The 134,914-nt window shown below is 47.6% G+C and overlaps 1 protein-coding gene, 3 long non-coding RNA genes and 1 pseudogene across 4 annotated transcripts; 2 read left to right on the forward strand and 3 right to left on the reverse strand.

The window, feature by feature from the left end:
• Positions 1 to 43,732: 43,732 nt before the first annotated feature.
• On the reverse strand, positions 43,733 to 44,985 carry LOC100053533 (glyceraldehyde-3-phosphate dehydrogenase-like; annotated as a pseudogene).
• Positions 44,986 to 52,645: 7,660 nt separating this feature from the next.
• On the reverse strand, positions 52,646 to 57,564 carry UQCRFS1 (ubiquinol-cytochrome c reductase, Rieske iron-sulfur polypeptide 1). The gene is made up of 2 exons (XM_023649449.2): positions 57,207 to 57,564; positions 52,646 to 53,523 (listed from the first exon to the last, which is right to left on the reverse strand). Exons 1-2 carry the CDS (start codon positions 57,418 to 57,420, stop codon positions 52,913 to 52,915), a joined length of 825 nt encoding a protein of 274 aa, XP_023505217.1. The 5' UTR covers positions 57,421 to 57,564; the 3' UTR covers positions 52,646 to 52,912.
• A 3,626-nt stretch (positions 57,565 to 61,190) lies between these two features.
• On the reverse strand, positions 61,191 to 91,039 carry LOC138915675 (uncharacterized). Its single transcript, XR_011421778.1, has 2 exons — positions 90,842 to 91,039; positions 61,191 to 64,862 (listed from the first exon to the last, which is right to left on the reverse strand). It is a non-coding gene; the product is annotated as an uncharacterized lncRNA (long non-coding RNA).
• On the forward strand, positions 90,009 to 96,781 carry LOC111775161 (uncharacterized). The gene is made up of 3 exons (XR_002810644.2): positions 90,009 to 90,118; positions 90,893 to 91,372; positions 91,890 to 96,781. It is a non-coding gene; the product is annotated as an uncharacterized lncRNA (long non-coding RNA).
• A 9,742-nt stretch (positions 96,782 to 106,523) lies between these two features.
• LOC138915676 (uncharacterized) lies at positions 106,524 to 119,856 on the forward strand. Its single transcript, XR_011421779.1, has 2 exons — positions 106,524 to 106,813; positions 119,147 to 119,856. It is a non-coding gene; the product is annotated as an uncharacterized lncRNA (long non-coding RNA).
• The last annotated feature ends 15,058 nt before the right edge of the window (positions 119,857 to 134,914 follow it).

The following is a 134,914-nucleotide window of genomic DNA, read 5'->3' on the forward strand; positions in this document are numbered from 1 at the left end:
CTTTTGATTGGAGCATTTAGTCCATTGACATTTAAAGTAGCTATTGATAAATATGCATTTATTGCCATTTTGTTACTTGTTTTTCTGGGTGTTTTAGAAGCTCTTCTCTGTTCCTTTCTTTTTCTCTTGCCCTCTTCCCTTGTGGTTTGATGGCCATCTTTAGTAATATGTTTGATTTTTGTCTTACTTATTTGTTTACTTATTATAGGTTTCCGATTTGTGATTACCATGAGGATCCTATATAGTATTCTATGTGTATGACAGTCTATATTGAGTTGATAGACTCTTCAGCTTGACCTCTTTCTAAAAGCTCTACTTTTTCATGCCCCTCCTCCAACATTTTATGTTTTTCAAATCATATATAATCTCTTGTTTAGTGTATGTCTATCCATTACCCTCTTATCATTGAAATAGGTAATTTTAGTACTTTTGTCTTTTAACCCTCATATTATCTTCACAGGTAGTTGATCTCCTACCTTTACTATATTTTTACCTTTACCATTTACCAGTGATTTCATTGCCTGGTTGTTTTTGTTTTGTTTTCTTGATAATTTTTTTAGCCTTATTTGTGGTCATCGCTCTCCCACTTAAATAAGTCCCTTCAGCATTTCTTGTAGAACTGGTTTCTTGGTGATAAACTCCTTTAATTTTTGCTTGTCTGGGAAGCTCTTTATCTCTCCTTCCATTCTGAATGACAACCTTGATAGATAGAGTATTTTTGGCTCTAGAATTTTTCCTTTTAGCACTTTAAATACATCATGCCATTCTCTTCTCACCTGTAGGGTTTCAACTGAGAAGTCTGTTGTTAGCCTTATGGGCTTTCCTTTGTAGTCACTTGTTGCCTTTCTCTTGCTGTTTTTAGGATTCTCGGTTTAATTTTGGACTTTTTAATTATAATGTGTCTTGGTGTGGGCCTCTTTGGGCTTATCTTGTTTGGAGGTCTCTGTGCATCCTGTGCTTGGATGTCTGTTTCCTTCCTTAGGTTAGGAAAATTTTCATCTATTATTTCTTCAAATAAATTTTCTGCCCCTTTGTCTCTCTCTTCTCCTTCTGGGACACCTATAATACGAATGTTAGTGCACTTGATGTTGTCCCAAAGTTCTAGTTCTCATTCTGTCTAATTCTTTTTTCTTTTTAGCTTGGGTGATTTCCTCTAGTCTTTCATCTAGCTTGCTGATCCATTCTTCTGTATCCTCTACTCGCTATTGAATCCCTCTAGTGAATTTTTCATTTCCAGTGTTGTATTCTTCATTTCTGATTGGTTCTTTTTTATAGTTTCCAGTTTTTTGTTGATGAGCTCACTGTGTACATCCAGTCTTCTCCCAATATCTGTGAGCATCCTTATGAGATTTTGCTGGACTCTTTGTTGGGTAAGTCACTTATTTCTGTTTCATTTAGCCCTTTTTCTGGGGTTTTGTCCTGTTCCCTTGCTTGGAATTATTCCTTTGTCTCTTCATTATGCCTCTTTCTCTGTGCTTATTTCTATGTATTAGGTGAGTTGGCTATGTCTCCTGATCTTGTAGAAGTGGCTTTATGTAAGAAATGCCTTATGAGGCCCAGCAGTGTGCTTCCCTCTCGTCACCAGTCCAAATGATCCAAGAGTGACCCCTTTGTGGGCTACTTGTGTCCTTTTTCTGTGGCAGGCTTGCTCTTAATGCAGGTACTCAAGGAGTCTAGTCTTTCCTTCCCCGGCCAGCTGTTTGTAAGTCAGGTTTGGGGAACCTCAGCACCGTTGGCTGCAAAGTCTAACAGCACACTCCTGTTGCAGTTTTCCTGTTAATTGGGTAGGGGGCCAGCCCCGTGGCTGAGTGGTTAAGTTTGCATGCCCCGCTTTAGCAGCCCAGGGTTTTACCGGCTCGAATCCTGGGTGCAGACATGGCACCACTCATCAGGCCATGCTGAGGTGGCATCCCACATGCCACAGCTAGAAGCACCTACAAATAAAATGCACAACTATGTACTGGAGGGCTTTGGGGAGAAAAAGGAAAAATAAAATCTTTAAAAAAAAAAAGATCTACTCTAATTGGGTAGGTTACCAGTGTAGCTGATTGCTAGGCCTAGGGGCTTACAGTTGCTAAAGGCCTCAGGCCTACAAGGCTGTTGTCAGTTCTCTTAGGAGTGCAGCTGAGTGGGGCTGGCCCTTGGCATGGGACCACTCAATTTTTTCAGGCTTTGGAAGGTGGGGCTGATCCTTTTTATGGCTATTTGTGAAGTACAGGTCTTCTGCTGCTGCTAAGCTTCACCCCCTACAGGACCACACACACCATCAACACAGTCCTGGTTGGTGCACACTTCCCACCCCTCTGTAGCATACCCCAACACCCCACTGCAGAGGCCCCCACCTCTCCACCATCATCCCCCACAGTTCACCTGGTCCTCACACAGGCCCTGCCCCACAGAGGTGGATACACTCACCTGCCTGTAGAGGATCAAGGCGCCCAGTCAATGCAGGCCAACAAGTAGCCTGAGGGCTTGCTGCTGGGCAGAGCCAGTCCCTAGGGTGGGCTGCCTGCCCTGTCTGAACTGGATTAAATCTAGTGAGTGTGGCAGACCCCTGGGCTAACAGGCCAAGGGAAGAACCTCAATGGCGTCCACTGGGGTCTGTGTCAGCACCCCTGGACCAGGTCAGAACAATGGCCCCCACCAGTATCTCAGTCTCTGGAGAGGTCCCTCCTCTCACCAAGGTGCCCCCAGAGCCCACCAGGTGAGTCTCTTTTCACCAAAGGACTGTCAGCCTTCTCTCTGGTGATTTTAGGTTGCTGCAATGAGTGAGTTTGTGCATGGGACCTTTAAAACCTGGGTCTTTTCGGCTTTCGTCCAATGGCTTTTCTGGGCATATCCTCACTGCAGTTAATAGCCAGCAAAGCCAGGAAGTAAGACCCTCATCTCAGTCGTGCTGAGTCTGAAGGATACTTACAGCAGTATCACCCCCTGCTCCAGACCTCACTCCTCCAGGGAGGGCTGCGTACCTTAGGGTGGTTCCCTCCTGGCCAGCTGAAAAGCTCCACTGCTCCCAAAGGTGGCTTTTTTTCCTCTCCAGCAGGAATTTCTGCCTCTTCCGCCTTAGTCAGGACTGTCCCTTTTTGTGGGGGTTCTTTTTATCCAGTTTTCAGTTTTCTCTCCAGGGTAATTTTTCCAAAAGTAGTTGTAACCTGGTTGTGTTCATGGGAGGAGATGAGGTCAGAGTCTGCTTCCACCGCCATCTTGATGAGATCCCCCCAATTCTCTCTTTTAACTGTGCTTAATCTACTGCTAAACCCATTCATTGTACTTTTTTATGCCAATCATTGCATTTTGATATCTAGAATTCTTTTGTTAATATAACCCATCCTACTTTATAGTCTCTTACTCTTTATTTGCATTTTCATCTTCTCTATTCTTTGAAGCATATTAAACATAATTTTATGTTGGGTGTTTAATAATTCCACTATCTTATGCCTCATTCCCCTATATGTGAGTGTAGCTGTGTGCTACTTTTTATTGAGGGCTCTATTTCTAGCACTTTCTCTGTGGAAATTATTGAGACCTGGTTGGAAAGTGAGATCCTCAGGGAGGATCTGAATTCGCTTCTGCCACATGCCTGGGGACATCTGCGAGCCACTAGTTTGAACCAAATTCTCGGCTAAATGTTTTCGGCCTGTCTGAGTGGTTTGATCTTGGACTACAGACCTAGACAAGGGCTAGTCTGTGGTTCTAAATTTTAAGAGAAGATTTTTTTCTTCACTCCCTTGACCTGCTCCACTCCAGCATTTACAGTGCACGCTTTTCCTTGAAGTTCCCTGGGGAGTGGGGTGTGCATATCCTTACCAGACAGTGTGACCATGTGGGATACCCTCTTTAGATGGGGCAGAGGAAGGCTGGGGGAAGGGATTCCTACTAGACTCCTCCCTCTGGACAGGCCCTGCACTCTCACTGTGCTCTGTAGAGACACAAAATCCAAGCTTCAAGGTCACCCAATTTGACAAATGGCCTTAAGGTAAAAGCTGACTTAAACGCTCTATTTACTTCTGGGTTCCTGATTTTACTTCAGTTTTGACCCCTTACTGTTCCCAACCAATGTGCCAGTTCAGCGATACATTTTCCAAGAAGTTATATATCCAGAGTTTCAGCAGGAGGATTTGACAGGGTCCCTAGTCTATCCTTCTGCTGGAATTGCAACGCTCACCCACTCTTTATACGAGAATGATATTTCTTAGGTTCATATCAATCAAGTCCCTCTGTGCTTAAAACCTGCTGTGGGTTCCACATTGCCCTCAGGAGAAGCCCACAGCCTGAGCGTGGCTTATAAGTCCCTCCCTTCTTCCTCTGCAACATCTCCGGGCTCCCTTTTTATCAGTCATCTCCCATTCACCTTCTTTTTACTGAAGCTGAATTACACTCCTTGCAGTCATCAGAAAATCCCATGCCCTTTTCCCCTCCAGCTTTTTAAGTGCTGTAGCCATGCCTTCCACCTTCTCTCTTTTCTTCTTTCTTCCAGGTCCCACCTTTTCTCACCTAGCTCCTACTCATCTTCAGGCTTCAGTATGAATGTTACTTTTCCCAGAAAGTCTGGACTCGGGGTCCTGCCTCTGTGCTCCCATTGGACCTGTCATAAGGTAGTTGCAAGTTTGCAGGCCTGTGTTCCCTGAGGCCCAAGATGATGCCTTGCCTCCCCAGTGTTGGAACTTTCCAGAGCAGTGCCTGGCATGGACGCGCAATGCTGATTCTTTGAAATGAGCTATTGCTAGAGGAGCGCCCTGGAGCTCTGGTTGTCATCATGGTGCCTGTCGGGAGACAGTGGTCAATGGGGCGGAAATGACTGTGAACCGTGCTGCTGTACAAGCAGTCACCAGAAGCAGAGGCTGGGTGGTAGGTGGACACAATTGTCCAGGGGCCTCTGTGGCCAAGCTCAGCAGACACAGTAGGCCTAGAGGTATAGCGGACCCAGCCAAGGGAGCGTGGAGTAGAGGGGGAAGCAAAGGGCAGACAGCTCTAGACAGCTGAACACTCTCACTTGTGAGCAAGGGTGAGGCATTCCCTCGGCCCTCCTAGAAATCCCGCATGACGTTCTCCTGAGCACTAGAGTTCTGAGTTAACAGCAGAGCCAAACGTGCAATGGAGCATGTTGTCCCATTGTATCCACAGGCAGGTGAGGCCTGGGGAAACCCAGTTCACCCCAGATAGACATGACACCATCCCTCCCCTCAAGGAGTTCACTACCTAGTGGAAGAAAGAGAATGTTAGCAAAGTATTAACTTCTCAGGATGAGAAGTGCTACAAAACGGAACCTGAGCCCTGCTGACGCATAAGCAGAGAGAAAGGGGACTCCTCTTACAAAATGGGGAGGACCTAACATAATGGCTCCTGCTCCTACCGTCCCCGCCCACAAAGAGCCCAAAGTGTGACACGAGTCAGCATGGGCCAGGTCGGCTGCTGGCTTCCCATACTTTTACCCTCAGTATACATGCTTGTTTTATCATTCAGATTATTTATTATGTTTTCTAGTCTTCAACTGCACCGTGTTTTTTCTCACCTGGAGAAGCCCAGGGCTGGAGCTTTGGTGAGAGGAGAGCCTTGGAATCACGAGGCCAGATCAGAAGGACTTGTGCATCAGAAAGGAGTCTAGACTCTTCCTGAGGGCACAGCGGAATCCTCCTGTGATTAAGTTCCCTAGAGTTTTTGTCAAGTTCCAGAGTCAGTGTTCTCCAGTAGAGGCCCCCGTCTCAATACTTGTGGTCCAAGAAGGCAAGATAATGCACAAACCAGGCCAGGGGTGGGGAGATGGCCTGTGTCCTGTCTAAAGGGAATAGAACTTCCTGCTCTATGTGATTCTGAGCCTTGTTTTATCAGATTTCTGGTTGTCTAAGAAAGACTCAAAAAAAAGTCTAGATTTTTAAACATTGACTGAAAACTCTTTTTGACTCTTTGAGGACAAATGGAGCACTCTGACTTGATCAGATTGTGACCTCTGGTCTGCACACCTTGAGTACCATGAGCTGACTTGACTAGAAGCCCACTCGGGCACCCTTTGGAGAGGAGTCCTTTCATTACTGAACACTCCTTCCTTTCGCCAGCGCCCTGGTCAGCTTGCGAAGTCAGTAAGTGTGAACTGTCTCTATTGAACTGTCTCCTGGTGGGCCCAGGGGATCACAGAGCGCCCTTGCCATGCAGTCTCTTAGGAGTGACACAGAGAAGAGAGAGAGAATACAACGAAATGAATGAAGGCACTAGCTGTTTCCAAGAATAGAACCACCGTATCCCAAGGGGCTGTACAAATTCCAGAGAAAGGACAAGCTAGCTGCAGTCATGAGGCTCATTCTTCCCAACCAGGTGCGTGCCCTTGAACTGGAGGTGCTGAGCATGGCATCTGTTTACGGATGAGGCACTTGGCCGTGGCTGCAAGTATTCATCTCTTTTACTCCTTCTTTCAGTATGCATAATATTAGCAAAATGTCTCAATGGCTGGTAAATCATCTTTAATTCCTTTGGAACTCATCGTAGTAATGTTAACCATGATGGATCCTTGTGGTATTTAAAGAACTAGATTGTCAATTAGCTTTTATGAGATACATCATAGTCATCAGCCTCGTGTCAGACCTCCTTTTCAAAGAAGCCAGTTATTAAAATGTACAATAATTTGCTTTTATTATAATCTATCTAAAAGCCAAAGCTAGTCTCCAAAATAATTTAAAGTTTTAAGTTGCGATCTAAGAGACCTTTTCTTCAAAATGACTGCATAATGTAGTGTCACTGTTCTTGGTTAATTATTTTGCAGAGTGTGAATTTCAGTTAATCGTTTCTTGCAAGGACCAAATAACATAGGTGCTTCCTAACAGCCTCTCCGGGAATAACTACTGTCCTTTCAGAAGATAATTAATCAAGCCATGCTCGTAAAAACTTCAGTAACTACCCACCAGGGTGAGCGTCCCCTGAGGCTTCCGCTCCTGGAAATCACTTGCCCACAGTGTTGACCTTGGCAGCGAGAAAGGGCAGTGAGTCAACTCTGACTTGGCACAGCACCCACCAGGGACCTTCCACGCCATCCAGCATGGTCATCTGTTCCGGCTTACCTGGAACTGTAAAACCGCAGCCTCACTGCAGGTGCCTGCAGCGCTTACCCTGTGCTACCCGCAGCTTGAGGAGGCGAAGATAGATGGGCTCCGGTGGAAACATGGGAAACTCAGGAAAAGCCCAATTCTCTGTTTTGAATTCAATAAATAGCTCTAAGACCATTTCATCACCATTTTGTGAGGATTTGGAGAAAATCAAATCAGGGAAATACTGCCCCTGCCCTTCAGGGACGTACGGGCAGTGGTACAGACAGATACAGCCAGCTGACGGCGAGATGAGGCGGTTTGAGCTCTGCCCTCAGCAGCCCCGGAAGGCTCACCCCTCCGCCATGAAATTCACCTCACTGGGCTGCAATTTACAGACTCTTGTCATTGTGTGTGTCTTTCTCCCCAGGAACCTGCAAATTCCCTCCAGGCAGGGACCATTTATCTCTCTGGCACCTTACACAGTGCTGGACTCATAGTTGTTCCATCAACAAATGAATACAATAATAACAACAACAATTAGTAACATTTAATGAGCATATAATATAAGCAGGTCCTAGGTTAGATGCTTTACAAATATCTCACATAATTCCTCCAGTAATCCTACAAGAGAAGCTCAAGGAAAGTATCATACTTTCCATTTCGTTGATAAGAAAATTGAGGGTTGAAGAGACAAAATAATTTGCCCAAAGTCCCACAGCTGCTGCGTGGCAGAGCTGGCATTAGATCCGCAGTCTGACTAAGCCCGGGTTCATATTCTCCATTGTTATGCATTACTATTGCAGTAAAAATTCCAGAAAGGCTTACACAAACTCTAAGGAGGCTGACCCACTCCAAACCGAGGCAGGAAGAGGACTTTACAATGTGCCATAAGATTCTGGAAGCTTTCCTGGGGGTGGTGGCCCCGGAGCTGGTCCTTGAAGTGTGGAAGGGCCCTGCAGAAGGCAGGGAAGGGAGACTGAGCATTGGAGTGAGGACGTGAGCGTGAGGAGTGGACAGACTGCCTACCCCTCAGAGTCTACTCCTAGAAGCACTGCGGTTGACCTGATAGAGCTCAAAGCAGCAGCCCCATGACTGCCACACGACTCACTCACCATCCCGCTGACGTTAACTCACAGTGGCACAAGCTGAATCCATGCACGAAATGGGTCTCTTCCCACTCCGCTGTGTGCATGCAGACTCACACATGTTCGCGCACACACACACACACACACACACACACAACCCATGACAGCTGCAAGCGGGGAAACAGCCTCTGGACAAGGGAGATAACACTTCAGGCCTGATTTAAACCACCCATGTGTCAACATTTCTTGCTGACGGGCGTCTCACAATGAATGGCCTAAGCTTGGCTTTTTCAAACCTCCTCCAGCTACAGCTCAGAATTACAGGTCAACGTCGGGGAGGGGAGGAGTGGGCAGGGAGGGACTGTCAAAAAAGGAGTGTAAATGGGACAGGCCCAGCGGCCAGGGCATCTGCGCGTTATTTCTGTCAGTTCGCTTATGTAGCCACAATACATTCTCTTGGATGCCCTAGAAGAAATCTTCTAGAGGATTGAATTGGAAGTATATTACATGAGCTAAGCGCAAGTAAGTAACTTGGTTATGGTGGGGAGCCCCCCCGACCCATCATTTTGCAAAAATGAACTGCTCCTGGTTGGGTGGCATTCCCCCCATCCTAAGCTTAGTTTGAGCTGGCTCTGGAATATTTATTGAGGAAACCTTTCATTATAAAGCAGCCAAGTACCAGTTACCTGAAATATATGCAAGTTTTTAAAGTCTACATTCAGGGTTTAAAACCTTTTTGCTTATGAAAAATGTCCTACCTAGCCTCTCCCTGTCTCATTTGGGAGATTAAACGGTAGCTATATAGTTGAACTGCAATTCGCTTGGCTCTGAAGAAGCCATTATCATTGAAATTCAAGACCCTTGATCTAAGGTGTCTTGAAGAACTATAGCACGCTATATACTATCCATGAGACTGCAGAGTACAATGCAAAATTAGTCTTTGTAAAGAGTTACAGGAGAAAGCCTTGTATGAAGCAAAATATGGTTGTCATAACAACTGATCTGCGTGGGTTCCATGTCACCCAGGAAGTCTGAGGTGTGGTTACCTCAATCAAGGGAACAGCTGGAGATAGTCAAGCGTACAGCAGGCAGGGTATTTTCTTCTACTGTGAAGATGGATTTGTCCTCTTGACTGAACAATGCAGGAATGTAACTAAAGCAGAGGTAGCCTCAGTCTGAGAAGGACAAGGAGAGTAAAAGCCAAAGAAATATTCCAGTAGGAAAAGGATCAGGATGGGAAGTACCCAAGAGAGACAGGATTTTGCAAAAGCAGAGAGCAGAGTGTCATTTCACACCTAACAGTAGCAAGAAAGGTTCCGAGTAGAAGGAAAGACAGGAAAAAAGAAAGACATAAAAAAGAGAACAGAGGCTGCCTCAGAGATGTTTGCCACATAGAGTTACAACATTGTGATTTCAAAAGGTGTTACAAGGTTCTTATTAAGGTTCTAGTCTCTTTTGCATTCCTATGGTGCTGTTCAGATCTATTTGTTAACCAATAGACTAGTCTCTCAATACTAAGTGTGTGCCTGAAAATCGGCCGGTCACCAGAGGGTGTTTTTCAGCAGACCACCTGCAAAAGGTCACCAAAAGCACTTGTTAGAAATGCAGAGTTCTGAACCCTGCCACAAACCTGCTGCCTCCGCATCCCCAGGGCTGGGCCTGGGACATGAACGTTTAAAAGAGCATGCTGAGTGATGGTTAGGTATGCTGGGGTCTGAGACGTACCATCCTATGGACAACAAAGCAAATGCGAGGTGCGGTCCCTGCCATGGAGAAGCATGCAGTCTAATTGTGGACTTGAGGTTATGCTCAGTAGTCTGATGGGTGCTACAGGACCCTAAAGACAATTGCAACTCAAAAGTCCTCCAGGCAGCCTCCTGGGTCTTGCCTTCCCTACCCAGCTAAGTGTGCCTTTCATTTTATTTGTAACTTTCAGGTGACATTTTCTGTTTTCTACTTAGTATTTATTTACTTGTGTGCCTCCTCTGCTACAGCTTAAGAACAGGGTTCACGTCTGATTCCTCTCTCTAATTCTTGAGCGCCTGAATGGGTGATGCATGAATGGAAGGAGGGAGGGCGGGAAGAGATACAGCAGCGCAGTAATTAGGAATGTCTCCCTAGAGAAGGAAAGTCTGGATGTAAAACTTTTATTAAAGTTATATTTTATTAAACACAGAGAAGAGGAAAGGGCATAGGTAAGTATGGGGATAATTATATAAACAAAGTGACAGAGGCAAAGAAAGAGCATTGCCTTTGCTGAAGTTCAAATTTATTAATTGCTTAGAGCAATATTATAGTTTTAATAACATTCCAATTAAAAAATTCCATTTAAAAAGTTCCATTTCAAATTGCATTAAAAACACAGGAATAAATTTAACAAATGGGCGCAAGACTTCTATACTGAAAACTATAAAACATTGCTGGGAGAAATTAACAAAGGCCTAAAGACATGGAGAGAGACCATCTTCAAGGACTGGAAAACTCAATCTTGTTAAGATGTCAATTCTCCCTAAATTGATCTATAGATTCAATGTAATCCCAAAGAAACTTTCAGCAGGTTTTTTAGGAAAAAAAGAAAAGGCTGATTCTAAATTTTATTTAGCATTGTAAAAGATCAAGAATAACCAAAACAATCTTGAAAAAAGAACAAAGTTGTAGGGCCTACACAACCTGACCGCTTCAAGACTTTTCATAAAGCTATCGTAATTAAGAAAACGTATTGTTGTTGAAAGAATAGACAGAACAGTGGAACATAATTGAGAGTCCAAAAGTAGATCCATGCATATGAAATCAAATGATTTTTGACAGGGATGCCAAAGCAATTCAATGGGAAGAAGAAAATCTCTTCAACAAGTTCTCTAAACAGAAAACTGGATATCCGTATGAAGAAGAAAACCACAAAAGAAGATCCATGAGTGCTATCCTACGCCACACACACAGATTAATTCAAAATAAATCCTAGACTTAAGGTAAAAGCTATAATGCTTCTAAGAGAAAACACAGAAGAATGTCTCCCTGACTTTGGTGTAGGCAAAGGTTCTTAGCACACAAAAAGCAGTAAGCATAAAAGAAAAAATTGATAAATTGGACTTCATTGAAATAAAAAAATCATCCTTTCATCAGAAACTACCATTAAGAAAATAGACAAGCTATAGAATGGGACAAAATATTCACAACATATCTATCTGAATATACATATGTAATATATACAATAATAATATATACAATATGCAATAATATATATTCATATATGTATATATATTCTACCACTCAATTGTAAAAAAACAAATGACCCAGTTTTTAAAAAAGCAAAGAAATGTGGACAGTTATGTCACAAATAAAGATGCATAAATGGCCAAAAAGCACATGAAAAATGCTCACTATAGTCATCAGAGAAATAAAAATTAAAACTATTTTAATTTAAAACAATGAGATACCACTACACACCCACTAGCCTGGCCAAAATGAACAAGGTTGACAGCCTCAAGCGTTGGAGACGATGTGGAGGAATCATGATGCTCATGTTACTGGCAGAAGCATAAATGATACAGTTATTTTGAAAAACAGTGAGAGTTTCTTAACCTTTTAAGAAAGTTAAACATACATCTTATGACCCAGAAATTCCACACCAAGGTTTTTATCCAAGAGAAATGAAAACATATTCCACAAAAGCCTTGTGAACAAGTGTCCGTAGGATCTTCATTCACAGTAACCCCAAACTGGAAACTGTCCATCACAAGGAGAATGGGTAAACTATGGCAAATTCATACAATGGACTATTAGTCCCCAAGAACAAAAAAGTACTAACGCAATGCTGTCAGCACAGGTAAATCTCAGAAATCTCACACTGAGTGAAAGAAGCCAGGCACACACAAAGATGTACACACTATATGATTCTATTTACGTCAAGTTCGACAATTGGCAAAACCATATTAAAAGAAATGAGATGAGGGATTTTTCTGCAGGGAGGGGTTTGGGGTTTGACTGCAGAGGCGCACAGGAGAGCTGTCTTGGGTGACAGCAAAGTTCTGTCTTAAAATGGGTGTGGGCTGTGTGAGTATCAGCATTTGTCGAGACAGTTCAAACCGCACACTTAAAGTCTGAGTGTTTCACTGTTTGTAAATGATGTCTCAGTTTTTAAGTCCAAAATTTCTACATTTCTCAGGACAGGATGGGCTATGTCGGGGTAAAAAGCAGTCCCTAAGTCTTCACGGCTTGACACAACTCACGTTTCCTCCTTGCTCAAAGTGCACCGTGGACCGGGCAGCTCTTTCCACACTGCATCTGTGCCTCTCACTGCCAGCCTCCTCCAGTCGCCTCAACAGGAGGCGAGAGACCGGCGAATGATGCAGGGGCTTTAAACGCCTCAGCCCGGACAGGATGTAGGTCACTTCCTCTCACCACCTATAGGCCAGGACCAGGCACATGGCCCTGACCACACGTGAAGGCTAGGGGAGTGTGGCTTCCCACATGCCCAGGAGAGAAAGGCTTACCAAGCGTCAGCGAGGGCAGAGCTGCCCGCCACTGTCCCTGCACTCAGGGTTCTTCCATTTTAGCAAAGAATAAATCTAACTCTCCACAAAGTGGTTCCTACAGCGGCACCCCGGGCCCGGTCTCTGTGGCTGAGGTGCGTTTCTCTTCATAAAGGGGGTTAAGGAGGGGATGCATTCATGTCCCTCCTTCAAACACGGCTGACCTGATACTTCCTGGCAGACAGAACTAAAGAATTCTGCAAAAGTACCTGGGAAAAATGCAAGAAAAAGGCAAATATTTGAAATTAACTGAAGAAGTCAGAGCAGATACCCACCCAGGAGACCCCCGGTTCACAGCACTGCTGAGGCAACTCTGAGGGACACAGAGTGACAAGTGACTGACAAACCCATCTGGTCCACAATAAATGATGACTGGGGATAACGGCCATGCGTGCCCGTGCTGCTGTGGAAAAACCAGGCATTATAAAAGAAAAAGGGGTATTCATCTGGTCCAAAGAGACAGTTCGTTGCTTGTCAAAAATCGTCCTGGTTCCTAAGACTTTCTGATCTGTTAGGTACCCTGGAGAAAGGCCTACTGTAGCACACACAGCACAGAGGGAAGACAAGGCCTGTTTTGCAATTCCCTCTTCTGTTTGAAATTTGCACCCAAGGTCTTGAACACTGTAACTAGAAGAGGAAAAAATACGTTTGATAGATCAAATAGGTGAGATGTGGCACTCTATTTTTAAGATGTCTGGGAGACACTGCTGATTAATTTTGGCTGAAACTTGACAAGAAAAGCAGGCACACTTTCTAAACCAGCATGCAGAATTTTCTAATCAGGTAAGCACCTTTGAAAATCAGTTATACAGGAACAGAAATTAGATTGTGCAACTGTTCCCACAAATTGCTCCAAGTTCACCTCTCGTTGAGTAGACAGGGGCTGAGGTCGCACCATCACTGGAGCCCAGCTCAGAAAGGGAACACACGGAATGCTAATATCTGAAGAATTTCCGTCTCTTGGAAAGCGACATGTCGCCTGATTGCTGGATGGGTTAAGAATGTGCAGCATACTAACACATCATCAGTGTTGCTGGGCGAGTGCCTGCCGCCACTTATTCTGGAAAATTGCAGGAGAATGATTGCAGGGTGCCAAAGAAAAGCTGTAAACTGTGAATCTGGTGATTGACGTGGCTTGTTTAAATGTGTCCAACCAAAAACAATTTGGAGTGACTGGGTCTGCCTTTTCATCTTTGGATGCCATATTTGGCACACTCCTCTTAGGCCTTTGACTCACGTGCCAGTCAGGACTATTTCTGTTCTAAGTAAAAGAGAACACAACTCAAACTGCCTTAAGGGAAAAATACGCTGCCTGAAAGTACAGGCATAGGGTGTCAGGTACAGCTGTATCCAAGCCCTGAAGTGATTTGCACTCAATCTCTCTTCAGATCTTGGCTCTGCTGTCCTCTGTACTGTTTTCATTTCCGTTACTCATGATGTCAATATAATGCCAACAGTCCCACCTCTACATCTTTACGGCTTCAAATCTGTTGACAAGCAGGAGTTTATGTCCCAATATCTTCTGCCCACATGCCATGATTCACACTCTTTTAGACCAGTTACCTCCATCCTGATATAATGAAATAATTACTGTGGCCAAGAGATATAATTACACTGATTGACTAAATTTGATTTGCATGGAAACCCCTAAACCAACCACCTATGAGTTCTAGGATTTGGTAGTAGTCTGACTGGCTAATTAGAGTCACATGTTCCACCTCTGAACTGGATGGAACCCTTCCTGAACCACATGGCCTAAGGGGTAGGGAGAGAAACAGTTCCCCATAAGGAATTCTAGGTACTCATCAGAAGCAGCCAAAATAGACTCTGAGTAAAACAACAAAGATAAGAATGAATGGCGCCCACCATAACCAAAGCTATCAGTATACTTAATATTATATGATGGAGATACTTTCACTGAAATTAAGAGTAGGGTCCATACCTAATTCAGAATATTGTAGATTCTGAGGGTTGAGAGGAACATCAGAGGTTGTAAAACCAATTCCCAATTCTGACGAGCTGCAGCCAAATCTTAACTTGGTAAATGGAGTTGAAGAGAGCACGTGATGTTCTTGGCAGGTCCTTGAGAAGTCTAGGGTTTAAAGAATATTAGGTGAATTAAAGAAGGGAGCAAGATGTTTAGAGAAGCTCCTCATGCTTTCTTAAGGCTTTAAAACTAAAAAATATGCTTGGACAGGTCAGTTCCAGCTCCAATAGTGGCACCGTAGTCAGATAACTGACCCTCCTGCCAAGAACAAATATAAGCTTTGGACAAAGTATAAAAAACAACTGTTTGAAGGCACTGGAGAGCAACAAAAAACAGAAGTAAACTGGAAAAGATATGTCCTTCAAAATGAAGGAAGCAGACTAGGTGGGATTGACATTCCCTCCTCCTCTCCAGGGTCCTGCCGGGCTTTCCGAGCTCAGGTACGGTGCTCAGGTGGAAGTGGCTGTCTGACTGGACTGAAGAACCAGTGGTTGCAGTTTGGAGCTGCCAGAAATGACTGAAAATTGAGGGTGATTCCCAGAATGAGGGAGCCACAAAAGGTGCATCCCTCACATCTGTGTACAATTGCCTTCAAAATTGTGGAGAGCTCCTAAACTTTATAGCTTGTGGCAGTGCTCCCAGGAACCAAGCACATAGCGCAGTTAAGAGCTGAGCAGAGACTTCAGCAGCTACTGGCACTGGGAAGACAAGTTTGACTTTCAAATCCCACCAAGTTAGAGGAGCTTGTTCAATACTTGGAGCTGTCCATTGAAACCTCAGGAAGGACATACCTTTCAGAACAAAAACTGGGTACTGAAACTAAGGGCAACATCCTAGGAACAAAGAAAAATCTGAAAGAGACACGCTCTAATAACACTTAAAACCAAGCCCCACAGGATCAAGATTATTCTCCAATAATTAACTGCCTGTTACAATAAAACCCAACAGTTTTCAGAAGATAACAGAATCTAGAGTTTCTATAATTTGTCATCTACAATGTTAAATATTCAATAAAAAATTACTAGATATGCAAGGAAGCAGGGAAATGGGGCCCATAATTGAAAGAGAAGAATAATCAATGGGAGCAGATCCATAGATAAATCAGATGTTGAAATTAGTAAAGATTTTTACCTAACTACTAAAAATATATTAACAGTTACAGGAAAATATAGATACTAGGAGTGAATAAGTCATATATTTCAGGAGAGATATGAAAACACTAAATATTGGAAATATTAGAACTGAAAAAACACAATAGCTGCCATGGAAAATGTATTGTATGGGCTTAGTAGCCAGTTGAACAATGCAGAAGAAAAAAGCAGTGAACTTGAAGACAAGTCGATAGAAATTATCCAAACTGAGGCCCAGAGGGAAGAGAGTTCTTAAAAAAATAGAGCCTCAGTGAGCTGTGGGACAGTTTACGTGGTCTAACACATTTAGGCACGTCATAATCAAACCATCGAAAACCAAAGATAACATCTTTAAACCAGCCAGAGGCGGGTGGTTTATGTTCAAGGAGGCAACAGAAGAGGAGCAGCTGACCTCTCACCAGAAGTAATGGGGACCAGAGGACATGTGGAACAATATCTTTAAAGTAATGAACGAGAAAAAAAGCATCAACAGTGAATTCTGTATCTAGCAAAAATATTCTTCAAAAATGAAGATGAAATAAAGACATTTGCAGCTAACTGGAAAGGGGGAAAATGTGTCATCAGTAGACAAGAAATGCTGAAAAGAACTGGTACCAGATGGAAATTCAGATCCACAGAAGGAATTAAAAACAATGGAAATGACACACATGGGTAAATATAAAATTACGTTTTCTTTCTTAATATATTGAAAAAATATATGAACAGATATAATCTGACCGTGTCTCTTCACCCTCCCATGCCACTCTAAGTCACATAAATTGTGATGTCTGCCACTGTGGCTTAGGTTCGTGTCTTGAACGATAGGGACATGCACTCTTGAAATCTGCTTGTATATCTCTCTTCCTGAGAGAATAAAAGTGAAAGCTGTCTGAAGATGCTCCAGGTGCTATGGGGTACCGCAGCTCCTCAAGGACATCATGACATGGGGAGGGACCAACAGATAGCACACACAAGCCAGCCCTGATGGCCTAGTGGTTAAAGTTTGGCACTCTCACTGCCTCGGCAGCCCAAGTTTGCTTCCCCATCATGGAACCACACCAACCGTCTGTCAGTTGCCATGCTGTGGCAATGGCTCACATTGAAGAACTAGAAGGAGTTACACCTAAGATATACAACCACGCGCTGGGGCTTTGGGAGGGGAAAAAACAAAATATAACACACAGGGTGAGCATCTCACTCAAGACAACTGTCTGCAGCACACTCATGTCCCAGAGGTGACTCCATGGGCTAAGGGCCCAGAAATAGGAGAAATCGTGGGGAGGGAGCCAAGCGGGTTTGCCCAGGGGTTTCTAGTATGGACTGTACAGGTTTATTCATTCAATACTCGTCATGCATTTACAGAATATCCACTGTGTGGTAAGCATTGTGATTAGTACTCTATGGGGCGAAGGCCTGAAGTAATCATAATCCTGTCCTCACAGTCTTGTGGCAGAGATATGACCAAAAATGAATCTAATATGAGGCAATAATCATAATATTAATAAAAGTGAGAATTATAATAGTGATAGCTCCCGTGAAGTGAGCCCTTCTTGTGAGCCAGGCACTCTGCTAAGTGCTTTATATGTATCAACTCTTATAACACACACAACCACCTCCTAAGAGAGGGACAATTGTTATTCTCATTTTCACAAACGAGGAAACTGAGGCTCTCAGAGTCTCCTAGATAGCACGTGCTGGAACTGGAATTTGAACCCCAGAGCTTGACTAGCTTGAGACCTAGCTGCTGATCACTGCAACCGGGGCCGCCCAGGAGGTGCACACAGAGCACGGTGGGATCCGAGGATGGAGAATGCTTCCTCCAGGAGAAGTCACGGAGACCTCCAAGGAGGAGGGGCGTGGCAACGGTCCTTCATGGCAAAATGTGGACTTGTACAGTCTGGCACTTGTGAAAAAGCAATGAGATTTTAGGAGGACCAGTCCATCAGTGCTCCTGGGCACTGAGGATGTGCCAATCTCCGATCCGGATGGCATGGAGTCTCAGGGCTGCATCAGATGTGGTCCCAAAGGAGGTCCCAGCCCCGTGGTTTACACAGCAGCAGCAGGTCCTAACTAAATCCATGATGAATGAGAATGTGATCCCAATTAATCTTTTGCTTTGGATGTAGCCATTTGTGACTAAAAACATGAAGGCGTTTCTTCTCTCCTGTAAAAACAAGATTTGTGGAACTTGAATAAACTTGTGGAATGCAAACACAGTCTGGCAGGGCCTTTCTTCACCAAAAGAGATGACAAACACACAAACACGAAGGGAAGGAGAATTGCAAAGCAGAAGGTAGAGATTTGACCACTACTCTCACCTGTTACGAATACCAGCCAATTGGGTCATAGTCTTAATAGAAAACCACAATGTAAGTTTCTAACTCATGTTTTCATGTTGACAAGCCCAGTGGCCCATGGCAGAAACCAGAAATCACAGAGTCTCTCTTGCCATTTTTCACAACACATCGAGCACTAAGTCCTATCAATATTGGCCCCTCTCTCTCTGAACGCCATAGTCTCCTCAGTGAGCTTCTTCTCCAGCTAATTTCCTCTGTGCTCCATATTCTGCTTCTGCCAGGTTTCTAGCTAAAGCCCTGCGGCGGCTTCTCACGGTGCTCATGGTGGACTCCATGTCGTGACCTCTGAAGCCCTCTGGGACCTTATTTCTATCTGCTTTCCTACTCTCCACCAACCACCCCAAGACACTCCAAGACCCCTTTAGCTCCTTTTGTATGCCCAGTTGTTTCATACCATCATAATGTATGGACACTGTAACTTTTCCCAAGAAAGCCTTTCTTCCCTGTATCTACCTGAAGCGCTCGGCTATGGCATCAAGCCCTCTGTGGAGGCTGCCCCAGGTGTGGCAGTCTTAGAGAGATGTTGCTGCACCTTCTCCTTTGGGGGTTTGCAAGACCACCACAGCACATGCCATGCTCTAGCATAGCTGCAATACAGCACATGGGCTGATGCTTCCCAAATAAATGAGCATACTTTGTCCTTTGCTTTTCCTGCCTGTCCTACTCTATTCTTCTCCCCACCCATGGCAGTCCTAGAGCCCCTTCCTGATCGTGAGTTGCCTCCCATCTGACAGCCCCTGAGGAGGACTCCTGTGCCCTCTCTCCGGCCCAGCATGAATTCCCACAGATCACACATTCTCTGCCTCTCAGTGCTGCTGGCCTTCGTTTGGCACTGCTGCCCACAAGCGATGGTAAGGGAAGCCTCAGCAGGAGCCATGACTGTGAATTACTGGTGTCCGTCAGTAGAGAACGGTCTTAAAAAGTAAGCCTGCTGACAAGACATGGCTGGAGAAGCAGAGGGAGGGCTTCTCACAGATTCTCTGAGGAGCTTTGCTCATCTTGTCAGCTCAAACCAGTTGCGTTTAGCGGATTCTCTCCATGCACCTGTGAGGGTGAGGCACGAGATAAAGGCCCGCCTCCCTGAGCTCCCACCCTGAGGAGAAGATGGGATTAAACGGAGTAGTGCTGCCAACGGCGCTTCAAGGGAAAATAAGTAGGTGGCATACTAAAAACTACTAATGAAAAAGAGCTCTGTATTTAAATGTTTAGGAAAATTGGGTTAAAATTGAGTAAATTTCTTTATTCTTGGAGCTTTTTAAACGCCAGTGGTAGAAAGGGACATCAGCAAGAAGCTGCGATAGGAATCTTCAGCACGCATCCCCTCATACACTCATACAGTTTTTCTGCAGAAACACTGATTTTGACAACCTATGGACAAAGTACCCTTGTGGGAGCCTGGGAATCCAGTGGAGAAGTTCTAGCACCTGTTGGAGCAAAAAACCCAAGAATAGATGCATTCAAGAGGGTAATAAGAAACCATTTCACTTTACCTATGTTACCCTTCCCTCAAAGCATCATAGCTCAGTGCCAGGATTTCTCCCACAGGGGACGGTGAGAGCACAGTGACCGCCTGGCTTCCCCAGCTGTACAGGACATGGCCCAACAGGCTCAGCTCTCTCTCACCCACTCAGAATCCTAAGGGGATCCGCAGGGCTGAACAGTCTGGGACAGCTAGGAGCAGGGAAAAGGGATTTGGGCTCACAGGAACTGGGGCATGGAACTCAACAAAGGGTTGCACTTTCTACTGTCTCACAGACACCACCAAGAGGCCCACCCAGAAACCTCATGGGATGCATCACTTGTTGATCCACCCAAATAGCCTATGGGCATCACCAGCACTCTGCACGCCTCTCCCATTCCCCTCTGGAGCCAGCACCCCATGCACGCCTCACAGAGGGCATGTGTGAGCCTCTGCAGATCATGTGTGAGCACAGGCAGACAGCTGGCTCAACTCTGCTGGATGGGAAGAAGGTGCATAAACTTACATACTTCAGAGCACAGCCCAAAGGAGCCTCTCATAATCTGGTCTGGCTTTCTGGGGTTTAGAGAAGGCAAAATCCTGAGCTTTCCCCCTCAAGAGGCATCAAGGGAAGTGGAGCAGATGCACCCATAAAAAAAGAATGTTTGAGGGACCCCCAGAATCCCCAGGCAGGCAAACTGGTAAAGTTTTCTCTCTCTCTAAGCCAGTCAGTAAAGACTGGAGGAGATGACTCCTTCAAATGCAAAGACAGCAAAGCAAGTCTTCAAAAACACAAAAAATCAAGGAAAAATACACCACCAAAAGCACACAGTAATATTCCAGTAACGTACCCCAACGAAGTGGAGGTCTATGAATTGCCCAACAAAGAATTCAAAATAATTGTTTTGAGGAAACTCAGTGAGCTACATGAGAATACAAATAGCTCAGGGAAACAACACATGAACAAGATGAGAAGTGCAACAAAGAGATAGAAATTATTTTTAAAAAATAAAACCTATACAAAAATTCTGAAGGTGAAGAGCACAATGAAGGAAATGAAAATGCAATAGAAAGCTCCAACATCAGATTCAATCAAGCATGAGAAAGGATCTGCAAACTTGAAGACAGGTCCTTTCATCATATAAAATGTTAAAAGACAAGTGTTAAAAATAACAATAGCTACAATAATTTGTTAATGGATACACAACATAAAAAGAGGGAAATTGTGATATCAATAACATAAGTGGGTAGAGTCTTTGTATGTTATTGAAGTTAAGTTGTTATCAGCTTAAAGTAGACTACTATAACTATAAGATATTTTATGTAAGCTTCATGGTAACCAGGAAGAAAAACCTCTGGTGGATATATAAAATAGACAGAGAAAAGAATCGAAGCATACCACTGTAAAATTTCATCAAATAACAAAAGAAGAAAGGAACAAAGGGACACAAAACAGTCAGAAAACAATTCACAAAATGGAAATAGTAAGTCCTTATTTACCAATAATTACTTTAACTGTAAATGGATTAAATTCTCCAATCAAAAGACATAAAGTGGCTGAATGGATTTTTAAAAAGGATCCAAAAAATATACTGCCTACAAGAGACTCAAGTTAGCTTTAAGGGCACACGTAGATGAAAGTGAATGGATGGGAAAAGATATGCCATGTAAATGATACACAAAAGAAAGCAGAAGTGGCTATACTTACATCAGACAAAATAGACTTAAGTCAAAAACTGTCACATGAGACAAAGAAGGTCAGTATATAATGATAAAGAGGTCCATTAATTGAGAAGATATAACAATTGTAAATATATATGCACCCAATATTGGAGCACCTAAATACATAAAGCAAATAACAGAACTGATGGGAGAAATAGACAGCAATACAATAATAGTAGGGGATTTCAATATCACACTTTCAACAATGAATAGATCATCTAGACAGAAAATTAATAGGAAAAGAGAGGACTTGAATAACACTATAGACCAAATGGACCTAACAAATAGATACAGAACATTCCATCCAACAGTAGCAGAGTACACACTTCCCCTAGTGCTCATGGAACATTCTCCAGAATAAATCATATATTAGATCACAAAACAAATCTTAACAAATTTGAGAAGACTGAGATAAAATCAAGCATCTTTCCTAACCACAATGGTATGACACTAGAAATCAATAACCAGTGGAATATTGGAAAAATCACAAATATGTGTAAATTAAACAACACTCTCCTGAATAACCAATGGGTCAAAGAGAAATAAGAAAATATCTTGAGACAAACAAAAATGGAAACAAAACATACCAGAACTTATGGGATGCAGCAAAAGCAGTTCTAAGAGGGAAGTTCAAAGTGATGAATGCCTACTTTAAGGAACAAAAAGTCTCAAATAAACAATCTAACTTTACGTGTCAAGGAACTAGAAAAAGAAGAAGAAACTAAGCTCAGAGTTAGCAGAAGGAAGAAAATGACAAAGATGACAGCAGAAATAAATGAAATAGAGACTAAAAAATAGAAAAGTTCAATTAAACTGAGTTGGTTTTAAAAGATGAACAAAGTTGACAAATTTTTTAGCTAGACTCACAGAAATAAAGAGAGAAGATTCAAACAAATAAAATTATATATGAAAAGTTGAGGCATTCCAACTGATACCACAGAAATACAAAGGATCATAAGAGAATAATATGAATAACCATATGCCAAAAAATTGGATAACCTAGAAGAAATGGATAAATTCCTAGAAACATACAACCTATCAAGACTGAATCAGGACAAAATAGAAAGTCTGAACGGACCAAAAACGAGTAAGGAGACTGAATCAGTAATCAAAACCCTGATAATAAAGAAAGGCCAGGACCAGATGACTTTACCGGTGAATTTTACCAAACATTTAAAGAAGAATTAATGCCAATCCTTCTCAAACTCTTCCAAAAATTTGAAGAGGAGGGAAAACCCCAAACTGATTTTACAAGGCCAGCATTACTCTTACACCAAAGCCAGCTAAGGACACTACAAGAAAAGAAACTTATAGGATTTTCTAACATTCCTCATTAACAAAGACGAAAAAATCCTGAAAAAAATGCTAGCACACTGAATTAAGTAATACACAAAAGGATCGTACACCATGATCAAGTGGGATTTATCCCTGGGATGCAAGGATGGTTCAACATATGCAAGCAATCACATTGATGCACCATATTAACAGAATGAAGGATAAAAATCATATAGCATCTCAATAGATGCAGAAGAAGCATTTGACATAATTCAACATCCTCTCATGACAAAAACTCACCAAAAATTAGGTGTACATGGAATATACATCAACATCAACATATAAAGGCCAGATATGACAAGCCCATGCTAACATCATACTCAATGGTGAAAAGCTGAAAGTTTTTCCTCTAAGATCAGGAACAAGACAAGGATGTCCGCTCTCACCACTTCTATTCCACATGGTGTTGTAAGTCTCAGTCAGAGCAAAAAGGCAACAAAAGGCATCCAAATCAGAAAGCAAAAAGTAAAATTGCCTCTGTTTGTAGGTGACACGCTCTTACCTACAGAAAACCCTAAAGATCTGCCAAAAAACTGCTAGAACTAATCAACAATTCAGTAAAGTTTCAGGATACAAATCAAGGTACAAAAATCAGCTGCGTTTCTGTACACTAACAATGAATCATCTGGAAAAGAAAACAATTCCATTTACAACAATAGCATCAAAAACAATAAAATACTCAGAAAAAAATTTAACCAAGAAGGTGATCTGTACATTGAAAACTATAACACAAAGACGAAAGAAATTGAAAATGCAAATAAAGGGAAAGATATCCCATATTCATGGATTGGAAGAATTAAAATTGTTAAAATGTCCATACTACCCAAAGCCATCTATAGATTCAGTGCAATCTCTATCAAAATTCCAACGGCATTTTTTATAGAAATAGAAAAAACAATCTTAAAATTCATAGGGAAGCACAAAAGACCCTGAAAAGCCAAAGCAATCTTGAGCAAGAAGACAAAGATGGAGGCATCACACTCCTGATTTCAAAATTTATTACAAAGTGACAGTAATCAAAAGGGTATGGTACTGGCCTAAACACAGACATATAGACACATGGAACAGAATAGAGAGCCCAGATGTAAAGCCAGGCACGGACCATCAACTGAGCTTCAACAAGGGCACCAAGAACACGCAAGTGGGAAAGGATAGTGTCGTCAACACATGGTGTTAGGAAGACTATACACCCACATGAAGAAGAAGGAAATTAACTCACACCGTGTAAGCAAATCAACTTCAAGTGGATTGAAGACTTAGACACAAGACCTGAAACCATAAAACTACTGGAAGAAAACAGCAGAAAAGTCCTTGAAATTGGTCTGGACAGTGATTTTTTTATATGAGCTGAAAAGCACAAGCAGCAAAAGCAAAGATAAACAACTGGCACTACAAAGTAAGTAGATTCTGCAAAGCAGAGGAAACTCTCACCAGAGTGAAGAGACAGCCTACAGAACGAGAGACATTTGCAAACCTTACATCTCGTAAGGGGCTAAAATTCAAATACACCATAAGAAACTTGTACAACTTAATAGCAAAAAAACAAACATTCTGATTAAAAAATGGGCGGAAGATCTGAATAGACGTTTTTCCAAAGATGACACACAAATAGCCAATGGGTCCAGGAAAAGGTGCTCACATCGCTAATCATCAGGGAAATGCAAATCAAAACCACAAGGAGAAATCACCTCACACCTGTTAAAATGGCTATTATCACAAAGACAAGAGGGACTGGTTAGGTGGTGTAGTGGTTAAGTTCACGTGCTCCACTTCAGCAGCCCAGGGTTCAAGGGTTCAGATCCAGGGCGTAGACACACACTCTGCTCGTCAAGCCATGCTGTGGCAGTGTCCCACATGCAATATAGAGGAATATTGACACAGATGTTAGCTCAGGAACAATCTTCCTCAGGCAAAAGAGGAGGATTGGCAACAGATGTTAGCTCAGGGCCAATCTTCCTCACCAAAAAAAAAGAATACAAGAAATAACAAGTGTTGGTAAGGATGTGGAGGAAAGGGAACCCTTGTGCACTGTCAGTGGGAATGTAAATTGGTTCAGCCATTATGGAAAACATTGTGAGTTTCCTTAAAAAAGTAAAAGTAGAACTACTATATGATCCAGCAATCACACGTCTTAATATATATATCCAAAAGAAATTAAATCACTTTTTCAAGAAATATTTGTTTACCCCCATTCAGAGTTGCAGCGTTCTTCACAATAGCCAAGACATGGAAACAGCTAAGTGCCCAATGATGGAGGAATGGAGAAAGAAATGTGCTATATGCATACATACAGATATTATATATGTATATCATATATATATATATAATGGAATGGAATATTATCTGGCCTTTAGAAAGAAGGATAGCCCACCATTTACGACACAACGGATGGACCTGGAGCACATTACGCTAAGTGAACTAAGGCAGACACGGAAAGACAAATATTGCGTGATCTCAGTTAAATGTGGAATCTAAAAAAGTCCAACTCTTAGAGCAGAGAGTAGAATGGTGGTTGGCGCAGGGCGAGGAATGGGGGAAATGGGGAGATATTGGTCAAAAGGTACAAAGTTCAGTTCTGCAAGAGGAATAAGTCCTGTCGATCTAATGTACAGCATAGTGGCTGCAGTTAATAATACTGTATGTACACTTGAAATTTGCTAAGAGAGAAGCTCTTGTGTTCTCACACCATCCCCATCAAAAAAAGGTACCTATGTAAAGTGATGGCTATTTTAATTAGCTTGATTGTGGTAACCATTTCACAATGTATACATATATCAAAACATCACGTCGCAATGTTAAATATACACAATTTGTAATCATCAATTATACTTCCATAAACCTGGGGAAAAAAACGCCCGTGGTCACTGTGAATCTCTATGAGAGATGTTCAGTTTGTAGCGTTTTCCTGACTTTGTGACACAGAATGGCATTTGGGGCCATCTCTTTGGATGGCACGTCACCAAATACACTATAAGAAACAGTTGTAGACCATTAAAATACAGGATCCCAGTGCACCAATTACAGAAGGGAAAAGCTGAATATAGGGTGATTCTGGAGCCCAGTTCTTACCAAATGGGTGCCCAAATGAAGTGTGGAAGAATAGGATCTGAGTTGAGCCAAGAAGGGAAAAGCATCCAGACATCCATAACAGACAGACATAACAGCTTGCAAAAAAGCTTAGAGAGGTGAACGTCTGCCATGGCGCCAGAGAACTGCAGGTCACTCCGTATTACTGGAGTGTGAAGCGCTCAGGGGTGCAGCGAGGGAGATGAGAACAGACAGGCCAGCAGGAGATGGCCCAGAAAAGACCTGACACCAGAGAAGGGGTTTGAGTCTAACTTGCTTTGTTGCATTGACTTCCTTAATAGTTCATGACGTTCATTCATCTATTCTCGCATCCATTTACTCAATCAACATTTAACGAGCATCCACAAGGTGCCCAGCTCCAGACAAGAGAGGAGTCAGGGGGGAATTCAGGGGAGTCTGGAGCCCCATCCCCGGCTGGAGCTCCTGGTCTAACAAGGACACACGACCATCTGTAAGCTCCACATTGCCACACAGCTCCCTCGGAGCCCAGACTGATCACCGACACCACTGCCATTCCACCTTCACTCCTCAAGTTCTTGCACGGGAGGGAAATGGCCCGGCATCTTCAATCGTCCTTGGGCCTGGGATGGCCAGATGAGGCCACCATAGTCTGTCACATCAGCTAGAGCAAAATTAATGAAATGGATCATTGTCACTGAGGGGATGACCTACTGAAATAATTGAAAGGAGACCTGCCTGAGAGAGAAGAGGCCTGGGAAGGGAGAAGAGAAAACAAAGCTTGAAGATAAATAGTACTGGCAGCAACAACCTTTAGTGACCTCAGCCCAGCAATGCGCAGACGACAAGGAACTCACCGCAAAAAAGCTAGTGATTTATGGAGTACGTGCCAGGGGGGTCCAGGCTGACAGCAGAGATGCTAATCATAAACCAAGGCAGATTATACGTCAAGCAAATCGCTATCTTTAAAAAACAAATGTTGGCAAGAGTGATTGGCAGCAGACAAAAGAACTCCTTCCAATCTACCTGGGGTAATGCCAACAGACTATACCCGACGGTCAATCACGGCATCTCCATTAGCTCCCTAATGAGCCTCGGGGTCAGACAAGCTGAGGATGGCAGGACTCGACCAAGTAAGAGGAGAGGCTGCTGTCAGGCCGGTCAGCACATGGAGCCAAAATGGCAAGCGCTTGATGGCAGGCAGCCACCAGCTTGGTTTCCGTCAATGCTGCACTCTCAAGAGGGAGGGAGCACAGTGAATTCTGGCTCCTAACTTCTCCCCCACTCCGTGTCTGTGCTTGTGAAACGAGAAGCTGGCCCCTGGGCTTCTGCTCAGCCCTTACCAATGGCGTGGAAATTCTTATTTGCATCTCCTGGTTTCAGCTGCGAGGCAATGAGCTTTGACACCTAAGGGCTTCTGGAGCTTCAGGACTACCTAATGGGCAGAAAGAAATGGAAGGCCCGACAAGTAAGACTGAGGGCACCGGTGATTCCCGGAGTGGGCTCTGGCCTTGAGATGCCCCAGCAAACAGGCTCCCCTGTTTGTACACAGAGAAGCAGTGCAGACCATGTTGCTCCATGGGAAGGGTTCTGAGCGAGAGGAACAGCAGATACCAAGACCCTGAGGCAGGGAGGCGTGGGGCACGTGGAGGGTGTTCAGACCCAGCACGGTCCAGGAAGAGCGGCTGAAGGGACTGAAGTTCTCCCCACACCCTCTGCTTGTCTAACTCGCCTCCATCCTTCCCACACCGGCAGAGCACATTTTTGCTATGAGAAGAAAAAAAAGATCAGACAAGGCAGCTCGCTGAGCCGTACAAGAAGTTCACAGCAGGATTCACTCTCCTACATCGCTGATCAGACCTAACCTTGCAGTCCAGAGAGTGATAGGTTTCCTACACAGCCACGTGCTGCGTAATGACGTTTCAGTCAATGACAGACGCATGGACGATGGTGGACCCATAAGATAAGTACCATCTAGCCCATAGGCTACACCATCTAGGTGTGTGTAGGTGCACTCTATGATGTTCACACAAGGACAAAATCGCCTACAACACATTTCTCAGAACGTAGCCCCGTCGTTAAGCGACGCACGACTGTACTCCTGGTTCTGCTCGTGTGACGTCTCAGACTAGAGTTAACTATCTGCGTGAATTAGTTAGTATGAAGGCTCTTCCGGGCCTCTACCTTTGACCTGCGGTCCTGCGCAGACAGGAAAGAATGAAGGTCTGGTCCTGAACAAGAGCACCTCCTCTCTGCCTGTCACCAAAAGATGGCTTTGACAGTCACTTGGGAAGTGTCTCTCTGGACTTGGGGGCAATGATCTCCGGTAGCATTTTGAAATCTGACCCACCTGTAACTAGAGCAACGTCTGTATTTTGTTTTTACTGTGAGCAAAGTATTTGTGGCTGTGGAATTGGACAGCAGGGCTGACGTCGTAGTTTGACCAAGCTTCTCTGTATGACCCAGGGCAAGTTAGTCTCCGAGCCCCAGTTTTCAGGTCTACACAACGGGGGTGCAGCTGGAGGGTACGCACCCCTGTTCTAGTGCTCTGAGGTCGACAGAGCTCATGTGTCTCCTCCTCTGTCCTGCTTCTCCCTGTTTAATACTTCTGTTCTAGTGACCAATTAGTAACTGGCCACCACAGACAGATTCCAAAGAGAGAACATATCTGGAAGATATGTCCTGTCGACCTTAGCTGGCAAAGCTTTACAACAGTCCCTGCCTAGGCTGAAGGCCTTGCCCCCTCCCCTGGCCACTGCAAGAGAAAGTGGTCGCCCACACATGAGATATTGGGCTGTGGGTGTGGCAAGCACAGTGGACCACGCCGCAGGCACTCTGTTGGATGGTTGGCCAAACCACTTTGGGTTTGGGTAGTTTTCCTTTGTAGACCAGCTGGGGTGGGCCAAAGATTCCAACCCCCTCTGCGCACCTTTCATCCTAAAACGTTTTCTTCGCAAGCAATGCCTTGAACCTCAAGATGCTGCCCCCAGCTCAGAGCTGGCTCTCAGCCTGGATTCTGTGTTCTCTCATGGTAGGTTTTCTGAAATCCGTAGCAACTATTCTCACAAATGCGGCAGTTGCTCGTTCTTCTCTGCCCTCCAGTCCTGTGGTTATAAAAAGGGCTGGAGAATTGGCAGCCCAGCGACCTGCCAGCTCCTCACAGCCTCACAAATCACCTGCCGGGTTTGACCAGAGGAACACTGCCGCCCATGCCCAGGCTCCTGAGGACCCAGAAGGGTCTTTGCAGCATCCATGCATCCTTCTCCTGTCGTAACCCTTTCCCTCTTGGACACCATAAGCGGGGCCTAAGCCAATCAGCATGTCCTGTTTCTGGACACAGAAATGTGTTCACAGTGGGCATACCGCTGTCTGGAGCCAATGGGATGCGACAGGCCTGTGCAGGTAAATACAATGATACTTTGTTTAAGAAAGGGACAGCAGCCAGCCCTCCCCACCCTCAGAGTATCTCCTTAAAAACATAATAGGCCATGCCTGGAAGTCAGGAGTTCAATAAAGCCAGTCTCCAGATTTTCCAGCACGAGGTCACAGGCCTTCTGACCCTGGGAACCGGGAGCGCTTACCTCCAAAACTGAGTCAGGATTCTCTCACGAGCTGCACTGAAGGCTGCTACAAGGTACATCCATCTGTCTGTTGAGGAGATAAAAGTGGTTTTCATTTTTCTTTCCTCTGCTTGGCTGTATACAGTGTGTGAAATTCGGCCCAGATTGCGTGTGCTCGCCCAGACCGCCTGAACGCGGTGAGCGCCCTGCCCCAGACCAGATGAGCTGTGCTCGCTCCTCTGTATTGGCATGGAGGGAGGGGCGGTCTTCTTGTTAGAAGGATGTTTTATTTCCCCAACAGCCTTCTTGCCGGAAGTGCTGGCGAAAAGTCTCTCCCCCTTCTCCAGATTTAAAGCTGGAAGGATAAGCTGCAGGCATTTTTACACCTGAGGGGAGAAGCTGCCTGAGAAGGGCTCCCACCAAGGAACTGGGGCGGAAACCTGGGAGCGAGGAGCAGGGTCACAGTCCGCCCCCCCCGCCCCACTTCCTGGGTCCACCCACACCTGACCATCCCTGGACTTTGCCATTTTGTAAGCCAAAAGGTTCCGTTTTTCCTTAAGTAAATTGGACACAGTTTTCTCTCTCTCGCAAGAGAATGCATCCTAGCTGATATAATGCCCAATTATAAGCATTTTAAGTGTTTTTCAAAATCTCGAAATGTAGCTGTGGTGTAATAAACTTCCGAGACCCTGAGTCAGGGCAGCTATTGAGGCTCAGCCGGTACCTCTTGCTCGAGTCCCTTATACGATGCTCTCGCCAGGCAGTCATCCAGTCAGCGTGTGCTCACACTAAAGACGTGCCGGGAACTGTGCAGAAAGTGGAGCAGCTTGGCCCCACAGCTCTGTGCCTCTTCCCAAGAAGGAAGAAGAAAAATCACAAAGGTTTTAATTGAGGAAGAACACAAGCTTTAGAGTCAGGATGTGCCTCTTAACCATCTGAGCTTGAGCGAGATACTTCACCTCTCTGCATCCCCTTCTGCCTCAGGGGAGATTGCCACCTGCCTCAGTGTGTGGATGTTTAAGCCCTTAGACCATTATCTGGCACACCATGTTAAAAAAATATTAGCAGCGGTTGTAACAATAATATCATCATTACTACGATTACTTCTGACTTCTCGTGGCTTCTGGCCCAGCGAGTGCCCCTCTCAGGGCGAGTTGAGTGGCTGGCCCCCGGAAGGAGAGGAAAGCCCTCCCAACAATTTCCGATGACATGCCTGACAGTGCTCTGGAGGCTGTGCCTTACTTTTTTGCCCCCAAAGTTGCACGCCAATCAGCTCGTTATGCGAGAACGTAGTTATGACAAAGGAAGGCAGAAGCACAACCATTCAGAGCACCCAGGCAGACAAGGGGCCAGCCCCCAGCTGTTCATTGACTGGCTTGAAGGTCCTCATACCGGCTTCCGCACACAGGGGTGCGCCCGTGTGGGTGGCCAGGAAACATTCTGCTGGGAATGGCGGGAACTGATGATGAGCACCTGGGGGCTGAGGCTTCTGGAACACAGGAGAAGCTCTGGCTCTTCCTGCTTAGTTGTTCACAATTCTCGGGCTAATTCTAGGTGGTAGAGTGGGGTCAAGGACACTAATGACCCTGTGTGTGACAATCCCCTTGGGGTCAGCGACTTCGTGTGTCACACCCCGCAATTGTCTCTGACTTCATGTGTAACACTCCCCCTGGTGTCTTTGACTTCATGCATAACACTCTCCTGTGGCGTCTCTGAATTCGTGTGTCACACTCCAACTGCCGTGTCTCACTTTGTGTCTAACACTCCGCCTGGCATCTCTGAATTCCTGTGTACCACTCCCCCTGGTGTCTCTGATTCGTGTGTCACACTCCCGTGGTCTCTGACTTTGTGGCTCACTCACCCCCTGGTGTATTTGACTTCGTACGTAACACTCCCCCTTGTGTCTCTGACATTGTGCATAACACTATCCCTGGTGTCTCTGATATCATGCGGGACACTCCCCATGGCCTCTCTGACTTCAGGTGTAACTCTCCTCCTGGTGTCTCTGAGTTCATGATTAACACACCCCCTTTCATCTCTAACTTCATGCATGACACTCCCCATGTCAACTCATTTCATGTGCAACAATTCCCTGTGGCATCTCTGAATTCATGTGACACACTTCTCTTGGCATCTCTGACTTCGTGCGTAACCCTCCCAGTGGTCTGTCTGACTTCGTGTGTAACACTCCCCCTGGTGTTTTTCACTTAGTGAGTAACACTCCCATGTCCCATCTATGACTTTGCGTATGACAATTCCCCTGGAGTCTCCGACTTCGTGTGTAACCATCCACCCGTAGTCTTTGACTTTATTTGTCACGCTCCTCCTGGTGTCTCTGACTTCATGTTTTACTCTACCCCTGGTTTCTTTGACTTCGAAAGGAGGTCAGGAATAAGCGACAGTAAAGTCAGAACTCCAGGCACCATCCAGGACAGAGAAAGAGAGTGGCCTGTGGAAGCTGTTGAATGCTGTAAACCTGCGCCCCGCTGAGGGCGTTATGTGACGGCAGTCCTTAAGAGTCCTTGCCCACTGCAGTGTCTTCTCTGAGACTGCCCCAAGTGGAAGGAGCGCAGAGTCCCAGCCCAACCACGAGTCAACCAGGAGACCTGGGGAGAGTCATCACACGGCCCCCAGGCCTCAGGCTCCCAACGGCTAAGAGAGAAAGCTGCGCTAGACCCACCGGTGGCATTTTGTAGTGTCCAGGTTTGCCACCACCAGCCAAGAAGGAGTCTGCAGCCCTGAGTCCCTGTCTGTACTTGAGGAGGATTCTCTCAGGCTCCAAAGACTCCAGCGTCAACCCCCACAGACTTGACCCTGCTTCTTGGTTTCTCTGTTCAGTCCTCAGAGCATTTCACCACAGCGACTTGGACAGGGCTATGAATGGACAGGTGGAAACTAGTGTCTGAGCAAGACAGCATCACCTGGGGGGTTCCTTTGCTTTGAGGTGATCAGACAGAGTCTAGAAAGCTTTAGCAGGATTATTGACAATATAGTAATAGTTCTGTTTTGAGAAGTGTAACCAAAATTGAGTCTTCCGGGACTGAAAAAGACCTCTCCAACACCAACTGATAGACTGTTGGATAATGTCATAATTAATGTTGCTAGAGTGGTCGTTAAAATAATGTAATTATGCTAAGCAGTTTGTAAAAAAAAAGGAGCGATGGAACACGCTTGTGCTGTGAACTGGTGGGCAATTGTGCTGAGATGCCCACCGCTCCTCGCGCGCCTCCGTCAAGTTGAGTTGCTGTCTGCTGAGGGTCTTGTCCGTAAGCTAATTCATTGGCTGGTTAACAAAAAGTGGCAGACAGGACAGGGTGGTGTCGAGACTAAATACAAGGGGTGGGAACCATGTGCCACAGAGCAGTCAGCCGCGTCAAAGCCTCATTTCACGTGAAGCCTGGCGAAAGACAAATTTTGGAACTTTTAAACCAGAATCTACCCCTGCGGTTTCTAGGACCAAGCTTGGGTATTTTCTGCTGGTCACCTCAAGTTCCTCCCATCAAAATGAAATGCCTCAGAGGTAGCCCAGGGCTGGCCAGTCGAGCTGTGCCTCGACAAAGTGTGCAGACTGCTGTGTAGGCAGCTGTCTCTCCCTTAATATATCCAGAATATTCTTATGCTAAATTACTTTCTGCAAGAGATAGAATTTGTATTAGGAAAAGCACATAGACTAATTTTTATGAAAAATGCTGGAATAACATACCTGCAAATACTAAGAGTATTTGTCTTTGGGTAAGATTTTGGTGATCTTGTATGTCTGTCTTTGTGTTTGTCTGTGTTTTCAAGGGTGTTTTATTTTGTATTAGAAAAAATAGTATTTGAATAAAAGGCTGTCTTCACCTTTTCATGTAATATATAAGAATGTTTTACACTTTTTTTCCCCTGCTTTATCTCCCCAAATCCCCCCTGTACACAGTTGTATATCTCAGTTGCAGGTCCTTCTAGTTGTGGGATGTGGGACGCCGCCTCAACGTGGCCTGACGAGCAGTGCCACGTCTGCGCCCAGGATCCGAACCCTGGGCTGCCGCAGCGGAGCGCGTGAACTTAACCACTCAGCCACGGAGCCGGCCCCCTGTTTTACACTTTATCTATACTATAACTCTGTCTTCTTCCCATGAAGAATTTAATTATCAATAAAAAAAAATATTAGATCTTAAGTGATCTTCCCCCGTTCCACACTCAAGTCAATCAAAGATCAATTCCCCGGCTCCTTCTCCTGGAGTTCAATAAATAAAAGGAAACCATCCAAAGACAGAACACCCACGATCTGCATCTGCATCGCTTACTTTTGGGATTTTTCATTTTCTTATTGACCCACCCTCTTGTTGCTTCCGTTTCCTCCCCCAGAAAGCGTTAGCTGCTGGGTATAGCCCTGCATCCTTTTCCTGACAGATCCGCTCAGCGTCCTCATCTCACTCTGCTGGGAAAGCAACACTCCAGTTCTCACTGATGTTGCATCCTACCCACTTGCTCAACTCAGCAGTGAACTGTCTTTCCCAGGAACAATCATGTCACCCAAGTGGTGAGGGCAAGAGACAAATACACCCTTTTCCTTAAATGATATGGTTTGTGCCCACCTTCGCCCTGAGGATCACCCACTCCTGAGAGGCGGGCGCGGTTGTAGTGGCTGGGAAATGGCGTTTCCCCTCGGCCCTCTGCCTCCTCCTTCCCTTACACTGTAATCTTTCCCGCATCTACAAACAACCCGCAGTCCTTCTTTCTTGCAGCCTCTAAGTGTCATCTGTGCTTCGAAAGGCCACATCCCCAAGCCCTTATGCAAGAGAGTCCCCACTGGCCATTGGATGGAATTGTTTGTTTCCAAGTGTTTGGGATTGGATATACTGGCACTGACTGCAGGCAAGAGGGGGCTTGGAGATTGCTCTATTGTATTTTCATCCACCTATTCCCCAATTATATGTCGACTCTAGACTGAACCCAGCACCTGGAGGCCAGAAAGAAAGCTCTAAATTCATTGGAGGTTCTTGATCTAATTCTTTTCGCTAAACATAGGCTGCCCTCAGGCCAGAGATTCACAAATTTAGCCTCACACTAGAATTGGTTGGGCCCATCAAAAAATTCATAATGGTGTACACCATTGTGAAATTTCAGTTGTGCTTATTCCTTGTCAATCAGCATATAGGTGCACCCCTGCACCCCATGTGCCCACCCCCAAGCTTCCTTCCCCTGGAAACCACTGTCTCTTTGTCCGTGTGTTTGTTTATCTTCTACATATGACTGAAATCATCTCATGTTTGTCTTTCTCAGTCTGGCTTATTTCACTTAACATAATACCCTCCAGGTCCATCCACGTTGTTGTGAATGGGACGATTTTGTCTTTTTTTATGGCTGAGTAGTATTCCACTGTGTATATATATGTATATATACCACATCTTCTTTATCAGTCGATGGGCACTTGGATTGCTTCCATGTCATGGCTACTGTGAATAGTGCTGCAGTGAACATAAGGGTACATAGGTCTCTCTGGATTGTTGATTTCAAGTTGTTTGTGTAGATACCCAGTAGTGGGCTAGCTGGGTCATATGGTAGTTCTATTTTTAGTATTTTCTAAAATCTCCATACTGTTTTCCATAGTGGCTGTACTAGTTTGCATTTCCATCAGCAGTGTATGAGGGTTCCCTTTCCTCCACAACCTCTCCAACATTTGTCAGTTTTTGTCTTAATGATTATAGCCATTTTAACAGGCATAAGGTGGTATCTTAGTGTAGTTTTGATTTGCATTTCCCTGATGATTAGTGAAGTTGAACATCTTCTCATGCGCCTGTTGGCCATCTGTATATCTTCTTTGGAGAAATGGCTGTTCACATCCTCTGCCCATTTTTTGATCAGGTTGTTCTTTTGTTGTTGTTCATTTTGTGTGAGTTCTTTATATATGATGGAGATTAACCCCTTGTTAGATAGGTGATTTGCGAATATTTTCTTCCGATTGGTGGATTGTCTTTTTGTTTTGATCCTGGTTTCCTTTGCCTTACAGAAACTCTTTAGTCTGATGAAGTCCCTCTTGTTTATTTTTTCTTTCATTTCCCTTGTCTGAGAGGACATGGTATTTGAAAAGATCCTTTTAAGAACAATGTCAAAGAGTGTCCTATCTATATTTTCTTCTAGAAGTTTTATGGTTTGAGGTCTTACCTTCAAGTCTTTGATCCATTTTGAGTTTATTTTTGTGTATGATGGAAGATAATTGTCTACTTTCATTCTTTTGCATGTGGCTGCCCAGTTTCCCCAACATCATTTATTGAAGAGATTGTCTTTTCTCCATTGTATGTTCTTAGCACCTTTGTTGAAAATTAGCTGTCCATAGACGTGTAGTTTTATTTCTGGGCTCTCAGTTCTGTTCCATTGATCTGTCTTTCTGCCAGTACCATGCTGTTTTGACTACTGTAGCTTTGTAGTGCATTTTGAAGTCTGGGATTGTGATGCCTCCAGCTTTGCTCTTTGTCCTCAGGATTGCTTTAGCTATTCGGGGTCTTTTGTTGCCCCGTATGAATTTTAGGATTCTTTATTCTATTCTGTGAAGAATGACATTGGGATTCTGATTGGGATTACATTGAATCTGTAGGTTGCTTTGGGTAGTATGGACATTTTAACTATGTTTACTTTTCCAATCCATGTGCATGTTAAATTTATTCCTAGATATTTTATACTTTTTGTTGCAATTGTAAATGGGAATGTATTCTTGAGTTCTCTGTCTGTTAGTTCATTATTAGAGTACAGAAATGCAACTGATTTTTGTAAGTTGATTTTGTACCCTGAAACTTCACTGTAGTTGTTGGTTGTTTCTAATAGTGTTCCCATGGATTCTTTAGGATTTTCTATATATAAAGTCATGTCGTCCGCAAACAGTGAGAGTTTCACTTCTTCATTTCCTATTTGGATTCCTTTTATTCCTCTTTTGTGCCTAATTGCTCTGGCCAAAAGCTCCAGTACAATTTTGAATAACAGTGGTGAGAGTGGGCACCCTTGTCTTGTTCCTGTTCTTAGAGGGATGGCCTTCAGTTTTCCCCCATTGAGTATGATGTTGGCTGTGGTTTTCTCTCATATGGCATTTATTATGTTGAGGTAATTTCTTTCTATCCCCATTTTGTTAAGAGTTTTTATCATAAATGGCTGTTGGATCGTGTCAAATGCTTTCTCTGCATCTATTGAGATGATCACGTGGTTTTTATTCCTCATTTTGTTGATGTGGTGTATCACATTGATTGATTTGTGGATGTTGAACCATCCCTTTGTCCCTGATATGAATCCCACTTGATCATAGTGTCTGATCTTTTTGATGTATTGCTCTATTTGGGTTGCCAATATTTTGTTGAGAAGGTTTGCATCTATGTTCGTCATCAATAATGGCCTGTAGTTTTCCTTTTTAGTGTTGTCCTTGTCAGGCTTTGGTATCAGGGTGATGCTGGCCTTAGAGAATGTGTTAGGAAGTATTCCGTCTTCTCTAATGTTTTGGAATAGTTTGAGGATAGGTATTAAATCCTCTTTGAATGTTTGTTAGAATTCACCAGGGAAGCTGGCTGGTCCTGGACTTTTATGTTTGGGGATGTTTTTGATTACTATTTCCATCTCTTTACTTGTGATTGGTCTATTCAGATTCTCTATTTCTTTTTGATTCAGCTTTGGGAGGTTGTAAGAGTCTGAGAATTTATCCATTTCTTCTAGATTGTCCAATTTGTTGGCACATAGCTGTTCATAGTATTCTTTTATAATCATTTGTATTTCTGTGGTATCCATTGTAATTTCTCCTCTTTCATTTCGAATTTTATTTATCTGAAATTTCTCTCTCTGTTTCTTTGTAAGTCTGGCTGGGGGTTTGTCAATTTTGTTTATCTTTTCAAAGAATCAGCTCTTTGTTTCATTGATCCTTTCTACTGTCTTTTTTGTTTCAATTTCATTTATTTCTGGTCTGATTTTTATTATTTCCCTCCCTCTGCTTACTTTGGGCTTTGTTTGTTCTTCCTTTTTTAATTCAGTTAGGTGTAGTTTGACATTGCTTATTTGGGTTTTTTCTTGTTTGTTAAGGTGGGCCTGTATTGTGATGAATTTCCCTCTTAGAACTGCTTTTGCTGCATCCCATATGAGTTGGTATGGTATGTTTTCATTTTCATTTGTCTCCAGATACTTTTTGATTTCTCCTTTAATTTCTTCAATGATGCATTGGTTGTTCAATAGCATGCTGTTTAGTCTCCATATCTGTGTCCAATTCCCAGCTTTTTTCTTAATTTCTAGTTTCATAGCATTGTGGTTGGAAAAGATGCTTGTTATTATTTCAATCTTCTTAAATTTATTGAGGCTTGCCTTGTTTCCCAGCATATGATCTATCCTTGAGAATGTTCTCTGAGCACTTGAGAACGTATAACCTGCTGTTTTTGGGTGGAGTTCTATATATGTCTATCAAGTCCATCTAGTCTAGCTTTTCATTTAATTCCACTGTTTCCTTGTTGATTTTCTGTCTGGATGATCTATCCATTGATGTGAGTGGAGTGTTGAGGTCCCCTACTATTATTGCGTTGCTGTTAACATCTCTGTTTACGTTTGTTAATAGTTGCTTTATTGCAGAGGTGATTCTAGTGGCTACCAAGTTTGAGAAACTGGCCCAGGGCTATAGTTCTCAGTCATGGCTTCACATTGGAATCACCTAGACATCTTTTAAAAATTCTTACTTTCAGGAATACCTGAGACCAATGAAGTTACTATCTCTCAGAGTGGATCAGGCATCAGCGGACTTGAAGCTCCCAAATGATTCTGATGAGCAAACGAATCTGAGAACCACTTTAGATAAGTCCCTTCCTGAAAAGTAGAGGGAAACCTTGGAGTGGTGCCTCTCACCTCCTGACCACAGGAAAATGGAGTCCTTCCCTACCTATTGGCAAATGCCCATTCTTCCCAGAAAGCCCATTGAATTTACTTCTTCCTTAATAATTTTTTTCTTTTGTTAACATTATTGAAGAATAATTGACAAATATTATTGCATATATTTAAAGTGTACAACATGATCATTTGATACTCATATACACTGTCAAATGATTATCAAGATCAAGATAATTCAACATTCATCACCTCACATAGTTAACTCATTTCGTGTGTGTGTGGTGAGAATGCTTAAGATCCACTCTCAGCAAATTTCAAGTATACAGTGTCTTATTATTGACTATACTCACTGTGCTGTACATTAGATCCTCAGAACTTATTCTCCTTATGAATGAAAATTTGTACCCTTTGACCTACATCACCTTATTTCTCCCTCCCCTCAGCCCCTGGCAACCACCATTCTACTTTCTGTTTCTCTATGAAATTTGCTCTTTGTTTTTTTAAGATTCCACATATAAGTGATACCATACAGTATTTATTGTCTTTCTCTGTCTGGCTTATTTCACTTAGCATAATGCCCTCCGGATTAGTATCCATGTTATCACAAATGGCAGAATTTCCTTCTTTTTATGGGTGAATAATATTCCATTGTGTATATATACCACACATTCTTTATCCATTCACCTGTTATGGACACTTAGGTTGTTTCTATATCTTAGCTATTGTGAATAATGCTGCAATAAACATGGAAATGCAGGGGGCCAGCCCAGTGGTGCAGTGGTTAAGTTTGCACATTCTGCTTCAGCAGCCTGGGGTTTGCTGATTTGAATCCCGGGTGCAGACATGGCACCACTCAGCAAGTGGCAGGTTTCCCACATATAAAGTGGAGGATGGTGGGCACGGATGTTAGCTCAGGGCCAGTCTTCCTCAGCAAAAAGAGGAGGATTGGTGGCAGATGTTAGCTTAGGGCTAATCTTCCTCAAAAACAAACAAAAAAAAAACATGGAAGTGCAGATATCTCTTCAAGATACTGATTTCAATTTCTTCACTTACATACCAGAGTGGGGTTGCTGGATCATACAATATTTCCTTTTCTCTACCTCCTTGCCAGAAATTATCTCATCTTATTGATAACAGATAACCTCATAGGTCGTATCTCATCGTTGTCTTGATTTGCATTTCCCTGATGATTAGTGATATTGAGCACCTTTTCATATTCCTATTGGCCATTTGCCTACCTTCTTTGGAAAAATATCTATTCAGGTCCTTTGCCCATTTTTAAATTGGATTATTTGTTTTTTGCTCTCAAGTTGTGTAATTCTTATTTAACATCATCCACTGTCACTTTCTGTGGGTAGATAACACCTTGTCCAGGTTGTTCTGCTTCTCTCTATGGCTCTGTGTTTCCTCTAATCTTTCATGGCAAGTGGATTATTTTTGGCAAACATGCAGAGACACACAAAGCAGACACACGTACAGCCTAGAGGGGTTGCTATGCTCTGATGATGACTCTTGATTCTTGTCCAACTTTGAAAGCATGAAGTAAGATCTGACACCAATGGACACGCACCTAATTTATACATCCTTACCTGGGCGGGGTGTGGAGGAGGAGGGAAAAGGGACAGTCATAAAGGGGGCTTCAACTGGATATGTAATATTCTATTTTTAAAATTCTGAGGCAAAATTTAATGACATGTTAGCATTTGTTGAATCTGAATGGTGGGTTCATGGATGCTTATCATTCTTTCACATTTTTGTCTGTTTGAAATATTTTATTGAAAATTTAAGAATCATCATAATAATGTTTTGAAAAAGCTGTTACACCATTATACACAGAGGATATTATCCTACACACCATTTATTAGAAAAAAGAGGGACATTTGCCATTGCTATTAACAGGGTTGGAATTTGTTTTGTTTTAGCGAGGGCAGTGGCTCTGGATCTGCACTGAGCATGCCCCAGCCGTTGTTCATATGTGGCTCTTTACATTAAAACTAAAATTAGAACAATTTGAAATTCCTCAGACAACACCAGTCACATCTGAATGCTCCATAGCTACACGTGGCTAGTGGCTACGATGCTAGACAGCACAGACTGTAGAACAACCCTTCATTGCAGAGTTCTATTAGACAGCTCTGGTCCAGACAAGAATATGTAACTCTGTGTGAGATGCAAGTGACTTTTCTGCAATTACTCTCCATCCTTCTTCCCTTCATATTTGAAAACCAAAGCCATCTGTGATTTAGGATTCATAAGTGATGCAAGTAAATAGGTGTAAGTCTATTGTTTTTAATCTTTCTAGAAAATAATAACTGAATTCAAAAATTACTCTACCCATATATCTAGAACTGTACATTTACAGGATTTTTATATAAAGTGTATATCTAATGGCTAATACATAAAAAATTGACCAAGGAAAAATACTAGTCAATGTCTAATATTAGTTAATAGAAGGGATGATACTCAAAGTGAGATAATATGTCGGAAACTATGCCCAGATAGTCAGGACAATGTAATTTCAAGTTTTTCAAATTACAAAGCAAAACAGGCCTGTTGTAGCAGGTAAGATAATACTGAAACCTGAGCAAAAAACCCCCTAATGATCGCCCTCTCCCGGCCCTCCACCCTGCCCCACGGTACAGCACGGCAGTGCTCTCCCACACCACCCTCCCTGCTCGTGCAACAGACCAAAGCAACAGTGCTCACAGGGAGGCTGTGCTTGTGTTCACCAAAGAGAACCATTTTACACACTTTACTCTGCAATTTTGTCTTTTTCACTTAGAAATATGTTATAGACATCCCTTTGCATCTGTAGATATGGATATAATCCACTTTTCCCCAATCATTTTTTGCATAGAGACAGATAGATAGATTCATGCATATATGCTTACATGCTTATACAAATATGTATGAATGGATGTGTATGCATGTATGCACATACTCATGCGTATCCATAATTTTTCAAAAACGGGCCCATTCACACTGGGCAGGGGCAGGCAGCAGGCAGTTAGTGGCATTATCTTGTTTTTTCCTTGTTTCGCTTGTTTCTATGCATCTCCTTCTACCCTCCCAGCCCCCACCCTTCACTCCCCACATCCACCTCAATCCCAGATAATTCACATTAACAACACCTGGATTCTTCCACACTTTTTCCACACATAAAATCACATACGAAAACTTACACACATCCTTTTATTGTTTTTTGTCACTGTCACTTTGATCCTAGTTTGAGCTCACTATAAATTCACCACAACAACTACCCCTATAGCTTCATTTTCCATATTTGTGTTTTATTTCTATGGGGAGTGTCTCAGAAGAGTTCAGTGCTGCTGCAATGGGTGTGCGCATTTTTGGTTCTGGAAACCAGCCTGGAGAAATAGATGAAAACCATCTCCCATTTCTGCCGACAACTCTCAGCGTGGGAGAGTATGCTGTCTCACACACGTTCAGCAGTGAACGATGTTCTTTCTCTGCAAAGTCTCACCCGCCAGACGGACACAGAGCCACGTCCCCTTACCGCCGCGCTCGCGCAGACAGCTAGGAGACTGCACAGCTCCTCATCTGTTTGTCACTCAGATTTGCTTTTTCTATATCTGCTTAGACATTTTTTTTCCCCACTTTTCTCTGGAGTTTTGTTCTTTTCTTGTCAATTTGTAAAATCTCTATATTATAGAGATTAGCTCCTTGTTTCATTTGTATTAGCATTTTTTAGAAATCTACTAGTTGTCATTTGATTTGGCTAATATCTTTTGCCATTCAAGATTTTATTTTTGTACCCAAATGGGTCTACCTTTTCTGCTATAGGCTTTAATTGTCCTGTCATGATTGAGAAGGTCTTCTCCATCCTTCGATTTCATAGTTTCTGAGATTTAAAAATCTTTTGTCTTACATGCATCTTCAATTTCTTTAGAATTTATTTTATGCATAATGAGTTGGGGTCCTACTCTGTTTTCTTCCAGATGGATAGCAGGTTTTGCCAGCACTCTTTATTAAACCAACTATTCTTTCCCCCACTGGACTGAATCCTCTTTCTTACACGCAATTCCCATATACCCTGAGATCTAGTTCGTGATAGTCTATTTTGTTCCAGTGACCTGTCCGTTCCCACGCCAATGTCATATGAACTTAACTACAAGGATTTTATAGCAGGTTCTTGTATCTGAAGCAAATCTTCCTTCTTCTTTTTCATACTTTTCTTTAGGGTATTACTGAATATTTCTTCTTCTATGTAAATTTTATGACCATTCTATCCTAAACAAAACAAAGTAAATGAACAAATAAACAAAATGCTGTAGAGAGCCTAACTGGAAGTTCATTAAATGTATGTGTTAATTTGTAAGGTTGACTGTTTACTGAAGCCCAGTTACCCCTCAAGATCATGCTGTCTCCACCTGTTTAGGTTGTGATTGGGACTTTTCATAGAGCCCTGTACCTCACTTATGAAATATATTCATGTTGTATATTTTTTTGGTCATGTAGGGGAGGAAGACAAATCCTCTACCCTCTGGGTCCTTCTAGCCGGGCTATAAATTAAATTGACATGAGACAGAATGACAGAAGAAAATCAAACAAAGCTTTATAACATCTATACATGGGAGACACTCAGGAAAACTGAGCAACTCACCCAAACGGCAGAGACTCTCATCTTAAATACCATCCTCAGCTAAAGACAAAGGAGGATGTTGGCGGTGGGGGGAGTCAGTAAGTGGAGATTACCAGAAAAGTGCAGTAAACAAGGGTAAGATTATTATGCAGATTTAAGTCCTTGCCTTCTGCATTGATAAGAGTTTCTAGAGATAATGTCATCCCCCCTTCTTCCTGGTACAGCGAGGGAGACACCTTTACAGATGGAGATTTCCTTTACAAATGTAAATGTCTCTTAACAAGGGGTAAATTCTACTTTTCAGAGCTTCTCCCATGTCTGCAGTTTTTAAAAGTAACCAGCCCAAAATAATACTCATGCCAAAGAGACACATTTTGGGGTGGCCAATTCTGATCCTCCAGTCATCATTCAACAAAGATTTCTTTAGCCCCTGCTATGTACCAGGCACTGTTCCAGGTACTGAGGATACTGACTTAAACAAAGAGACAGTCTTCACCCAAGAGCAGCTCACATATTTTAAAGGTAATACTTTGTCCTATTTTCATTTCTAGGAGCTTACTTCTGATGCAGTGAAAAGCCTTGATTTAGAACACTAGTCTTGCCATTCAGCACCTTACCAAATTCTTAATTCTAGTGTTTTATTAGGGTCTCTGGGTTTTCTGGAAATGTTACATCAACAGAAAATACAGTTTTCTCTCTTCTTTTCTGGGATTTATACTGATTATTTCATTTTCTTTCCTATTTATTGCATTTTCTAGAACCTCCAAAACAGTGTTAAATAATGCTAGTGATAGTGGGTATCACCAGCTGGCCCTGATCTTCCGAGTTGTCTCAGTGTTTCACAATTTAGAATATTTGCTATTGGTTTCAATAAACCTTTCTCATATTTAAAGATTCTCCTTCCCTGTTTTATTTAGATTTATATTAAGAATGCCTTTTCCATATCTGTTGATAGCTTCATATGTTTTTTTCTTTTTTGTTGCTTTAATAAACAGTGTTGATTCCAAACCACCTTGCATTCCTAGAATAAACCTGACTTGGTCAAAGCTTATTATTCTTTTGCTACCTTGTTATATTTCCTCTTTTTTTTTTTTTTTTTTTTGTCTTGGTACAGCATACTTTACCGTGGTACATTACAAGGTAGGGCTTCCTAAGCCCCTCCCTTCTTCAGGGGCTCTGGGATGGAAACTGTATTGAGGCCCAGAGTCTCAGTATGTTGGGGGCTCAAGTGGGGGCACGAACTCCCCAGCTGAGAACCTCTCTCTTCCTCTCGTGCTCTCACTGAGGCTGGTGGTCCAGGGCTCTCACTCTTGGAGGCCATGTGGACCATTAACAGCTACCACCCCGTTGCTATAGTCAAATTCACTGTCATACCAGGAAAGGACCTTTACCAAGTGGTTGCTGAGGGTAATGCCAGCCCCAGGACCGAAGGTGGAAGAGTGGGTGTCACTGTTAAAGTCACAGGAGATAACCTGTCCTCAGCATAGCCCAGGATGCCCTTTAGGAGGCCTTCTGATGCCCACTTCACCACCTTCTTGATGTCATCATATTTTACAGCTTTTTGTAGATGGCAGGTCAGATGCATGGCCAACTCATCAGGGCTGGGGACACAGAAGGCCATGCCAGGAAGCTTTCCATTCAGCTCAGGGATGACCTAGCCCACAGCCTTGGCAGCACCAGTAGAAGCAGGGATGATGTTGTGGGCAGCCCCTCAGGCATCACGCCACAGCTTCCCAGAGGGACTGTTCATGGTCTTCTGTGTGGCAGTGATGGCATAGACTGTGGCCATGTGTCCCTCCACGATGCCAAAGTTGTCAAGGATGACGTTAGCCGGGGGGGGGGGGGGGGGGGGGGTGGGACGGGCAGGGGGTGTAAGTAGTTGGTGGTGCAGGAGGCATTGCTGACAATCTTGAAGGAGTTATACTTCCCACGGTTCATGCTCATCACAAACATGGAGGCATCAGCAGACGGTGCAGACACGAAGACCTTTTTGGCTCTACCTTTCAAGAGAGCTCCAGCCTTCTCCAAGGTAGTGAAGACATCAGTGGACTCCACAGCAGATTCAGCACCAACATCACCTGATTGATGTTGGCAGGATCTTGCTCCTGGAAGATGGAGATGGACTTTCCATTGATGACAAGCTTCCCATTCCCAGCCTTGACTGTGCTATTGCACTTGCCATGGGTGAACTTACACTGGAACATATAGATCATGTAGGTCAGTGAAGGGGTCATTGACGGCAACAGTGTCTACGTTGCCAAAGTTACAAGCAGCCCTGGTTCCCAGGCTCCCAGTGCAGCCAGACCCATTCACTCAGACCGTCACCATCACGTGTCCGGGCGATGCAGCTGTCTGTCAAGCAGGGAGAAGCAGAGCCTAGATTTCTTTTACTAGTATTTGATTTAGAAATTTTTTATTTATTAAGTAAATGAGATTGATTTAGTACTTTATTTATTTATTTATTTTAAAGATTTTATTTTTTCCTTTTTCTCCCCAAAGCCCCCCGCTACATAGTTGTATCTTCTTCGTTGTGGGTCCTTCTAGTTGTGGCATGTGGGGCGCTGCCTCAGCGTGGCTTGATGAGCAGTGCCATGTCCGCGCCCAGGATTCGAACCAACGAAACACTGGGCCGCCTGCAGCGGAGCGCGCGAACTTAACCACTCGGCCACGGGGCCGGCCCCGGTACTTGATTTTTGTGTATCTAATCTCAGGTTTTATAGTAAGCTTACGCTGAGGCCATAAAATGAATTGCAGACCTTCCGTCTCCCACCTCAGCCTACAATCCCATGACGCAGAATTCTGCTGACCCAAAGCACGCCTCAGGAACCACCAGCATGGACGTCACGTGGACGTCAAGCTCATTTCCTGGAACTTGTGAGAAATGCAGAATCTCAAGCCCTAACTCAGACCTATGGAATCAGAACCAGAGCGTCAGAGTTATCTTTTCTTTCAAGTGTGACACAGAACTCAGATATGAAGCCAAACCAGGCATGGTAACTCTTTCCACTTAATTTAATCAATGCTAATTGGTGTATTTAAGGTTTCTACTTCTTGGGTGAATTTTGGTATTTTATATTTTGTTTAAAAATTATCTGTGTCCCTTGATCTTTACAACTTTGTTGTCACAGAGTTGCATTCTTTTATTATTATTTTAATCTCTTCCACCAAGTGACGATGACTGACTCTTTCCTCATTTTACGTATTTCTGCTTTGTCTCATTTTTCTCTTTATCAAGCTTACAAAAGCTTTATCTATCTTCTTGATCTTTTCAAAGAATCAGCTTTTAGACTCAATTAGTAATAAGCCTTCAAAATTCAATGAGAGGAAGAAACCCACGTGAAGCATTACTGCATCCGGATGAATTCGGCTTTGCTCTCCATTAGCATCAAAACCACGCACACAGGCAAATCCGAACTTCAGGGACCAAAGCATCGTGAGAACGCAGAATCAATACCCATCTTCAACTGATGAATCACAGTCCGAACAGGGTCATACCTTCGCCTAAACTGCCTTTCTGCACACCTAACCATATCCTAAATGTCATCCATGGCCTCACTGGTACACCTCTCTAAATAATGCTTCGAGCATTTGTATCTTGCTTTACTGTTTATATGCCTCTCACACCTTTTATCTCATTTGAGATTTATCTTTAAAAGGGTCTAATAGATAATCCTTGACTAAGGGGAATATAGTGCCTAACCTGATTTTCACGTACCGAGATCAGCTCAGAATGCTCTGTCCCCACAAAGGGCCACAGGGGAGAGTGCGTCTTGTGGGGAAAGCTAAAAAGCAAGTGTCCCCTCAGATAGAGGAAGAGTCATGAGATGGAATTTTAGCCAGGGACCGATAAAGAAAAGGCACACTTCGGATACTCATCCTAGACCGCACAGTTAGGCGAAATGCATTAGCTTTTTTCCCTTTCAATTAAGGAGTCAAGGTTTTGTTGGCTCGTTAAAAAATGTGCGAAAAATTTATTATTTATGCACTCTCATTTCTTACCTTTGCAAATATTCTAATCAGATAAGGATTTCCAAAGCCAGATGACTGTAAACTTTTGCACTCAAATTGGCCCAAGTTTAGAATAATAGTTGAAAAAATATAAAATGTAGTTTATTGAATTTGGGATTTTCAGTTCACTGATAGACCAAGCCTTATGTTGATCATTTTGGAGGAGTTATTGCAAAGATACTGCTGAAGCCCTTCACAAAATTAATTTTAATTTTGTGCTGTCGACCAGAGACTTCTGATCTATAATAATCTTTTCATAAGCATTCACATGAGCAAGCCCTTGAACAGTCTTTCTCTGGCGGTCTACCCAAGTCTCCTTCAGGTATCCAGAGTAGAAAGCACCTTATCTTCACATTCCTGGGAGTATTATGCTTAAGACATTTTTAACCTCCAATAAGTAGTGCTGAGCATTAAAAAAGAGGAAATAATCCCCAATCCTTCCTACCTCAGAGAAGAACTGACCAGTTCACTGCTTGACAATATTTTTCCCCTTTAAGCAAAATGTTCCCTTCCCACATCCCAGGATGGAAAGTGAATAAAAGAGAGATGAGATTGCAGAAGTCATGAAATGAGGGCCATTGCACTTAAGTGTTGGAAATAAAATACTAAAGGACAGACCTTTTGACATTGAAATCTTACGCAGGCAGAAAAATGTTCATTATGAAGCAAATGGAAATAAAGTAAAATTATCCTAGATTTTTAAGATTTTGAATTATTTATTCTTTTCAATTTTTTCTTCTGTGGCTAAAGGCTGAATTTAAATCCAAAATATCCTGTAACATAGTTCTTTTCTCCTCTAAGCTGAAGTCCCAGAAAGATATGCAGACATTACATGATTGTTCCATTTTTTTTTTTAATGTTAGAGCCGATATTTATAAAGTACTCCCTGGAAATTTTTCCTTTCAAATATCGCCACTCAGAAATTCCTTTTTTTTTCCCATTCAGCATTCGACTCCATGGCTGAGTACTTGTCACAGGCACAGCCCCCTCGGCCTGGCGGTGGGCAGACAAACCAGGAGTGGACTTCACAACAGAGGAGAATAGAAATATCTAAATGGATACGGCTGGCTGTTCGGGGGAGACTTGCTGGAAAAGTGGATGTGACTTGGGTGCAGGTGCCACACCTAAGCAGTCTTGAAGGGCAGGCAGAGGACAATCCAGCTAAGACAAGCAAAAGGAGAGCGAACCAGGCGAGGCGAGTGTGGGAAGAGACAGAGAGAACAAGGAGAACGCAGGGAGCAGGCAGCAAATTCTGTGGTTCTGGAGCAAAGGGTTTACTGACGGGATGCAGGCAAGGAGGACCTTGTTAGGAGGTTCCACATCAAGAAGTTTTGAAGGCATCCCTGACCAACGATAATGCACTAATTCCTAAAGAAACCCTGGGAGGGTATGAGTTTTCAAATGGGGAAGAGAGGGACAAAGAGATTGATTCATGTCGGGTCACATATCTAGGACACAGCAGCGCCAGGACTGGAACCCAGGAACGAAGCTCATACTCTTAAGCTCTACACTACTTAGCAATTATGTGGAGGGTTTTAAGGGGACAGGATTGGAGGAAAGCAGACAGACCTGTATGGAATCTTGCTGCAGTAGACCAGGCAAGAACTGACGAGGCCCCAATTAAAGACAGGTTGGCGATCAGGATTATAGGCTCTGGACTCAGACTCTCTGGATTAAAATAAAATTTTGGCTCCACCAACCTACCAGCTATATGACTGTAGGCAAAGGACTTCTATGTGCCTCAGTTTCTCTATCTATAAACCAGGAATAGCAATATTACCTATCTGACTGGATTTTTTGAGGATTAAATGAAATCATATACACAAAGTACACTTGGCCTCGTGGCCAGGAGTCAGTGCTCAAAGTCTGTCATTATTGGAGTGCTACAGCTTGCAGAGACAGTAAGGGACCTGTTTTATTAAGGAGGTCCAATGAGCAGGGTTTTGAGATTGACTTGAGCCCAGGGGGAGGGAGTAATGAGAAAGGAGGCAGCAAAGACTAGAGGTTTTTACCTGCCAAGCAGGTTAGCAGGTAGATGGGAAGGCTACTAACAGCAATAAAGAAGATGGCTCATGGAAAACAGAGATGACTTCCTTTTGCACATGTTGAGTTTAAGGTGTTAATGCAACATCCACACAGATGCCCAGGCAGCAGGTGGATGTGAGCATGAAGCTCAGGGAAGTGATCTAGGGAAGCAATGAGCAATAATGAAAGTGTGTTAGAACAGTGGGCCAACGATATCATTCTGAGAAATATGAACATGTATGTGGGTTAATATATAAACAGCAATAATATTCAAATGACATGAAAATTCAGAAAATGACAGTTTCAGCACTGTGGGAATTAAGAATGACCTGACATCCAGATAAATAGCATGTTCCCATTGTTCAGAAAAATTAGGGTACCGATAGCACATTTTGATCCCAAGCCATAAATATCAAGTAAGGAAAAATGCCCTCCCTCTACACCCTCAGATTGAGTCATAGATTTTATGAAGGTATGCTCAGAAAAACCAAAGTAAATTTGGTGTTACTTCTAACAGACATTGCAATTTTTTTTTTTAAATGATTGGCACCTGTGCTAACATCTGTTGCCAATCTTTCTTCTTCTTCTTCTTCTTCTTCTTCTTCTTCTTCTCCTCAAAGCCCCTGGTACGTAGTTGTATATTCTAGTCGAGTGCCTCTGGTTGTGCTATATGGGACACCGCCTCAAAATGACCTGGTGAGCGGTGCCCATGTCCACACCCAGGATCCAAACCGGTGAAACCCTGGGCCACTGAAGTGGAGCGCACAAACTTAACCACTTGGCCACAGGGCCAGCCCCTGCAAAATTTTTTTAAAAGGCCATTTTCTATAACCCTCTTTTAAAGCATGCTGAAAAGTCATGGATCCCAAGATTGTCCCAATCTTTATTCCCAGTAAAAACACGTTAATGATCTGATGTCAAGATGTCAATGGGTCATATTTCTTCTATTTTTCTTAAGTCATTTCCCCCTAATATCTAAGATCTTGTTTCAGTAAAATCATCAAAAAGCTAACATAGCCCTGCTCTATCCATTTAGCAAAGTAGCATGTAGTAATTTTACTCGTCCTGTCACTTGTGGAACAAAAAACTAAATGGGGTACAATTTAAAAATAAATGGGGTACTAGGATTTATCAGTTTAACATCATCAGTCAAAATGGCATGAAAGACATAAGCAGCCCACCAAATACAGCAATTCCAGCACAGAACGCCCGATACTTCCAGGGACGTGCAACCTGCCTGAGTCTGCCATTGCCATGTAGCCTCTAAGACAGCCGTGTTTTGGCATTTCAAATATAAAACTATGAACTATATTGAGGTATCACTTCAGCGTACAGGAAGTGGTGCTATTGACACTTGACAAGCACTTCTTAGGGTGTGGACCTGTGCCCCCCTCACAACTGAAGATTTTTCATCCCTGCTCCCCTCAACACCAGCAGCACCCTCCAATCATCATGAGGATGAAACAATGCCCACAAACACCCCGAGAGTAGCCGGGCTGCCCTATTGGGAAAGGTTGGCTCAGCTGATTAAGATACCACCACTCCCGAGTTTGGATCTCTTTATTATAATACCAAAAACTGGAAACACAACAAACACTTATCAAAGAAAACTCATTCCCATTACTGGGGTGGGGTTGAGGGGCTCAGAGAATCCTAACATTGGAAGGACTCTGAGAAATCATCTAGTCCGACAGTCCCGATTTTAAGGATGGGAAAACAGACGTCCAGGGGAGGTTAAGCGACAGGCCCATGGTTCCACAGCTAGGAAATGGCAAAGCCAGAATTAACGCCCTAAATTCTAGTCCAGTACTTCCACCACTACACCACGCCCCCGACTCATGCTACCCTCCATGGATGTGTTAGCAGCTCAGCAACTTCAATTAGGTCCAAAGGAACAAAAGTACTTTAAAATTTGCATAGGATGACAAAAGAACAGTCAGCTGGATTTGCTGGGTTGTAAGGATTCCTTCAACAATGCTTTGAGGTTTAATAACACCCTCAAATTAAAATTTGCATTTTTACTTATCATCCCATTAAGTTGCTCCAAGCAAGAATTTTATGGATGAAAAATATATACCAGCAAAGTTCCTACATTAGTATATCCTGAAGAAGTGATCAACAGCTCCGGGTGCCATTAAAAAAAAAAGTAGCCACTTACAACTCGACCTCAAAATTTGTCAGCTTATAAGATATGTTGGTATAGTTTTAAACGATAAGTTGTGGGCAACTAGCACCACGAAAAATTGGCATGAGCAAAAGAAAAGTCTAAGATGATTTTCCCCATGAATATTAGAAAAACAGAATCTCCACAATAATAAACAAAATATCCAAAAATATACAGCAACTTCTCTTGGGGTGACAGGGACTTCATGTGAGATGCTCCAAATGTTGACACCAAATACTGTGCACCTATAATGTTTATATCTAGTATTTCATGACTTTTAAGTTCAAGAACACCAACTTTTCCTTGTTAATCTACATATGCTCAAAAGATCAGAAAGCGCTCCATTTAAAATAGAGAACATACCAAAAAGTAGTAATGTTTGGTACTTTTGGTCTCATATTCACACTTAAATATTTGCACCTAAATGTCATTATCTAGAGACCTGGAACATAAAGTACTCTTGTTATGTGCCCCATTTTTCACATCTGCTAATTTTCTTTCTAGAATGGTAAAAATAAACCAAAGACTAATATCTGCTCATAAGCACAAAACTTCAACATTTTCTTTTTTTGATACATTAACTACTGACTTAAAGACTGGAACCCTTGGGGCCAGCCCAGTGGCGCAGCGGTTAAGTGTGCACGTTCCGCTTCTCGGTGCCCCAGGGTTCACCGGTTCAGATCCAATGTGTGGACATGGCACCGCTTGGCATGCCATGCTGTGGCAGGCGTCCCACATATAAAGTAGAGGAAGATGGGCATGGATGGTAGCTCAGGGCCAGTCTTCCTCAGCAAAAAGAGGAGGACTGGCAGTAGTTAGTTCAGGGCTAATCTTCCTCAAATAAAATAAAAAAGACCAGAACCCTCAATGGCCAGTTCCCTTTCGAAGACCCAACCACTTAATCTAGTTGGCTATTTTACAAACGCACCTGTGATCACAAGGTGGCCCCAGTGGAGTACATTGCTGATCCACGTCCAAGCAGTAAAACAAGACAAACCTATCAAAGTAGCCACAATTCTCCAGAGGGCAAAGCCCACTCCCAGTTCCCAGGGAGCCTGTCAGGTCTTGGTCTCACTTCACCTGTGTGACTAGAGACAGGAGGCAGGAGGCAGAAAGCAAGTGTGAATTCTGCCGTCTCCCTGTGCCCACCCTCACTCCACAGTGAACAGTAGTGAGTGACTGCAAACCCAACTGGAAGAAACACCTCAAAGCGTAATCATTACAGAACCGGGACCAGCGGGATCATTTTCAGACAGCCTCCAGACTCAGATGCATCACTCTGTCTGCCTCTTGGTAAGGCAGATGCATTAGGGACACAAATCCCCACCCCAGATGAAGGAAAGGGCACTCCCATTTTGGAAACTTCTCAGATATTCCACCACTGCCTCTCAAAAGTAAAGAATTCTAACTACTAACTTCCCCCATGGGTGATGAATAGAACTTCCTGATCTGTCCCAGGGCTATCAGCCAGCTAGAGCTTGGGCTACCCTGAAAGCTGCTAACCCCTCACTCAGGAGGCTTTCCCAGAGACAAGTCAACACCGTCAGACAAATGACACCAGGGGTGGGGGGGATGTGGTGGTGGGGGGGCACGCAGACACAGAGCCAGGACTCACGTGCGAAATAAGGGAAACCTGGATACTACCGTTTCTGACAATGCCACAAACATCTCCCAGGACCTGGAGATGCCCAGCTAGTTCTACCTCATCCTAACCAGGAGCTCTGTAGAATCCATGTCCCTGACATAAAGAAGGTAAATAAACGAGAAATTACAGATTCCACAAATACCCTGTACACCAATCTGTAACTTTTAATTAGAATTAACTAACAAAGACACTGCATCTTTCAAGTCTCTGAGCATAACAATGTTTAACAGTGGTTTTATTAGGTGAATGATTGAAAGAATCCAATTTACTTCACATTAATGTTTGCAAATACATTATTAGCAATTCTTAACTACTTCAAATCAAGCAAGTTGAAGTGCAGAAGGCTTGCTCTCGAATAACTCTTCTGAGGTGCTAGGAAGACTGAGAGAAGCCTATGACTTGAGTCCAGGTCTCTAACCAACAATCACCAAATCATCACCGGTGAACTCATATGAGGGAACTTCAAGGTTGAGAGGCGCAGGCCCCTTCCTGATCCTGCCAGACGCATCATAGTGTGACCCATGGCAAGGGCAGTAATAACCACCGAAATCTCCTGCATTTGCAATGGGTACACAGCCAAGATGAGTGCAAACACCTATCAGGATAACCCACTCTGGCTTCTTTACTCGTTCTAAATCATGCTGTGGGTCCCTCAACTGGGACATTTCCACTGCTGCTTCCTGGTCGATCTCCTTCTTGGTTCTATGGCGCACAAACAGGGGTTTGCCTCTCCACTTGAAAGCCATGTTCTTGCCTTCCGGAATATCAGATAACTTGATTTCGATTTTCGACATGGCCAACACATCCGCAGAAGCACTCATGCTGGAAACAAACTGGGAGACGACATTCTTGGCGGCATATGCAACACCCACAGTAGTTGTCGCTGTTACCAGGTAGGAGAAGCCCTTTCTCGCCTCGCTGCTCGCCTTTGAAGACTTGGTACTGTCTAACACTTCCGGGCGCCGATAGTCAGAGAAGTCAGGCACTCTGATGTCTGTATGGGAATAACGAACAGAAGCAGGGACTGCAAGATAAACAAAGGTTAAAAAACACAATTAGATGACCACCCTGAGGGGGTGTGTATACATCAGGAAACACAGCTTTACGCATTCAAAACAAAAACTCAAATTATAAAAATGTAAAATATGGCACTCAGTGGTCTCGGAAATAGTCAAGTTGGCAGCGCCAGCATACAAAATACTAAAAACGGAGTCAACCACACCTATCATAATGGTATGAAATCATAAGACAATATTGTAGACTGAGTTCCTTCTGATTGAACACTATTGATTCAGGATTCACAACCATTCAGTTGCATCAAACAAATACCACTGCGAACAGCAACAGTTTAAAGTTCCCAAAAATCCACGCTGCCAAGACACACTATACAATCATGCTTATACCTCCCATATTCTCTGGGTTAGAAGAGACCCTAAAACTCATCTAGCCCACCTAATAAGCTGATGAGTGATCATTTATTAAAGCAAATGCCGAAGGTTACACTCCTATCTACCTGCTCTCTGGAAGAACGGCTAAAAATCCATACAAGACGCACTACAGAATAAATAACATTCTGTGAACTGTTAGCGTAACTTTAGCTGCAGAAAAATTAAAGATTTCTATTTCAGACTGACGTATAAATCAGTATTACTTTAACTAATGGGCAGAAAAGGACATCCGCATCAGAATAGGCACCTACCAAGATCAAACGAAATTTCCAAAAGAACCAATTACTTCAATTTAGTACAGGAACAAAAAAGAGAAAAAATTTCATGACTCCCCTTCTCAGTGAAGGGCAATAGCTTCTAGAGGAGCAGGGGCATCCTTATCTTTCTTTTTCACTGCTGTGGGTCTCTCAGCTGGGCCAGTACTACCGCAGGCCATAACAGGCCAGATGTTTGTGGCAAACGTTAAACAATCATTGTTTATCTGGTACTTTGGATGCAAGTAGTCCATTTTTTTAAAAAAACAGATATGTCCTTCTGTCCTATTCCATTTTTAAATGTCTGACAAAAAACCAGCTCACTGGTATCACTTTTAAGTATATTTCAGGAAGCAAATCTCTGCAAATTGTATTCTCATTTTAGGAAATTTGCCACAAGGTTTCCTTTTTAGAAAAAGGGACATTAAAAATTCCTCACTTTTAGAAAACGTGTTGTTTCCAAAAAAAAAAAAAAACGTACTTATAAAATGCATTTTCATCTAAGCTGCGATTCTAACTTGGTCTCCCAGGCCGTCTCATCCTAACTGACTTCTGTGAGCGGCCACCATTACAATAAAGAATACATCAACTACTTCCCATCGTTCTCAAAGTCATACCTTTATGAAGCCAGAAGGGTTCATAAACGATGGTCAAACCTATCAAAACCACTCCAAGTACTTTTCTAACTAACCCAAGATTTTTTGGAGGAAACCAGGACAGAGGCCGTGACTATCTGAGATTCACAAGTACGGCAAAGTGACATTACATTACGGACTACCCTGCCTCTACCTCATGCTGACGTGTCAGTGGGGACTGGGGCTTGGGATCAAGGATGATTCTTTTCCCTTAGCGTCGTCTGGGATTATACAGGAAAGATCTGTATCATACCTGAAAGATGAAGGAACCAAAGTTCATATTTCTACACTAAACACAGTATCTACAACCCTCAGCCATACAACAGCACACAAGGAAATGTACAGGAACACTAAATAGAAGACCTCTGACATTTCGTCCAGAAATTAGGTGGCAAAAGAAATCCAGTTGTCTACACCCATTCTATCTAGCAGGCTACACTTTATATTGAGCTACATCACCACCACCACTTTGGAAAATTAAACTGCATTTTCCAGTTTATTTTTCCAAATAATGCAAAAAACATTCAATAATTTACATGAACTGTATTAGGTGTAACTTTCAGCAACAAAGATGCCAGCTAGATTCAGTTCTGAACTAAAGCAAAATCAGATACTTAGAGAAATACCATCTAGAAATAGAGACAATTTAAGGCAATATAACAAAACAGGTTTTTGTTCATTTTGCTTTGTTTTACAGCGAGCTCTGATGTACTCTGGAAACCCTCCTCCCCAACTGAGCGATCTGATGCAACCCCTTTCTATCCCACACCCTCTGCTACCCAGCTTTCCACAAACCACCCAGACAGATTTTGAAGTGAACTTAAGCTACAAGCAGAAGGCATTACAGAAAAGAGGTTTGCCTTATGGTTCCAGATTATTTACCAGTTCTTGGAAAAACCAGGTAAGGCTCCAATTTTTAGAAGAAACTCTTTAGGCACTTGAAAAATTCCAAAGATACTTTTCACTTTGCCATCGACATTTTCTCCTCCCTTACTGTTTCTCACCTCCAGGTCTGAAAAATAGGCTTGCAGTGGGCTAGGGCACTGTTCTGCCCTGAACAGTCTCTCCAAAACCCACTGCTGCCCTCTAACAAAAAAATCACCACTTCATTCATTCGCAAATATTTTGCACCACTGTATGCAAAATCCGAGGTTGTGGGAGATAGAAAACTAAAGGAAATAGTCTGTGCACCCTACAGCTCAAATTCAGAGGAAATCACCAGTAAATGCAATAGAAATGGAAAATGTTATGTGCTATAAAACAAAGGAATCAGCAAAAACATAATTTTATTGACCTGATCCTGAACTGAGATTGAAAAGATGGGTGATACCTGGAAACGTGGAAACCTGAGGAGGATCATTTAAAGAGAACTGGGTGAATGAAGACAGAATAAGAGGGGGGCAGCTGGTCAGTATGTAGGGCAAGCGTCACCACTCAACTGCCCACGGGGCCAGGCAGGTGAACAGGGAATCCAGCAGGCCTGCGAGGAACGGGAAGAGCACTTGCTCCAGCTCAGGGCGGCCGATGCACGGGACACGAGCCTTGTCCACGGAGAAACTAGAGCCCAGGGTCACCGGTTTCCCGCATTTCAAGAGGCCACAAATCTTCCCAGTTTCGAAAACCACGCAGCTCGTGCAGACAACAAGCACAGCGGCCCGCAGGCTGCCAATTCTGGGTCTCCAATACCAGGCATGAGAAGAGAAGCGGAAGGCAAAGCACAGGAGAGAAAGGGGATCCGCCGACAGAGGCGGGAAACACTCCCGGCGGGAGCCCGCGGCGCGCGTCCCCACGCCCGGCGTCTCATCTCCCAGCACCGTCCACCGCCGCCCCCTCTCTCCCTGAGGACGACGCTGACTCGGGCCCCCGCTGCCCCCGGGCCTGGAGGCCCTGCCCTGCCCTCCGCTACACTGAGCCCGGGCTTGTGCCGCGGCGGTGGGTGGGTGGGTGGTGAAGAGCGCTGGAGGGATCGGTGGTGCCGATCCGGGCAAGCTCCCGAACGTGAACAGCAGCTCCTCTTTTCCGAGCATCCGTGAAGCGCCCCGACGCGTGCCAACGGCGTTAGGCAGAACTCCGCCACCTGAGCCCCGCGGCGGAAGCCCGAGACTGGGCGGCCGTTAGCGCACCGCCCAGCGGGGGACGCCGAGGCCGCCGAGGACAGGGCACCAGCCCGCCGGGCCGCGCGGCGGGGACGCCCACAGAGGCTGCCAACGCCGGGCCAGGACGCGGAGGCCCGGGAGGACAGAGGCCCAAGGTCGGCCCGCCCCGCACGGCGCGCCGCCTCCCCGTCCCCGAGACCGCGGACCCCGGGACTCCCCAGGCGGGCGGAGCGAGCGGTACAGGCCGCAGCCCGCGGCCGCCCAGCCGGCTCACCGTTGAGGCCCACGGAGGCGACCAGAGGCCGGCCCGCCGCCTGGCCGCTCAGCGACTCGCGGCACCGGAAGGGCCGCTTCACGTCCAGCACCGGCGGCTCCGGGGCCGGGGTCACCGCGGCCTGCACCAGGGGCCGCAGCGCACCCGCCACCCCGCGCGACGTGGCCGACAGCACCGGCGCGAACGGGCCCGAGCGGGCGGCGACCGACAACATGGCGACAGCAGCTGAGAAGCCGGGCCGGTCACACGGACGACCTTCCGCCCGCCGCGCAGGCGCCAGAGGCGCAGGCGTCGCAGGCCCCGTGACGTCAGAGCGCCGGCTGAGCAGCGCCCGGCGGGGCGGGGCCCACTTGGGGCGGTGTGCGTCGGAGGCGGGGCCACGAGCCCACGCTGAGGCCGGATCTGGGCTGGGCGGGGCGGCTGCCGCTCCACCTGTCAGCCTGGGGGGGCTCCTGGCGTGTGCGGGCGTCTGCCCCGCAGGAACCTCCAGTGGGCCGACTTTGCGTCCCTTAGAGCAAAAACTTCATCAGTGGGGGCCTAGGGACAAGAATAAATTATCATAAAGATTAACTAGGGATAATAATAGTTAACATATGTGCATATATATTGTGTATTATACCATGTATATATCGGGATATATATATATATATGGAAGACTGTACGTAAAACCCAAAACAGAGACCAGCACATAGTAACCTTTATGTGTTTACTGTAATGATTATTATTATCTAACAAAAAATAAATTTTAAAAAGACCAGGGACTTGTATGCAAAGCTTAATAATAGTAATGAAAATGACATGGTTTATGTTTATCGGCGTTTACTATGTAGTAGATTTTGTGCTTTACCTTCATTCTTTCATTTGTAGTCAAGGTCCCTACGAAGTAACAACTACTTTACCAAAGAGGAAACCAGCGTTTAGAGGGATTACGCGCCCAGGGCAGGATAGCCAGCAGGTGGGGAAGTATAGTGGTCTGCCTTCCCGGGCCGTGCTCTTGACCACTGCCTTAGTTTCCCTAGGTGAGATTTTAGGGGACGCAAGGGTAGGTCCTTAAATCACTTTATCGCATGGTGAGAAAGTTACTCCCTTTTTACTTCTCTTTCAATCCCTGTGATTACACCAGTGAGAAAGCCCCAGTTGGGTACTAACACATTTTCAATTCCTCTCTATCACTTGCTCACCTCCCCTTTAACAGAACAGGCCTTGAGTCAATTGAAAGCCCTTAGCAGGTAGTTGAATCTGGAGAGGATTTAATCATATTGTTTACTTTCATGGTATTTGTTTCTATCCATACAAATTTTCCAAGGACTATGGTAAAATAAAGCATTATTTATTTAGGTCAAAAATGAGTTAATTTAAATATTAAGTAAATAGTAATACCAGCAAGTGCACAGATTTGACGGAATTGTGATGGCGGTGGGTGTGTGAACCAAAGAAGCTTCTCTACTCTGTGCTGTGTGGGCTCTGTGACCGGGGCAAGTTTCCCAAACCCTCTCTGCCTCAGTTTCCTCACGTGTACAGGGGGGTGGTGATGATGCCACCTGGGAGGAGTGAATGTACTGATGTGTGTAGAGCGCCTACAAGGGGCCTGGTACACGCTGAGCGCCCGTTGAGGGTTTGCTGGTGGTGTGTTTATCTGGCAGGTCTCCTACCTCCTCTGAAAAGGCTGCCTCTGATTCCTGCTGACTCACTTGTGTTCCTCTCTCTAGGTCCACGGCACCCTGACCACTTCCTCCTGGAGCCTCCTCGGGGCCTAGGCCTTGGCGGTCCTTATTGCCCCGGGGACTGTGTTGTACTCTCAACACTGGAACTGGCCTCCTCAGGGGCCACCCTGCCTGGGCTAGCCACAGGCTTGTCCCAGCAACCAGACACTTCCAGAGCCGCTCCCACACACCTCGCCCAGTTTGAATGCTTTACGTAAACCAATACACTAATATCACAACAGCTCTCTGAGGTGGGTAAGAGTCAGCGAAGAATGAATGAGAGAGCGAGTGAGCGAGTGAGGGAAGGAGCCTTCACGAGGCCCTCACAACCTCCCCATGGGGGGAGCACAGTAGGAACTGTTTTCTCCAGACTCTCTGGGATCAAGCCCAGTTCTGCCCCTCACAAGCTATGTCCTAAGCTGAGTTATGTATAACCTCTGGGTGTAAAATGAGGATAATAACAGTGTCTACTCCCCAAGCGTTATTGTAAGGATTAAATGGATTAATATATGTAAAGTGAATAAAACTATGCCTGGGACACATTAAGTGCTACGTAAATGTCCATAATAATGATAAAAATAACTCTCCATTTTCTAGATGAAGAATCTGAAATTAAAAATCTGAGATTCAGAGAAGACAAACAACCTACCCAAAGAGACATCTTTATTTCAGCTTTCTTGAGCTGTAAGTGACATATAACATGGGTAACGTTAAGGATCACAAGGTGTTGATTTGATACACTTCTATATGGCAACGTGATCACCACCCTAGCGTTAGCTAACACCTCCATCACATCACAGAATCACCACTTCTTTTTTGTGGCGAGAACCCTCAAGATCTTCTCTCTTAGCAATTTTCAACTATGTAACACGGTATTATTAACTATAGTCACCATGCTGCACATTAGATCCCCAGAACTTACTCATCTTCTAACTGGAAGTTTGTTAGAAGTTCATCTTCTAACTGGAAGTTGATCCCTTTGACCAACATCTCCCCATTTCCCCAGCCCCCAGCCCCTGGCAACCACCACTCTACTCTCTGTTTCTGTGAGTTTCACTTTTTTAGATTCCACATGCGAGATCATCCAGTATTTGTCTTTCTCTATCTGAATTATTTCACTGAGCGTAATGCCCTCAAGTTTCACCCATGTTATCCCACCTGGTAGGATTTCCTTCTTTCTCATGGCTGAATAGTATTCCATTGGATAGATATACCAAATCTTCTTTATCCATTCATCCATCGACAGGCACTTACGTTGTGTCCATATCTTGGCCATTGTGAATGATGCTGCAGTGAACATGGGAGTCCCCATACCTCTTCAAGATCCTGTTTTCATTTCCTTTTGATAGATACCCAGAAACGAGATTGCTGGATCATATGGTATTTCTATTTTTAATTTTTTGAGGAATCTCCATACTATTTTCCATAGTGGCTGTACTGGTTTACATTCCCACCAGCAGTGTACAGGGTTTCCCTTTTCTCCACATCCCTGCCAACACTTATCTCTTCTTGCCTTTTTGGTGATAGCCATTCTAACAGGTGTGAGGTGACATCTCGCTGTGGTTTTGATTTGCGTTTCTCTGATTATTAGTGACATCAAGCATGTTTTCATATGCCTTTTGGCCATTTGTGTGTCTTCTTTGGAAAAATGTCTATTCACATTCTCTGCCTAGTTTTTAATTAGATTGTTTGTTTTGTTGCTGTTGAGTTCTTTATATATTTTGAATATTAATTCCTTATCAGATGTGATTTGCAAATATCTTCTCTCATTCTGATGGTTGCATTTTCATTTTGTTGATGGTTCCCTTTGCTGTGCAGAAGCTTTTTAGTTTGACATAGTCTCACTTATTGATTTTGCTTTTCTTGCTTCTGCTTTTGGTGTCCTATGCAAAAAATCATTGCCAAGACCAAAGTCAAGAAGCTTATTCCCTGTTTTCCTCTAGGACTTTTACAATTTCTGATCTTATGTTTGAGTCTCTAACCAATTTGGAGTTGATTTTTGTTTGCGATGTAAGATAGGGGTCCAATTTCACCCCTCTCCATGTGGTTATGCAGTTTTCCCAACACCATATATTGAAGACACTATCCTTTTCACTACTTAGTATTCTTGACTCCCTTGTCAAATATTAGTTGACTGTATATGCGAGAGTTTATTTCTGGGCTCACAATTCTGTTTCAATATTCCTAAATTTGCTAAGACTTGTTCTGTGACCTTTTGTATAATCTAGACTGGAGAGTGTTCCATGTGCTCTTGAGAAGAATGTGTATTCTGCTGCTGTTGGATGAGATGTTCTAGATATGTCTGTTAGGTCCATTTGGTCTAAAGTTTGGTTCAAGTCCAACATTTCCTTGTTTTTTTTCTGATTAGATGATCTATCCATTGTTGAAAGTAGGGTATTGAATTCCCTTACTAGATTGGATTGGATTGTCTATTTCTCTCTTCCGGTCTGTTAATATCTGCTTTATATATTTCATTGCTCCAATGTTTGGCACATATATATTTATGATTGTTATATCTTCTTGATGAATTGGCCCCTTTATTATTATATAATGAGCTTTTTGTCTCTTGTTACCATTTCTGGCTTAAAGTCTGTTTTGTCTCATGTAAGTATAGCTACCTCCTCTCTCTTTTGGTTTCCACTGGCATGGGATACCTTTTTCCATCCCTTCACTTTGAGCCTGTATGTGTCCTTATAGCTGAAATGAGTCTTTTGTAGGTAGCATATATTTTGGCCTAGTTTTTTTAATCCAGCCAGCCACTGTATGTCTTTTGATTGGAGAATTCAATCCATGTACATTTTGAGTAATTTTGATAGGTAAGGACTTACTATTGCCATTTTATTAATTGTTTTCTAGATGTTTTGTAGTTCCCTCATTCCTTTCTTCTCTCTCACTGCCTTCCTTTGTGAACTGATGATTTTCTGTAGTGGTGTATTTTGATTCCCTTCTCTTTATCTTTTGTTAATCTGTTTTTGCTTTGTGGTTACCATGAGGCATGCACAAAACATCATATATACATACATAATATATATGTATAAAACAGTCCATTTTATGCTTGTAACAATTTAACATTTAACTTCAATCACATAGAAAACACTACCCTTTTACTTATCCCTTTTACGTTTTTGATGTCATAATTTACATCTTTTTATATTGTGTATACATTAGCAAATTATTGTACCTATAGCTGTTTTTAATACTAATGTTCTTTAACCTTTATGCTAGTGTTAAATAATAAACACACCACCATATTACAGTTTAGAGTATTCTGAATCTGACTATATGCTTGCCTTATCAGTGTAGTGTATATTTTCATACGTTTTCATATTACTAATTAGCATCCTTTTATTTCAGCTCAAAGAACTCCTTTCAGAATGTCTTGTGAAGCATGTCTAGTGGTGATGAATTCCCTCAGTTTATGTTTGTTTGGGAAAGTCTTTATCTCACCTTCATTTCTGAAAGATAACTTTCCTAAGTAAAGTATCCTTTATTGACAGTTTCCTTCTTTCAGCCCCTGGACTATATCACCCAACTCTCTCCTGGCCTCCAGGGTCTCTGCTGAGAAATTGGCTGATAAGTTTAAGGGGGTTTCCTTGTATGAGGAAGTTTTTTTCTCTTACTACTTTTAAAATTCTTTGTCTTTGATTTTGGAGAGTTTTATTATTGTGTGTCTTGAAGAAGATTGTTTTGGATTGCTTTTAGGGTAATTTATTAGCTTGAGGAACTTGGATGTCCAAGTCACTCCCCAGGTTTGGGAGGTTCTCAGCCACTTTTTCTTTAAGTAAGCTTTCTACCCTTTTTTCCCTGTCTTCTTCTTCTGGGACTCCAAAGATGCATACATTGTTTCTCTTACTGGTGCCCCATAGTCAAGTAGGCTTTCTTCATTCCTTCTGTCTTTTTAACTTTTTGCTCCTCTGATTGGATAATTTCAATTGATTTGTATTCTAGCTCACTGATTCTTTCTTCTGCTTGGTCTAGTCTGTTGCTCAAGCTCTCTATCCAATTCTTCAGTTCAGCTGTTTTATTCTTCAGCTCCAAAATTTTTGTTTGGTTCCTTTTTATGTTTTCTATATCTTTGTTGAGCTTCTCATTTTATTCTCATATTGTTTTCCTGATATCATTAGATGGTTTATCTTTGTTCTCTTGTAGCTCTCTGGGCATCTGTAGAGCAATTCTTTTGAGTTCTTTGTTGAGCTATTCCTGGACCATTTCTTGGGGCCAGATACAAGACGCTTGCTCTATTCCTTTGCTGACGTCATTTTTCCCTGATTCTTGGTAGTCCCTGTTGCCTTGCGTAGGTGTCTGCATTTGAAGAAGTGGTCACCTCTTCCAGACTTTATGTACTGATTTGAGTAAAGGGATACTTTTATCTGTGGGTGGGAGCACACTGGATCATGATGTTACCCTGGGTCTCCTGGTGCAGGGCACCAATGTGGGACATATGGCAGCACCAGCTCTGGGCGATACGTGTTGCCTCTTTAGCTTAGGAGTCCAAAACCACTGACAACTCTGTGATCCTTGGTGAGAACTGTGGAGGGCCACGATGCCTACAAGGGCTGTTGGGGTCCTCAGTAGTACCTCCAGGTCCAGCACTAGGCACCATGGCAGGCAGCAGTGGTGCCCGGAGCCAGTGGTATCACACACAGGTGTGTGGCAGCCACCTGCAGGTGCCTATATAGTGGCAAGGGACAGTTGCAGACACACGCAATGGGGGGACCAAGGCAGGCAGCAAGGTCCAGGGCCAACTATGGGCTCGTCGGCAGCTGTTGGGGCCCCGGCTGTTGGCGTGCCCTCCTTTGGCTGCACAGTCTGCCCTGAGGCATGCACACTGCAGAGAAGCTGGTGATGGGCATCAGGCCAGCAGCATCTAATGCACAGCTTGGGGAGCTAGCCCCATGCATGTGCATGGTGGTGGGGGTCAGCCATGGGGTCTAGGCTGGTATTTTGCACTCGTGCAGCCTCAGAGGCCCGAGCTGACTGCTGGTGCAGTTTCTGAGTTCCAGTGGGGGGCAGAGGGTGGTGTCAGCAAACGTGAATACCTGTGGGGCAAAAGCTGGTGAAATCTGCAGGAGGGCCATGCATTTGTGCTGGCCACTTGTTTCTTCAGTGACCAAATCAGCTGGGGTCCTCTGCAGAGCAGGTCATACTGTGAGCCACCGACACTCCGGCTGACATTGGTAGCCCCTACTTTTTGTCCTTGTTCCTAGCCAACTCTGTATGTCTCCACTTCGCCAGTCTGAGTGTGGGGAAATGGAAGTGGGACCTTGGTGCAGTGCTCCCGAAAGCCTGGGGAAGTGGGTAGCTCACCCCACTCTTCCCTTTCTGGCAAGGAGAACTCTTTCTAGCTTGGACATGCCCTCCTGGCACTGAGCAGTGCCAGCTTGGGGAATGGGTTGGTGTAGGTAAAATGAAGCTCTCTTGATTCTCTTCTTGAGTGGTTCCTCTCAGGTTTTTCATTCCACTGTGTTGCTAAAGTTTCTTAAGTGGACTCCAGAGCTCTCACAGAGCTGTGTTGTTTACGGATCGCTGCCTAGTTGCTGATCTTTGTAGGGCACGGAGACTGGAGTCTCCTGTGATGCCATTTTGTTGACGTCACTCCCTTATCATTGATCTGTAAAAGAACCCATTTGTTCTGGGTTCCAGTCCAATGGTGCAGCAGGGAGAAGGGGAACTCTGTGGCTGAATATCTGTCCGCTCGTGGAAGGCGGAGGCTGGAATCCAGGAGCGGCCAGCACGTTGGAAGTTGGACCAAGTAGACCCATCTGGGTTCCACTTGGTGGTTGTTTTTTTAACTGAAGGGGCTGCTGGCTTTCATGCTTCAGCTTCTCTTTCCTTGACTGCTGTGTCTTGATGGGCTCTGGGGCAGACAAGCTGGTCTGCACACCAGCTCTACCCTCTGTAGCTGTGTGACTTGGGGCAACGCTGAGCTTCAGATTCCTCAGATTTACAGATTCTGTAAAAGAGGGGTAAAAATGAGCTTGCTATGAGGATTAAAAGAAATAATGTACATGAAGTACTTAGTGTTTGGTACACAGCAAGAGCTTAGTAAATGTTGTTTTTGTAAACCAAGGAGGGGAAATAGCCATGGGCTTGGAAACATAAATGTTTGGTAAGATGCTCAGTCCCCAAGAACTCTGAAAAGCAGAGTGTACGTAAGAACAAGGCAGGAAGAGATATGGCACAGAGCTTTCCTTTCGACAAACGGATGGTGTGTTTAAATCAGAGGTCAGAGGTCACAGACTGGGACTCAGTGTCTCCCCCGCTCAGTTCTGCACAGAGCCCTGTGCGCGTGGCATCCTCAGTAATAGAAACCTCAGGATTGTTTGCTACCATTTACAGACCGTGAGTATTCCCACATACGTGCCGTTGTAGGCAAAATAACGGCCCCCTAAAGATGTCCCTGTCTTAGTCCCTGGATCCTGAGAAGATTTACCTTCCATGGCAAAGGGACTTTGCAGATGTGATTAAGCATCTTGAGATGAGATTATCCAAGATCGTCCAGGTGGGGCCCAATGTAGTCACGGAGTCCTTATCAGAAAGAAGCAGGAGACCAGAGAGGGAAGAAAATGTTATGTTGCTGACTTTAAAGATGGAGGAATGGGGTCTGGAGCCAAGGAGTGCAGGCAGCGTCTAGAAGCTGGAAACTCCAGGAAACAGATTTTCCCCTGGAGCCCCCAGGAGGAGCAGCCCTGCAGACCCATTTTAGACTTCGACTTACAGAATTGTCAAATAGTAAATCCATGCTGTTTTACGCCACTAAATTTGTGGTAATTTGTTACAGCAGCACTAGGAAACTAACACATGGGTGCATGCACACACACACACACACACACGTTTGTCTTTTCTCTAAAAACTGGAAGATCTAACCACATTAGCCCTGGGTCCTCATGTAGAAAAAGGCTGGGGTGAGAACCAGCTTGCTGATCTGGGTTCTTCTCCATCATGCTCACCTCGTTCAGTTACATTACCTCCCTATCCGCTGAGGCCTCTGAGTGTGGGACCTCGGTCTATACAATTCCATGAACAAACGGGATCTGTTGCCAAAAGTAGTAGGATGCGAATGAGCAGCGGAATCTCCCAGTCCCAAGTCTGCGAGTTGTATTCTGAGATCCTTCTTGTTCCCTAAATTCTTGATGCTTCCATCTGGACAATGGGTGTGTGTGTATGGATCCAGGGAGGGAAGTGTGTTCCAAGGAGACTGTGCCAGGATTGTCCAAGGACGTCCTCGAAGTGTCTTTATACCACGGTAGTTCTGCAATGATCCTGGATAACACACAAAGCCAGTGAGAGGCCCAGGCCCTGCCTTGGGGGACGTGCCTCCTCAGCCACTTTCACCTCACTTTGTGCCTGAGCAGAAAGACCGTCAGCCCCCTAGCTGAAGGGCCCCACGTCTGCCTCCCGGTTCCACGCCATTGCCCCGGGGATGCCTGGCTTCCCATTTCCAGTTCCAGGCACTGTGACAGCTTCAGCCTCTCCCCTCAGCCCACATCCCTCGCTTGAGCAGCGAGACATGAAGACTGACAGCCACTTGAGAACTGCACAGACTGTCCCAATTTAAGCCATTTAAAATGCACTTCTGTTCCATAAAATCTGTTCCCGCCATTCTGTGCCCCTACCTCTTTGAAAAATGGTAACCCCAGAGAGGAGAAGAAATTAGCCAGGGAGGGGAAGTTCAGATGTGCTAGTATTTTAATTGCTCGTTCCTTTCACCCATTAGTCACATTCATTAAGTATGATGAATTTGCAGGCTTTGTTGAAAACCGTATCAGTTTCTCCGTCAGCCGCACATCCATTTCTTGCAGAGCCAGCCGCAACAGTGGCCCCCAAAACTCCCCCTTTGTACAGCCCGATTGCATTACAGGGCCCCTGAAAAGTGCATCGCGTTATCTGAACTCATGTGTATAGAATAGCTACCCTGGCTCCTGGGTCCGGCTGCCAGGGTTCGGTCCCAACTCCTCTACTTGCTGTGTGAGTCACTTGGGCAAGTTACTGAACCTCTCCGAGCCTCAGTTTCCCATCTGAGAATGGAGATAAAAATACTGACCTCAGAAGTTTGTTGTCAAAATGAAATAAGGCTTGAGAATTGCTCAATAAGTTAATAAGTAATTAAGGGCCCTTGGAGTATCATTCATTCATTCATTCAAAAGATTTTTACCCAGTGACTTCTACGTGCCGGGCGATACTGTGCGCCCACTGCTGCCATTACAGCGCTGGACAAATAAATGTGTTTGGCCTTGAAGAACTGACAGTCTAGTAGAGGAAGGTAGACAACAAGCAAACATATCAAATATGCCAGATGGAGATGTGTTCTATGAGAAGAGAAAGCAAGAGCAGGGAAAGGGCGCTCTGAGATGCTGGGAGAGGGTTGAAGGGGTCTCAACCACACTGAGGGGGACCCTCCTCAGGAAAAACGTGCCTCATGGACCCATCAAGTGAGGGTGGGAACCTGCGAGGTGCCGGGCCCGGGCTGGAGGGGCTCGTGGTTTGCAGGGGGAGAGAGCCCCACTGTGTGCCCAGGTGTGTGACACGCAATGAGAAGATGCCAACAGATGTATAGACCAGGAGCAAGTGCTGAGGAGCAGAGGCTGCAGGGCACAGCATGGTGAAGCAGGAGGGCTCGGAGCATGGTGCCCTGAGGAGGGGCCGGGGAGCCTGCCATGGGGACGCGGCGGAGGCCAGCAGGCAGAAGAGCAGTGTGGCAAGTGCTGCCTCGGTGCTGCCTGCATCCCCTCCCCAGACTCCCCGTGCCAGCCCTTGAATTCCTCTGCTGGAGGCTCTCTCGCCCACACGGCAGGCCAGATGCGGGGGAATGAGCAGCCCACTCCCCACGGCGGCCCTCCTCGGCTGCCTTCCTCTGGGTCGGCTCCTCCAGGTGTGTGTTGTGCACTGTCCCCAGCATTCCCCGTGGGATTCAGCAACAGGTGCCCACGGTAACTGGCTTGATGACACATCGCCTACTGGCTGCTTCCCTTTCCTGCCGCACTTCTTCCCTCCTCTGCTGGTGTTCTCTCCGCCTCCCAGATAAACAACATGTGTCTAGTTGCCTCAGGGTCTGCTTCTGGGGGAGGGGGACAGGCAGAGAGCACCTCAGGTGCCCAGGGGCCTGAAGGCAATGGCGGGAGGGGAGTGCTTTCCAGTGGGCAGAAGAGAACCTATGTGGGAGAGGGATATGGAGATTGGGCCCTTATTTGTGTTCTGTTGTGGAACAAATACCTCAAACTCAGCCACTGAGAACAAGGCCCATTTATCGTCTCACGGTTTCTGTGGGCAGGGGTCCAGCTCAGTTGGGTCCTCTGCTCAGGGTCTCACCAGCTGCAATCAAGATGTCGGCCGGGGCTGTGATCTCACCTGAGGCCCGGAGTCCTCTTCCAGGCCCCCAGGCTGCTGGCAGAGCCTAGTTCCTTGCGGTCGTAGGACTGAGGCCCTCAGCAGCTAGAGGGCACCGCAGTTCACTGCCGCGCGGCCCTCGCCACAACAGAGCTGTTCCTTCAAGCCCAGGAGAAGAATCTCTCCGACTTCTTCTATCTCCAACCTCTGGACCCTCTTTGACAAGGGCTGAACTGATCAAGTCAGGCCCAGCCACACGCAGGGGAAGGGACAGACAGGGCGTTTACACCAGGGGTGGGAATCTTGGGGGCCATCTTAAAATTCTGCCTACCACCACGCCCCATTGTGAAGAGGCTTGCACACTACGCTGAGAAGCTTGGGCCTTCTTTCTCCAGGAATGGGAACCATGAGACCAGCGAGCGGCGAAACAGCTGGGGACAGTGCCATCCCATTGCTCGTCTGCCTGCTTTGACTCTGGCAGACACAGCGTGCAAGGCAAGCAAACCTTTTTCCACATGGGAGCACTTGGCACGTGGTCCACTTTGTCTTCTAAACAACCATAATTTCTGGGTCATGTGAGGGCTTCCTCCTCGCGTCCCGCAGAGTGGGGAGGACCCTGAGAGGCAGGTCCAGGATGAGCTGTTCTGACAGAGCATTGCACACCTTCCGGAGGGAGGCGGGTATTCAGAGAAGTGGGGAGTGAGTGGGGGGGTGCAGCCTGCAGAGGGCAAAGAGTGGGTTGAGGTAGGGTGTCTCCTCCTCTCAGCTCCCCCCTCCCCTCCCCAGCAGTATCACAGCTCTGTAGCTTCAGTCATCCTGTTCCCAAGCAGGAGGTTCTGCCCCACTCAGCTTGGACTCCGCTCGGAACCTCTGTGAAGCTTTGCCCGTTACTCAGGGGAAGATGCGATCCAGGCTCTGCTGCCTGGACCCCACGTTTGCAGGGAGAGACTCAGCAGAGGCCCCCTGGGGAGGACTGGCCTCCCGGTCCCCAGGACATCCCTGGCATCCCTGGGGGCTGGAGTGTGAGCCAGAGAAGTGAGGAGGAGGCGCAGGCCCACTGGGGCCCCTGCAGGACCTGTGGACCCAATTACAGGTCATTATTTCCCCTTCATAATGTTGCTCAGAAAACATTAAGGGAAGTTAAATCAAACCACTAGCTGTCCAGTGTTGCCACTGGAATAATAAATTCATAGGTTAAATAAGAACTTTTATTTGTACTTATTTCAAAATCAGTGGAGGCAAGGAAGCAGATCATAACGTGCTTGGTACTTCATTTGTATTCCGAGGCAATCCCGGAGACAGCACCCAATCGTAGGTCCAAAGGCCCTTTCACCCCTGAATCTTGAGAGCGCTTTTCCAAGCACACCAGGGATAAATTATGTCGCAAAACCTCCGTGAAAAAGATTAAAGTTAAAACATAATTTTGAAGAACCACTTGAGTTCATCCATTTACCTGCTCTGTAAGTACAGTCGCCCATTTTTCTTACAATTCTTTTCACACAAGAAGGAACTTTGTGTAGCATGTAGAACCACAACACAGAATGAAATGGCAAACCGTCAGCATCTTAAGAAAAGTCCAAGCTGAATTCACCCCGCCTTCTGCATCTAGGTGATGATAATTAAACCAGACCTCCCGTAATGAGGTGTGCTGATTAATAAATTATTTGATTACCAAGTATACGTGCAATCAATACAATTGCCTAAAAGCTCTGAATTAGAAATTGTGCAATAAAGTGTAACTGAAAGGTATTAAGAGTTGGTAGTTTTAATTATAAGGAATGATTAATTGATCATTCAGATAATATTGATCTACAACTTATTTAATTCTTTGCAATTTGATTTGTCAAGTCCAAATAATTGATGATTTGTCGTGTTAATGGTGGAGCTGGAAGGGATGGGAATGATGAAAGATGAAAGGCCTCGGCTGTCCTCTCGCCCCGCCAGGCCTGTGACGGTGCTCGCCTGGAGCGCCCTCTGTCGCCCGCTCGTCCCTCTCTGGGTCTAGGTCCAGCTCTGGCTCCCAGCCCCAGGAAGCCTTGGTGGACCCAGGAGGCCCCAGGGGAATGTCCAGCTCTGCTCTCATCTCGTGTCTCCTTGCCTCAGTTCTCCCACAGCAAAATGGGGGATAGAAGAGTGTGTCTCCCACGGGAGAGAGGGGCGAACCCTGCTCGCTCGGCACAGCCTCCGCTGGTGCTGACCTGAGCGCGTGCTGACTGGCCTTTCCCCACTGCTGTTAGCACCGGCTCCCTCCTCTGAACTCCTGTGGGATGTACGGTTGACGCCTCATTAGCTTCCAAGACACACCCTGCACTCTCTTCTGTCATGTCACCAAAGAAACTCCTTATGGTGGGAACAGGGTCTGCACTTTTTTGTGCTCCCCTCCCCAGAAGTATTGCTCTGTCCACAGTTGTGGAAAAATGACCGAATTCCTTCTATTCAGTCTGTAACAGCCCTGTATGCACACAGACGGAGCCCAAAGAACCTGGTGCTGGTTGAGGGCAGTAAGGAAATGCTCATGTGGCCTCTTGCGCTCCAGAGAGAGCAGTGTGGCCAGTGACTACACTGATCGGAGACAGCACCTGACGCCTGGGTTCGGATGGGGCCTGGAGGTGCCCCAGCGTAGGGACCACAGGGAAGGAGAGGCGGGCAGGAGAGACAGGTGGGTGCGTGAGGGGAGAAAGTAGGCACTGAGAGCAGCCGCTGATCTGGGGGAGTAAACACGCCTGGTGCCCACGTACCCAGCAGATGCCTCTGCAGAGGGAGACGCTGGGCCCCTGGGCTCCTGCAGCCAGCGGCTGCTCCTCTCAGTAGACCTCTTCCAGGGAGCAGGATGTGAACATCTGAAGGTTCTAGAGGTGAGGTCTTACCTTCCCTCTCTCCACCTCTTTTCCCTGTAACTTCATCTCATGGTGAGGCCAAATACCCTGCCAGATACTAACCTCTTCCCAGCACTTTGGTGGAAAGAAAACCCAGATCCTAAGAGAACCTGGTCTGACTCGCTGGTGACAGCAGAAGACAGGGCAGCAAGAGCTCTGGGCTTTGGTCAAGGTAGACAGAGCTGGAGACGGCAGATCTCGCCTTGGAGCTCTGCCCACCTGAGGGGTGAGGGCAGCTCTCTTGCTCTCCTGGGAGGCCTGCTTGCAGACCTTGATATCTTCCATGCGTGGGGCTCTGCAATCTGCACTCACAGCCCAAACCTTTTGACCCACCCACTCCAGTTGTAGGAATGTGTCCTGTTGTCGGAAATGAACCATCAGACAAGTGTATGAAGATGAATGTGCAAAGATGTTCATTGCAGGATTGTTTATAACAGTGAAAAATTCTCCCCAGACTTAATGCAGAATTGGTTAGATTCGGGTATAATCATAAAATGCCTTTGCCATCACCAAAAGTTACATTGTAAATCTAAGCTTAATGACAGGATAAATGATACTCAATATGTTAAATGAAAAAAGCAGCTTTTAAATCAGGATGCACAAGATCAGATTTTTGTTAAAAGTGTTTGTGTGTGTGAGTGTCTATTTTTGCAAACAAAAAAGGTCTAGCAAGATGCACATCAAACGTTATCATCATCTTTGGATAGTGGAATTATTTTTATAATATATACAAAATATATATTATATATTTTTATAGTATATTTTACATGTTTTTCACTTTCTTTTTATATTTTTCTATATTATCTGACTTTTTAGATTGATTATTTTTACGATTAAAATATAAATCCACCAATCTACCTCCATTTGGGCAGTGGAAAAAGCAAACCTCACCTGCTTCTCTACAGACTGCATGAGGAAGACAGGCCAGGAAGAACCCCGTGGATAAAGGCCTGGGGTGGAGAGACGGAAGCCCAGCTTGGCCACCCGCCCTTCCAGGCCCTGCCCACTGCTCTGACTCCTGTCTGAGGCTCCCCCTCCTGCCGTTGGTGCCCCAGCTTTCCTGGGCACCTTGCTGTCCTCCGACATGCCAAACTCACCCCAGCCTCAGGGCTTTGCCCCAGCTGTCCCTCTGCCTGGTACATTCCACTCGCCAGTCTTCACACGGCTCGGCCCTTTCTGTCATGTTGTTGTCCTCAGGTTACATGCCATCGCCCCTTGAAGCCCTCCCTTAACACCCAGTTTAAACAGGTCTTCTCCCCCACACGCCCGCCACTCTCGGTCACTCCATCCTTTCTGTTTCCTTGTATTCATCGCCGTCTGAAAAGACGATGCTCACTTCTTCGCCTATCCATTTGTAGTCCATTTTGTTCACTGCTGTGGGCAACTAACAGTGTCTGCTGCAGCCAGATCAGGACCTTTAAAGAACTGAAACATAGATTCCCATGAAATCCCAGATAAAAACAATGTTGTGTTTTCATGGAAGGAACTCCAGCGGTTCCTGAGTTTTCCCGTATCTTCTCTGCTCACTGTGTCCCCACAAAACACAGCTCATCGCACTGTGTGTTCAATGAACACACACTGAGTGAATGAAGAGGCAAATGAGTGCGTGTGTCCTGAGCCTCAGGAAGGAGAGGGGAGGCAGAAGAGGGCCACCCCAGCGAGGAAGGGGCCAGGCTACGGGGCAGGTACAAACAGCAGCACCCGTGAGGCAGCGTGAAGAAACCCCCAGCCCCCAGCTGGGCTGGAAATTTCCCCCACATGGACGCCTGGAACAGCAGGGTCAGAGAGCAACCATCCCTGGCAGTGGCCCGGCCCACCCAGACACTGAAAGCCAACTTCTAAACCCCCGAGAAGTTTAAACTGGTTAACTTATTAAGTAAAGCTACTTTTAAACATGGAGGAGAAAAGTAATCCTTTCCCAATTGATACCTTAACACTGACTTAGAGCACAGTGGAGTTAAGTTTTATGTGACTGAGTTGTAAATTGTTGAAAATAAGGGTTTCAAATGGGAATGTTGACATAATCATCTTATCTACAGCAGCATGAATAACCAACCACAACCATTATTATTTCTCCTTCTCTTAATGTTTGCTTCTTTGAAAGTTCAACTTGCTCAGAGTGCTCATCTTTTAACGTGAGTTAAGAGGTAATTTGCATGAACACAAATAGCGCAGTGTCAATTCAGTGGCATTATGAATTAATTAGCTCCAACCCACCATAATGAATTGGGAAAACACAACTGCACTTTCCATCTCTTTTATTTATGGCTCATTCTTGCTACGTTACACCTTTTCAGAGATTAAGTGCTGAACACGCTTGCTTCTTAAAAAAGGTTAATTATCCAAGACAGGTTTATGGTACTTTATCTAAAGGCCCCGCATTCAACTGCTTTCGCATCCTGGATTTATTGTTGACAAACAGGGGAAAGCGATCAAGCCGACTTCCTTCCTTCCAGACTCCGGCAGACACCCTTCTCCTTTGTGTCCGGTTAGTACTGGCTGGCCTTCTGTCAGCAGGTCTTGGTTTCTGAATCTGGCAAAGCAACGTTTAGAGCTTGGCACACCCAACTCTCACAGCCTTGACTGCGACGGAGCGTGGAATGACCAAGGTGAGCGAGGAAGACGAAATCCAGCCCAAACCCTGCCACTTCTGGAGTACAGCATGGGTTCTGGGTTTCTTTGGCCCAGAAAGGGTTGAAAAATGGAATTCTTGGCCAATATTTAAAACTTTGTAGGTTTCATGCACACACACAAAATCAGATACTGGTCTATCTTGAGGAACCAGAAAGCCAAGCCCAGTCAGCCACGTTCCTAGGTGGCAACAACCAGGAGCAGTGTGGAGGCCCCTCCTTAGACGGCGTCCGAGCTCAAGGGTATCCCCACGGTCCCCTGTGGAGGTTGAGTGCTGGGTGTCATTTATCTCCTTATACTGGGCCCATTCGAAACATCTGTGTTGCCTGCCCAGCTCCTGCGACTGGAAGGCACATTTTGTGAGAGGGCAGGGCTGCACCTGCACCTCCAGGGGACCAGGGAGTGAATCCAAGTGCTGTAAGGCCAAGGAAGCAGGCCTCCAGTACACAATCCAGTCACCCACAGACCGCACAAGGTAAACGATGACAAAGGAGAGCATCTCAGAGCATGGCAGAAGCTCCTGGAAAATAAACAGTGAAATGAGACGGAGGCGGCCTGGTGGTGGGAGTGAGCTCTGCTCACACTGGGTGATCAGCAAGGGTTTCTCTGCAAGGGTGGCACGTGAGCAGGGACCAGAAGAGGTGGTGCAGGAAGAGCTGGCGCAGGTGTTCGAGGTATGTTCAAAGGCCTTGACGTAGAAACAAAGTTGGCATATTATGGGCTCTGCAAGAAGGCCAGGGTCATGGGCTTCAGCAGTTAGCAAGAGAGGAGAACACAGACGTGCACAGGGGCTGATCAGGCAGGGGCTGATCACTACTTCCATCCCCCACAGGTCAAGTGTGGCCCCACAGGCAGTGACTTCTTGGGACATCTGGGTTTAATATGCGTAACTGTCAAATAAATTCCTGGGTGCACAACACCTCAAGATCAGAGAAATCCTGGGGCAGGAACAGAGGCAGAGCTGGGTCAGCCGATGTCACATTGCATCCGTGCAATGCTGGTCAGAGCCAGGATGAAACTCTGTTTCACGTCAATGGCTGGAACAAGAGGTGGGACTGAGAAGATGCGGAACAGCGCCAAAGAAGCCCAATAGAGTAACGGTATGATGGAGATCTCCGCATCTCCCCCAAACCAAACCCACCAACCTCCTTCCATCTGCGCTCACACTCTGCCTTCTCGTGTTAACACAGCTGGGCACCCTGTGCAGTCGAGGGTCCCATTCCCTCTGGTGTCCTCTTCCCCGTGTCATCTTTCAGCCACACTACCCCCATGCAAACATGCCCTGACATGTTGTCTTTTTAAAAACCTCCCTGAGGACAAGCTAGAAGAAATGTACAAATTCCTAGAAACATACAACCTACCAAGTCTGAATCATGAAGAAACTCTGAACAGACTAATAATGAGTAGAGAGATTGAATTGGTAATCAAAATTCTAAAACCTCCCAACAGAAAGCCCAGGACAAGATGGTTTTACTGAGAATTCCACCAAACATTTAGAGAATAATTAATGACAATTCCTATCAAATTCTTCCAAAAAATTGAAGAGGAAGTAACATTCCCAAACTCATTTTATGAAGCCAACATTAGCCTGCTAATGAAGCCAGATAAGAATACTACAAGAAAACTACCAACCAATACCCCTGATGAATATAGATGCAAAAATTTAAAGACAAGCAATCTTGGAAGAACACAAGTGCTGACAGCTAAATAACATATACATGAGGGAGACCCAGGCAGCCTGGCTAAAAAACCGCCAGAGATAAAAGAGAAACGTGCTCATGCAAGAAAGAGCTACCCAGGGGACAGTCTGTGGGTGCGATGTTTTTTAAACGCAGGCACACCCCGGCCATGACAGCTCAGGCAGTGAGCAGAAGAAAGATGAAGCCTCACGGGTTTGAAGTGTCAGAGGTCAAGACTCAAGGCAAGAAAACTTTACAAACTGCAGGGAGGGGGAACCTCTCAAGCAAGGAAACCACAGCATTAGCCCTCTCTGTGTGAGTCGTTGGCTGCCCACCCATCACACAGGCACAACGGAGACCATATTAAAAGGCAGCATCAAGGAGCAAGACAGAGAGCAGAGGCACCAGCGGCTGCACACTGCAGAGGAGTCGAAGTCTGCAGCTTGAGTCCGCGCAAATTAACACCCACCACACACGAAAACAAAACCCTCAAACAAGCACAACAGGACCCAGACTTCCTAAAGCATATCCATGAGGCCTACTTTTCATCTAAAAGTTACTAGACATAGAAAGAATCAGGAGGGCCCGGCCCCGTGGCTGAGTGGTTGAGCTCACGTGCCCTGCTTTGGCGGCCCAGGGTTTCACTGGCTCGGGTCCTGGGCGCGGACATGGCACTGCTCATCAGGTCACGCTGAGGCAGTGTCCCACATGCCACAACTAGAAGGACCCACAACGAAAAATATACAACTATGTACCGGGGGGATTTGGGGAGAAAAAGGAAAAATAAAATCTTAAAAAAAAAAAAGAAAGAATGGGGGAAAAAAGCAGCCAATAGAAACTGATTCTGTGAGGAGATGGATAATTAACTTGACTGTAGTGATCATTTCAGTATGTAGATCAAACGCCATGCTGCACACCTTAGAGCTATACAATTTTTACTTCAAAACAGAAAAAAGAAAGTGACTTTGTGTGAACTCAGAGGTTTGACTCAGCAAAGACGTCAAAGTAGCCACACATGCAAATAATTAAAGAAAAACTACATTCAAAAGATTAAAGAAAAATATGGTACAAGTGAACAAACAGAAAATGAATCTTAATGGAGAAATGAAAACAATAAAAACAGAAATTCCAGAACTAAAAAATATAATAACTAAAATTAAAAAGACACCACATAGGCTGAATAGCATATTTTAAATGAGAGAAAGTAACCAGTAAACTTGAAGACAGATCAATAGAAATTACTCAAGTCATAGGTATATGGAGAAACAAGATCAAAAGAAAATGAAAAGAACCTCAGAGATGTGTGAGACAACAGCAGTTGTGGTCCAAAATACATGGTATTTGAATCCTAGAATTAGAAGATTAAAATAAAGGAAAAGAGAAAATATTCAGAGAAATAATAGCCCCAAAAGTCTCAATTTTGGTTGAAAACATTAACCTACAGATCCCAAAACTCCCCCAAGTATGAAAGAACTAAAGAAAACTCTCCTGGACGTAGCATATTCCAAGTTGTGAAAGCCAAAGAGAGAACATCTTGAAGGCAGCCAGCAAAAACGAGGGGGAATACTAAAGGGAAAACCACTGAGGAGAGTGACTGATTTCTTATCATAAACAAGGCAAAACGAAAGAAACAGGAACGACATAATCAAAGTACTGAAGGGGGAAAAGAGCTGCCAATCGAGGATATTAGGTGCATAGAGAAGAGCCTTCAAAAATGGAGGTAAAACAAAGACATTAGGGGGGAAACTGATTATTTGTCACTCACAGACCTGCACCACAAGAAACACTAAAGGAAGTTCCTTACGCTGAAGAAATAAAGAGCTGTGGAAACAGCAGGTATGTAAGTAAACTAAAAAGACCATATTTAAAATTTTCTTTTTGAAAAAAATATAAGACTTCTTTTTAAAAATGTATTATACTTTAATAACAAAATATTTTAAAAGTTTTAATACTACAGGAATGGTTTTATACTACATAGTGTATATCTATGAAAAATAGCACTAAAAAGAGGATGGCAAAATGAAATACACTGTTTCAAGGCTCCTCTATGTTGTCTAAAGTAACTCAATATTAACCACAAATAGAATAGGTTAAGTTGAAGGTGGGTATTGTAGCCCCTAAAACCACTAAAAACATAATGCAAAGATATATAGATAGAAAGCCAAAAGGAGAATTTAGAGGGAATACTAAAATATTTTATTAACTCAAAACAAGGCAAAAAAGTAGGAACAGAGAAACAACAACAACAAACAGATGAGGCAAAAAGAAAGCAAGCAGAAGCATGGCAGATCTCAACACAACTGTGTCAATAATTACATTGAATGTGGAAAGAACACGCACTGCAATCAAAGGCAGAGGTTTTTAAGACTGGGTAAAAAAGCAAGAACCAAGTGCATGCTGCCTAAAACAGACACACATTAAATTCAAATACAAGAATGGATCGAAAGTAAAAAAGATGAAAACAGTCAGGAGCAATGTCAGCATCATGGTGAAGTGAGTTGTTTCCTTTGGATTCTCCTCTAGGTTACAACCAATAGGACACCCATTGACCAAGGAAGGACTCCCTGCTCAGCACAGTAAGATGCCTGAGGGACGCACACATCCGTGCATCTGAAGGCGGGTGGCCTGGACCTCGAGGAGGCAGTGGAACTAGGGGAGCAGTTCCCTCCCCCTCCCTCAGTGACGATCCAAAACACGGATACCACCAGTACTGACTGAGGTTTCAAAAAGCGCACCGGCATGGGAGCACAGAGGCTGCAGGAGCAGCAGTGGCACTCGTGGCCCATGCCTGGCCCCTCTGCAGCAGCAGGGGGTAGCAGCCACTACCTGACACTTCAGGAAACACAGGAGTGCTGGCAACCCAGTGCTCTCCTGCTCCCCTGGCAGTGGCGACACCGAAGCTGGCCCTCCCAGTAGTGAGGGCTGCATCCAAAACGGAAATACCCCTGGAAGTGGCAGTGGTGTCCTAACCTGAGGTTTCAAAAAATGCACTGACTCCAGAGACCAGAGGCTACAGGAGCAGCAGCAGCAATCACAGCTCAGCCCCTATCCCGCTCTACCAGTGGCAGTGGCACCTGCAACCTGAGGCTTCAGGAGCCACAGCAATACCCATGACCCAGCCCCCAGTGGCGGCACCCCCGACACCAACCCTATCAACAGCAAGGCCTGCATACAAGACACCGGGCCCCTGGCAGCAGCAGCAACACCCATGAACCCAGCAACCCTGTCAGCAGTGTCACCAGGACACCCAGACAGCCCAGGAGCAGCAGCACCTGAGCCTGTGGAGAGCCCACAGAGAGTCAGTGGGGGAAAATGAGATCCAAGCGACCCCAGAAGCAGCAGAAGTGCAGCATCCTGGTGACCCAAGTGACGAGAGCTGCAACTGCAACATCGTAAGCAGCAAGGCACCAGCGACCTCAGAGGCATGAGTGACACAGGGAGGGCACTGATGAGCCCCTGGCAGAGGCAGCAGAGGGTGGAAAGTGCAGGCTCTCAAACACAACCAGAAGCAGCTCAGACCAAAGTGACCAAAGCCTCACCCAAATGAGAAAGGCGTTTACTACCACAAATGTGCCAGCAGAGGATCAACTCATCGAGCACCATGAGGAACTACCATGACACTGCAGAACAGAAGGAGAATGACAACTCTCCAGAATCCAAACTTGAAGTCACGGAAGATGACAATCTGACTGACAGAAAATTCAAAGTAGCCATCATGAAGAAACTCAACAACTTAAAAGAAAACACAGAGAGACAGTTCAATGAGCTCAGGAACAAAATTAATGAACAGAAGGCATACTTCACCAAATAAGGTGAAATTCTAAAAAAAAAAACCCAGAAATTCTGGAGATGAAGAACACAATTAATGAGATGAAAAATAAAGTAGAAAGCATAGGAAATAGAGCAGACTATATGGAAGACACAATTAGCAAGCTTGAAGATAGAAATCTAGAAATAATTCAGGTAGAGGAGGAGAGAGAAGTGAGATTTTTAAAAAATGAAGAAATCCCACAAGAAATATCCAACTCAATTAGGAAAAGCAACAGAAGGATAACGGATATCCTAAAAGGAGAAGAGAGAGAGAAAGGAGCAGAAAGTTTATTTATTTATTTATTTTGAGGAAGATTAGCCCTGAGCTAACTACTGCCAATCCTCCTCTTTTTGCTGAGGAAGACTGGCCCTGAGCTAACATCTGTGCTCATCTTCCTCTACTTTATATGTGGGATGCCTACCACAGCAAGGCTTTTGCCAAGTGGTGCCATGTCCACACCTGGGATCCGAACTGCTAACCCCAGCCCGCTGAGAAGGAGAAGGTGCAAACTTAACCGCTGCGCCACCAGTCCGGCCCCAAGAGAGTTTATTTAAAGAAATAATAGCTGAGGGGCTGGCCCCCTGGCTGAGGGGTTAAGTTAGCGTGCTCTGCTTCGGAGGCCCAGGGTTTTGCCAGTTTGGATCCTGGGCACAGACATGGCACCACTCATCAGGCCATGTTGAGGCGGCGGCCCACACAGCAGAACTAGAAGGACCACAACTAAAATATACAACTATGTACTGGGGCTTTGGGGAGAAGAAGAAAAAGAAAGAGGAAGACTGGCAACAGATGTTAGCTCATGGCCAATCTTAAAAAAGAAAAAGAAATAATAGCTGAGAACTTCCTGAACCTACAGAAGGAACTGGATACACAAGTGCATGAAGCTAATAGAACTCCTAATTATCTCAATGAGAAAAGATCTTCTCCAAGGCACATTATATTAAAACTGTCAAAAGTCAATGACAGAGAAAGAATATTAAGGGCGGCCACGGAGAAGAAAAGAAGTTACAAATGAACCCCCATCAGGCAGAAACTCTACAAGCTAGGAGAAAGTGGAATGATTTGTTCAAAATAATGGAAAACAAAAAGTATCAGCCAAGAACACTCTATCCAAATAAGTTACCCCTCAGATATGAAGGAAATATAAAGGCTTTCGCAGACAAACAAACCTGAGGGAGTCCATCATCACTAGAACTGCCTTACCAGAAAGCAGCCCTCCTGCCTGAAATGAGAAGCAAAGGTTTACAAAGCTCTGAGCAAGGAGATAAACAGACAATCAGCAAACTGCAGCTCTACATCAGAACAGGCTAGTAAACAATTAATTATAACATAAGGGCTAAAGGGAAAGAAAGAATCAAAAATAACTATAACCACTTCAATTTGGTAACAAATTCACAACATAAAAAAGGATAATTTCTGAGAACAAAAGCATAGAAGGAGAAAAGGATGGAACCTGCACAGGTTCATGGAGATAAGAAGCTATCAGCAGAAAAGTGACTGTCTCATCTATGAGATCTTTTATACAAACTTCATGGGAACCACAAAACAAAAAATTAGAGGAGAGTGACGAATCATAAATAAGGAGCAAACTGAGAAAAACATCACAGAAAACCACAAAACTGACATGGCAGTCAGAAACACAGGGAGAAGAAACAATGGAAATATAGAAAAACCAGAACATGAAAGATAAAATGGCAGCATTAAACCCTCATATATCACTACTTTCCTTAAATGTAAATGGATTGAATTCATTGGTCAAAAGACACAGAGTGAAAATGAAAACACAAAATACCAAAATTTATGGGATGCAGCAAAAGTGGTACTAAGAGGGAAGCATACAGCAATACAGGCCCACCTCAAAAAGTAAGACAAATCTGAAATAAAAAATCTAACACTATGCCTAAAAGAATTGGAAAATTAGCAAAAACAAAGTCCAAAGTCAGTAGAAGGAAGGAAATAATAAAAATCAGAGCAGAAATAAGTGAAATAGAGACTAAAAAGACAATAGAAAGAATCGATGAAACTATGAGCTTGAAAAGATAAACAAAATTGACAAAACCGCAACTAAACTCACTAAGAAAAAAAAGAAGATTCAAATAAATAAAATAAGAAATGCAAAAGGAGAAATTACAACAGATATCACAGAAATATAAAGGATTAAAAGAGAATACTATGAAAAGCTATACACCAACAAATTGAATAACTTAGAAGAAGTGGATAAATTCTTAGAATCACACAACCTCCCAAAAGTGAATCAAGAAGAAACAGAGAATCTAAATAGATTAACCACAAGTAAAGAGATAGAAACAGTAATAAAAAACCTCCCAAAAAACAAAAGTCCAGGACCAGATGGCTTCTTTAGTGAATTCTACCAAACATTCAAAGATTTATTACCTATCCTTCTCAAACTCTTCCAAAAAATTGAAGAGGATGGGATGCTTTCTAACTCATTTTACAAGGCCAACACTACCCTGATACCAGAAGCAGACAAGGACAACACAAAAATAGAAAATTACAGGCCAATATCACCAGTGAACATAGATGCAAAAATCCTCAACAAAACATTAGCGAATCAAGTCCAACAATACATTAGAAGGATCATACACCATGATCAAGTGGGATTTATTCCAGGGATGCAGGGATGGTTCAACACCTGCAAATCAATCAGTGTGATACACAACACTAAAAAAATTAAGAATAAAAATCACATGACCATCTCAACAGATACAGGGAGAGCATTTGAGAAGATTCAACATCGATTATGATAAACACTCTCAATAAAATGGGTATAGAGAAAATAATCTCAACATAATAAAGGCCATATATGACAAACCCACAGTCAACATCATAATCAATGGTGAAAAACTGCAAGCCATTCCTCTAAGAACAGGAGTAAGACAAAGATACCCACTCTCACCACTCTTATTCAATGAAGTATTAGAAATCCTATCCAGAGCAATGAGGCAAGAAAAAGAAATAAAAGGGATCCGAACTGTAAAGGAAGAAGTAACACTGTCACTATTTGTGGACAACATGATTGTGTATATAAAAACTCTAAAGACTCCACCAAGAAACTATTAGAAATAGTTAATGAATACAGTAAAGTTGCAGGGTACAAAATCGATATACCAAAATCAGTGGCACTTCTATACATTAACAACAAACTAGCAGAAAGAGAAATCAAGAGTACAACCTCATTTACAATCACAACAAAAAGAATAAAATACCTAGGAATAAACTTAATGAAAAATATAAGACCTTACTGAAAGAAACTGAAGATGACACAAAGGTATTCCGTGCTCATGCACTAGAAGCATAAACATAGTCAAAATAAATGGCCATACTACCTAAGCAATCTACAGAATCAAAGCAATCCCAATCAGGATCCCAATGACATTTTCCACAGAAATAGGAGAAAGAATCTTAAAACTTAAATGGAACAGCAAAAGACCCCAAATAGCCAAAGCAATCCTGAGAAAAAAGAACAAAGCTGGAGGCATCACAATCCCTGACTTCAAGATATACTACAAAGCCATAGTGACCAAAACAGCATGGTTCTGGCAGAAAAACAGACACACAGATCAATGGAATAGAACTGAAAGCCCAGAAATAAACCACACATCTACGGACAGCTAATTTTTGACAAAGAAGCCAAGAACATACAATGGAGAAAGGAAAGTCTCTGTAATAAATGGTGTTGGGAAACCAGACATGCACATGCAAAAGAATGAAAGTAGACCATTATCTTACATCATACAGAAAAATTAACTCAAAATGGGTTAAAGACTTGAAGATAAGACCTGAAACTACAAAACTCCTAGAAGAAAACATAGGCAGTGCACTCTTTTACATCAGTTTTAGCAGTATCTTTGTGAATACCACGTCTCCTCAGGAAGGGGAACAAAAGAAAAAATAAACAAATGGGATTACATCAGACTAAAAAGCTTCTGCACAGCAAAGGAAACCATGAAGAAAATGAAAAGACAATCCACCAACTGGGAGAAAATATTTGTGAATCATATATTGGATTAGGGGTTAATATCCAAAATATATAAAGAAATCATGAAACTCAACAACAAAATATGAGCAATCCAATCAAAAAATGGGCAGATGATATAAACAGACATTTTTCCAAAGAAAACATACAGACGGCCAACAGGCACATGAAAAGTGTTCCACATCACTAATTATTAGGGAAATGCAAATCAAAACTACAAGGAGATATCACCTCATACCCATCAGAATGGCTACTATTAAAAAGACAAGAAATAAGTGTTGGAGAGAATGTGGAGAAAATGGAACCTTCATACAGTGCTAGTGGGAGTGTAAATTGGTGCAGACACTATGGAAAATAGTGTGGATATTTCTCAAAAAATTAAAAATATAAAACACCATATAATCCAGCTATTCCACTTCAGAGTATTTATCCCAAGAACATGAAAACAGTAATTTGAAAAGATATACGCACCCCTATGGTCACTGTAGCATTATTCACAATAGCCAAGCCCTGGAAACAACCCAAGTGCCCATCAACAGATGAATAGATAAAGAAGATGTGGTGTGTACATATACATACACACACACAATGGAATACTACTCAGCCATTAAAAAAGACAAAATTGTGCCATTTGCAACAACATGGATGGACCTTGAGGATATTATGCTAAGGGAAATGAGTCAGACAGAGAAAGACAAATAGTGTATGATTTCCTTCATACGTGGAAGATAAACACACAGATTCAGAGAACAGATTGGTGGTTACCAAAGGGGGAGGTGATGGGGGAGGGCGAAAGGGGTAAGGGGGCACCTGTGTACTGTGAGGGATGGCAACTAGACTTCTGGCGGCGAACACGATGCAGTCTACAGAGAAGTCAAAATATAACGACGCACACCTGAAATTTACACAATGTTAAAAACCACTGTGACCTCAACAAAATGAATTTCGAAAAATGAAATAAAAATTCAGTTCCTCAGTCAAAAGAACAGATGAAAAAAGGTGTGAAGAGTAAGTATAATAAAGCTGTGCTTATAATAGTGTGAGTGAAAACAGACTTCAAAACAAGGGCTGTTAGTAGAGGCAAGCAGGGACTTTCCTTTAGGATACACGGGACAATACAGTCAGGAAGATACGACCCTTACTGTACGTGCCTTATAAAACATCTTCAAAATATATGCATGAAAAACTGATGAAACAGACAGGCCACGATCACAGTAGGAGTCTCTACGGTAGGAGTCTCTAACACAGCTTTGTCGAGAACTGATAGAACAATTAGAGAAGAAACCGGAAAAGATAGAGGACATCTGAAGGATGTCATCCACCACTTTAACCTGCTTGACATTTGTTGAACACCACACCCAACAGCTACACAGCACACCCTCTTTTCAAGAGCAGAGGTTCACTGAGTAGAGCACATACTGTGCTACAAAATAAATTTCGGTAGATGTCAAAAGAATGAAATTTTACAAAGTATTTTCTCTGCCCACAAAGGAAATAAATTTGGAGGCCTCCCTGAATTGAGTCGTAGCAGAAACCTTACACTCTCAGCATCCTTGCACACTTTCGGGCAACATCCTCCCCCTCTGCACCTTTCCAGTAAGCGCTGAACTGCGGCACGGAAAATAATTTTATTTTAAAAGTAACTGTGCCGGCTCTACTCCGATAAGCACACGGTCATTCCCTCTCCTACTTTAAGCCAACGGCAGAAAATGCAACTCCAACTGGGGTCGGCAAAAAACGACCGCATCCGCTCACGCAACCGAAGAGCACAGCGCGAGGACGCAGCCTCCCAGCTCCGCTTTCCTCTGCGCGGCCCCTTCTCGAGCAGCCTCTCCCGGTGGCAAGAGGGCACCTCCAGCTGCACGCCGGGCAGAAGCAGAGCTGCTCCCGCCCAAGGGCGCCTCCAGAGTCCCGTCAGGATCCTTGGCTCTGACTGGCCAAGTGTAGGTCACGTGATCACCCTTGATGGGGGTTTGACTCGATTGCCCAGCTCATTCGCTGCAGGGTTCGGGAGTGAATTTGTGTTTTGCCAAAGGAAAATTGAGATTAAGAGGAGGGAATGAATGCTGCGCGGGCAATGACAACAGACGTGCGTCAGCTGGGCTTAAAGATGGTGGTGCAGGAGGTGGGGAGGGGCGGGCAGGTCCTGAAGGGCAGAGGAAACCGCTGCCAGCCTGTCCTTCGAACGGTGGTCACCTCCCGGGGAGGGTCATGAGTGACCGTCTGCACGAGTGCGCACATGCACACGCACAACCCCCTTCATGTTCTCTTCTGTTTTTTTCGTAATGAATACAGATTACTTCTGTATAAATACTTTCTTTAAAAAGCACAAATATTTAAGACAAAAGCATACAGGGGTTGGAGCTTTCTTTGAGAAATAAAGGAGTATAGTAGAAAGAAACTTAGCTTTAAGGTCAGAAATGTATACTGCACAGGTGTTCCTGCCAGCCGTGAAACATTGAGCAAGTCACTTCTTCTCTCCTTAAAAATGGAAACAACCGCTGATTTAGTGACCTCATAAGCTGTGGGGGGAAACCTCACCAAAATGTGGAGCTTTGAAGATAGGCCCTGTAAACAGCCTTTCTATACTGTAGAATGTCTTACATGTGGGAGAGAATGTGATTTGTCTGTCGCTTCTGGAAGCCACAGGAAAGTAACCAGCACTTTGTCCCCCCGGTTCGGGATGGGTGTGCTCCCACAACACAGCCCTGCCTCACCAAGAGGAGAAACCTTTACCTGTTAGAGCTCCAGGCCTTAACTCCTAAACAAACAGAAGTAATGAGAGTAGCTGGCACCCAAACTGAGGGACATAGACAATTAAAAATAAATCAGGCTTCTTGGAAAAAGTCATTTGCAGAAACAGTTGTGTCCACAGCATGAAATATTGAGGAAATACATTAAAGCAAAAATTAATTTAATAAGCATTCGACCTCATTCTTTTTAAGGGAGAGGATGCTATAAAATACTTCATTAGGCAAAGTCTCAGCAGGGAAACACGGAGTTTTTTTTAAAGAAGAACTTTGTAAATTAGTGAGATGGAAGGAAAAAAGAGGAGAGCGAGAGCCCTGGCGCCTGTGCGAGCGCGCAGCTTTGAGAACGGGGCAGCCGGCTCGGGTCCTGAGAGAGGGAGCCAGGGTTCCCAGCGCCCCTCCAGCCCCTGTTCAATCCTCCTGTGAGTCCACCATGCTAGAGCCGCCAAAGCCAGTCAGACAAGGCAGCCTCTGTCTGCCCAGAGCATCCAGACACCTAGACCCAAATGTGGCCAAGACCCAGAGGGGTCTCTGTCCGCCCAGAGCATCCAGACACCTAGACCCAAATGTGGCCAAGACCCAGAGGGGTCTCTGTCTGCCCAGAGCATCCAGACACCTAGACCCAAATGTGGCTAAGACCCGGAGGGGCCTTGACTGTGCCCCACCCCGTGCTGCCACATTTGCCCTGGGTGCTGAGCAGAAGTGCCGCTGAGGAAGGCAATTATCTGTTCTCTCCCCAGGTGATCCTAGAGCCTAGCATGGTGCTGGGAGACGCCGGCCCTCCAGGACACCTGCTGATCGAGGCAGTGGGCATTCGATGGCGCCGTCCCAGAGTTCTTTTTCTGTCCACTTGCTAACAACACCCAGCGTTTCCCTCAGGTATCCACCTCGGCTCATGGCCCCACCCACAAGTCTAGACTGGAGATTTGGCAGCTTAGCTAAATCTAGACATTCCACACCCCAGCCCTGATCATTAGTTCGGAGGTAGCATGTGAACTAGGCCTAGCCAATCAGAACAAATCTCAGGACTTTTCTGGGATGTTGAGACAGAAACCTCAGCTTTGGGACTGTGCAGTGTGCAGGCAGGAAACCTAGAATCACGAAGCCACTGTGAACTAGCTGCCAGAAGAGAAGCTAGCTCAGGGACAAAGCCAACACACAGAGAAGGGCCAAGAGAGAAGTGCAGGGAAAGAGAGCGCTCTGATCATGCCATTCCTGACACTGTCCTTCCCTTAACTTCCAGTAAGGTATTCCGGGAGGAATAAATCCTGTTTGTTTTATAGGGTGGTTGAAATTTTGCTGTTGTTTGATGTTCACATGTTAAGAGTTCTGACACAGGCAGATCAGAGAAGGGGAAGGACAAGAGAGAAAAGAGAAAGGAAGGGAGAGGGAAGCTAACAGAGGGAAGGAAGGAGAAAAAGTAAAAGGACAAAAACGGAGGCAGAAAATAAGAGAATCACAGAGCAGTCTGGGGCATATGGGCTGGTGTACGCATCTGTCACGAGACAAATGACCCAAGCTCTGAAGTGGCTTTCCCAGGCCACACCACTGGTGCACACCAGCATGGGTGCCCAGGGCCGCGCCGGCCACTCCCCGCCCACCCTCGAGTCCTGAGTATGCGGAAGCGGCTTCCATGACTAAAGTGGTTCTCGCTCATCACAGAAAGTGTGGGATGTGCACAGAAGCAGGAAAAAGCCGTGATTTCACCATCCAGCACAACCACTACCAACATTTTACCAACTTTCCTGTCAGTTGTCTGTCTATATTTAAGGGTAATTTTTAGAGATGTAAACACGCTTTTTACATAATTTTATTCCCTGATTTTTTTCTCATAACATTATTTCATAATCATCCCCTCATCTGTATGTTCTTCAGAAACATCATTTTTATGACACTATAATATTCAATCAAGTAGATATTGCCTAATTTACTTAATCCTTTTCCTACCACTGGACATATCATTGTTCCTAATTTTTGAACATTTCTTTTCAAAACACTCCAAGGAAAATTTCCTTGCATAAAACTTTTCTTGTTTAAGATTATTTACTTGGAACAGATTCCCAGAAGTGAAATCTTAGGGTCAAAGGGTAGGAATTAGTGTTGCCACATTTAGCACCTAAAAATGTAGGATGTTCAGTTAAATCTTAGTTTCAAATTGCTTGTTGTCATCTGAAATTTAAATTTAAGTGGGCATGCTAATATTTCACCTGGCAGCCCTGGTTGGAATACTTTAAAGGTTTCTGGCGTATTTCCAATGCCTTTTCTGCTCTAAAGCATTTCCTTGGGCTGGAGAATAGGGGGCACAGAGAGCAGTAGCTGACGTTCTGCCTCGCTCGGGCGCTGCCTTTGACACAGCCTCCGACGCAGGGGGCTATTTTCAGCCCTACATTGCAGATAAGGAAGCTGAGGTAGTGCGGTCAAGTGAAACGTCCAGGACCGGCGTGTGGACCTAGGATCTGCCCGGGCCGCCTGACTGCCACCGCCCGAGGAGCCGAGGAGGCCGGCCTCCCGGGAGAGCAGGCTGCCGTGGGCATCTTGTGGGTCCACCTCAGAGTCAAACTCAACCACTGGAGCGGCCTTGCCCACCTCCACAGACCCGGAATCTTCGCCACGCCTTTACGGGACCTTTTGCGGAAGGACAAGGCGGAGAATTTGCACTACACGTAATGGAAGCCATTTCATCAAGTTAATTTGGAAACTGGTCCGTTCTTTCCCAAGTCCACTTCCAGCTGCCAGCCGGGCCGCCTTCTCCCGTCCCCGCCTCTTCATCCCCTGGCCTCGCTCCCTTTCCTCCTGGGACCCCCTTCTCCCCACTGCCTTCTCGAGCCGGGAAAACGCGGAGCTCCTTCATCTTGGTCATTTTCGTCCTCACGCGCATCGCTCCCCCGGCAAACAGCCCTCCCACCTCCACCTGGAAAGGAGAGCTTATGCGGACCAAGTAGTGGCGGATCTAGTTCAGACAGTAAGGGGTTTTATTCCTCCTTTCTACCTCTCTCCCGTGCTCTCTGCCTGCCTCCCTGCCTCCCTGCCTAACGTGACACACAACAAGCAAAGGGTCGGAGCGGGCCCCGGGTCAGTGTCTCTGCACAATACCAGGCCTTCCTCAGCCCAGGAGGGGCCCGGGCAAGTGGGAGAGACATCCCATCGGCTGCAGGCCAACAGGGAGAGCGAGGGCTCCCGAGGCCTCAGACAAAGGGCTCCGAGGGCCGAGGAGGACAGCACCCAGCTTGGGTATCCGGAAGGCGTGTGACCCCGGGGCCGCTTAGCTGGGCCCTGAAGGACCGAGAGGCGTCGCCCATCTGGAGACGGGTGGCACTGGGGAGGCTGCCCTCTCCAGCAAGGACGTTCTGAAGACACCGTCCGGGGAGAGAAAGCTGGGCGTGAGTCTGAAGGGTGTGAAGTTCTCTGCCACCCCCTCCCCGTATTTATCAGGACCCCCTGTTGGTTGATGGCCAAAGGGTCAGGGGTGGAGGGGGCGCTGACCTCTGGGGCCTCCATTTGCGGAGCGTACGTGCACGGTCAGCGCCCACTCCGTGGCTGGGACGGGTCTCAAACGGCTCACGAAGCGCAGCTGACGTCTTCAAACTGCTCGGAACAACGCGTCAATCAGCACAAGGCTGAAATAATTAGTTCCCTCTGCTAGGAAAACAGTGTCCTTTAATTACTGTACTGGTTGCAGGAGAGGGTTCTGAAGACAACAAAGAGGCCTCTAAGGGCCGGGTCTACCTGCATATACGGGAAATAATCTAATTAAAACAAAGAAAAACATTACTATTTAATGGTGTGATGTTCCCCACATCCTTTTCTCTTCTAGACCTAACCCAGTGACAGCACCGAAAATTCCCCCAGAATCAACACCCAAAACCCCGAGAGATGAAGCTGTCAGAGCGCAGCTGTAGCGGACAGCTCGATGCCAGCTCCCGGAGCTGCGGAGCCGAGCCCCCGCCGGGCCTCCTCCCTCACCCAGCCTGTCCCTGCCTCCACCTGCCTCGGCGACATCTGACTCCGCCTCCAACACGGCCGGCCCCCCGGGAGCGTGTTCCTGCGGTCGGTCCCAGTGACCCCGTGTGCAGAGCCTGGGCGCCTGCATGGAGAGCGGGAGTGGTGCCGCCGGCTGCCAGGGAACCAATGAGATGATGTGAGTAAATCCTTGGCAGAGGACCTGGCAAAGGGTGGGCACTCAACAAACATGACTTAGCGTCTTGTTACTCCAGCAGACGGGGAGACCAGGGTCCCAGAGTGCAGGAGACGGGTGACTTTTCTGGGGTCACACACAAGTTGGTGGCAGAGCCGGCCCGTGGTTATTCCTCCTGGTATTCTGACTTGCCTCCGTGTCTTGGCCTCCCATGTTGGCCATCTTCTCCACTGCTGGGAGAATGGTCCTTGCTGTCTGGACCCTGTGCTCATCACCTATGGCTGAACCAGTGCCCATGGCCCCCCCTCTGGACCCACTGTCATCTTATTCTTGAATGGATGTGTCCTTCTATATCTGCTATGTTACTTTTGATTCCAAGAGACAGACAGTTCAAACAAACTGACTTAAAGAGAAAGGGGATTTTATCACTGAAATAACCAGGGACAGGGTTTCAGGCATAGTTGGATCTAGGCACTGGACTGTCATCAGAACTTGGCTTTTTCCTCTGGGCTCGTCTGTCATGCAGACTTGATTCTCAGATAAGTTGTCCTCTAGGGGCTGCAAGATGGTTACTGAAGCTCTTGCCTCCCCTCTAAGCCCATTCAAAGTGAGTTTTCCCCACATGGCTCCCAGAAATTCTCACCACAGCCCATTGGCTCTGGCAGAATGAGTCATGTGCCCATCCGTGAACCAATCACTGTGTCTGGGGTAAGAAGAAAGACTTACAGGGCTGGGTCCTCGGGTTCCTCTGAGTGCCACTGATGCCTCTGCCCTCAGGTCACCCAGGAAGAGGAAGATGTGGCTTCTTCAGTGGGTTTTTTAGCCAGAACGACGTTCCACTGATAAACTCCATGTAGGGTCCTGGAATTTGAATTCGTTGTCAGCATGAAATGTCTGCGGAGTTCCCGCGAGCATTCAGGCTCCTGGCTCCCTTGGCAGAATCAGGTCGCTGGCCACACGGGCGTGCCCCGGCTCTGCCCCGGCCAGTCCTCTCCGTCAGCCACAGAGCCTGCCAGCTCCCTTCTCTCACTCACGCCAGCTGAGTCTGCAGCCCTGGCGCCAGTCAGCGCAGGGGTCCCAGCGCCCCCTCCGTTTAAAGCACCGTTCACACCCGCAGCCCCAGGAGTGCGGCTTCTTCCGCCTTAGACGCTGGCGCAGTGGGCCGGGCATGCCGCCAGGCAGGGTCACGGGCCCGTTTTGCAGAGAAGGAAGTTCAGGGATAATGAGGCAGAAACAAGTGTTAACCTGAGTGCACAGGTAAGGAGTGGCTGGGGCAGGGCGGGCTGTGCTGGATCCTGTCGCTGTGCCCCAGGGTGGGGCAACTCAGCCCCTGACCCGTGAAGTCCAGAGGAAGAGGAATACCAAGGAAGAGGAGCGCTTTCTTTCCCTCTCCACGGTCCCATCTCCCTGTGTGGGGGAGGATGGGAGGCTTGAGCAGGACCGGGCAGCAGACCAGGCCTGTGGTCTGCTGGGTGGTTGTCACCTTATGCCCCCCTCAACCCTTCCCTGCTCCCCGGCTCCTCTGGGAAGCAAGCTCTCAGAGTGGGGTGTCTGCCTGCCTCTTGCTGGGACCCATGGGGGTCATCCTTGTCAGCAGGCCCGATCAGAACACAGCAGTGGCTCATTCAGAAACTTCTCTCCTGTCTCTCTTATGGGAGAGAGGAAGGAAAGGAGGGGGAGGAGCGTGGAAAGGAGACTGGGCCACAGATCCTACGAGTTAGGCTCCCATGTACACCCCAAAGCTGACACTTCTCTCTGCCTCCTCTGCCCTCAGCCCAGACCAGCCATCCTCCTCCCTTGGCCGGCTGCTCCTTCTTCTCTCCTGGGCCCCCAGCGGCCACTCTCACCCTGCCACACCTCGCTCACAATCTGCCCATGGCTTCCTACTTAACGGGGATCCAATCCAAACTCGTGGCTGAGCCAGAAAAGGCCGTTAGTGATGTTTCTTCCTCCCATGGGACTGCGTCTCAGCCCCTCTCCCACTCAGGACCGGACGCTGAGGGTGTCTCACCCATCCCACCTTAGCTCCGACCGGGGTCTGTGCCGCACTCGACCCGCGATGCCCAGCCTCGCACTGTGCCTGCCACACGGTGGGGGCTGCATGGCTGAATGAATGAGTGAGTGAACGAGTGGCCACGGTCTTGCCACGGTCTCACCACAGTCCGAGCAGCCAGAACTTGTTTTTATCAGTAGTTCAAGACAACTATTTGCAAATCCCTACAGACTTCATTTAAAAACGTAGCTGGAGTACAAGAATGGCACAAGGAACACGGGGAAAATTGGCATTATTCCACAGTTTATTTAATTCGCTCCCCCTGCTGGCATTAATTTAACTCGTCTGCATGGCTGAAGGAAGGACCGAGATGAAATATTAACCTCAAAGGCGCACTGGGACAGATAACGGAGCGGCGCCTGCGAGCGCGAGCGGGCGGATGAAAGAGGAAGGCGCTGCCGCGGCCCCAGGAAGATTAAGGCGGCGTGCGGGGTAACAGGAGCCTTTTTCTAATGGTTCATTTTCTTTCTCTTTAGTCCAAAGTGATAAAAGCAAATAAATTTGTGTTTAGAATCACAAGCATAGTACAAGGCTATTATATAAAGATATTATCTTCCTGGTGAAACTTCGTCAGAAGTTCTTAATGTCGAAAGCGTGCAAAGTGGATTAAAGCATCACAGGCAAGCAGCAGAGATGGTCAAAATGACAGAATGTTATTAACCCTGTATGCCTATCCCTCAGTTGTCACCGCCACACCAGCCCGCGCCGTGCTGTCTCCACCCAGAGCCGAAGGGTGGAGGCACCACTTAGCAGAGCCCCAAACGCCTCCCGCTCCAGCCGGCCTCCCGCGTGACCCGAGTCCAGTCCTCGAGTCTAAAGGGACAGAGACAGGCAGCCCTTCTGCCTGGAGGACACGGCGCTGGAATTCCCTCCCGGGTGCCTCAGGGCCAAGGAAGGGCAGGGTGCAAGGCCAGCTGCCACCTTCCACAGGCGCCACTGCTCCTGTCCCCAGGAGGCAGCAGGACGCAGGAGGCCCTCAGCCTGCTGGCTCTCTGGCTGAGGGCAGCAGCTGCTGGCCATGGGGCGTCCTCTGTGTCCCACTCTGTCCTGAGCTGTAGCCACATTCTCCAAGTTAAGCCTCGTAGCAGCCCCTGAGGAGGGGCTATCGTCCTCTCCCTTTTCCAGATGAGGAAACCAAGGCTCAGAGGCCACGCCACCTGCCAGGGTCCTGCAGGAGGCCCGCAATGACGCCAGGCTGGAGCCCAGCTCCGCCCAGCTTTCCTCTACTGTGCGCTGCTCAGGTGGCCAGTCGGTGTGGACACGGCGGGAGGAAACACTCTTCAAGGCAGGTGCCGAGGGGACAAGAGGGCGCAGAGTGGTCGTTCCAAGTGTGTGAAGGAGCTCAGCCATGCCTGCATTTGCATGCAGTCTCCAGAAAGCTTCATGGGTAGTGACAGCAGCTGCTTCTCGGGGCAGCTGGGGACGGAGTCAGGGAGGGGCAGGAAGCTACATTTCACTGTCCGCCCTTTTGTGTATTTGCATTTATTATCGTGTGTGCATAGATTTAGAAAATAGATGTTAAGCCTGTGAAAAATAGCCTAGCCAGAAGAAAGAAAAGCAAGCTGTACGAGTCCTCAGAGGTCCTGGGTACCCTCACTGTGATGGGCAGAGAGCCCTTCGGAGTGCTGCCTGGGCATTTCACAGCACAACGCCCCTGCTTACGCCAGCCTGGGCTTGGCAAGAAGGACCCGAGCTCAGCATCCCCACCCTGCTCTTCCCGGGCACCTGGTAAGATGACCACTCAGAACTGAGCCTGAGAACAATTAGTGACCACCACCCCCAACCACCTTGTACGTAGTAGGCACTGCTACTCTGCTATCCATCTCCTGCTCACTCGTGACCTGAGACGAAGTGTCACCGGGTAGGGTACTCTCCCCCCAGGGACTCCTTGGGCACCCACAGGAAAGAATTCAAGTGAGAGCCACAGAATAAAGTACAAAACAGTTTGATCAAGCAATAAGCAAGACATAGGTAAGGCAAAGGGACAGCCTGCAGAGCGCCTGGGCTGTCCCCGAAGCAGAGGGCAGCCCCAAGCTGGATGAAGGGGGACTGTTTAAGGGCTTCTGGATGGGGAAGCGTCGCTGAGGCGCGGTTGGACCTCAGGACGCGTGACCAGCGGGCTGACTGGCTCTGGAGCTGCATGCTGTCTGTGGTCCCTGTGCTGAGTGGCTTGCAGCAGGCAAGGACCAGCGGCCAACTTGCTCCGTGTCACAGGATGTGTGGCCGACTGCAGGTGGATGTGGCCTCCTGTATGTGCAGGCTCATTTAACCCAGGGTCCCCCTCCCCCACCGAGACGCCTGTCCCAGGAGGACGGACCTGCCGGCTCATTGTGCCCCGGTTCTGGGATCTGTAAGTTATAAACCTTATGACTTTACTTTGTTTGTGTGACTGTATTGAAACTGCGCCTTCAATCAAAGCGGCCCTGGGGTTTCACTTCCCCAGAGTGGGAGCCCAGACGCTGAGGGAGTGACCGCTGCCCCGTGTGGGTGGCTTGCACCGCCTCACTCAGCAGGTCCTCGTCTGCTCATTCTGAACTTGACCCACTGGCTCCAGGTTTTCCAGCCCGCCACCTCACCCAGGCCACTCCCTGCCGCACACGCGTTCCTTCCTAGTACCCTCCAGGCCCCCTGCTTCTTTCCCCAGCCAATGGGGACCTCCTCAGGGCTCTCGCCCCGTCCACTGGATGCCTGGTTCCTGTCTCTTCCAATACAAGTCCTGCTCCCCTTCAGCCTCAGCTCCAACTCTGCCACCCGAGGCAGCCTTTCCTGGCCGCTGCAGGCCATCTATGAAGGCCTGCAGCAGAGAGAGCTCCCTTCCAAAGTCCAGACCCAGAGCCTCGCCACCACCCGCCATCCCGTCCGCTCCCGAGGGCAACCACGTGCCGTGTGCCTTCCCTCCCCTGGTCTGCGCGGCGGGCAGCAGAAGGAGGGCCGTTCGAGCAGGATCTGTATTAAGGCAAACTGGACACCTGCCGTCCCCAGAGCCGAATCCACTGAGCTCAGCGTGAAGCCAGGAGCCAGGGCTGAGGGAGGGGCCCTGGCAGCAGGCAGGGAGAAGGGAGACAGGGAGGCGCGTCCAGGGCTGGCTCTGCACCTGCTGTGGGTAAACGAAGCAGAGGCGGGCAGGGGATCCAGCTGTGCGAGGCAGGACTCACACGATTGGGGGATCCACTTTAAGAAAAAGACTACAAAATTACAAATACAAGATTCTGTATGAAAATGACTATCTAGTTAGAATGAGAAAATAGACAAATAGTAGACAAATACTAGAGGCCTAGACATTCAGGTCCCCTTCAGGATTCTTTAGGCACTGTCCCAGAAGTGCTTACAAAGACACATCCTCTGATGTCACTGGGCCTGTCCCACACAGAGCACTGCTCAAGCCCAGAGCCCCTGCAGATTAGGGGTCCTGGCGCTTCCCGGCTTCCCCATCGACTCCCCTCTTTGAAGAGGATCCATGATGCACTGCTGCCTGTGTGAAGAGTGAAAGTGACAAACCGGCAAAAACCAGCCGCCAGCCAGTGAACACGGTTCCTCTGTCCAGCCCAGCACTCTTCTGGCCTGCCCGGGGTGGAGCAAGGCCCCCCCCGGAGAAGCCCAGCCCCACTGGCTCCCGGGAGACGCACTCACACCAGGCGTGTGAATGGCACATCAGACAAAGGGAACGGCCAGGGAGAACAGCGCAGGCCTCATGGCGGGGGTCAGACCCTGGTTCCGCTGTGCGTCCTAGAAAATGTGTAAAGAGGGGTGGGGCCAATGCTCCAGCTCCACACTCGCTCTTCCTGGAAGTAGAAGAGGAGGGAACACAACCCCGAGCAGGTTTATGAAACCAGCAATCCTCGGTACCAGAGCCCAACAAAGATATTTCAAGGAAAAAACACGATTACTCACCGTGTATATACCAGAATGGCTACAATTAAAAACACCAACCATTGGCAAGAATGTGGAGCCACTGGAACTCTTATAGACCACTGATGGGAGGACAAAATGGTGCAATCAACTTGGAAAACAGTTTGACAGTTTCTAAAAATGTTAAACATACACTTTCCATATAACTCAATAATTCCACTCTTGAAAGTTTATCCAATAGGAATAAAACACACGTCCACACAAACACTTTCACGTGAACGCTCATGGCGGCTTTATTCGTAGGAGCCCAGCCTGGGAACAATGCCAGCGTCCGCCAGCAGGTAGGTGGATGGCCACATCGTGTCACGTCCACACAGTGGAAGGCTCTCCAGCAATAAGAAGGAACCGCTGGCCACAGTATAGGAGAATCTCAAACCATCGCGCTGGGTGGAAAAGCCAGACATGGAGAGTTTGGACTAATTGATTCCATTTACCTGAAATTCTAGCACAAGCAAAACGACCTATAGTGACACAAAGCAGGTCAGTGGTTGCCCAGGGCCGGGGGTGGAGGCAGGGATGGGCTGCAAAGAGACATGGGGGAGCTTTTTTGGGGTGATGAAAATATACTATGTCTTGATTTGGGGGCGATGTATGTATTTGTATTTGTGTTTGTATGTATTTGTTAAAACTTATCAAAATGTACAAAAAAGTTGATTTTAAACTTGAAAAAATATAATAAATAAATAATACACTCTACTCCCAAATATTTGGCTTTAACATTTACTGCCTGGGGGGCGCCCGGCTTGGGGAAAAAACAGACTCAGCCTTTGAAAACCTGATCAGGGCCTGTTACTCCCGCACACCCCACGTGAGCCAGTCTGTTTCCACCTTCTTAGCCCTGTCTCAGAGGTCTGCGCCTCTCACTGGACGGCAGCCACGATGTCACACCTGCCCCCTCCTGCCCCCGCAGCCCAGCTGGCTCAGGCCTCATGCACTTCTCCTCCTGCGGTGCTCTTCCCTTTGCTCCACAAGGCCAGGTGACCTCCGACATTCAGGGCTCAGCACACGTGTCCCTTCCTCGCCAAGGCCCCCCGACCCTCCGTCTGAGGCCCCTCTACCACCAGGCCCCCCTCCCAGCCCTCTGTTCACTTCCTGCTCAGCACGGATCACTCTGTGGCTTCATCTCTTCCTGGCGATCCCTCTCCTCGGGCTACAAGCAGGATCTCTGTTGTCCACAGCCATACCCTGTCACCCAAAAGGGCAGCTAGTGCATGGGAAGTGCTCAGTAAAATCACACTGAACAAACAGCTTCACAAAGTTGCCGTCGGGTAGTGAAACTAAAGAGCTAGGGCTAAAGACGCCCGTCAGCTCCTGAAAAAGAATTATAGAAACAGTTCAGTGCGCTCTACAATGATACCATGGGCAGTGAAGGAGACCGAATGCTTCATCTCTTCAGGGTTTTTCTCTTTTTTGGTGTTTTCACAAGTCTTTGCAAAGAGCAAAAATTGTCATGGCCTACTTTGGGTGTACGTGTGCAGCAACGAGCTGCCGCCCCCTTTCCCCAGAAGCTGCCACAGGAGCAGGGGGTGAGCCCAGGTGACCTGTCTGACCCCAGGCCCTGCCTGCCTGAGCACCGCTGACAGGAGCAGCAGCAGAAACCTGACCCAGACTGGACCAACCAGATTCTCTGCAGGTGGCTGGACTGCCGGTGTGGGAAGCTGGCTTCTTCTAGTTGGGAAAGAGGGGCTGAGAGAGCCACTGTCATGTGCCCGCGGCGGGAGAGGGCAGCGGCTGCTGGGACGAGCAGAGCAGGTCCACAGGGCACTCCTGTTCCAGCGCCTTCTCAGATTGCTCACATTCGCACCCAGAATGCCACAAGGCCTTCAGGCCCCTTGCTTAGAAACCCTCCCTTCTGTTTTGCTTTGTTTGTTTTCTTTTTCGCTTGGGCGAGCTTGAATGCTCCTATTATTTGGTGCAAGAAGGATCATAACTAATCAAGCATGCATTACTATAATAATAAGAAGAAATAGTGCTATAAGAATTTAATCTGCATACAAACGTTTTCAATATCAGCACATGTTTATAGCCAGAATGTAAATGGAGGTCCACGCGTGGTTTCTGTCCAGCCGCTCTGGACTCTGAGGATGGCTCCGTGTTCTCTCCCCATCGCACCTCCACCCCACCCCACTTCTACCTCCTTACAGGGCTTTCTGGTCCAGGAGGCCCTTAGAATTTCTGATTTCCTAACCAAAGCCAGACTTAGCAGGGAGGATGCTGATGATAGAGACATGGGTGACTGTGTCCTGGGTCGTCTCAGCCATGCGTCTGGGGACAACAGTGCCCCATGCCTGTTCAGCATGAATTTGAGCTGTGACACCATTTTCCAAGCTGTTGCCATCTCAGGTCACAAGGGACCCTCTCTGGGGAGCAGAGTTGGTATTCAATTTCCCTCCTCACTTCTCGAGAGCCAAGCTCCCAAGTTCAAAGACATCCATCATGGGGAGTGACGGATCGCACTGCAGAGCAGGCGGGCAGCGGGAGGGAACTGGATTCAGAAACAACCATCTGGCTTTTGCAACTGTGTGCCCTTTGCCTTGCTGAGCAGCAAGCCGGCTGTCACACAATCCGAGTGACCACAGGAGCAAAACTGGCCCTCGTGTCCAGCCCAGACAGGCCCCCTCTGTGTTGGAGACGCAGAAGGCAGTCAGAAAGCCCGTGGGGCCCTCCAGGCTGTTTGTGGAGCGAGTTGGGGATGAGCACAGAGGCCTTTTTGAGAGTCTGCTGTGTGCCGGGCCCTGGGGAGACAGACTGAGACAGAGAAACACCTGCCCCCAGGAGCACTCATTCCTTCACTCAAAAACACCTATTTCTACGGTGCCTACCAGCACAGGCACTGATAAGCTCACTTCCCATCACGCGATGAAGCTCTTAGTCTCTAGAGTCAGATCCAAACTTCATCACCTACCAGCTGTGTCACGGGGGCACATCTCCTGGGCGTGCGCCCCACGTCAGCACCTGCCTCCCTGGGGCTGCATTTCCTCCTCCATAAATTAGGGCTAATAGTTATACTCACAGGATTGATGACTGACACGTCACAGGTACCTGTGCATAGGACATGCTCGGTAATACAGCATTACTGTTCTTTTATTCAGTCGTGCAGATTTTTGCTGTTACTGTCGTATTGTGTCCATGCACTCTTTATTCAGACGCATTTCTCTGACCGTGCTTTTTTCTCCCCAGAGTCCCAGCGTGTGGTTGTATATCATAGTTTAAGCCCTCCTAGTCCTTCTATGGGAGCTGCCACCAGAGCACGGCTACTGACAGACGGGTGGTGTGGCTCCGTGACTGAGAACTGAACCAGGCCACCAAAGCAGTGAGAGTGCCAAGCTTTAACCACTAGGCCATCCTGACCGCTTCTTTAACTGATCAGACGGTGGATACCTACACCATCTCAGTGGCCGTGACAGTTGCTGATCTTAGTACGTCGGCTATTTGCAGGGATCTGCCCAGGGCCCCAGCGCTTGGGGCTCCTGGGTTGCTTGGAGCCTCACATATGCAGCATCCCAGCACCACCTCTGTGCCAGGAGCCACACTCCCAGGCTGCATTCTCCACTTCACGAGCAGCTGGGGAGGCTGCCAGTGTGAGCTCCGGTTGCTAGGATACCGGGAGAGGCCATGTCTTCTTGCTGCTCAGCACAGAGCCAGAGAGGCCACCAACCAATGAGTCCGGGGCAGGGACAACGCTGGCCGCTGACAAGCAATGTCACTCTCGATTGTGTTTTCAGAAACACTTTGGGGTGTCAAGGCTCTAGAAGACACCACATTATGTCTGTTTAAGAGGAGAAGCTTGGAGGAGCAAAGAATGTTCAGAGGGTGTGTATTGGCCACTCGTTGCAGGGAAGCCTAAAAGGAGAAAAACCAAACAAAAACACTTTGAAAGCTTCCTTACCCTCAAGGGGCTCTCAGCTAAGTGGTCAAAGAATAAAATTATTTCAGGAAAAGTACAAAACAGTGTTTTAAACTCTGTGTGTGGAGGTAGTTGTGGGCGTACATGCGTGCGCCTGACGGAGACAGAGGCTGAGAATGAGACGACAGGAAATGATGCAATCACACTGGATACGTAAATAAGCACATTGCTCACGTTGTGGAGCATCCACTGTGTGCCGACACTCTACTAAGCGCGTCCGTGTCCATTACTCCATTTAATTGTCACAACATCATAATGTCAGTAAAGCACGTGCCAATACCCGGTACCTGGCAGGTGTGCCGTTTTTATTGTTGTGGTTTCTATCTTCATCCCATTTCCAGATGAGGGAGTCGAGGCTCAGAGATGTGAAATGACCTGCCCTTGCTTTTTTTTTTCAGATTGGCGCCTGAGCTAACATCTGTTGCTAATCTTCCTCTTTCGTTTCCCTCCCCAAAGCCCCCCAGTACATAGTGTATGTTCCAGTTATAGGTCCTTCTAGGTCTTCTGTGTGGGATGCTGCCTTAGCATGGCCTGATGAGCCGTGCTAGGTCCACATCCAGGATCGGAACCGGCGAACCCTGGGCCACTGACGTAGAGCATGCGAACCTAACCATTTGGCCCCTGCCTTTGCTTTCTAATTGCAAAACCAAGTCTCAAACCTTGTGTTTGTGTGTGTGTGTGTGTGTTTTCTACTTTAAGGGTAAAAACAATGCGAAAAGTCCATTTCTCCAATACGCGCCATGGCCAGATACTGTAGTAGGCACTGTCTCTTGTTCACTCACTAAAATCTATTTATTTCCCCTTAGCTTACAGATCAGGGCACAGGAGCACAGAGACCTCAGATAACCTTCCCAGGGTCACACAGCAAGAAAGGCACGGAGCTGAGTCCCTGAAGGGACGGGCACGTTTCCAAAGCCCTCCCATGGACAGCGTGTCCCCTGCACTCAGGCTGCTCACCGTAGAGTGTAAGAGAATGGCTCCTGTGCCCTCAGCGCCCTCAGAAGCCCAGAGAGGCTACAGCGTGGATGTGCTTGGCAAGGACAGAGCGCCGGGCAGGTGTCAGAGGGCCTGGTCAGGAGAGTCTGCTTCTGAACACTGGACAGCCACAAGGCTCCAGTCCACTGCCCTGTGTCCTGGACGATGTCTAAGCCCCACAGTCCCCCAGGAAAACAGCTTTTGTTCCAGAACCAGAGAGAAAAGGGAGGCCGCCTGGGTGGATGAGGAAGGCTAGAGCCTCCTCTTCTGCAGAGACCCTCCCTCCTCCATGCCACGTGTAACTCCGTCTCCAGGCTCCTCCCTGGCTTCGCTGGACATCCTCCTGCCAGCTGGGATGCAGTCCAGCCGGGTGGGGCTGTGACTTGCCCTCGGGACCTCTTCTGCTTCTCCCGTCAAGGTGGCTGCCAGCAGGTAATGAGCGTCTCTTCCCTTTGAATCACCTGGAGCCCAGCCGCTCTGCACTTCACTGCCCCCTCCGGCTGCCAGTGACAAGAGCCGCAACCACGGCGTCGTCCCCAACCCCCAGGGGGAAGGAAGGGCAGCCGTCACCTGGAATGGCAGCCTCAGTTCCTTGTGAGCTAGAGAATCAGGTTAGAGGAAATGTCCTTTGGAGACCCTGGCTGGGGAAGGAAGGGCCCGACGATGTCATCCTGCCACTGGAGGTGGAGCTCCCGTCCCTCGTCCAGCTGCAGCCTGCAAGGACTCAGCAATCCTCACAACCACCCACTGTCCCTATCTTCCAGGTGGAGAAACAGAGGCAAATAACTTACCCAAGGCCCATGCTGGTCAACGACTGAACCCAGGACAGCCCCACGCTGCACCTCCCGTTCTCCCCACGGTGCTGCCAAAGTATCCAGACACTCCACAGTCCTCCCCCCATATTCCGGTAAATGTCCTGTGTATCCCCAGGAATTGCACTCTGGAGGGACACTCCACAGCGCCCCCCTGCCATTCCAAGAAATGCCCTGAGTATCCCAGGGAATTGCACTCTGGAGGGACAGTCTTTTCCTGGAGGCGTGCCAATGCCCGAGACACCGCTTTTCCTATGCAAGCTTGGCAATAGGATCCTGTGTCTTCTCCCAGCGAGGAGTGAGGTCGGTCCCTCCCAGCCTTCCATAGAGGGTCCTGGGGGGCGGTGGCTGCACATCTGATTCTGCAGGTGCATTAACTGCTCATTCCTTCAACGCTGGCCATGTCTACACACATTACTATAGCAGTCAATTCTGTTCTTAAAAATAAGCTAATTTAAACCAGTGATTTGATGGATGTTTTTGAAAACTAAATGAGCTAAATCTTTGCTTTAAAGTAGAATCAGTCTTAAGAACAGAGAACTGGTCAAACCCTCAATGAGGCCAAATTCTTGAAAGCAAAGTACCATTCATTCATTTAACAAACATGTGATAGGCTGGGCTGGTCCTCTGGGGAGTGGAGCAAAGATGACCGACTGCAGAGGCCCCCATCCAATACGGAGAAGAAGGTGGAAATGAGCCCACCACAGAACGGCACGAGGAACACGCCACGCAGGTGAGGGAGGCTCCTTGTCTGCACCTCGACCCCTAGACAGCAGTGAAAAATAAAGAAGTGCCCATCCCACAGGGCACGGAAGGGTCCACTCAGTCAGCGGCCTGGGCAGCTGTGCAGTGCGCGGGGGCGCTCACCCGCAGCTCACCATCAGCCGCTGAGCTGATCAGACCAACGTGCACTGGGGAGCGCAGGGGACCGGGGGCGACACTGCCAGGAAACGCAGGGGTGGGTTTCTTTCTTACACTGAGTGAGCAGTTTTTAATTGCCGTCCTCCGAAACCCAGAGCGTGCGCTGGCGTGGACGAGGTCAGGCCAGTGTTCGGCTCCCAGTGTCTACACAGAAAGGCTTCTCCATGGCTCTCTCCCATCTAGAGGGTGCCACAGATTCAACTAATGAAGAGAACAGCTTGTTTTCAAGGACGAATTAAAGGATAAAGCTATTGATATGACAAATGACGTCAGCCGTTGTTAAAGCAGCCCTTTGACGTCACCCATTAGCCCCGCCCCGCCCATCAGCTGGCTGCCCAGTGGTCCTGCACCAGGCCCACCCCTGGGCTCCGCTCCCCACAGGCTGTGCCGTCCTGCTGCTGTTACCTAACACCCGCGGGTTCAGTGTTCTCTGTAGATGCGGCTATACCCCGCCTCCTAAGACTGAGGGCAAGCACTCAGTGCCATGGCACGTGCTCAGTGCACGCTCCGGTCACGGTCACTGAAAAGTCATCGCATGAGCCTGCAAAGGATGTGATCCATCTGTGCAGCGTCGAGGGCAGCCAGTCTGCCGCCTTCTGGAGGAGGCTCAGGGCCCCGATGGAGGAAGGGAAGGTCTCGGCCTCTGGGACCACAGCACAGCTTGCGGTCTGTGCTCCTGAACACACCCAGACCTGTAGAAGATACATGCGGTGGGGCTCCAGAGGATGGAAGATTCCAGGTCTGTCTGCCCTGCCCTCCTTCTTTCCCCTCTCCTCGCTCGGGTGGGAACGTGGTCTTCTCTCCTGGGCATCCACGTGTCACAAGGGGCCTCCTTCCTCCTGGAGCCTGGCAGGGCGTGGTGGGCAGGGGTTGCTCCCACTTTTTTGGCCTATGTGCAGAGGACAGGTCCCTCCCATCTTGATGTTCCACCTCCTTGACGTGCTTTGGGCTCCCCCGGCCACCCTCTCGGCCACCCTCTCTGAATCTTGCAAGGCTCCCTCCCCAGGGCTTACACTACAGGGTGGCTTGTAGCACCCTGGCCAGCTGCACACCCCCTGGGACAAGGCCCTCCATGTCTCCCCTCCCGGCCCCTGACAGGTCCAGTTCCAGGTGGGGCCCCCAGTCAGTGCTGTGTTGAATCAACACACACACACAAAAGAGCCTGAGACCCTTGCCTTGGAGTCCCCAGGGCTCTGCCTCCCACGCGGACATCCTCGTCGTCTTCGGAAAGAAGCTCCCCAGGGCCAGCCTCTCCACCTGCACAGGGTCCAGTTCCGTCTCCCGGCGGCCCCGGCACGCATCCCACTGGCTGTGCAGTTCCAGGCCAGGAGCACACAGCATTCTGGACACAACCCCTGGGAGAGAACTTGTCACTGTCAGCCTGGCTGCAGAAATTCCTCCACCAGCACTGCCAGCCCCAGGAGCTGGCCTTCTTCCAGAGCCGCCTTTGGAAATCCCGGCCCCACTGAGTGAGCTCCCAGGGAACAACCTGGGCTTGTGTTTTAGTGTGAAGATGCCCCCAGCCCCGTGTTCGGGACAGCATCCTGTCCACATGCTGGATGTCGCACTGGGATGGGAGGTCCACAGAACAGTTCCAGAATCCAGGGCTGGCTCTCACCTGTGTCCTGTGTGACCCTGGGCAGGACCCACACCTTCTCTGGCCCTTGGGTCTGTGTTTCACTCCTCAGAGCGATTGACAGGTCACACGGGCTGTGGGCTCATATCGCTTGCCAAACACCTTTCTTGGTTAGCGCATGCAGAGTCGGCAGACAGATACCAAAGCACCAAGACACTGGCAGCCAAATAATGAACCAGAACATTTTGGATGGTGATAGGGCTCTGAAGGACATCTGGAGTGACTGGGGTGCTCAGGGGAGCCATCCTGAAGAGGAGGCACCAAGCTTCTCCAGAACAATGAGAGCAAGTCAGCCAAGGGAAGGTCTGAACTCTTGTTTTCCCAGCTGAGGGAAGAGTGAGTGCAAAGGCCCTGAGGCAGGCATGAGGCTGGTGGGCTGGAGACAGAGAAGCTGAGTGGCCAGAGCTCCACGGACAGGGGACAGGGGAAAGAAGCCAGAAGGTGTAGGGCCTGTAAACCCTGGCTTTGGCTGAGTGTGCACGGCAGGGAGACACGGCTGATGTGGGGGGTAAGAGGCCTCTCCGTTGCAGAGGGTTGGCATCTGACAAAAGCTGTGCAAAGATCTCTCCGCTGCCTTGGGCCATGGTTTTGAGGGTGGAGGCGTGGAAACAGATCCTTCAAGAAACTGCTGCGACGATGCGGTGGAGGCTCGGGTTGCAGGAGGGGGCGGTGGAGACGGAGGGAAGCGGGCGCCTCCGGAAAGAGGGCCTAGAGGGGGCCCGTGTGGACGCTGGAGAGCACGGGCCGAGCAGGGACGGGAAGGCACCTCTGCAGCCCGCGGCCGGCTTTCCTGCGCTCAGACACTGGTAGCCGCGCCGGCCTCCTGGTCCGCAGGGGGAGGCGGCCTGGCCCTCGAATGAGGGACCCCATCTCCAGGAACGAGAACCGCTGGCGCGTCCTGGGCGACACCGCTCACAATGTACGCGGGAAGCGGCGACGTGGTGGCTTGGGCGAGCCGCCAGCAGCGAGGCCCCCTGTGCGCTGAGCCTGCGGGCCCCCTAGTCCTGCGGGCCAGACCGCTCTAGAGCCTGCGGGATCCCGGGCTCCTGCGGACGTGGAGGAAACAGCCGGTGCCACCACAGAGAGCGCTCCTAAACCACAAGAGGAAGCCGCCGGCCAGGGAGCCCCGCAGCCGGCCTTCTGGGGAACAGTCTCCTCCTGGGAGCAGGGTCGCAGCCCCTCTGGCCTTGAGAGCGTGCTCCGCCAGTGAAGGCTGCTCTGGCTCAGACACCAGCAGGGTGGTGAGCTCGCCATCACTGGAAGCCAGATGCCGTGGAAGCTTATGTGCTGCACTTGGAGTTGCGGCCTGCCTTGGACGGCTCCGCATCGGGCACACCTTCTGCCATCCTGGGCTAAGAGCTGGGGATGCGGGTGGCAAGAGCCTCTGCCCTCGATCATGGAGAGAGAGAAAATAAACAAGGAGGAGGTAAATGAAGGAGAGATGTGCCCTGAGGAAACAAAAGAGGCTGTCCTGACAGAGGCTGCGAGGAGGGAGCGGGTGGCATGGCATCCTGCAGCCGGCGGGGAGCTGAGACCTGCTGCTGGAAAGGAGCGGCCCCTGGAACACTGGGAGCCAACGCATCCAGCAGGGGGTCAGCCACTGCAACGGCTCGAGAAGGCACCTTTGACCTTGATTTCCAAAGTCCCACGTTCGGTGATGACAAGACGCTGAGTTGATGTCTGGGCGTCATGTGCCTCAGGTTGGGTTTGGGGTGAGGGAGCTGGACAGCTCTTCCTGAGGTCATTTCCTGGACCAGGCCATGTCCTGACTGCTTTTGGAGGCCAAGGATGGCCTGCCCCAGCATCCTGCCCTGTGGGAGACAGTGAGTGCCTTCCTCTCTCCATCCCGAGGAGCAGGGGAGGCCTAATCTGGGGGCCGTGGCCTGGAAGGAGCCTCTCCAGGCGGGGCCTCAGTCTGTGCACCGCTGCTGGGAGGAGCGAAGCTTCGGCAGCCACAGGCCAGAGCAGAGCGTGGGAGGGCCTGACCCTTTGGGCAAGTCAGCCAGCCCTGCGCCAGTGCCTCCGCATCGGGCTGCCGGAAGGAGGGCTCTGTCCCTCCCCTCCCTAACCTCTCCCCCGCTGTCACTGCCAGCTGTCACACTGGCCTTATGCTGCATTCTTATTTTAGATACTGTGACAATTCTTAAAATAGCCACCAAAGAGAAAAACGGGAGCCCTCTGCGACCGGCACCGCCGAGGGGAGGGCCGTCGCCGGGCACCCTCAGCACCTCTGCCTGGGGCCCCCGCTGTGCTGCCCTCACTCCCGCACAGGGAGCAGAGTCTTCCGGCAGAAAATCTACAACCTGTCCGGACCCCCTGAGGCCCCGCGTGCGAGGTGGAGGTGCCCTGGAGGTGGAGGCAGATGTGGCACCCGGAGTGTGTGTACCCGCCTCCAAACGCAGAGACGGCCGGAATCTGACAGCTTTGTTGTAGGAAGACAGCTGGGTCAGCGCCGGCGCAGAAACGTCTGGAATCGCAGAGTCAGGTCAGGCCTGCACGCTCACGTTTAGCATGAGCACGGCCACCCACAGGCTGGGGCACGGCCCGGACTTCAGCACTTCCACACACGGGATGGGGCTGAGTCAGCAGAAACCTCCTGCTCTCACCAGGTGCCAGCCGCCCCCTCCAGGACCAAGGGACACTAGAACTCCTGGCCGGCCGCGTGACCACCGTCAGGACCCTGGTCAGGAAAGCATGTCTACGTGCCAGCAGGCCCTGAGGGCGCGCTTCTGCACCCACCCGCCAGGGGCTTTCCTCCTGACTCAGGATCAGCGCAGAAACTGGGCAGCAAGCCGAGCCCGGGCCGCACCTCAGGGCAGAGCCAGAAAGGTGGCCGTGCAGACACCGCTTCCCCAGAGCCCCAGGGACCACCAAGGGGCTGGAGTAGTTCCTATTGCTTGGTAACAAATTGCCACTAACTTAGAGCTCAAATTGACTCAATTTATCATCTCACATCTTCCACGGGCCAGGAATCTGAGCACGGCTCAGCAGGTCCTCTGCTCGGGGCCTCACAGGCTGCAGCCAGGGCATGGAGGGCTGTGGTCTCCTCTGGGATTTGTCCTCTTCCGGCTCATTCAGTGTGTTGTCAGAATTCAGTTCCCTGAGGCTGTGGGACTGAGGTCCCCATTTTCTTGCTGGCTGTTAGCTGAGACCTCTCTCAATAGGGATGCCCTCAGTTCCCCACCCTGTGGCCCTCGTAGTCAGTTCACGGTTCCGATGTTTGCTGTCCTCCGGCACAGCAGGAATGTGTCTCCTGCTTCGAATCTCTCTGAATTCTCTCTCTGACCCTAGACCCAGACGTAAAGGGCTCATGTGACTCAGTGAAGCCCACTTGGGTAACCTCCCGTTGGTTCACTCAGGTCAACTGATTAGTAACCTTAATCGCATCTGCACATGCCTTTAGTCACGCAGCATAGCAATCACAGGAATGGTTCCCGTCACGTCACGGTGCCTGCCACACTCAAGGGCAGAAAATCACGCAAGGCGTGTACACCAGAGGACCAGAATCTTGGGGGCAATCCTAGAATTGTGCTTCCACAGGCACCCACTTCAAGACCTCAGCCCCTGCCATCCAGCTGTGCCCCGGACCCTACGTGCCCCTTGGCAGCCTTGCACCAACCAGGCAGCCATTGACAGGATCCCAGACACAAAGGGCCACAGGAACTCCCTCTAGTCATCTCATCCGTGACAGAAACCAGCAGAAGGTACCTTCCCCACTCCACTATGGCATCTGATGACCTCTCAGTTAACTGCTTTTCTTCAAAGATCTGAATGCCAAAATTGTCCCAAGATAGATCACTGGGCTAAGAGGACAGGTTCCAAAGTCAGCTGGGTCGCCTGCCAGCTGTGCAGCCTTGGGCACATGGCTTAGCTTCTCTGAGTCTCAGTTTTCTCTATGAAACAAGGATAAGATTGGCCTTCCTTCATAAAATCATTGTGAAGATTGGGTGTGCTGATCCCTTTCAAACACTTAACACAGTGACTGGTACCCAGCAAGCAGCTGGTACTTGTGATATGGTGCTGTTGTCCATCACGGTTCTAGGAAGGTTTGAGGTGCTTGTGTGTGTGCACACCCATGTATGTGTGCATGTGTGCGTGCACGTGTGTGTGTGTGCACGAAGACCACAGGGCCCAGACTAAGGAGGCCTGGCCCCAGACTCCGTTCAGTCCCCAAGAAGATACCTGGCAAATATTTTCTCCCATTGCGCAGCTGGCAGCCACAACTCTACTCTCTGCTTCTGTAAGTTTGGCTATTTTAGAGTCCGCATATTAGTGAAATTGTGCAGTATTTGCCAGAAGGGGACGTGGGGAGATGTTGGTCAAAGGGCACGTAATTTCAGTGATGCAAGACAATAAGTGCTGGGGTCTGATGAAGAGCAGTGTGGCTGTGGCTGGCAGTACTGTACTACATCCTGGAAACCTGCTGAGAGGGTGGATCTCACCACACACACACAAGAGGAGGCATCTGGCACCTGGCATGGGCGAGGCACTTCCACTGTCGGGACTTCAGTTTCTCCATCTGCAAAATGTAGATTGTCTCTAAGAGCACGTGCATTTCTGAAGCTATGCCATCCTCTGTGGAAAGCTTCCAGAACTACTTTTCTTTGGCTCTTGTTGGATGTGATCATTTGTTTACATACTTGGACATCTATACTGTGTTAGTCAGGGTTCTCCAGAAAAAACGAGCCGAGAGAACCAGTACACGTCTACACACACGTATAAGTTAGAGAGAAAGAATAGACAGTCGGCTCATGATTCTGGAGACTGGGAAGTCCAGACACAGGACAGCCAACGGTTTAATCCAGTCTGAGTCTGAAGGCAGAAGACAAACTCCCCGGCTCAGAGACGGCCTGGCAGAGAGCAGGAATTCCTCCTCACTCAGCCTCTTACTCTCTTCAGGCCTTCAACTGACCAGATGAGGCCCACCCGCACTGGGGAGGGTGGTCAGCCTTACAGAGTCCACCCATTCAAATGCTAATCTCGTCCAGAAACACCCTCACAGACACACCCAGAATCGTGTTTGACCAAATATGTGGGCACGCCGTTGCCAGTCAAGTTGGCACATAAAGTTAATCATCACACATACTTTGTGTACATTTTGGTGCATAAGAAGCACAACTTTTTAAAAACAGGAAAATGTACTTAGTCACGTTCACGGGGCCTGCGCCTGATGAGGGGTAGCCCTTCGTGTGAGCGGCTGCTGTCACACCCTCCCCACCCCCCTCCCGGGACCCTTCCTCCAGGCTCTTGCGTGACAGTTCTCAAGTCTTCCGAGCTGAAGCCATCCTCCCGGATGAGGCCATCAGACGTGATCCAGGCTGAAATGCGTGGTAGCTTTAACTGTTCGGCCCGAGTTTCTGATTCAGCACATTTTAATCAATTTTATTTGCCAAGATCAGGGAGATGTCATCTGTAATAATCCCAGCTGACCTCCCAAAGTCAGGCTGATAAAAATATTAATGTCAGCTTCCTGCAGCCTGGCAGAGAGCAACACCCAGTTTGACAAGCAAACAAACGGCTGGGAGCTGCCGCCCAGGCCGACGAGCCCACAGTAGGAGAGAGCTTCCTCAGTGCCAGCTCCCCTCCGGGCCGAGCCGCCTCCCCGCCCACGTCCTCTTGATCATCGACAGGGCCCTGGTGCGCCCATTAGGCATGTCTGCAGGGAGGATTGAGCCCCCAGACCACGTGCTCCAGGTGGGCTGCGAGGCACCCAAGGCTGGTCTCACCTCCTTCCACTCTCCCTGCCAAGGTGTCGTCCTCCTACCATCCAGCAGGCGCTCCCAGTGGCGACCCCGCAGCAGCGGGCCCGCTGAGAACACCAAGCAATTTCACGTAGGGATAAAGGCTTATTTCTAGGGATCACAGCCTTGTGTCTCCTGGCCCCGTTCAGCCAGTGTGTTTATTTGGTCCTATTGTTTAGCTCATGCAGTTCTGACAAGACAGTTACCAGGTAGGGCTTGTGTGGCTCACAATACGAGCAGTTCAGCATACGCTGTGTAACTCCTGTCTCCCTGTGAATATCTATGCTCTCGTCCCTGGCCTCTGGTGGCGCAGAATCTGTCGCTCCTGCTTTAACTGGAGCCATGGTAAATGGGGCGGGTGTTAACATCCTAACGTCACAGAGGCGTGTTGCCTGCCCACGGCTGTGCTGGGCAGCTGCACAGCCAGCCTCTGGACTCCTACTCCAGTGCTCATTGCTTAGCCCCTCCGGATGCCATCTCTCTGTCCTTAGTCTCTTTTTTTAAATTGAGGTATATTTGACATATGACATTGTATTAGTTTCAGGTGCACAACATAATGATTCGATATTTGTAGAGTATATATTGTGAAATGATCACCACATCAGTCTAGTTAACATCCATCCCCATATATAGTTACAAAATTTTTTTCTTGTGATGAGAAATTTTAAGATGTAGTCTCCTATAAAGTTTCAAATATGCAATACAGTGTTATGAAACATGATCACCATGCCATACATTTGTACATTACGTCCCCAGGACTTATTTATTTTATAATCAGAAGTTGGTACATCTTTATCCCACCCCGACCCACTGCCTCTGGCAACAACCAATCTGTTCTCTGGGTTTATGAACTTGGTTTTTTGTACTGTTTTGGTTTGGTTTTTTTAGATTTCACATATGAGTGGAATCACATGGTATTTGTCTTTCTCTGTCTGGCTTATTTCACTTAGCATAATGCCCTCAAGGTCCATCCATGTCACAAATGGCAAGATTTTATTCTTTTCATGGTTGGATAATATTCCATTGTGTATATATACCACATTTTCTTTTTCCATTTATCCATCAACGGACACTTATGTCGTCTCCCTATCTTGACTATTTTAAATAATGCTGCAGTGAACATGGGATGCATATATCTTTTCAAGTTAGTGTTTTCATTTTCTTCAAATAAGTACCCAGAAGTGGAATTGCTGGATCATATGGTAATTAGAGTTTTAATTTTTTGAGGAACCTCCATACCGTTTTTTATAAGTGGCTGCACCAGTTTACATTCCCTTCAGCAGTGCCTAAGGGTTCCCTTTTCTCCACATCCTCGCCAACACTTGCTATTTCTTGTCTTTTTCATGACAGCCATTCTAACAGGAGTGAGGTGATGTCTCATCATGGCGTTGATTTGCATTTCTCTGATGATTAGTGATATTGGGCATCTTTTCACCTACCTGTTGGCCATCTGTATGCCTTCTCTGGAAAATTTCTATTCAGAGCCTCTGCCCATTTTTAACTCGGATTGTTTGACTTTTTGCTATTGAGTTGTCTGAGTTCCTTATATATTTTGGATATCAACCCATCATCAGATATATGATTTGCAAATATTTTCTCCCATTCAGTAGGTTGCCTTTCATTTTGCTGATATTTTCATTTGCTGTGTGGAAGCTTTTGAGTGTGGCATAGGCCCACTTGTTTACTTTTGCTTTTAGTGTCAAATCCAAAGATCGTTGCCAAGACCAATGTCAAGGAGCTTACTGCCTACGTTTTCTTCCAAGAGTTGTACAGTTTCAGGTCTCATAGTCAACTCTTTAATCTATTTTGAGTTAATTTTTGTGTATGGCATAAGATAGAGGTTCAGTTTCATTGTTTTGCATGTGGCTGTCCAGCTTATTTATTGAAGACACTGTCCTTTCCCCATTCTATATTCTTGCCTCTTTTGTTGTAAATTAATTGAACATATATGCATGGTGTATTTCTAGGCTCTCTACTCTGTTCCATTCATCTGTGTGTCTGTTTTCATGCCAATATCGTACTGTTTTAGTTGATATAGTTTTGTAATACAGTTTGAAATCAGGGAATGTGATAGCTCCAGCTTTGTTCTTCTTTCTCAAGATTGTTTTGGCTATTTGAGGTCTTTTGTGGTTCCACACGTATTTTTAGAATTATTTGCTCTAGTTCTGTGAAATATGCCATTAGAATTTTGACAGGGATTGCACTGAATCTGTAGGTCACTTTGGGCAGTATGCACATTGTAATAATATTAATTCTTCTATTTCATGGGCACAGAATATCTTTCCTTTTATTTGTCTTCTTCAGTTTCTTTCATTGTTGCCTTGTGGTTTTCAGTGTAAAGGTTTTTCACCTCCTGGGTTAAATTCATTCCCAGGTGTTTTATTCTTTTTTGATGCAATTGTAAATGGGATTTTTTTCTTAATTTCTCTTTCTGATAGTTCATTATTAGTGTATAGAAACACAGCAGATTTGTGTATGTTGACTTTTTATCCTGCAAATTTGCTGAGTTCATTTATTAGTTCTGACAGTTTTTGGTGGCGTCTTTAGGGTTTTCTGTATATAGTGTCATGTCATCTGCAAATCGTGATAGTTTGACTTCTTCCTTTCAATTTGGATGCCCTTATTTTTTTTTCTTGCCTATGCTGTGGCGAGGACTTCCAATACTATGTTGAATAGGTGGTGAGCGTGGGCATCCTTGTCTGGTTCCTGATCTGAGAGGAAAGGCTTCCAGCTTTTCACGTTGAGCGTGATGCTGGCCGTGCTCCACGTATCCCTCCATACTCACTTTGTGGAGAGTTTTTATCGTAAATGGATGTTGAATTTTGTCAAATGCTTTTTCTGCATCTGTTGAGACGAGCATATCATTTCTCTCCTTCATTTTGTTAACGTGGTGCATCACCTCGATTGATTCGCAGATGCTGAACCATCCCTGCATCCCTGGAATGAATCCCACTGGGTCATGTGTATGATCCTTTAATATACTGTTGAATTTGGTTTGCTAATATTTTGTTGAGGATTTTTGCATCTTTGTTCCTCAGGGGTATTCTCTACCCTTAGTCTTAAGAGGTGACCCCAGCCCGGTTCCTTCCATCAGAAATGACAAAAAAACCAAGCTGGTCCCATGCAAGGGAGCCGCAAGCCCAAGTAGCCTCTCTTCAGTCTCCAAAGGCAGGAAAACTCCTTGCTTTGGTCCAAAGAGAAATGTGGTCTGAAAAGAGAAGGGTCATTTGAGGAAATGAGCAGTCCACGGAGAGGGTGTAATGTCATGCAGCCATGGTGGGTGCAAGGGTGGGACAGGTGTGCGAGACATGGGGCGGTGGCCTCCTGCAGGGTGAGGTGCTCCCCAGCAGACCGACTCCATTCTCAGGTCCCTGCAGCGCACTGCACAGCCGCAGCTATCAGCTCTGCCCGCTCAGCCCTTGCACACACCTGTCCGTACAAGCTGAGCACTGCACAGAGACCTCAGCGCTGCGAGACGTGGCCGAGGGCACCACTCCATACGCTGGGGTAGACACCCCTCATTGGCAGAGTTTGTTGTTTGTTTAACAAAATTAGCAAGCAGAACGAAACCCTTATCAGCCAGAAACTTGAGCGAGAAGGCCATCCCCAGCGGAGTAGAGCCTGCTGTTGGGGACTGCCATAACTGGGAGCGGTGGAGAGGACGGATGGTCTGGGATGGACGGTTCTCGGACCCAGGCTTGGCGGTCGAGAAGAAAGCAGAGACAGAGACACATGACATTTTCATGCAGCTTTGGGGAAGACAGGGAAAAAGGAGAAGGAGGGAAAGAAAGAACAAGGTCAGAGGAAGAGGCAAGAAGAACAAAGGACAGGGGAAAGGAAGACAGGGACATGCAGAAGGCTTGGTATCTGCTCAGAAAGCGACTCAAGGGACGCTGGAGACCTGCACTCCTGCCCTGCCCGAGGTCCAAAGGGGATGCTCACCACCCCCTCGACCTCAGGGACCTTCATGGGAGGCAGCGAGGGGTGCCCCGAGCGCGGTCTGTGGAGTCAGACCTGAGGCAGGTCCGTGGATCTCTCTGCCTGCCTTTCCTCGTTTTTGTCCCACGGGTGACGATAATAGCGTGTACCTCCTGGGGCGGTTGTGAAGATTCAGTGAGGTGGCATATGCCACGTGCCGAGCACAGGGTCTGGCTCGTAGTTACACACACAGCGACTGCCAGCTTCCACTCATGCTGTCTGTCAGGTGTGAGATGAAGCCTGGTGTCCCTGGAGGCCTCCACTCTCGCTGAGACGCAGCTCCCTCGGGCAGCTGGTATTCCCGTGCTGGCGCACAGCGCCCCTGAGCAGATGGCACCCAAGCTCAGGCTGCTTCCCCGCCTCCATTGAAAAGCACTCCCTCCCCCCCATTGCTCTCTACAACAAGGTAGAGAAGCCGGAGTGGAAAGGGAGAGAGTTGCCCTGGCCCCTGCATGCCCCCACATGCGGGTATAAAAGGCTGGGAGCCGTGTGAATGCTACCCTCTTTCCCCAGTAAAGGCTGCTTTGCCCCTGCCCCCATGATGGCAGAGTGGCTCAGGCACCTCAGCCGGCAGCTTACCTCATGGGTCTGTTGCTCTGTGTTTTCCTTGATGTGAGACGGAGAGCCCCTCCGGGCTGGGAAGGAGTCAGGGGCCCTGCTCCCTGGAGGTGCTGTGGGAGGAAGACTGGATCCTGAGCCTCCCTGTCCTGACTGTTTCCTCTTCCTAAATGATGACACAGAGCCACAGGGTGTTCAGGCATGAGGGGACCTCGCAGGCTGGGACAAGGCAGTGTGTCTCAGAGGCAACCACTGTGAACTCCGGAGCCTGGATGCTGTGCGGAACCCACGGACTTTGGCACAACTCTGCAGAGTGAGTGGGAGGCAAGGAATACTGAATGAACGGCTCAGGATGACTTCCCATCAGCAAGATGGTGGAGGCAGCAGCCTCTCAGGATCAGGCGTAAGCTGATTTAAAGAAATTAAGGATTGTTCCATTTGTCATGTGCTTGTGATTGTGAACTATGGCTCACAGCTGCCATACCCCCGGCCACGCCTTTCTCCCTCTGCAGCCGCCCTCGGTCCAGCAGGGAGGGGTCAGAGGGTCACCAAGCTGGTCTCCGCAGAGCCTCTGTCTCTCCTGCAACCCATTCTCCATGTGACAGCCACCACGGGTCTTCAAAATCCACATCTGATCATGCCTCTCCCTTGATAAAACCACCCAGTTCCACCGCTGCTGGCCTGGCTCACAGACCCTCCACTGTCGGTCCCTGCCTGCCTCTCTTCCTCTACCCACCTCCTCCACCCCTGCTCCGTGCTGCAGCAGTCATCATCAGCATCATCATTGTCATCGTCGTCATTGCCAACATTTCCTGAGCTCTCAGCCCATGCCAGAGGCTCTTCTCCAGATGGTGTCACCTCCTTTAGTCCCCACCCCATGAGTGGTTTCCCTGATCATCCTCATTGAGCGGATGAGGACACTGAGGCTCAGGGCAGTTAGGTTACTTGTCGGGGGTTACCCAGCCAGGCCACCCAAATCTGGTCCTGCCCCATCTTTCCCACCTCAGTAAATGGCACCACCAGATGCCCAGCACCTCAAGACAGAACCTCAGGAAAGCCATCCTTAATCCCTTTCTTTCCATCGCCCCACACATCCTCCAGCAGCAAGGCCTTGGAGCTGCTCCCTTCACAGAGCCTCAGACTGCACGGCAGCCTCTTCTCCTGGACGGACTCCGCCAGCCTCCTCCCTGGCTGCCCGCCTGACTCGGGCCCGCCATGCGTCTGCTCTCCCTGTTCCCTCCCTTCCTCCTTCTTTGTTTTCTTGCTCCCTTCCTTCTTTTCTACCTTCCTTCCTCCAATCCTTTCTTCTTTCTTTGCTTCTGTTTTGAAACGTATATTTTGTTATTATTTGTTTATTGTGAGACCAAGAGATCAGGAGATAATTGCCATTGAAATGATTGCTGCTCACATTTCCCAAGAGGAGGGGGCACCATGTCCCACAGGGCCACACTGGGGACCACCAGGGTTGGTCAGGAGGCAGGGGGAGCTAGGGGAAAGTGTGGGTGAGAGCCTTTCCTGTGGCTTCCCCAGGAAGCACCAGGCAGGCGAGCCTGGGTAAGCAGGCTTAGGCCTGGCTAGTCCGAATAATTTCAGCAGGCTCTGGGGTGGTGGGGCTCTCTCCAGCCGTCTGCTCCCTGACCTGGGTGATGAGGGCTGGGGACAGTGGCCGGAGTGTGAGGGCCAGCAGAGGAGGTGGACAGGCTCTGGGGTGGTTGATTTGCACAGAAAGGTGAACCCCCAGGTGAGATGTTTACCAGCTCTAGGAATTGACAGCAAGGCCCCAAAATGCCAAAGTACCAGAAATACAAAAAAGCAAGAAGGCGTGATCAATACCCTTCCTTCCTTCACTCTTTACTTCAGAGCATTCTCTAAAGGAAATAACATGGCCGAGGTACAGCTGAGGCCCACGCTGTACCCTCCCTCCGAAACTGCTCATTCTATAGAACGATATCCGAATGTTTCTAACTTTGAAGAAATGATGTCGTAGGTAATATGATGTAAGCATGTGTGTGTGTGTGTAAGTCTCCAAAATACACTAAGAAGGGTGCCAAAAGATGAAAATAGACAGGTAGGAAAAAAACAAGGTTTAATGGAAAAATTTCCCAAATTTGAAGAAAGACTGAGTCTTCAGACTAAAAATGCATCTTGAAGGAACAAGCAGCATAAAAAAGAAAAAGTCCACAGCTGGACACCTCATACACACACCTGGACACCTCGTGCACAAACACCTGGACACCTCATGCACACACACCTGGACACCTCATACACACCTGGACACCTCGTGCACACCTAGACACCTGACAGTGAAACTATAGAGCGTTGTGGACAGGGAGAAAGATTTTAAAGGCCCTCTGAAGGGAGAAGATTAACCACAAAGGAGTGACTGTGATTGGCAAGCAGGCGGCTGATTTGTCTCAAAGTTACAGTAAACAGTGTGATACTCTCTGCAGAGACCCAAAGGAAAATTAAAAGTCAGCTTAGAATTCTATGCCCAACTAAACCTTTCAGCATAAAAAGTTTACTACCCATATGTCCTTGTTTAGAAAATATTGCTAAAGGATATACTTCAACCCAAAGAAAAATGAATCCAGAGGGAAGCAGAACAAGGGAAAAACAAGAGTGAACACAAGAATTGAGAGAATATGTATGATGGTGAATTGCATGTGTCAACTTGACGGGTTCGTGGGGTGCCCAGATATTTGGTTAAACACTATTCTGGGTGTGTCTGTGAGGGTGTTCCTGAGCGAGATTAGCATTTGAATGGGCGTACTGAGTAAGGCAGACCGCCCTCCCCGATGTGGGTGGGCCTCATCCAGTCCTTTGCCAGCCTGAGCAGAACAAACAGGTGGCAGAAGGGAGGAGTTGCGCTCGCTGGCTTCCACCGCCCCCTGCCCCCCGCCCCCACGCTGGGACGTCAGTCTCCCACCCTTGGACTGGGATCACCCCTCCGGCTGTCCTGGGTCTCAGCTCGCAGACAGCAGATGGCGGGACTCCTCAGCCTCCGTAATCCATGAGCCGAGGCTGTATGATCATGTATGTAGCTGTAGACACGTAGCCTATTGCTTCTGTTTCTCTGGAGAACCCTGACTAATGCAATAGGTTTAACTTGTTCCTGACTGTTTAAAAAATCTATTTTCCCTAAATTAGGAAAAGATAGAAGTAAAACAAAGAAGAGGCGATGGGATGTTGCGTGAACTGTTAAAGCATGTTAGAGTCGTGTTTAAGCAGAGGCTGAAAATACGCAAAATAGCTTTAGAAAATTTACAGAAATATACATAGGATAAAATTTAGGAGTACACACACACTTTGTTGTTTCTACAAAACGTGGGACGTAGGAAACCGACTATTCTCCTGCTTGCTTTCTCCCATGACGCACGTTGGAGTCCCTGACGGGGTGCCCGGAGCTCGTGCGGCAGGTCCTGTGGGAGAGCAGGGGCTGCTTTCCAGCTCCCACATGTGATTCACGCTTTAAAGAACATGTGTGTGTGTGTTGCACGCTTGGTGAGCATATCTAATCATCAGCCACCGAAAGTCCCCAGGGATCTGGTGTTTTCCACTCTCAGTTCGATGGCTCCCCTGCTCTGGGAGCACTCCTGAATCTGGAGGCTTACTGAAACCATGGGCTCTGGAGACGACCAGAAACCTGGCAGCCGCAGACGGCGCATAGAGAAATTTGGTTGAGCTCATTCAGTTTAATCTTTTAAAAAAGTATTTGCCAACACGTGAAACTCAGGAGATCCCACATGAAATGCAGATTGCCAGCTTCCCCGGGAGAGGCGTGTGCTCAGCAGCACCCAGCCGGCACTCCGCCCCCGGGGGGCTGCAGCACTTCCCCTCCAGCCAGGCCAGCGGGCAGCTGAGTACGCCGGTGCGTGGGGTCTGGTGTATTCATAACTGTGTTTATTTGAGGGTTTCCTGGTCTCTGGAAACAGCACAAAACAGTAGGCAAGGCTGCCAGTCTCTCTCTTCTCGGGAAGCCGCTCGGCAGCCGCAGACGCGCCGTTCCAGGCCGGAGCAGGACGTTTCTCCCTGGTCCGCTTGGTGTCCTATGGTGGCCGGGCCGCAGTCTCCCCGCGCTGGGAGGGCACTCCGCTTTTCTGAGAATCGCTAGCTCACTTTGGTCCACCTTGGGGAGGAATTCATACTAGAATTATTTAACACATGAACAGATAATATGTTAGCCTGGTTGAAAAATCAAAACTTATAAGACGGTGTTCACAGAACTTTCTTTCTCGCATCCTTCCTACCGTCCACCCAGGTCCTATTCCCAACAGCAAATAAACAGTTATTAGTTTTTGTCTATCCTTGTAGAGATCTTTTTAATGCATATACATACGAAAGCCGTGGACAATCTTCCCCCATGTTTACCTCACATGGGAGCATGTTTCATTCATTTTCACCTTTAGTTAAACGTTGGAGCATTTTCCATATGGCTACAGAGAGGGCTCCCTCATTCTTCCTCACACGGAAGCTTCCACTGCATGAATGTTCACAATTTATTCCACCCGACCTCAAATCATGGACTTTTGGGTCGTTTCCAGATGTTTCCTGGTACAGACACCGCTGCAGCAAGCACCCGTGAACATGCTGATTAATCCAGACCTCTCGTGGACCGGCAGCTCTCCTGCAGAATCTGAGCCTGCGCCGGTCCCCAAGGCGCACAAGAAATCAACCTTACCCCTCTGCTGATGCTCCACTTGTCCCCGTTCACACGGCACCACAGAATCTCTAGACACTTGAAGTCTTAAGATATGGAGACCTTTGCCTGTCATGCTCTCCAATGACTCTCACAGATTAAAGAAAGAAAATGATTTCATCCATATCTCTCCCTATGGCAGTGTTATAAAAAGTGGGACTAGGAAAGCAGGGAAAATTAAATGATTTTTTTGTTAGTTGTCCTTTGAATTATTAGCAGTGTTAATATAGTACAATATGCACATAATTAGCAAGCCTTCCGAATTTATGATATGTACTTATCCTTGTTCTTTTTAATTACCCAGCACTCTAGTTGGAGGTAAAGCAGGGTGATTCAACTGACGGCTAAACGTGTCAGATGGTGACAAAATGCACTAACCTGCCAGAGTGGAGAGAAGAAAAGCCTAGAAATGCCAAGGATGTTTTCATCCCATTAAAAGCATAAAGGTTTCTCAATGTATTATTCATGTTATAACCATGCTACAAACAAAGCATGATTTATTGAGTATTTTAATGCAGGCTGTTGATGCTATGCAATAAAGTGTATTTTAATATTTAATATGATCTGTGAATTTTGAACTTTTTTCAAGAAAGATCTTGTAGTTTTAAACTAAATTAAATACAGTAGGTGACAAATGAGCCCCTCTGAGCACCCCCAGAGGCAGGTTGGGCCTGTCTGGAGCAGCCGGAATTCGGAAGCTGGCTTTAGCTTTGGGGTTCAGACTGTCGTGAAGAAGAGGGTCTCGTGGCTGTGACTTCGGGAAGTGTGCCGTCTGTGGGGTCGCGGTCACGGCTCGGGTCCTGGAGGGGCCCTGTGACCACCGCAGTGAACAACTATCTCTTGGCTGCTGGCGTGTGTCCTTAGTTCTTTGGGTCGTGGCTCATGCCTGCCGTTCAATGCCTCCCGTCAGATATGGCTGAGTGGGACCGCAGGCGTCCTGCTCTCCTCCAGGAGGGAGCGCGAGCCCCCTGTGTCGGTCTGGGCGGGTCTGATAACGCTGCAGTGACAAGCAACTCCAAGTTCTCAGTGGTTGAGGGTAACAAAGTTTCTTTCTTTCTCCAGCCCCATAATCCAGCCCAGGTCAAAGCAGGGGCTTTGCGGAGTGTCGGCCCTCAGTCCAGGTTGATGCAGTCTACATTTCCAATACCTGCTCCCAGGATGGCAAAAACTGAAGAGAAAACTGCAGGGTCTTATCTCAGCATAAATGTTCCAGACTGGCACATGTCATTCCTGGCCTGAATCCATTGGCCAGAACAACACAGAGAGTCCCAACCAACCACAAAGGGTCAGGAAGTACCAAGCCATGACAAGTGCCCGAGGGACAGCAAAGGAATATGTGGTCAAGAGCTCTGCCGACTGACCCCTACACTTCCTCTCTGCATTTGAAAGTGCAAGCAGCAGGATGGAGAGGATGCTTCTCTCTGGAAGTCATTTCCCCCATCGGGCTGGACCGCCCTCCAGAGCAGTCCCTGCTCATGAATCTTCCGGGTGGTGCCCCATCCCCCGGGGCCCACGGCCTCCCAGTGGGTGCCCTGACCCTGCGCAAGCCCAGGGCAGTTTCTGTTTGGCTCACTCGAAGAACCCCAAGATGTCCAGCGGAATGTGCTCTGGCACCAGGCAGCCAGTGTGTCCATGCGACTCTTGTGGCCTTTCCACCCCTCCCCTAAAGCCAGTGCCACAGTCCTGTGAGAGCAGGAGACACCAGGAAGGGGAATTTACCCGCAGGACAGTCGTTAGAATCCGTCCAAACTGCCCTGATCTGCCTCCCGCGTTGCTAAGGAAACACCCACCTTTCAGACACTGGGAGGTCCTGGCAGAGACCTTGCTGTAGACACTGAAGAATGTTTGCGCCAAAAGGGCCCTCAGAGGTGATCTTCCCCGATCCCCGCCTGGTGCATGAAGAGGGAAGACACTTGCCCAAGGTCACGTGTTATTAAGCAGCAGAACCCCGGACTCACATCCTCCCTGGGGCTACCTAAGAGGAAAGCAGAAAGCCAACAACCTCGCCTATCTACCCCACCCAGGCTGCCTGGGGCCAGGCTGGGGACCCCCTCGGCCCTTGTGTCCCCACTCTGGCTTGAGCGGGTCATACCTCGCCTCTTGCTTTCTCCAGAGAAGATCCCATGTGCAGCCAAGCAGCTCAGTGCATCCCTGAATCTCCCAGGGACTGGCTCCTTTCTGCCACAGCCCCACGAGAACAGTTATGAAAATCACGAACAAGCTAATATTCACCAGCTTTAGAACAGGGCTCACACCCCAGGCAGTTGAAGTGCCGTTTATGTCACATTTTGCAACTCTGCCCCACGGGGCAAGAAGAATCTTCTTCCCCAGGTTCTGGAGTTTGCAGGATGGAAAAAGAACTCCCACACACAGATGTGCAACGCCTACACATCAACCAACCCAGAGAATGTGTTCGTCCTGAAAAGTAACAAATAATGAAAAATATAGATTTTTCTTTGCATCTTCTGAGACTGGAGCAGCAAGAATCTTCTACTAAAAATTAGTCACCATATTAAAACTGATGGCTGCCTTTAAGAGCACAAGTCCAGTTCCAAGCCTCTCCCCAGGAGGGCGTGCCCCACGTAGATCATGACGTCTTTGGGTTTCCTCGCAAACTGGCACCATTTTGTAAGCTTTATTCTCCATTATTTGAATTAAAGAACCACCTGGTATTTTTTTCAGTTTGGGAAATGTAAAATTATATTATAATATTAAATATGCTTTTTATTTTTTTTTTTTTATTTATTTTTTTTTTTTAAAGATTTTATTTTTTCCTTTTTCTCCCCAAAGGCCCCCGGTACATAGTTGTATATTCTTTGTTGTGGGTCCTTCTAGTTGTGGCATGTGGGACGCCGCCTCAGCGTGGTTTGATGAGCAGTGTCATGTCCGCGCCCAGGATCCGAACCAACGAAACACTGGGCCGCCTGCAGCGGAGCGCGCGAACTTAACCGCTCGGCCACGGGGCCAGCCCCTTAAATATGCTTTTTAAAACTTTACTCTTTGTAGATCTCTGTACCACTTAATTTCAGAAATAAATATCCCAAGTGAACTTGAGAATAAACCAGCTTCCAAATAGGAAAGTAAAATAGCCTGAAATGAGAGGAGTTAAGAATGTAACAGTTTTAGGTTGAAAAAAAGTTACTTTAAGGACACCATCAAGAAAGTGAAAAGGCAACCCATGGAATGGGAAAAAAATTTGCAAATCATATATCCGCTAAGGAACTGTATCCAGAATATATAAAGAACTGTTAGAACTGACAATAAAGACAAACAACTCAATTTTAAAATGGGCAAAAGACTTGAATAGATGTCTCTCCTGAGGAAGGCCTAATGAACACATGAAAAGATGCTCAGCGTCGCTAGTCCTTAGGGAAATGCGAATCAAAACCACAGGGAGATCCCGCTTCACATCCAACAGCGTGGCTAAAACCAAAGAGACAGCAGCAAAGACTGGTGAGGATGTGGAGAAATTAGAGCCCTCAGAGGATGCTAGGAGGAGTGGGAAATGGTCCAGCCACTTTGGAAAAGAGTTTGGCAGACCCTAAAAAGGTTAAACAGAATTAACTCGAAGCAAATGCAGAATTCTTCAAAAAGGGGGGCCACATGACTCAGCAACTCCACCCCTCGGTGAACACCCAAGAGAACCAACAACATACGTCCACACAAAAACCTGTACACTAATGTTAGTAGGAGCGTGTTCATAATAACCAAAGAGTGGAAACAAGGCAAATGACCATCAACTGATGAATGCAGCAACACAAAATGGTACACACATGGTAGACTCATAGAGTGGATTCAGCCACAGAAAGGATTAAAGTACTGAGCTACGCTGTGACATGGATGAACCCTGAGAACATTATTCTAAGTGAAAGAAGGCAGACACAAAAGGCCACGTATTATGTGACTCCCTTTCTGTGAAATGTCCAGAACAGGCAAATCCACAGAGACAGAAAGTAGGTTAGTGGTTGCCAGGGGCTGGGGGAGGAGGAACGAGGATGATTGCTAATGGGGACGGGTTTCTTTCGGGGGAAGATTAAACGTTCTGAAATTAGATAGTGGCCATGGTGTGATTATACTAAAAACCACTGAATCATACACTTTAAAAGAGTGAATTTTGTATTATGTAAATTATATGTCAATAAATCTGCTATTTTAAAAAATAATTACTTTTTAAAAGAGAGGAAGAAGGAAAAGAAGAAGGAGAAAGAAGGGGGGAGAAGAGAGAGAGGAAGGAAGGAGGGGAAGGAGATAAAGAAGCAACACTCCTGCTTGAATTTCAAACAGAAGCGTTGATTCCAGCGGATGCCGATTGTTCTTGCAGAGTTGGAGCTGGTGCTTTCTGCCCACAGCCCACAAGCTGGCCTCCTCTGAAAGGGATGATCAGGAGCTGCCCATGGTCCTCTGCAGGGTTCTGCAGGCTGGCTGGAAGCAGCACCCTCCACCCCAGCTCTGGGCAGACCTCTCCTCTAGGGAACAGCCCTGCTCCAGGGGCAAGACAGGGTGCCGCCAGGGCGGCGCGGCCCAGGCTGCAGTCCTCTGCCGCTGCTCCAATCATGGCTTTCTGCTGGGGAGTTTCCACATCTCTGTCCTCCCTTTTGCTTATGCAAATTACACCTCCTCCAGAAAGCCTATTGCACCGACCACAGGTACGCTCAGGTTAAAATCCAGTGTTTTCCGAAGTGTACCCCTTAAGTATTCCTCGGAAGGGGTCCTGGGTGGGGTTGTCAGGTAAAGCACAGGACGCCCGGTGACATTTGATTTCGGGTAAACAGTGATTAACTTATTGGTCTAAGGATGTTTATCCTCTGCAGGCTTCTCAGAGGCATTAAGCACCAGTGCACGCTGCAAATTCCTGAGAGCAGTGAGGCTCTGCACCACCGGCTCCATCTACTCATGCAGGACTGAGGTGGTCAGGTGAAGCAAAGAAAAAGAAAACCAAAACTTTGAATTTCAGATTAATATCTTTTGGTATAAGGATGCCCCAAACATTGCGTGGGACATACTTACACTAGAATATTGTTTGCTGTTTATCTGAAATTCCAATTTCACTGGGTTTCTTGAGCTTTATCTGGCACCTCTACTTAGAGACTTATTGACTATACAGGTCCCTGGGGTGTTGACAGGTCGAGATCAGAGGCTCAGAAACTACAATTGTAGGAAAGACCCCAGGTGAGTGGGCTTGATGAGTCTAAGAGTAAGGAAAGGGAAGAGGAGTGTGTGTGAGCCCAGGTGTGCATGTGTGTGCACGTGTGAGCATATGTGCACATGAGTATGTGAGTCTGCAAGTGCGTGCACGTGTGTGTACATGAGTCTGTGAGAGTGTGCGTGAGTGTGTGCATGTGTGTTGTGGAGAGGGGTGGTGTTTGGGGTGAGGAATGGCCCAGAAATCTAGAACTTTGATCCACATCTCCTAACTACTTTAAAATTACTGAAATCTCAGGCTCCTTTTCCCAATAATTTATTCCGTGCAGACTCGGACACCATGCATCTTTTAGGAGGCTGTTTGACAGCGCTTAACTGCTACCCACATTGCACATGCTCATAACAAAAAGACAAGTCCCCGTCCACCATTCTGTAGCTCAGAAATGCACAAGTTATACAACATCTGGAACCCACCCAAGGAGAAAAATGCCAGTCTACAAATCTAGCATGCTGGAGGCACAAACCGTGCACTCAGAATCATTAAAATCAGGTTTCACTTGCTGGGTGTGGCTCCATTCCCCTGTGACGGCCAGATGAGCTGGCTGGGAGAAACCACTTTCCTGGTGCTGACGGAAGGGGCCACACGCCTCTTGGTTAGTGCCCGTCCAGGGCTGACACCTAATCCCCGCCCTCAGCTTCATTACCAGCACCAGCGGCTCCAGCCAAGGCGGTGGGGTTCAGGATCAGGACAAAAGGGAGTCACTTTTGTTTTCAAGTGCTGGTCTCCTGGAACCTCATCTTCAGCAGGATTTGGGAGGCACACTTTCTCTTCCCACCGAAGCCTCCAGAAGAGTCAGACAAAGCATTCAGCGTGGATGAGTGTGGTCAACTCTCCCTATTTGAACAGGAGGCCGCCAGTCTGTTGTCTTTGATTTATGCCTGTGATGAATTTATCTGTTTATTTATCACCAGCACCCGGGCCCCAAAGTCATCCTGACAATGACACCCTAAGCCAGAGCAGTGCCAGATCCCAGGAGTGACTGGCTCATCCCATCACCAGCACCAGATGGAAGCTGGATTCCAGGTGGTCCGTCCAATGCCCAGGCCTGTCCCAGGCTTCCTTGGGTGGACTCTGTCACCTCTGGTCTCATCCATGATCTAGTGAATAAGTGTTTCTTAATCATGACGATGGCCGTTGCGGGTAAACTCGGTGGGACTGTTTGCCCTGTCTGCCTGCTGAGTCAGCCGCTTCCCAGGCAGGAGGCAGAGAGGCCAGGGCAGAGGAGAAAGGGCAGGAAAGCGAGGAGAGAGGGAGGGTGGGAGGAGGGGAGCATCACAGGGAGAGGAGAGGAGGGAGCCCTGAGAATCTGAAGTCCTCACCAACTTACTGCGAACTCCAGAGAGAGGGTGTGGAAGCCACAGCCTTATTTCTTGCTAAGAATTCACTCACGTAACAAATGTTCTGCAGGACGCCTACTAGGAGTAGGGCTCTGTTCTAAGGGCAACAGTTTGCATCCCAATAAGGAGAGGAAAATAGTAGACAGTGAACCAAAGAGGCCTTTCAGACAGCAGAGTGCTGGAAGGAAAGAGTGGTCACGTGAGAGAGATTCGGGAGCCAAGGGAGATCAGACCGGAACAGAGGACAGGGCCGGCTGCTTTGAGGGGGTGCCACTGAGCAGAGAGCCGAACGCTGCGAAGGAGCCAGCCACGCGAGGCAGGCAGGGAGGAGCACCCGGCACGCCCCACGGGCACCGGCTAGCTCGGTGGGGGGACAATGAGACAGAGGCCAACGTGGCCCGAAGGCGATGAGCAAGAGGCCAAGTTGTAGAGCAGGAGTCTGGTCCAGCGCAGGCTTGCGGGTGCTGACGAGGAGATCAGATTCCATTAATCTGGGACAAGCTGCAAAAAGCCCGTGTGACCAGATGTAGGGTGGACCCCCCTTACTAGGAAACACTGGGTTCTACACTGCGCCCTCTGTCTGGGATTTGCTCTCAACAGCTGTCGTGGGGCAGGGGAGAGAAGCTCTGTGGACGCAGAGTGTCTTTCTTCTGAGTTTCAGCATCAGGAGACGAGTCCGCTTCCTCATGGAAGAGGGAAGGCTGATCGGAGGCACATGTCACGGGAGATGAAAGCCACACTTTTTTGTGCCTCGGTGACTGCTTCAAAAGGGACATCAGGGGCTGACCAGCTGCCCTGGCAAGATCTCAGAGATAGGACCAAGGTTGTCCTTTCCTGTTGAGGTCACCACAATGGGGCCACATTCTGGTTCTCCTCTTGGGTGTCCCCCTGCCTGGTGAAACTCGTCCTCTACAAGGCGCCAGGCCCCAAGTGTTTGGCTCTCCTGGGTCAACACAGAGGAGGCTGCCTGAGATCAGAACGCTGTTGTCTGGTGTCCAGGACACTCCAGCTACCCTAAGGGCAGCTGGGAGACCGCGTAGGGATGGGAAGGCCGCCAGATGGTCCAGAGCCCGCAAGGGACTGGCAGACTCACACATTTCAGTCAGTTCCAAATAGGCAAGACCCTGCTCCCAGGAGTCTGTCTCTCTACCCCAAACAGTGCTTAACAACTATGAATCCACGTCACCTAATTTCTTTTTTTCATCAGCCACCACAAGCATCATCTTCCTAGGAAACACGTCTGATGGGAAACACTGAACGTGGAGCCAGAAGGCTTGGGATTGCATTTGAGCTTCACCACATGCTGACTGTGTGATCTCAGACAAACCACTCACCCTCTCCGAGCCTCCTTTTCCTCAACTATAGGTTGAGCCGGCAATTTCTGCCTCACAAGACTGAGTGTAAGGATCAGGTTTAACACGTGTGCAGCACCCAGTGCAGTGTCTGCTTCCACAGAAGGGGCTCCTTAAGTAAAGGCAGTGTCCTGCTCCAATATGGTGCTCAGAGTGCCGAGCCCCGAGGCCACCAGCCTTGGTGGCTCTCGGGTGCTGCAGATGACGTGAAAAGGCAAAAGAAGTCTCCGGACGTGAGGGCTCCAGCAGGGGATCTGACTGCTGCGGGGATTTCTGGAGACTGGGCGATGAGAAGTCACACCGTTCCAAAGGCATCAGGATGCGTGGACATAGAGCTGCTCTCGGGTAGAATTATGAGCCCAGCGGGCCTCTGGCCAGGACAGGGAACTCATTCTGGGGGAAATTAAGTGTCAAATGCAGTGTCCTGGAATTCTTTGGGCGCCCATTGGCCGAGTTTTATAGCCATTCTGGATCTCAGCCTTAGTTTCCTTGTCAAAACATTGACTTTCCTAAAAAGGCAGGAACGAGGCCAGGCGGATGAACGATGCGTCTCCTAACACCTCTGCCTGAGAGACGAGACCCGGCGGCCCGCTCCACTGCAGTTTGGGGGCAGTAATATGACACTGAAGTCATTCGCTCCTTGTCACACCAGGAGGACTTTACGGCTTTTCAGGCTGGCAAAAGACTTCCCCAGATGAATCAGGCTTCCAGAGTTGAGACGTCTAACGTCACACTCGGGATGAGAGAAGACATCGTGCGCACATCCGTCACACTAGCCCTCGTCCCTGCCGTCACAGGAGCTGGAAAGTCAGGCAACTGTCGGCCAAGCTCTGCAGAACGGCTCCAAGACGGGGCAGCCAGCAGCTCCCGGCTCAGCACCACAGGCAGTTACCCAGGGCACTGGCACACAGACATGCAGAGCCTGTCCTCGTTTGGTCTCCCTCACAGCAGACCCCAGACGAGGGCTTGGGGCTCCATAGTTGATTTTGGAGTTGATCCCAGAGAACAGGAGTGAGGCAGCAGGAGAAGAACCAACGAAAGAGGGCGCTGGAGAGCCGGTCTCTGCCGCGGCAGTGAGGGCTGTCCTGCCGGGGCCTGCTGGAGGAGTGGGGAGGACCGACTTCAGAATTACTCCCTGGAAAGGCAGGAGGTTGGGGCATTTATTGTCCACCCCTGTCCCCGGTTGGCAGAGGGTTGTCCCTGAGTGTGTCAATGCTCCCGCACTCGCAGGCTGTGCCCGTGTGATCACCGCCATAGCTCAGAGAGGCCTCCAGTCAGGAGAGCAGACTCCGTGGTGCTCGCTTGAGGTGGGGCCCTGGCCATCTGCCTGGCGCTGCCGGCCACAGCCGAGGTGAGGTCAGCGGGGCCCTGGGAGGTGGCACAGGGCACAAGAGTCGTCTGCAGTGGTACCTGTACCCACCAGCGTGCTACGCGCTGCCCGAGGGCAGGGGAGGTGGAAAAACCACTGCAGGGCCGCCCCAACTTCTGGGAAAACTTGGGCTAGATGGGAGACTCACGGGACCCCCGCCCAGCAGCCCGAGTTATAACTGAGTGCCAAGAAGAGAAAACACTGTGATTGAAAACAAAAGCCCGCTGCAGCGGCTACAGCGTTCTAAGAGAGAGGCCCTGTCCTTCTAGGGGTGGATGGCCTTTCAGCTTAGAAAAATGCTTCAGAGGAGCTTTCTGTGTGTGAAATATAGGCCCCGGGGCACCGGGGGAAGGAGGGAGAAAGAGGAGCTCTGTGCTAACTGGAATTGCTGTCTTGCTAGTTTGAAGAGGCCTTGGGTGGGAAGAAGAGAAGAGACAGGGCTGGTGAGATAAAAGAGGGCTCCGGTCACACGGAGAGGGTCCAGGCCGGGGAGGAAGGTGGCCCGGGCAGGGTAGGCGGCAGAAGCTGAGGGACGCCCCGCTCAGGCGGTGCTGGTGTCCGCCCCGCCAGCTCTCCTGTGTGGCATCCGCAAACCTTCAGCGAGGAGCATCCCAGCTCACATCGCATCACTGTGGGCAACGCAGGCAGGACGTTTTCGGGGAATCTGACGGAGAGAGAGGACGACAGCCATGGGAAAGAGACAGAATGGGGACAGAACTCAGCAGGGACGAGTGCATTGTCCTCTAAGGATCCTCGGAGACGTGGGGAAGGCACAGCAGGGGGAACAGTGTGCAGTTAAGGACGGCCGTGGCCCCTATGCCTGGAGAGCCGGGAGCTCTGGGTTAGCAGCTGCGTCAGTTTGCCTCTCAGTTAGCACAACCCAACCCCGGCTGGGCCAGGCCCCATGCCGGACAGGGCGAGTTCAGAGGGGACAGGGGTGGCCCCGCCCTCGGAGTCCTCCACTGTCCCAGGGTGTCCCAGTTGTCAGCAGCCAACCTGGTGGAGCAACACCCTTGGGGCCAGGAGGAAGGCTCAAAAGCCATGACCAGAGAGATCTTGGAAGGTCCCCAGGTGAGGGGCATCAGGACACTGACTTGAATAAGGAGGAAAAATATTGACGTGTAGAGAGAAGACCGTCTGGTGTGGAAATTCCCTTATGGAGTCTCCCTGGGTCACCAGTGATGCACGGGGTCTCCTTCTGAACAGTCAAGGGCCAAGGGCAGAGGCACATCCAAAGGGTCCTTGCGGGGAAGTTAAGGAAGGGACTGCTGGCGGGGAGGGGGAGGGTTAAAGGGACCACACGGGCTGAGGGGACACACGGACGCCAGCAACTATGTGAGCCACTGTTTGCACTGCGGCGGAAGAGGCCTCAGGAGGAGCTGTGGTTCTCCACGGAGGAACACGGCCTAGCAGCGAGGAAGCAGAGGGAATAAGTGCCTGGTCTCCGCCCTGCCCTCACGTGCTGCCTACCGACCAAACCCGGCAGGAGCCAGAGGCCAGGAGAGCCCGTCAGTGCTGACCTGCAGCCCCAGACCACGGCTGAAGAGTGGGGCTGGGGGCTCGCTAACAAACTGGCCCCCGTCCTCTCCCCGCCGTCCAGAGTGGGCGGGCCTGGTGCACAGAGGCTGCAGACAGGGGGCAGCAGACGCGTAGATTCAGGAAAGATTGTGCCGGCTGCAGCGCCCTCGGCCTGACCCCTGAAGGCCTCCGGGTGACTCAGGAGAGCCCAGAAAAGAATCCACAGATCCTACTCTCAGATGGGAAACGGGACTCTGACGAGAAAACAAGTCTGTGACCTGCGCAGACCCCAGGTGGCCCAGCGTTTCAGAAGTCAATAGCAACATTTTAAAATCAACTGGACCCTGTATTGGAAGCCATCACAGCAGCCCTCCGGCTGGGAGGCAGCTCCCAAGGACCTGAGCTTGGGAGCGACCCGGGAGCTGTCTCGCACCCAGAACAGCTCAACGCTTATGTGAGGCCCAGAAACAGACTCTGAGATGGTGATTTGTGGCAGCGGATTTACCAGGAAGGAGAAAACAGCGAGGGTCGAAGGTGGGGGTCGGGGGGGGGGGGCAGGGGGAGGAGGGCGGGGAGGAGGAGGAAACCGAGCATGGGTGCAATTTCCAGCGAGGTCCCAGCTGCAGCCTGAAGCCCTGGAGAGCTCTGGAGCATAAGGCACCTCCCAGTTTGCTCTGCCCGCAGGCAGATGAGCTGGGCTCCACCCCCTGCAGCTGTCAATCATCGGCTACAGGCCTGGGAAGGAAGGCGTGTAAACCGCGGGCACTTCCAGCTCCTATGTGTTGCAGCTGAAGGGCCTTCAGTAGCCCAAGAGAAATCCCCAGAAGGCCATCAGTGCTGGCCATTGAACAAAGCCCACAGCAGTGGAGGATGGGTGCACAGAACTGGTAAGAGGGATCCCAGGGGACCTGGGGATGGGGGAGCTGACAGGGTCTGCTGCAAGACCCATCAGCCTGGGGGGCCCTGAAGTTGGGTGTGCTCTGCTTTGCTTGTCTGTGCAAGGATGAGGAAGGTGCCAAGTGGCCCGAGTTCTAGCCTCTGTGTCACTGACTAGGTATGGGACTAGGGCAAGGACTTAACAACTCTGGGCCTCAGTTTTCTCCTCCATCAAACGGGCACCGACGTTTCTGCCTTCCCTGCCTCATGGGATGCTTGCGATGTCAAACGTGAAAGTGCCTTGAAGGATCCAGAACACATGCACATGACTGCCAGGCTGTAACCGCCGAAGCTCCTGCTGATGCCGGGTTTCCTTGACTTCTTTGACTGCCGGAGGACGCACTGCAAGCGAGTCTGGAGCTTGTGCTCACCCCAGCCCATCGCCACCACTATCCCTCAGGAGAGGTTACCAGAAGGGCTTTGTTACAACACAATCTTACTCAAGAAGTCACTCAAAAAGGCACACGGCAATCACTCAAATATTTGCTGAATTAAAAACAAGAATGACTCGGCAGGGCATTCCTGAAATACAGGGTCACTCTTGAATACCAAGAACTGACGCCGTCCGCAAAGGCCAAAATGTGTGAGAATTCTACCAAAACCACGTTGAAGTTTGCTTCTCTGCTGTGAGTTAAAAAAAGATTTGCTAAGAAAATTTGTAGTTTAACAGAGATAGCAAGATGACAGTCAACCCACTTAAAAGACAAGCTCGAACCCCGGTCCTGCAGTGCCCTGGTGCTGATTGCATTCAGGAGACTGGTCTCCTACCAGGACAGGCTACAGGGGCTAGTGGATCCACGACATTGGGGAGCACTGCAGAGCGACCGCAGAGTAGGAGGATGCCTCTGAGAATGGCTGGTGCACAAAAGCGACTCTGACCAAGACTGAGCTCTCAAAACTGACTAACGAGGGATACTGGCTGGGTCAGTAGTGGAGACCAGAGGTATGCAGGCTCTGGCCACCAACAGCCCACTAATGATGGTGGTCAGAAGAATAGTTGTCCACCATTTTCCTGATGGGACCTGCTTAGGACTTTACTGAATCACAGGATATGGCGCAGCCCTGAGTGAGCAGGGCAGCGAGACCGGCAGGAGGTGCTCCCACCGGAAGCTTCCGCGTGCTGGCAAGGAAGTACAAAGGAAATGCGTGCGTTTCTATTTAGCTCATCAGACTGGAGACCCGGCTGCATTAAACTGCAGATTTACTGTAGCCTGTCCTTGGATATTGCCTACTAGTTAAAATGAATTGTTACCAGAATGTTCAGAGAAAACCATAGATTAAGCATATTGACTATGTTTCTTCTTTAAGTAATAGTTAAGGGCAATAACAATGACGGAGCAGCCAAGCAGATGTTTTCCTACCCGTTATTAATAACAGCCCTCAGCTGTCTGATGGATGGCCATGCCCGTGACGGAGAGCCGGCAGCGCCCGCTCTGTGGCAGATCTGTTCTGGGAGGGCTCGCGAGATGTTTGATTTGCGAGGCTGCTGATGGATGAGGAGGGAGCGCAGCTCCATGAACACTAGGATCATAAAAAGAGAAGAAGAGCGCAGTTGTCTTGTGCTTCCCCTTTCTCCTCCCGCTCCTGGTAGAGCCGAGGAGGGGCCAGCAGGGAAGAAACACGGAGGTCACCCCATCCGCATGCAGTTTCCCACGGTTTCTAGCCACTGGAACCACAGAGGTGAAGGCAGGGGACCATGGGCACGGGGGACGCAGGGGCTCCGTGTACGGTTGGCTGTGGGAAAGGGGGCTCTGCGCCACAATCCAGATTGATGGAGCCTCCACCGTCTTGTAGCTGCTCCATCTGGGATGAGCAGCCTGCAGAGGCTGCCAGAGTGGAAGGGGAAAGTAGGAGGGCAGCTCTGCCCATAAGCGACACATGCCACTTTGCTGACATTTCATTGGCCCACCTAACAGCAAGGGCACGGGAAGTGACGCGCCCAGAAGAGTGGTCTGCCCATGTTGCCCCACTTCCTCACCAACCATTCCATCTCCAACTGCTCCAGTCTGGGCTGGTCCCCACCACTCACACCCCCACAGCCTCCTTATTCCCAGAGCCAGTGGTAATTTTCCTATTACTCAATCTCCGAGCAGCATTAGTCCCAGCAACCGCGGCCTCAGTCGAGCCTGCTCTCAGCTCCGTGACGCCTCCTTCTCGCACCCGCCTCCCTTCTCACGCTGCTCTGTGAGTTTCTCCTCTCCCAGCCCACCTCCAAATGTTGGTGTTTTCTCAGGGCAGGTCCCGGCCCTACTGTTTTCTCTCTGTGCACTCTCTCCCTAAGCGATCTCGTCAGTCCTCTAGCCTTAAACTTGTCTATATGCCAATACGGCTTAGACACAGCCGGCAGCACATGTCTTTTCTCAAAAGAGGCCTCTACACGTTTCTACTCCCGTGCTTACTTGACGTCACACAGTGACATCGCATAAGGGATTCAAGTCTCCTGCATCTCAGTCAAGGGTGTCTCGTCATCCAAATCAGAAACTCAGGAGTGACATATCCTTGATGGCTCCCTTTCGCTCCGCCCCAAATATAAACTATTCATACGTCCTGTCAATTCAGCCTTCAAAATTGATCAAAATAGATCTCGAATCCACAGCCTTGTCCTGTCCCACCTGTTGGTCTCTCCATGTGGACCCAGCCTGGCCTCAGGGATGGCCTCCCCGCCCCGATACTCGCTCCTCCCCGTCATCCTCCCAGCAGCACCCAGGGTTCTTCTTAAAGCGTAAACCAGACCACCCCCTCCCTGCTGACGTCCTGGGTGGGAATCAGGCCGAGCCTCTGCCCACGGGTGCAGCCTCGGAAGCAGGGCCCTGCCCCCCATGCCCCTCAACGGGGCCTGACCCTGCTTGGATACCAGTCCTTTTCCAGGTGGGACCTCCTCGCACTCGTTGCTCTGTCTTTGGGCACGTCGTTCCGATCTCAGCTAAGCCATCTCCTCCCCTCGAGGAGCAAGGAAAAGGGTGGCGTCCTTCGGCTTGCAGAGTGCCCTGCGCCGGCCACGCTCACACGCACCCAGAGCCACCGCTGCTTGTCACGTGGCGGTCTCCCAGCCACCCGTCTCCACCCCCAGAGCAGCGTGGGGAGCCGGTAGCCCCGGGGCCTCTCTGATGTGAATGAGGGCCTGTGACTGGCCTCCTGCAGCCCACCTGCCAAGCCGCATATTGCCCTGCGCCCTCATTCCCCCTGGGGCTCACCTGCCCTGCGTTTGAACCTGAGCTCCTGCCCTCGTGCTAAGAACTGTTTTTATCTCAGGGCTGCAAGACCTGGCTGCGCACTGACTGGAAAGGCCTAGATTTGGAATTCGAGGTCAAAAACGAATTTCGCCTTTTACTCAGCATTGAGCATAGCAACCCAAGGAGAAATACTGTGCTGCATAAACAACTTGTTTCTGACAGTGTGGCAGCCTTTGGTATTTAGGGCATTTTTGAGCATACAAATCAAGTGTTCTCTCAGAAAGATGCCCACAGCAGTTCCCAAGGATGTCCTGGGTTCCTTGCTCACACTTGCACATGCAAGGCAGCTGCCACATGGTCACAAGAAGACTGCCCGCCCTTGACCAGCCGCCTGAAAACTCGATGCTGGCTCTCGGTGTCAGAGGGCTTCCCCAGAAGCTCAGACCTGCTCCCCCTCTGTCAGAGGGGCCGGAGGGGGTGACAGCCCCAGGCCAGAAGTCTCAGTCCAGCTAGCACTCCCAGGACTCAGCTCCCCAGGGACAATGCGTCTCCAAGGCCAAGAGAGAGCACCATCGGCGGGGCCAGCATTCGCAGAGCAGAGGGCAAACCACCCTTCTGTTCCCCCATCCTCCAAGTGCAGAGAACTGGGCACAGAGCACAGGGCCCTGGGCGGAGCGTCTGGGAGGTCAGTGCCTCAGCTTCCCAGCTCCCCCCTTCTACCCTCC

Source organism: Equus caballus, chromosome 10 (assembly GCF_041296265.1).
Source record: "Equus caballus isolate H_3958 breed thoroughbred chromosome 10, TB-T2T, whole genome shotgun sequence".
NCBI lineage: Eukaryota > Metazoa > Chordata > Mammalia > Perissodactyla > Equidae > Equus > Equus caballus.

Excerpts from the sequence above, each read along its gene's own strand:
- UQCRFS1 (XM_023649449.2), bottom strand. The coding sequence starts at position 57,420 with ATGTTGTCGGTCGCCGCCCGCTCGGGCCCGTTCGCGCCGGTGCTGTCG. Across the intron at positions 53,524-57,206 it reads CGCCTCCGTGGGCCTCAACG|TCCCTGCTTCTGTTCGTTAT; the intron begins GTGAGCCGGCTG and ends TTTATCTTGCAG.